The 113,068-nt window shown below is 35.2% G+C and overlaps 7 protein-coding genes, 1 long non-coding RNA gene and 4 pseudogenes across 15 annotated transcripts; 5 read left to right on the top strand and 7 right to left on the bottom strand.

Annotated features, from left to right (window-relative positions):
• Positions 1-10,828: 10,828 nt before the first annotated feature.
• On the bottom strand, positions 10,829-26,135 carry LOC145574411 (cysteine synthase 1-like). Of its 3 annotated transcripts, none has more exons than XM_081632192.1 (11): positions 25,885-26,135; positions 18,193-18,248; positions 17,935-18,044; positions 17,797-17,854; positions 17,339-17,602; positions 16,858-16,995; positions 16,503-16,554; positions 15,309-15,388; positions 11,977-12,036; positions 11,793-11,873; positions 10,829-11,122 (listed from the first exon to the last, which is right to left on the bottom strand). In XM_081632192.1, the coding sequence occupies exons 2-11, from the start codon at positions 18,229-18,231 to the stop codon at positions 11,033-11,035; spliced, it is 972 nt and encodes a 323-aa protein (XP_081488318.1). In that variant the 5' UTR covers positions 18,232-18,248; positions 25,885-26,135; the 3' UTR covers positions 10,829-11,032. The 3 variants fall into 3 exon arrangements, 2 of the variants coding, with proteins under 2 accessions (XP_081488318.1, XP_081488319.1); XR_014098072.1 differs by having other exon boundaries at positions 11,064-11,122; positions 11,977-12,029; XM_081632193.1 differs by lacking the exon at positions 15,309-15,388 and having other exon boundaries at positions 11,977-12,029.
• Positions 20,735-25,141, top strand: LOC145575103 (uncharacterized). Its single transcript, XM_081633021.1, has 3 exons — positions 20,735-20,956; positions 21,182-24,293; positions 24,516-25,141. Exons 1-3 carry the CDS (start codon positions 20,735-20,737, stop codon positions 25,139-25,141), a joined length of 3,960 nt encoding a protein of 1,319 aa, XP_081489147.1.
• A 15,344-nt stretch (positions 26,136-41,479) lies between the features above and the next one.
• On the bottom strand, positions 41,480-45,519 carry LOC145574413 (extradiol ring-cleavage dioxygenase-like). The gene is made up of 3 exons (XM_081632194.1): positions 45,181-45,519; positions 42,537-42,913; positions 41,480-41,860 (listed from the first exon to the last, which is right to left on the bottom strand). The coding sequence occupies exons 1-3, from the start codon at positions 45,496-45,498 to the stop codon at positions 41,668-41,670; spliced, it is 888 nt and encodes a 295-aa protein (XP_081488320.1). The 5' UTR covers positions 45,499-45,519; the 3' UTR covers positions 41,480-41,667.
• A 437-nt stretch (positions 45,520-45,956) lies between these two features.
• LOC145574410 (4,5-DOPA dioxygenase extradiol-like) lies at positions 45,957-48,704 on the bottom strand. Its single transcript, XM_081632191.1, has 3 exons — positions 48,205-48,704; positions 46,793-47,163; positions 45,957-46,303 (listed from the first exon to the last, which is right to left on the bottom strand). The coding sequence occupies exons 1-3, from the start codon at positions 48,577-48,579 to the stop codon at positions 46,114-46,116; spliced, it is 936 nt and encodes a 311-aa protein (XP_081488317.1). The 5' UTR covers positions 48,580-48,704; the 3' UTR covers positions 45,957-46,113.
• A 126-nt stretch (positions 48,705-48,830) lies between these two features.
• On the bottom strand, positions 48,831-52,383 carry LOC145574408 (ribosomal lysine N-methyltransferase 3-like). 2 transcript variants are annotated; one of them, XM_081632189.1, is made up of 5 exons: positions 52,249-52,383; positions 51,792-52,164; positions 50,913-51,109; positions 50,368-50,644; positions 48,831-50,235 (listed from the first exon to the last, which is right to left on the bottom strand). In XM_081632189.1, the coding sequence occupies exons 1-5, from the start codon at positions 52,257-52,259 to the stop codon at positions 49,564-49,566; spliced, it is 1,530 nt and encodes a 509-aa protein (XP_081488315.1). In that variant the 5' UTR covers positions 52,260-52,383; the 3' UTR covers positions 48,831-49,563. The 2 variants fall into 2 exon arrangements, with proteins under 2 accessions (XP_081488315.1, XP_081488316.1); XM_081632190.1 differs by lacking the exon at positions 52,249-52,383 and having other exon boundaries at positions 50,913-51,113; positions 51,792-52,039.
• Positions 52,384-56,621: 4,238 nt separating this feature from the next.
• On the bottom strand, positions 56,622-58,303 carry LOC145576127 (4,5-DOPA dioxygenase extradiol-like). Its single transcript, XM_081633916.1, has 3 exons — positions 58,048-58,303; positions 57,115-57,485; positions 56,622-56,849 (listed from the first exon to the last, which is right to left on the bottom strand). The coding sequence occupies exons 1-3, from the start codon at positions 58,297-58,299 to the stop codon at positions 56,630-56,632; spliced, it is 843 nt and encodes a 280-aa protein (XP_081490042.1). The 5' UTR covers positions 58,300-58,303; the 3' UTR covers positions 56,622-56,629.
• Positions 58,304-59,149: 846 nt separating this feature from the next.
• LOC145576126 (4,5-DOPA dioxygenase extradiol 1-like) lies at positions 59,150-60,402 on the bottom strand. The gene is made up of 2 exons (XM_081633915.1): positions 60,136-60,402; positions 59,150-59,710 (listed from the first exon to the last, which is right to left on the bottom strand). Exons 1-2 carry the CDS (start codon positions 60,385-60,387, stop codon positions 59,150-59,152), a joined length of 813 nt encoding a protein of 270 aa, XP_081490041.1. The 5' UTR covers positions 60,388-60,402.
• A 1,132-nt stretch (positions 60,403-61,534) lies between these two features.
• Positions 61,535-65,195, bottom strand: LOC145576125 (uncharacterized). 2 transcript variants are annotated; one of them, XR_014098325.1, is made up of 3 exons: positions 65,038-65,195; positions 63,368-63,546; positions 61,535-61,834 (listed from the first exon to the last, which is right to left on the bottom strand). It is a non-coding gene; the product is annotated as an uncharacterized LOC145576125 (long non-coding RNA). The 2 variants fall into 2 exon arrangements; XR_014098324.1 differs by lacking the exon at positions 65,038-65,195 and having other exon boundaries at positions 63,368-65,020.
• A 7,719-nt stretch (positions 65,196-72,914) lies between these two features.
• LOC145575102 (LEAF RUST 10 DISEASE-RESISTANCE LOCUS RECEPTOR-LIKE PROTEIN KINASE-like 2.3) lies at positions 72,915-90,884 on the top strand (annotated as a pseudogene).
• Positions 90,885-93,854: 2,970 nt separating this feature from the next.
• LOC145575101 (LEAF RUST 10 DISEASE-RESISTANCE LOCUS RECEPTOR-LIKE PROTEIN KINASE-like 2.1 pseudogene) lies at positions 93,855-97,403 on the top strand (annotated as a pseudogene). Its single transcript, XR_014098255.1, has 3 exons — positions 93,855-94,686; positions 95,159-95,191; positions 95,433-97,403. The product of XR_014098255.1 is annotated as an LEAF RUST 10 DISEASE-RESISTANCE LOCUS RECEPTOR-LIKE PROTEIN KINASE-like 2.1 pseudogene (transcript).
• A 1,289-nt stretch (positions 97,404-98,692) lies between these two features.
• LOC145575100 (LEAF RUST 10 DISEASE-RESISTANCE LOCUS RECEPTOR-LIKE PROTEIN KINASE-like 2.1 pseudogene) lies at positions 98,693-101,721 on the top strand (annotated as a pseudogene). Its single transcript, XR_014098254.1, has 3 exons — positions 98,693-99,527; positions 100,156-100,185; positions 100,336-101,721. The product of XR_014098254.1 is annotated as an LEAF RUST 10 DISEASE-RESISTANCE LOCUS RECEPTOR-LIKE PROTEIN KINASE-like 2.1 pseudogene (transcript).
• Positions 101,722-101,889: 168 nt separating this feature from the next.
• LOC145575099 (LEAF RUST 10 DISEASE-RESISTANCE LOCUS RECEPTOR-LIKE PROTEIN KINASE-like 2.4) lies at positions 101,890-108,136 on the top strand (annotated as a pseudogene). The gene is made up of 6 exons (XR_014098253.1): positions 101,890-101,975; positions 102,436-102,556; positions 102,770-102,823; positions 105,133-105,862; positions 106,633-106,659; positions 106,760-108,136. The product of XR_014098253.1 is annotated as an LEAF RUST 10 DISEASE-RESISTANCE LOCUS RECEPTOR-LIKE PROTEIN KINASE-like 2.4 (transcript).
• The last annotated feature ends 4,932 nt before the right edge of the window (positions 108,137-113,068 follow it).

The raw sequence follows: 113,068 nt of genomic DNA, 5'->3' as shown, positions 1-113,068 counted from the left end.
TTATTATTATTATTATTATTATTATTATTATTATTATTATATCTCAAAAATAGACAAATTAAAGTCTTACAACCTACAAAAAAAATTAGTGGGAAGCCGAGATACAATCTAAGCCTCCACTTCTCTAGGTATAGCAAATTCTATCCTATTGAAGATATGAGTTGCAGCACGTACCCCAATATCCTCAGTCTTTGATATTATTATTATCATCATCTCATAATTATTCTAGTTCCCTTTTACTTGGAATATTTTAATGATTTAAATTACTCAATGTGTAATTTTGAAAACATTTAGTCATATGAACTTTGGTTGAATTAGCTTCAATTTAAACTCTCATAATATCATACTATTATAATATTTATGATTAAAGATATCAATTTTTTAAAAATAATTTATTGGCAATCATATGAAAAGAAGTGTTGCCAATAAAAATAAATGGGACAATATTACTATTCAAAGAAAAAAATGAGATAATATTATTTTACTAATTTTATGGGCTTCAATGTGTTTCGTGTGATATGGAGTTATGGACATTGCCAAATTAATTCATTACGAGTATACAACTTAACTACTCCTCCAATCAAAAACAATTAAATTAAATAAATAAAATTATAATTTATAATATATTTTATAAAGGATAATTGAAGTTTCTAACCTGCTTCCACTGCTAACAAAGATTTTGCCTCCATCCACCGATTACACTTTGAAACAATAAAAATACATTTTTTTTTTCTGAAAGATAATAAACTTGTTCAAATATAAATTCAAAAATACAAACTAAAATAAAATTTAGGATTTTAGGAAGTGCCTAATAAAGGAATTTAATCCGTGATCATTGCCTTCCATATCACTGTGTATATATACAAACTATAAGGCTTCACATAAGCCATAAATTAAGGCTATAAAATAGGCTAAGAGAATATCCTAGGCACTAATCTAGGATAACAGAATATTTACATTTGACTAATATAATTATTTACATAATTATCTTAACACACCCCCTTAGTCAAAGCGGGAGGAGGACGGACGCTTAGACTATCTCTGAAATCTTCAAAAAGTACACGTGGTAGTCCTTTCGTGAATATGTCCGCAATTTGGTGCCTTGTAGGAACATGTAGAACCCGAACTTCACCCCTAGCCACCTTTTCACGAACAAATAAGATGTCCATCTCAATGTGCTTGGTACGTTGATGATGTACCGGATTACCCGAAAGGTAAATAGCGCTCACATTGTCACAATAAACCAATGTAGCCTTTTTAATCGGACAAAGTAACTCTAGCAATAAATTTCGTAGCCAACAAGACTTCGAAACAACATTTGCAACACCCCTGTACTCTGCCTCTGCACTAGACTTAGAAAGAGTAGGTTGGCGTTTTGATGACCAAGAAATCAAATTATCACCCAAATATACACAATATCCAGAAGTAGATCGTCTCGTATCGGGACATCCACCCCAATCAGCATCTGTATAGGATATGAGTGTAGAAATAGAAGAAGGATAAAGGTGCAAACCATGGTCAAGAGTACCTTGTATGTACCGAATTATGCGCTTCAGAGCAGACATGTGAATATCCTTCGGATCATGCATGTGTAAGCATACCTGTTGGACCGCATATGAGATATCCGGCCTCGTAAAAGTGAGGTACTGTAGAGCCCCAGCAAGGCTACGGTACAATGTGGGGTCGGAAAAGGGAGAGCCGGAAGAACTATCCTTCGGCTTCACCTCAACAGGTGTAGCCGAGGGCTTACATGAAGACATACCTGCTCTCTCAATAATCTCCTCCGCATACTTGCGTTGTGACAAAAATAATCCACCCTTATGTCTTGTCACTGCTATGCCAAGAAAATAATTAAGTTGACCCAAATCCTTCATAGCAAATTCCGAGCTAAGAAGGGACATAATTGAACGCCGCAGAGTATCAGAAGAAGCAGTAAGGATAATGTCATCAACATATAAAAGCAAATAAGCCACATTTTTCCCCTGACGATAAATAAATAGAGAATTGTCACTCTTACTGTTGGTGAAACCAATAGAAGTAACAAAATCAGCAAACCTCTTATACCACGCCCGGGGTGCCTGCTTAAGACCATATAAAGATCCCCGCAATAAACACACATAATCAGGGTGAGTTTTATCACGGTACCCAAGGGGTTGATGCATATAGACCGTCTCCTGAAGCTCACCATGTAGAAAAGCATTCTTAACATCAAGTTGATGTATCGACCAAGCTTTAGACAAAGCAAGGCTAAGAATAGTACGGATAGTAGCCGGCTTCACAACCGGACTAAAAGTCTCCCCACAATCAATGCCAACCTGTTGTGTTTTGCCATCACCTACAAGACGGGCTTTATGCCTCTCAAAAGAACCGTCAGATTTCACCTTATGAGTAAAAATCCACATAGAACGAATAACATTAACATCAGGTGGACGGGGCACCAACTCCCACGTCTTATTTTTAATAAGAGCATTAAATTCATCATCCATGGCCATTTTCCAATTCGGGTCACGAAGAGCAGAAATGGGGTTACGAGGTAAAGGAGATTTCGTAACCGTAGTCACCGTTGCACTGAAATTTTTATATTTCGGATTAGGCTTTACTATACCATTTCTACTTCGTGTCATGATAGGAGAAGAGAGGGGAAATGGGTGTTGAATTTGCGGTGGTGGGTGAGTTGGAGCCGTGGGCTGTGAGTGAGTAGAAGGGGCACTTGGGCCAGCTGTATGGGTAGGACCCTGCTGGGCCGTGGCTGATTGAACAGGCCCACGGTCCAATGGAGTCCTATTTTGCCCAACAGTGGCTTGCACGCATGGAGAAGAGGTGGGAGTGGAAGAGTGAGTTGGGCTGCCTTGTGAAGGAGAATTCGGTGGCCCAGTTGAAGGAGAAGAATAAATGGGCTGATTTGGTTGGTTTTCCAAATTGGGCGGCCTAGAGGAGTAGATATGTTGAATAACATAAGGACTAAGTCCATCATCCAAGAAGTCATATGCATAAGAAGGGGGGGTATACAACTTAGCAAAAGGAAACACATTTTCATCAAAAATAACATGCCGACTAATTACAATTTTATTAGAAGACAAGTCATAACATTTGTAACCCCTATGATTCGGTGGATACCCCAAAAATACACAAGGTGTAGAATGGGGTTGAAGCTTGTTAATGGTAGTAGAGGGAATCAAGGGGTAACACAAACATCCGAAAACACGCAAATGAGAGTAAGATGGTTCCTTTTGGTAAAGAACTTGGAGAGGGGACTTATATTCTAGCAATTTACTTGGTAGAATGTTATGAAGATATGTCGCCATTTGTAAGGCATGGTGCCAAAATGACGGAGGTAAAGAAGCATGAGCTAGAAGGGTTCGAATAATATTATTCAAGGATCTTATTTTTCTCTCGGCCTTTCCATTTTTTGAAGACGTATGAGGACATGAAAGACGGAAAGACATGCCATTAGACTCACACAATGCCCAAAAAGGTCCGTTATCATATTCCCTCCCATTATCACATTGAAAATTTTTAATGGGCCGTTCAAATTGGGTACGTATTAATGCTTAAAAATTTAAAATATTACGAAATACATCCGATTTTTTTCCTAAAGGGAAAGTCCATAAAAACTTAGAAAAATCATCCAAAACAAGCATATAATAACGATGACCCGATGAACTTAAAATAGGAGAAGTCCAAAGATCACTATGAACAATATCAAAAGGCATAGAAGTAGTAGATTGAGAAGACATAAAAGGCAATTTGATATGTTTTCCAAGTACACAAGAATGACAAACACTAGAACTCGGAGTTTGATTACATTCAATGCTTTTATTACTACAAAGAGCCTTAAAAATAGAAGAACCCGGATGCCCCAAACGATCATGCCATAAGGTTGATGCTAAAAAGGTCGAAGGAGAAGAATGTGAGACGGTGGTAGTGAGTGGGTAAAGATCTCCTTGGCTATCACATCTCATTATTGGCATCCCCGTCCGATAATCCTTCATAGAAAAACCATGAGGGTCAAACTCAACAGACACACAGTTATCAGTAGTAAACTTTCTAACAGAGATTAGATTCTTAATGAGTTTTGGGGCATGAAGGACATTAGAGAGAGACAAAGGTGGGTTAGGGGATGGCAAAGTAGTATGACCACGACCATGAATTGGAATTGTATGACCATTACCAACAATAATACTATTATGATGATTGCTCAAATTAAAATAAGACGAGAGATTACCATTTGAGGATGTCATGTGAGAAGTGGCACCGGTGTCCATGTACCACGAGGGATCGGGTTGTTGTAAGGTCATAGTGTGCATCGCCGATTCAATGTCCGTTGGTGCATAAGAAGTTGCATAAGCTTGTTGAGGCCTTGGTCCAAGAATACCAGATTGTTGTCTCGGTGGGCCTTGTGGACGAGCCCGACCTTGAGTTGGGTATGGGCAAGGGGGAGTAGCCCACTGAGGCACCCAACCCCAAGGAGGAATCGGCCACTGTTGCTGCTGTCCCCAAGGAGATGCCGACCACTGAGGTTGCTGCTGACCGCCACCGCGACCTGCACCACCGGCGTTCTGCCCACTGCCGGCGCCAGAACCACCACGGCTGCCACCGCCAGAACCACTATGTTGCTTTTTGCCACCATTTTTCTTGGAATTTTTATTTTTCCCACGAGCTGTACCCGAGCCTTCCTGCCCTATTTCAACGTCACGCGATGAACCAGCCACCATAGCAGATGCCGAGTTTGTTGCTGCTCATTTCGCCAAGCCTGCTTCTTCCAAGGTAAGCATTGATCGGGCTTGGTAAAATTGAGGAAAAGGGTTGCTTTGCCTAATCAAGGTAGCAACACCGTTGTATGGTTCCGTTAAACCGGAGACCAATTGAAGGACTAGGCGGTTATTATCCACCGGGGCCCCTACATTCTTCAGCTGGTCGGAGAGGGTTTTAAGCCGTTGACAATAAGCCGAAGCATTAGGGAAGTCCTCCATCTGTGTGTTGGAAAATTCATGCTCAAGGGTAACTGCACGAGAGTTTTGGTTATCTTGGAATATATCTTTCAACCTATTCCAAGCCTCCATTGCCGTAGAGTCGGGTTCCATAATAGTTTGCAACAAGTCATGAGAAATGGTGGAATAAATCCATCCAAGGACAGCCGCATCTAAGACCGACCATAGTTCTTTCTCCTCGGGAGTAGAAGGTGGGGAAACCTTCTCCTTTGGGGGAATGATATGGTGGAGAACCTTGTGGGAACGAGCATGAATTTTAAAGAGCTCCGCCCATGTGGAGTATATAGCATCCTCCATTGTAAGGGTAAGAGGAATGCTAGTTTTGATGTTGTTAACAGTCATAGCGGGATGGAAGGAATTTTTGGAGTCTCCCATGGCTGCTGTTCACGGAGAGAAGAAAGAAGAGGAAGAGGATAGTAGAAGAAGAAGAACAGAGAGGGGCGGAACAACTAGGGTGCTCAGCGGAAAAACGCCCTAGTCTCGTGATACCATAAAGGAATTTAATCCGTGATCATTGCCTTCCATATCACTGTGTATATATACAAACTATAAGGCTTCACATAAGCCATAAATTAAGGCTATAAAATAGGCTAAGAGAATATCCTAGGCACTAATCTAGTATAACAGAATATTTACATTTGACTAATATAATTATTTACATACTCTAATAATTAAGATTTTATGATGTACTTCTTTCAATAAAGTAAAAATAAAATGTACTACGTACGCTATTCCCAACAACTTACTATATATGTCCCTAAATGGTAAGAATATGCCATATCTATCAAACTATGTGGTAAATGATATACTAGAGTACTTTATTTTTTACATCGAAGGAAATATTATGAAAAACAATTGCAAAATACCCTAATTAATCTGGTTCAAATTAAGATCAAAGCAAACAATTACATAATTTTTAATCAAGATTTAATTCATTCTTTACCATAGATCTAGTTTAGTTAGCTTATTCCACATACTATCTAGTCGACCTAATCCAAGGTGGTGGTATATATGTATTGGGTTAGATAGATTTTATGAGATAGTATGTTTTATTGGTAAATTAAAGTCTTGCGAAAGATAGAAGGATGCGAAAAGTTTAGTTAGAACATTATTTTTTTTGGTGTTCCATCCGATTCACCCTTAGGGTTAATCCGGATTCGGGGATCAGTTCTGCGTGATTAGGTTCTAGTCCCCTTCCAATTAATGTTGTAGAGGATCGAATACGGGTCCTTCCTACCAATCAAGTGCAGTCCCCTTTCAATGTTTTAAGTGTTTTTTTTCCCACTATCCTATAAACTGAAATTCAGGAGCTAAAAGCATCAACAATGACTAGCTACATGTGCATGTTGCTAAGGGTTGCCACATCATTATTTCTCAAGCTACATAATTTAAGCTACAAGCCTACAACCTCTACATTATTTCCCCTTTCGATGTTGCTAGTCTGAAAAATTCACCAAACTTAGCTAGTCTCAAGGATTAATGAAAATAGAACTTGTTAGAAAATTTTATGGGTTTCAATGCGTTTTCATGTGGAAATGTGGAATGTGTTAATGAAATACTAGAATTTATTTTCCTACGGAATGGACATTGCCAAATTGCTAACAATAATTAAGTAGACAATTTATAACTACTCCCCCAATCAAAAAGATATTATATATAAAAAGATACACATTGATTGTTAACTGCTTCAATTTCATTATTGCTAACAATAATTTTGCAACCATGAATCCTAAGACGTTGAAACAAATTGATTCGATATCTTCGTTCATAAAATTATTTAATTCAAAAAACACGAACAAAAAAAAAAAAAAAAAAAAAAAAAAAAAAAAAAAAAGCAGGGAACATTGTACTCTATCTCACATAGTGGCAACTGGCAAGGTGCCAAGGTGGGATTGCAGGGGTAATATGAATATACTTCCTCCGTTTTTATTTAGTTGCAATAAACTCTTTCGGCACGTATTTTAAGAAAGATATTAGATTAGGTAAACGGATAAATTAATTACAAAATTTTACCAACTATAAGAAAAAAGGGATAAGTTGCTACGGTTTAAATTTCATAGCTTAATTCATTTGTTTACTTAGTTTAATCACCTCCTCGAAAAGCGTGATAAAAGATATATTGCAAGTATTAAAAAAAAAAAACAGAGGAACTATATGTTTGTTTAGATAAGTTTCCCCACTTTGCCTGATCTAAATTGATTGAATCTAAATATCTGATAATATAACCTGCTTTGGTCTCCCAAAAAGGGGGGGGGGGGGGGAGGAACAATTTTTTTTTTTTGGTGCTCCACCTGATTCACCCTTTGGGCTAATCTGGATTTGGGGATCAGTTCTAGGTGGTTAAGTTCCAATCCCCTCCCAATTGTTGTTGCAGGGGATCGAATACGTGTTCTCCCTACCAAGTATAATCCCAATCACCACTACACCAACAATCAATTGGTACTAGTACCTAAATTGTAGAAATAAGTCAAATCTGGCTTAGTGGCTTATGTATGGTCAATTATATTAACGTTTATGAAAATTTGTTTGAAAGGTTTTTTTAAGTGGTCGATTTTGAGAGAAAGATCTTTACATAAAAAAAAAGTGGCAAAAAAAGTCTTTATACCCCACTTAGGTTGTAAGGAGGGACCTTGACCGATTTCTAGCGATTGACTGCATTTTTCGACCATTAACCATCACGTGACTTAAAAAAAAACCCCCTTTTTTTTTTGTTTTGTCGCGTTTCCTTCCAATTTCAACTTACCCCGACCCCTAATTCTTTCCCCCTTATTTCTCCTTTAACTCTCTAATTTGTTGATGTGAACAAGCTACGTACTTAGTGAAAACTAGGGGTTGCAAATTAGCGAGAGGAAGAAGAAATAAAGGGGAAGAATTAGGGTCCGTTGGAATTGGAGGGAAAAGGGAGAAAAGGACAAAAAGAAGGCTGAAAAATAAAAGTTAATCGCTGAAATCCTGTCAAAAGTCCCTCTTAATTAACCATCTAAATGAGATATAAGTGTTGGATTAAAGAGAGTAAAAACCAAGTTTTTTGGAGGTTGATTAGTTTCCTCCACAAGGAGGTTGTGACCTATAATGGTTGAGTAATTAGGTTTTAATGATTATAAACTAATGATGATTATCTATCTAATATGTTTGTTTAGTTGTGCATAGAAAGAACAAGTTATGCTTGGAACAGGGTACAAGGAACCTGGGTAATGACAGGTATATATGTAAGGAACTTGAGTAATATATGATAAGCAATATAAGGAACAAGCACAATAATGAGAGATGGTTGATGAGCATGATGATGGCGAAGGATTCATGAAGGTAACTATGTAAATCGATGTTTACATATGTTAGCTTCACGAGGTAAGTATCCTATGCATATATAGGTCATGTATGTGTAGGAGTCTTTTAATTTAGTTTAGTTTTCTTTATTGTTTTTATAAATGAAAAAACTAACCTTCTGTTTTACTTTGTTATCCTCAGAAGTTTGCTCAGTTTGTCATCATCAAAAAAGGGCAACTTGTTGACCCTTATGAGGTTTTGATGATGATAGTTATGATTGAGCAAACTTCCATTTAATAAGGATTTTCTAGTGTTATGATGTTTGCAAGTTTAGTAAACTCTAGGAGTTGAAGAAGGAAATGAAACAGAGGAACTTTAGAAGATCCATGAGGATACAAGTAAAGTTAGAAGAAGAGTTCCAAAAATGGAACTTCAAGGTGTTCCCTGACAGGATCATATCAAGGGTTGTAATGACCTGTATCCGGTGTAATGCTGGGGCAATGGTGTGTCCTGACAGGAACATATCAACGGGTTGTAATGACCTGGTTCCGGTGTAATGCTGGGGCAAAACCTGAGATCCAGAATACATCAAGACTACAGAATTCCAGAACAAGAATCTCAGAGAAGCAACATAAAGACGGAGAAATAGAAGTATATTGCTCTATGATTCATGTAAGTATGTTGGACATAAAAGTCGGTCTGGAACAAGTTTATATAGAGCCAAGGTGAACTCCAGACAGGCAATGAAATTAGAGTTACTGACTTGTCAGGAACTCAAAGACTGTCAGAAGTTCCGAACCTAATAGGAACTTAAGTATGCACGTCTTTAAAAGTCGGTTTTAATGATAGATATTTATCTAATACGTGCATATCTTTTAGGGATTTAATTTTACTGAATAAAGATATTTATTTTCTAATAAATCCCTTTTGCAAAAAGATAAGTTTGTTTAAAAAGTATTTTTAAACAAAAAGATAAGTTTTGAATAAAATCTGATTTTATATTAATTATATCTTTTTATTATTGACAGATTTTATTCTTAACAAAAAGATATATTTTCGGAAGACTTGTTTTAGAAAATATCTTTTAAACTTATCTTTTCATAAAACCTATCTTTTTCAAGGTGAAATGAATAATTTGAGTGTACTATAAATATGCTCATATGTATTCATTCAAAGTTGAGGCTGATGAAGTGGAGTGGTCGTGCTTAATGGTTTTATCCTTTACCACGAAGCTAAGTCAGTCCTCTTGGTCAAAGTTCCTATCAGGTTTAATTTTGGTTACAGTTCGTCCAGTGAGTTCCAGACAGATCTCGAGTGTCCAACATATTAGTTTTATATATCTCTTTATTCATATATATGTATTTAGAGTTATTCAATAAGATCTTGTAATGGGAAAAAGGGTTTGAGTATTTTGGGTTTTGGGGTGAGATTGTGAATTCTCTTAAATTCACGTTTGAGTGTAAGAGTTTGAATTCTCTAAAATTCGAGTGGTAGTGAGTCACTTCGAGTGTGTCTTGGGGTGCACAATGGGAAAAAGGAACCTGAGTGTATCTTGGGTCGAGAAAGGAACCAGAGTGTGTATTGGGTCGAAAAAGGTGCCTGAGTGTGTCTTAGGTCTGATAGGATAGGTTCTTATCAATTAGCAAGTGTCCATGGAGGAACTTGCGAAGCAAAGGTCTGTGTAATAGGTTGTACTAGGAGAGTTGCCTATTATAGTGGAATTTGTTTATAAGTCCCAATAGGGCCGAGGTTTTACTTCCAGCTAGGCACTGGATGGTTTCCTCGTAAAATTGCTGTGTGCTTTAAGTTCCTTTTGCGTTTTGTTTCCGCGTGAGTTCCGCGATTGGAACCTACTACTATTCACCCCCCCTCGTAATAGTTCATCTAAACTAACAATATGTTTGTCCACAAGTGGGTTGTGGAGTAGACTTTTTAGGTCTACTTTATCTCTTTCTCTCTCCCACTCTCTCAGTCTACCATGCATGGAAGCGACTTCTAGCATTTCTATTCTACATTGTAGCATTTTTGAGGTAATTTGTTGTTTCTCTTTGTGATCATTGAATATCAATTTCACAATCTTGGATTTATCATTGATATAATTCCATTATAGTAGGGTTTTTCTATAGTCGATTATTAAACTATTGGTTTTAATTACTAAGGTTATGAAAGATAGTTTGATTTGTTGTTGGAGAAGAATATAATTTGATTTTTTGAGTTTAATTTGATAATTGAATTAAATTTGCATTTAATGTTAGGTTGGAACTATAAAATTGGAGCATTTTCCCCCTGAAACTATGTGATTTTTCGAGGCAAATTTGATAATTGAATCAAATTTGGTTGATAATGTGTTGCAAAACCTTTTTAATGTTAGGATGGAATTATAAAATTAGACCTTTTATCCCTTGGCTCAAGGTCGGGCCTGACCGAAGCCATTCAAGGAGTTTCAATGAGTTCATCTGCAATAACAACAAACAAACAAAAAAAAAACACTCATCCACCTAATCAACATCAAGCACATATTCGACAATGTAAAAATGCAATAATAATAATGCATTATATTGAAGGAATCATTCAACAACAAAAAGAGAATTTCTTTTATTTTTGTGGTTCATATTCAAAATTCAAAACTCACAAAAGTTGTCAAAAATGGGATCATCCGATCATGCCAACGTTATCACCTTTAGAAGAGTCATTTAACAAGAAGATTTATTGTCAAGATCAATGTCATCATAGAATAATAGGTTAGTTCATTAAATAATTTCAACATCTGCTGGTTATTCATAAGTCAAAGCCTCCATTTCACGTCTTTCCTTATCAAATAATTCAGTAGATAAATAACGTTCACCGAAGCTAGGGAGAAGTACCTGCAAAATAAACACTTCGTATATAAATTAAGTTGCTTGATAGGTTGATATATAATATTGTTGAGCCTAAGAACAATACACATGTGAATGTAAGTGTTATCACGCATTAAAGGAATACTGTATGTAATTAAGAGGGAGTATTATAGTGTGAATCCCACATTAAGTGAATCTTTTCGGTCTTTAAGATAAATAATTTTTGTTCATCAACATGTATTAAATCCTTTTCTCCACTAAACATGCACATTTAATTTTAGATTTATCCATTTTTCTTATTATTTTTACAATAAAATTTGAATAGAGATAGTAACTTTTTCTTTTCATTTGTTTCTATCTATATAAGTTGTTACTTCCTTTACAATCTTTATTTTGTTTAAGCCTCTATACAATAAAGATTGTAAAGGAACTTTAGAGAGGGTTTATTCGATGTCTAGTTAACAGACATATAATAAAATTTAATTGGAATTATATATAAGAGTGTTCTGATTTACTGAACTAAACTGAAATTAAGCTGAAGAAAACAAGCCCTAAGTCAATATAATAATCGTTTTTCTTGCAAAATTGATGAATTAAATAATATAGCCTCAATCACTGAGCTCCATTAGAATAAACCATGGGTTATAACTGTTAATTTCATGATGATATAACTGAGCTAAAAGACTTTGTCACTTACAACAATTAATTTTCCAGCATATTCTAGCCTTTTTGCTATTTTAATAGCCGCGGCAACAGCAGCTCCCGAAGATATGCCAACCTATCACATATATTATGACACATCAAAGAGCATACATACACCCATCAGTAAGATGGCAAAGGAATATCAAAAAAAGTGGCAAGTGGAAATAACTTAACCTTACCAGCAAACCTTCTTTCAATGCAAGAAGCTTTGAGGTTTCAATGGCTTCATCACCTGTTATCTAGAACATGAAATGTAAAGTGTTAGGACATGTTCTCTTCAAATTATTTTCAGTTCAATTCATTATGTTCTATTGAGATAGGAACATATCTAGTGATATGATATTATGAGAATAATATCATATGAGATATTATTGTGAAAAGATATACGTGAGCTGCAACAAATAATGTAACTTTGCTCTTTCGAGAGTGATAAACGGGTCTGGGCCACACCCACCACGAGTGTCCACTTTATACGACCAAGGAGCTTCCACATCAAAAGTATATGACAATAAAGGGAATAGCCCCTTAGCGTTATAAAGTGGACACAACTTTCTCCTTTATTCAATGTGGGATACACATTCCAATATTACTTTGTGACTCTTTCAATGTGGGACAATACTTTCACTCACATGTGGATTTTCTCGTGGGTTTAACAGAAAGGTTATTATATACACCCCGCATAAGTATTTGTTCTCATTTTGATGATTGTTTTTCATTTTATCATTAAATAAAGAACAAAAATTAACCTATGGTTAGTTGGGTTTATATATGGTACACACGGGTGTATATAACAAATTCTATACTCTTCTACATCACTTTTAGAAAAAGGTAACTCTTTCGCTTTTTAAAAAACTTTAAAATAATATTTTCTTCTTTTCTTTCCTGGTCATGCTTAGAATCTTTATTTTGAAGCCAAAGAAATTTTAAATACGAAAAATATTTATTTTAAATAAGAAAAAACATATCTATATGAGATTTTGTTAAAATTTCTTCAATGTGTAGTTTTTAAAAATCAATTTTTAATAATACGTAATTGAAAATATTAATGCTTAGATAGGTGCAATATGAACTATATAAAAATAAAAAAAAAATAAAAAAAAATGTAACCAACAAAAAGAGATGCACTATTTGGAAGATATTTCTGTGATTTGGGTTTTGGATGAAATTCGGCACATTATGTCTTTGTTCTGAGTTAAGCAAATAATTAGGGACTAAAATTTTTTACTTTTCACCTTTTGGGACCTCAACTTTTTTCTTTCACCATTTGGAACCTATGATTAATTCTCAAACAATTTAACCCATCTTACTAACCAACCTAAGCATTAATTGGAGTAAAAAAAAAAAAAAAAAAAAAATTCCAAAACAAATTAGATCATTGATATCAACTTTAAAACTCTTTTTTTAAAAAAAATAGCAAACAACAATACAGAAATCCAAAACAAACACAACAGCAATCATCATCCAAAAGCAACAATATCCAACATCCAAAAATTGAAGCAAGCCTTCTTCGACCATATTATCTCCATCCAATAGTCCAATTTACTTTAAGTTTTTTTTTCTTGCTCTCCAACAATAAAGTTTTTCAGCCTACAATCATGAGTATGAATTGGTGAAGTCGTAGATGTAGTTAAAAATTTTCAAATTATTTTTTTTTTCAAATATTTATTCTTAAGGCATTAATTTGATGTTGATAATTGAATTAAAAAGATGGTTTTCTTACCTTGCATTTTAAGATATTAGAACAATGTTGTTGGTCCACTATACAATCGCATAAACACAATAATTCTGAATTAACCCCAAATTGAAGTTCAAAATTCTAAAACACAAGAACAAACAAATAAATTCAACACTATAACTACACGAAGCAGTAGTTTCAGCATCATAATTCATGAATACCCATAAAATTTTACTACGTATTAAAAATAAGCCCTTTACCTAGCAATAAATTATGAGAAAAAAATAAAAATTGAAGTAAACTAGTTGTACAAGATTCATAGAGAACTTGGTTTCGAAAAAAAAAAAAAAAAAAACTTACTTGTGCTAAGATGCTTGAAAAACCGCTAATAATCTACACCAAAATCGCCTTCAAAGCTTCAATTTTTTTTTGAAGGGGAGAACAAACAAGGAAGTCGAGGTTGATGATGATGAGTGGAGTCGAAAAGACACCTTATTTTTTTGGGATAAAATACTAAAAACACCTAACACAATTTTTTAAAAAAATAAATTCGCTTTTGTAAATAATTAAAGGGTAATGCTATATGTAGCCTTAAGGGCTATATATAAGCATTAAATATACTCTTGGAAATTGTATAAAGTTAGGAATTTATGATAAAAACACGCGTAAATAAGTGTAATTAGTGTTTATACTTTTATGATTTCTTAACTTTTTACGATTTTTATGTGTAAAGTTAATGCTTATAGGTAGCCCTAAGGGCTATGTATAGCATTTTTCATAATTAAATTAGAACCTAAAATAATTAATGGGCCCCACCACTTAACCATAGTTAATTTTTTCAACTAAAATTCTTTCTTAAGTCTCAAAGGATAAAAGAAAAAAGTTTAGATCCCAAAAGGTGAAAAGTAAAAAACTTTAGTCCCTAAATATTATCTTAACTCTCTTTGTTCTCTACTTGCACTATTTGGAAGGTCTCCAGAGCAACAGTGGATTATGCCCATTGCTTAGCAAGCTTAGCTCGTAGATGTTGTTTTCTTTATTTACGTTTTTAGTTTGTTGAATATTTGTTAGTTCTCTTTGTCCAAAAAAAAAAAAAAAAAAAAAAGGAGAGAGAGATGCACGTAGGAAGTATTGCGGAGAAAATATTAATTCTTTGTGAGTTTGTGCTCAAAGATAGGGAGAGGGATTTTTCCCTTGGAAAATTAGGGAGGGGAGATAATTTTTTGCCACAACTTAATTTGGCCTGGTCTAAGGAATATTCAATAAGAATTAGCTTTAATGAATAAAAATCAGTAAACCATGCAAAGAATAAAAATTAGTTTTAATCAGTAAAAATAATTTCAATTCAATAGAATTAAGTTGAAAAGAAATAAGGTCTTCTAAGGCCGTGTTTTCTTCGCCTTTATAAAAAAAAATAACATTTTTTGTAAAATCAACATTAATAAATTTCAATAAGTGAAATCAAGTTTATTAGGTAAAAATAAATTCTATTCAACAAAATACATTTTTAATTAGTAAACCCAAAGAATAAATACAATAAAGAATAATTAAAATCAGTTTTAATTGCTTCAAAAAAAAAAAAAAACAGTTTTAATTGGTAGAAATATGTTTCAATTTCATTCAACTCAAAATAATTTTAGGTCAGTAAAATTAAATTAAAGGAAACAGGACCTAACACTTATTCTTATTTCCATCCATAAAATTAAGTTACACTTTATAATTAAGTTTCTTAAAAATCTTTAGAGATCATCAAATGTTTGACAGGAGTTTGCCAAAGCAAAATGTTTCAAGAAATCCATCCTCAAAGAAGAGAAAGTGCAGGATTTTAAACCTTACCTTAACAACTTCCTCGAGTATGTCAAAGTTCAATAATGGAGGGATGATACCTGGACCAATTCCTTGGATTTTGTGCATACCTATGGCAAGTAACGCGTCAATCATACTTAGCTAGAAAAGTAGCAAATTGCATAAGTTGATTCAGTGGTCCTTCCAAAATTATTTATTACTTCCTCTATTTTTTTAGGCACATCACTTTTCTTTAACTATTGTTTTTCTTTTAGGGAAACTGTTTCGTGTACCTCTAAGGTTTCGAAAATTATACTATGTACTCCTAAAAACTTTTGAATTCACAATGTACCCCTGTGGTTTGTAAAATAAGACACCAAACACCCCTAAAATTGTAACAAATGTTAATGTTGCTAACTTTAGACCCCCTAAGCATTAAATTCTATTAAATTATTATAATGCAGTGCTAATGTGATTCTAAAACACTAATTATCATGTAAATTTAATTAGTAAATCAAAATGCCAACACTAAAAAAGTTTTGGATTTAAAATGATCAACGGAGTTTAAATTTTGATGTAATTAATGCTTATAGGATTTTTAATGCTTAAACATATAAAGTGGTAAAAGGGGGCTAATGTGTTGGCATAATTTAGTTTGATAAGTTAATGAAATGCGCATTTGTTGGTTGGAAAAAGGTATTTGGTGCATTTCTTTACAAATTTCAGGGGTATAGTTCGAATTCAATAGTTTTTAGGGGTATACAATGCATTTTTGTAAACTTCAATAAGGATACACGGAATAATTTTCCTTTTTTTTCAATTGCATCATTTCTTGTTTTGGAAACTTTTCACCTTTCTCTCTTTACATGTTTCATTGTTATCCACTATCAATTACTTTAATTTTTCTTTTTCCTTCATGATCCTACTCGCATCATATTTTCTTATTACTACTTCCGTTACATATTATTTGCAACAATTAGACATTTTTCTTCTCTACTTTATGTCAAATCGTTGCAAATAATGTGCAACGGAGATAATATTTCTCTCTTTCTACGACCCCACTTATATACAATTATAACCAATTCAACTTGAAACTCCTAAAACTTTGTGCTGATTAAACCGATACACTTAAAAAAAATGAAGGGAATAGCGTTACTAATAGACTAAACAATATCCAACAATAATAATTAATAAATCCAACAATATCCCCGAATCCCAATATTAAATTAAAGGGTACAATCTCACCAGGCTTTTCTCCATTTAAGACTGCACTTTCAGCTGGCTCCACACCATAGACCTGACAGTAAAACAAATTAGATACTTGTTGAGTTTTTTAGATGGTGCACTTTTTTTTTTTTTTTTTTTTTTCAGTTTCTTATGCAATTTTACATTAATAATTTACGGACTCTAGGTCTCTAGGCAAATGTTGTGAGGGAAGAAATGTAAGTGTAGCATCTAATTTGGAATTGTCAAAATAGAAAAGTGTAACATCTAAAAAAATGAAGTTAATTCTATTAAAGCTCTAAAATAATACTCACAAAAAAGATAGATAAAACCGGTAGCTAATTGAATTAACATCAGAATGCATATATGAGCGAACCTTAATGGCAGAATTTTTCATCTTGAGGAATCTCCCCACCCCAGTAATGGTACCACCGGTCCCGACCGCAGAGACGAAGGCATCCACTTGCCCTTCTGTTGCTGTCCATATTTCTGGCCCCGTTGTTTCAAAATGTATCTGCAAGCATAATTGGATGTATGAGATGTCACATGTGTTAGAGAATATATGAATATTGTCCGTATATATTCTGTATAGATATACTTTTGTATAATTTAGTAAATATTGTATTCTCTCCGATTAGGTTTTGTTTGTACACACACCTAAATTACACCAGAGTATATCTATACAGAACATATACGGAGAATACAATAGGTGTGTGTAAAACCTAATCGATGAGAATACAATAATTACTAAATAAAACTAGAGTATATCTATACATATTCTCTAACAACATGGTACATAACCATATCAACTATAAGCTAGCTAGGCTGATGCAAGAACAGGGATTCCCGATCCGTACCCTTGGGTTTGCAGGATTTGCTGTTTGATTAACCATGAATCCGCCTGGTGTTCTTTCCAGAATCTCTATGCATTTCTTCTCCCAATCATGCCAACTCTTATTCGGACCCATGAGGTGCAACTCCGCCCCCATAGCTCGAAGAACTATTCGTCTCTCTAGACTCGCATATGAAGGCATAACAATGATTAGTTTATAGCCCTTTGCAGCAGCAACAAACGCCAATCCAATCCCAGTATTTCCACTCGTCATTTCTATGAGTACAGTCTTTAAACTTAAATTAATTAGCAACAATAAAAAAAAATATTCTACCTCAGTTAAATGTTACGTGCAACTTTGGATTATTTTATATCTCATAAATAATACCCCAAAGTTGCACATAACATTTAACGGAGTTAATATAAATATGAACAAATAAGTAAATAAAAGAGAACAAAATAGCCAAGTAACAACGTACATACTTTATCAGGTGAAATCAAGCCTCTTTTTTCAGCATCGTTGATCATACTAACTGCAATCCTGTATTTGATTGAATTTTGGTTGGAAGATAACAGATGAAATCGCAGTTTCATTTTGTATGAATTACTAGTACGACATACCTGTCTTTAACACTGGCAAATGGTTCCATCATTTCGAGCTTGGCCGCAATGCGCGCTACACAACCCTCTGTAACGCGATTAAGATAAACCATAGGCGTATTGCCCACCACCTACAAGTAGAAATTAAAAAACACTTGCATCATTGTATCATATACACATATATATTATATATAGCTTCCTGTTATTGTACATAATTAAGCCACAATGACCTACTAAATAATACAGTATAATACTTCAATTCTAATCGAGTTAACTTACTTCAGTGATGTTTTTGGCAATGTTGCACTCTCCTTCCATATCTCGAGCACCAAAAACTGCCAAAATTTGTAATTATTAACAAACTTTGCGTCATACATCTAACAGAAGATTTATAGTGCAGCTTTGTGCATCATACAATGATACAAGAATTTATTTAGTATGAGAGAATAAATTTCAGTTCTATACTCATTAATAAGAGTGGTACGTAAGATATAATGTATTTTGTCTTATTAAAAGGAGTGCCAAAATCAGTTTCCTCAAACATTGATCATAGTTACTCCATTCAATTTGCATCTAGCCTTATACAATTTCATAAATGTTTGGACTTCTTGGCTTCCTTTTGTCCTCCCCATTAATTATAATAATTAGATGGAAGCCCGTGTATGCACGATTTTTATACATGAAACTCACAAAAAAATATATTTTTCTTATTTAGATTATATAATATTATTACTAATTTGCTATCGCTTATTAGAGGTGCTTTTTCTGTTTGGTCGGCCACACTATGTAGCCGGGGTTATCTATATAATCAGGGTTGCTTGTTTAAGGCCGAGGGTTACTCAGTCGGTCAAAGATTATTTATTTTGATTTTACTTAGTCGGTAAAAATAAGTAACTCTAGCCATACGGTGTGGCCGGCCATATATATATATATATATATATATATATATATATATATATATATATATATATATATATATATATATATATATATATATATATATAATTCTAAATATAAATATCATTTGTCAGATATTAGAATAAAATATTTAATTTTACAAGATAATTATTTAATTTTTAAAAATAATATAAATCCTAAATCATTATGTTTTTATACCAGTATAATACTTGAAATTGTACAATTATATCTCATTCGTTAATATTGCTTTTGTGGCAATTGATTTTTTGAATTCTAAAATAAAATGTAATTTTTTTTTGTTGGTCAAATAGAAAATTTAAAACCCCAATCACTATTCAAAGTTATTTTACCAATGCACATGAAATTCTCTCAAAAATCATTTGTAATTTTTCTTATTTGGAGATTGATTTTTTTTTAATTCCAAAATAAAATTTGAATCTCTTTTTTCATTGGTTGATATGATGTCTTTGTTTATGTGCCCATGTACTTTTATTTTTATTTTGATATATTAATTTCTCTAATTTCTTTTTTTTTTTTACAAAAATGGAGGAAATAATTTTATTTTAATTTATTTTAAAATAAGTTTTAAAATGATTAAACTAATAGTTTCTACATTATATTTATCAGATATCTGAATAAAGTCTCTAATATAGATTGGCTATTTTTCGTCTTTTATTTATTTTTAACTTAGACTTATTTCTGTTAGTAGATTCAATAAAACTATACGAAGTATATTTTTTGAAAAACAATAAAACTATATTTTTATGTGGTTTCGTAAAAAAAATAAATAAATAAAAAATTAAAAAAAACCTATATTTTTATGTGTGGTAGGTTTTCCTATGTTGAGAGTTTTTTTAAGGAAATTTGTTAGAAAAAACCTTTAAAAGCAACATTTTGTGAAAATTAAAAAAACCTTTTAAAAGTTTTTTGGTAAAAAAAAACCACCACGTTCAATTTTTTTTGCCGAAGGAAATCTATTTCCTTATTAATTACCTTCTAATTAACTTAATTATACTCTAATTACCTCTCGTTTCTTCTAATTAAACTCTAACCCATCAAATTACTAAATAATTAGATTTAATTCATATATTAAAAAATCCACCACCCCTTCGCCTTCCACCCTTTCCCACTCCCCTTCCTCCTCCCTTTAATTTTACCCTTCCCCGGTAGAAACCCCTTCCCCCACCGGACCCGTTGCCTAGATCCCCCTACCTCCGGCGACCTACCTCCACTGCCGGCCGACCCTCCCGTTCCCCCTTATCACCGCCGGTGACAATCACCTCCTTGATTTTGAAAAACCCTAGAAAATCGATTTGAGGGTTTTAAATTTTGAGCATCTTGCTTGCAATTGATGCTTGTATAAACCTAATGACCTCATGAAATGCTTTAAAAAACCCGAGGTTTTGACAACTTTTCTTTACAATCTTTTTGGTGATTGAGTTTTCATCGAGTATAACTTCTCTATGGGCAAACAACTTGCTCGGACTTTACGGCTCTCGGGTTCGCGTGTTCATCCATGGCAAAAATCTTCTCAACTGCCGTTTCTACCTTATTCACCTTCATCTTTTGGGGGAGGGTTGCCGAACTTACCTCTGACCGAGCTCGATCCCCCAAACTCTCCGGCTTCTCCGGTGGCTCCTATTAATGTTGATGATTTATTCAACACCCCAAGCCATTCCATCCATGTTATTAGCTCTGATTCGGAGAAAATAATCGAAACTCTCCGGCAAACCCAATCTGACGGTGGCTATAATATCAGGGGCAGCTTTTCTGACCTGAGGTGGGGTGAGAAAAATCGCCTCAAAACTCTCAATAGGTGGTCGGATAAGGGCGCTTTTGCTCTGTGGAAAAAGGACGCGGCTAGGCGTCGGTTTTTAGCTCTAAAGCTATTTCAGATGAAGATATGGCTCGACAATGGGGATTGCAGGTGGATGTGGATATTCTGAATCGGGAAACCAAACGCAAATCATCATCTCCCTCTTCCTCTTTGGATTCAACGGGTTCAAGCTCCTTGAAAAAACTAAGACTTGGCCCCTTTGTTGCTAATCGAATTAATGCTGATGTTGGCATGGATTGGGAAGCTTCCCATCAATTAGTTTGCCCTGATTTAATCCTTCATGATGAGGTCGCTGCATCGTTTCAGCACCCGATTGATAAATGAAGTGCATCTCTTGGAATTGTAGGGGTTTAAATGACCCACACGCCCCTACACGTCCTTATCTTGTGTGGCTTGTTTCGTCTAAAAAACCAATGTTTTTATTTTTATCGGAAACTAAAGTAGATGTTGAAGTGGCTAGGCCTTTTCTAGATATGTTTACCCCTATTACCTCTTTTGGAGTTGATGCTATAGGTACTGGGGGGTCTTATGGTTTTTGCTTGGACTAGTTCTTTGGTGACTTGTATTTTCTCCTCTACAAATGTCATCCTATGTAAGATTGTTGATCCTAATGACGATATAAAGTATGTAGCTTTTGTTTACGGTGCCCCGTGTCTTGATGATAGAAATTTGGTTTGGCATGAACTTTCTTACATTGTTCAAAATTACCCAAAATGTCTCTTACTTGGTGATTTTAACCAATTAGAATTTTTAGAGGATAAACTTGGAGGGAATTCCTTTATAAGGGGAGTAGATGATTTCATCGATTGGCGATTATATAATGAAGTCATTGATGTTCCTTTTCCGGGTCCAAGATTTACTTGGACAAACAAAAGACTTGGTTCAAATTTGATCCTAGAAAGGTTGGATAGAGGCTATGTCACACCGGATTGGTTTGATGAGTTTCCTAATGGTCGTATCATTCACGAGCCAATTTTAGTCTCTGACCATGCGGCCATCCTCTATGATTCGGATCCCTCCATTGTCCGATCATCTCGGCCGTACCAACTTGAACTTTGGTGTTTGGGTTTTCCCGAGGTAAAGTCTATCATTAATAAGGAATGGCAAATTTCTAATGTTCATGGTTCTTTTCCTTTTTGTTTAGTAAGGAAGCTGCGGAATGTTCGGACCATGCTTCAAAAATGGTGTCTTGACCATAAGAAATTATGGGGTATAAACTGGAGGAAAATTACGAAGGAGTTAGACATACTTGGGAATAATATTTCTTCTCTCAATGAAGCACACAACTACCTTGACCATATCAACTCCGTCATTCCAAGTTGCAAGTTAGAATTTCAATATTGGAGGCAACGAGTGAAATGTGAGTGGATTAAAGATGGGGACGCACCTTCGAAACGCCTTTTTAATAAGGTGAAACTCCGGAAAGCAAGGAATGAAATTTTTACCCTCCGATCAGAGGATAATTCCTGGGTGGAAGGACATTCCCAAGTTTCTAATCTTATTGTTAACTCTCTTAAAGCTGTCTTCGAACCTTCTCTTGACGATGATCACTCGGAACAGATTGATTTGTTGCTTAGGCAAATCCATTTTCCTTCCCTCTCAAACTCTCAAAGTGAAGCTTTATGTCAACCTTTCGAATTTGACGAAATAAAAGCAGCCATTTTTTACTTAAAAGGGTCTAAATCACCAGGGCCCGATGGGTGTATTGCGAAATTCTTCCATTCAAATTGGGATACAGTTGGTTATACAGTTTTGAAAAGTGTTCAACACTTTTTCAATACGGGGTTTCTCCTCCAAGAACTAAACTCGACTCTGTTGGTTATGATTCCGAAGACTGATACCCCGGAATTAGCCTCTCAGTTCAGGCCAATTAGCCTTTGCAATACAATCTATAAGTGTATTGCTAAATGCCTTGTCTCACGATTGAAAGTGATTCTCCCACTCTTGATCTCGGATTTCCAGCATGCTTTTATTCTGGGTAGACACATGGAGGATAATACGTTTATGTCTCAAGAGTTAATGCATTTCATAAACTCCAAAGCTCGATCTTCTCATTTTGCGGCCCTGAAGGTTGATATGTCGAAAGCCTATGACAGAGTGGATTGGTTGTTCCTACTCAAGGTTCTTGGAGTTTATGGTTTTCCGCCAATTTGGATCCAATGGATCTCTCAATGTATTTCTACGGTCTCCTTCAAGGCTCTTATTAACGAGCAAACGTCGGATTCTTTCACCCCGACTTGTGGTCTAAGACAAGGTGATCCTCTCTCCCCCTATCTATTTTTATTTTGCATGGATGTTCTTTCTCGTATGCTTCTTCTTTCTGAGGATATTCATTGCCTTAAAGGGATTAAAATCTCAAGAAGAGCCCCCTCTATTTCCCATCTTTTTTTTGCGGATGATGCTATGTTCTTTTTTAAATGCTCGGAGGAGTCGTGTGGTACTATAGCAGATATTCTTGCTAGATTCGGAAAGGTCTCTGGTCAACAGATTAATTTTGCAAAATCATTCGTCAAGTTTAGCCCATCTGTTTCTCTGGAGTTAGCTCACTCCTATAAATCTATTCTTCGAGTTCCTATTATAGATAACATGGGGAAACACTTGGGAGTTCCTATTGACCTGTCTGGGAGGAAAGCTACCCATTTTGTGGATCTAATTGAGAATACTAAGAAGAAAATTGTGTCCTGGGCGCATTGTAAACTTTTAGATAGTGCTAAGCTCATTCTCATAAACTCTGTTCTTCTGGGAATGGTTTCTCATGTTATGAAGAGTTGCAAAATTCCGATGTCTATCTCTAATAAGCTAGATTCCCTTGTCACTAGATTTTTGTGGGCCAAAAGTGGGGACAAAGGTATCCACTGGATCAATAGGCAACGAGTTCAGCTCCCTAAAAGCATGGGGGGTTTAGGGATTCGATCTGCTAGTAGTTATAATGAAGCTTTACTCTTCAAAAATATCCATCGCATGCACACCAACCCCCAACTTCTTGCTGCTAAGATTTTTAATGCAAAATCGGATTGTATCTTTTGTCCTCATTCTGATTTGTGCAAACCCCCTCCGGCTTCTTTCTCATGGGTTAGACACACTATGCACTCTACGGCTATTAAAATGAGGAATGGTTTTGCCTGGAAAATTGGATCAGGTCATAATGTGTTGGCTTCTAGTTCTAAATGGGTTAACAACAAAATTCCAGTTGTTAACTCGAATCAGAATCTTAGACAGAGTGCGTTATGGAAGGTTAGTGATCTTATAACTCCTTCCCGCTCTTGGAACGTTGGAATTATTCGGGATCGTTTTGAGTGGGATAGCGCACAAGAAATTTTTTCTATGGCCCTTCCAACCGAGGAAGAGGAGGACTTCTTATACTGGCCCTGGCACAGTTCAGGGATCTATAAGGTTAAATCAGGGTACGCCTACTTAACAAATCCAGAAGGTATGCGAGAATCTCCTCATAGGAAAGAATCTTATGATTTTTTCAAAATTTTATGGCGTCTCGATATTCCCCCTAAATGGCGAATTTTCATGTGGAAACTTGCTGTTAATGGATTCCCTTTCAAGGCTAATCTTCGATCAAGAGGAATTATCCCTGACGCCATATGTGACTACTGTGATCTAAAGGAGGAGGATGGTTTTCATCTCTTTCTTGAATTTTCCATAGCTCGATATGCTTGGGACTACTGCCAGATATCGAACTGCAAAAAATGAACGGACGCCACTTCGCTAGAGGATTGGATTCGAAGCCATATTCTGCTTTTTTATAGTCAGGATGGAATCCATAGTAATCGAATTCAGGCATTTGTAGCCACTTTGTGGGCTATATGGATTACTCGGAATAAGTGTGTCTTTCAAGGTGACAATGGGTATTTGGGTTGTTACTTTGGTAATCTGAAGGAGGCCTTCCTCCTTTTGAATGATTACAAAAAGGCGACAACTAGTTTAGAGGAAGTTGCTCAGTTACCAGATTCCTCTTATCAGGCCTCGCCGGGGTTTCAACAGGTCTCGATAGGACAAGTGAATCATATCCTCCGTTTCAATGACTCATTAGCCCCTAGTACAATTCGAATTGATGGCTCGTGGCAGAAGTCTAGCAAACGATACGAGGTAGGATGGACAATAGAGAGGTATAACACAGGTGAATTGGAAGCTGGAGGAAACTCTGGAGTTGCGGCATCAGCCCTACAATCAGAGCTCTTGGCTTGTTCACATGCTTTGCGCTGGGCCAAAGATAATGGCTACCGATCTATCAAGGTTTTAACTGATTGTGCCTCTCTTGTTACGACGCTTAAAAGCAAACGACCCTTGGACATTCACATTTACTGGACTTGGAAGGATATTATTACGATCGGAAGCACCTTCCAGCATTGCATCATCCTCAAAGTTGATAGAGCACATGTCAATCTCTCCCATCGTATCGCTAATCAGTGTCGAACTACTTTAAATTGCTTTTCTAATACTGTAGGTTTTGATTTTTTTTAGTCTAGCCTTTTTCTTTACGTCCGTTCTTTCTGTTGTTGTCAAAAAAAAAAATTACCTCTCATTTCTTCTAATTAAACTCTAACCCATCAAATTACTAAATAATTAGATTTAATTCATATATTAAAAAATCCACTACCCCCTCGCCTTCCACCCTTTCCCACTCCCCTTCCTCCTCCCTTTAATTTTACCCTTCCCCGGTAGCAACCCCTTCCCCCATCGGACCCGTTGCCTAGATCCCCCTACCTCCGGCGACCTACCTCCACTGCCGGCCGACCCTCCCGTTCCCCCTTATCACCGTCGGTGACAATCACCTCCTTGATTTTGAAAAACCCTAGAAAATCAATTTGAGGGTTTTAAATTTTGAGCATCTTGCTTGCAATTGATGCTTGTATTAACCTAATGACCTCATGAAATGCTTTAAAAAAACCGAGGTTTTCACAACTTCTCTTTACAGTCTTTTTGGTGATTGAGTTTTCATCGAGTATAACTCATTAAAAACAAAATAAGTTTACGAATAATATAAAAGTCAAAGGGTTACTCCGTACCAATAAAAAAATGAATGAAATATACAGTATGAAAAAGTTAGTCAATCACTACAGCAACCACATATTAGAAAACATAAACTCAGTTCATTCGAAGTAGTTTATAAATGTAGCATACATACACAGATTGACAGAATCCAATAAAAAGATAATAATATACAAAGTATCACTTAAAATGAAGGATGGATGACAGAAAAATACCCAGTTACAAGGTGCAAATTTCTGACTGTTTAAAGTTGATCGGTGGACAATCAAACAGACGATCTTGTTATGTAGAAGTACTGACTGTTGAGTGATTGACAAATCAAATTTATGGTGCACAAACTCTTTACACGGACACTAGCAAATTCCTAAAATATTGTTTGGTAAAATTGAAAATGTGCCTCATTAGCTTTATACTACCCCTGTGACCCTGTCCATCATAAGGTTTTTTTTTTTTTTTTTTTTTTTTTTTTTTTTTTTTTTTTTTTGGGAGGGGGTGGGGGGGGGGTGGTTTTGAGAATTTTACAAAAAGAATTGTTTTCATATTCTTAGAATTTAATTCAAACTCATGTGATCTTGACCTTTATTGATTCTTATATTATCTCCACATGCGTATGAAATAGGCCATCCACCTACAATGCTCTTTATATCTCCACTATCTCATCCTATCTTCCTAAATCTACCTTTTTTTTTTTTTGGCAAGATACTAGAAACTTGTTCTTGTTATAATTAAACTTAGAAATTTATTAATTATTCTTGTTATAATTAGATAGTTCTGAGCAAAAAAATTCAGATCAAACCACATTAAAATCTTAAATTTTTGTTTAGTTAATATTAAAGAAAATAGAAAAATTACATATTTAAAAGATACACATTGACACGAATCTAATGAGACCAATTTTGATAATGCTATTTCTTTATAAGTTAGTATTAAAATATGGTCAAATTTTAGTCAAACCTGCACGTTAAAGTAGATCAAAAAGGACGAGAAAGAATCAATTCAAATCAGACCAGAATTTAATAAAAACAGACCAAAATAATGAGATTCAGGTAAAGATAATGAACTATGTGCTCAAGTATTAATCATTTTCTGTGAAAGAATGAAGTATTGTACTTATGCTGGGTATATAATATAATTTATTATATTATCGTGATCAATGACCTTGATATGTATATACTTAATGTATTTTAGACAAATAATGACAATAACAAAGTAAATAGAAAAAATTGCCTAAAAAAAAAGTAAATAGAAAAAAATGATAAAAATAAGTCAATTTTTTACCTATTCTTTTAGAAATAAGAATTAATTTCAAAATAAGTACTCCGTAATATTTAAATAAGTCATAACCGTTTAGAGTTCTTATTAACCCTTTTGACAAGTCATAGTGACATGTATCACTATCCTATTGGTTAATTTTCAATTTTTATTTATTTTATACTTCCTCCATTTCATAATGTTAGTCCCATATGGAATCAATCACATAAAATAAGAAAACAAATATATTTGGAATCTAACATTAAAGTATAACATAATTCATAATTAGTTTACCTTATTTAACTTTTTTGATTTTTTATTAGGAAAGCACAAGTCATAATTGCATAATTTAAGGTAAAAATTTCCTTACTTAGAGTCATGTCATCAAACCACAATCAATTAATTTCAAAAAAAAATCAAGTTATAAGTGAAATATATTCAATATGGGTAGATCTTTTTGAAACACGCAAAATAGTATATGGGACTAACATTATGAAACGGAGGGAGTAAGAAAAACTTTTTTTTTTCTCTTCCTTCCCCTTTCCCTCAACTCCACCGTATCAATGCTTGGTTTCTGTAGGTGGATGCACGATCCGCATGGTGCATCACTTCCAAAAAAAAAAGCGAAAAGAACATTGTATAGAAATTTAAAAAACATTTAGTTAAAATGAAAAAAACATGTTATAAAATTGTAAAGAACATTGTGTAGAAATGTAAAGAACATTATGTTAAAGTGAAAAGAACATGTTATAGAATGTTAAATAATGTTCTTTATCTTCATATTCTTTGATTATAGTATAATGTACTTTTATTTATGATATAATGTTAATTGTTTATTTTTAAATGTTCTTTGAATTTTGTCTTTAGATTATGGTGGTTGAATAAAAATAATGTTCATTACATTAAATTATCATTATAGGTGATCAAAAATTCGGGTTGGGCTGGGCCTTAACATAATATCTCATGCCCAAACCTGGAAAATATAGCGGGCTTTTCGGGCTTTTTTCGGGTCGGGTTTGGATTTTTAACTAAAAATGCATTTTTAGACTTGTTCAAACCCGTCTTATTTTCAGGCCGGATTGGGCCGGGCTAAAGTTGACCACCTCTAATTATCATGTTCTTTATTAATATTACGGATGTTCTTTAGACATATATAAAGAACATAAAGTAGTTTGATGTTTTTTTTCTTTACAAAACAACTATATGTTCATTATATTACAACTATATGTAATGTTCTTTATAAAATAGCTAGATGTTCTTTATAAAATAACTGTATGTTCTTTACTGAACAACTAAATGTTCATTCCGCTTTTTTAAAAAGAAAACGGATACACGGAGCATTGTGTATTCGCCTCCATGGAAAAAATTTCACCACCGTATGTAGCCTCCTCCCTCTCTCCCTACACCACCTCTCTCCTTCGACCTTCTCTCATCTCCATTAGTTAATTTTAATTGATTTGCCAGTTCAAAGTACTAAGTATGTTTTTTGAGTTTGCTGATTTTATAGGAACAAAAATGATTTTACTTGAATTGATTAATTTTACTTGAATTAATTAAAACTATTTTTTATTGATTGAAACGCAAATTTACTGCTTGAAACTAAGTTTTACTTACTAATCTTTTTGCAAAGGGAAGAGAACGTCCACTTACGGTCTAAGGGCCTGTTCACTTCAGCTTAATTTCAGTTCAATTCAACTCCAATTAGTTCAGTTCAATTCAGCTCTTAATTTTATTTTCTCATAAAATATTCATTGCAACTCTATTCAATTCAGTTCAATAAATGTGAACAGACCCTAAGTAAGATTAGAATTGAAAGTAATGATGGTGCACTACTTTAGGGTAAGAATTGACTCAATTGAGCAGCAAATTGGCTTGCTATTCCCTTTAAAACTTACGTAGTACTAGAAGTGTCGAGGAATACATTATTTAGTTTATACGAGGTATTTCTTTTTTAAGATCTTTGTCGTTCATCTGCAATAACAACAAAAAAAATGCACTCATCCACCTAATCAACATCAAGCACATATTCGACAATGTAAAAATGCAATAATGCATTATATTGAAGAATCATTTAACAAAAAAAAAAAAGGGAATTACTTTATTTTTGTGGTACACATTCAAAATTCAAAACTCACAAAAGTTGTCAAAAATGGGATCATGCCAACGTAAGAAAATATGGGGGCGCTGCATAACTAACATAAGCAAAGATGTTTAAGAAAAAGACAAATTTATAAAAGATACTGTAGCAGAGCATATGAACGAACAAAAAAAATACTAATTGTGTATTAATCCCTTCGTTTATATACTTGCTCCACTTTCCTTTTTCAATCGTTTTTAAATATTTGCTCAATTTCCTTATTTGGAAAGCATTTACAATATTAATTCATTTATCTCACTTAGTGGACTCAACATAAATCATACTCGTATTTTATTAATTTCATATTCTCCCTCCTTCAATTTTCTCCACTACTTTTGCTTTTTACAATTTTTTATTCTTCCACCTGTCTCACTACCTTCATAATTTATTACTTTATCCAACTTCTCCTAAAACTCCGCACATGGAGAAATGGAGCAAGTATTTAAAAACAGAGGGAGTAATAAGTGTTACACTTATTAAATACAATTGTATTTTAATACTCCATCCGTTTTTAAATACTTGTTCCACTTTTCTTTTCCGGCCGTTTTTAAATATTTGCTCCATTTCCTTATTTGGAAATCTTTTGCAATATTTAATTAATTTCTCTCACCTAATGGACCCAACATAAATCATATTTTATTAATTTCATTCTCTCTCCTCCAATTCTCTATACAACTTTTACTTTATACAATTTTTTATTCTTTCACGCATGACGCACCTACCCCACTACCTCCAAATTTTATTACTTTCTCCAATTTCTCCTAAAACTCCGCGCATGGAGAAATGGAGCAAGTATTTAAAAACGAATGGAGTAATTGTTACATTTCCTTTTTGACAAAAAATTACATTTTAAAATTATATTTGTGTCCTCTCATGGTCTCTTCCCAAAGACACAACTATTTTTTTCATTATTTATTTCCTCTCACATTCATTATTTTCAATGAAATATTAACCTCACTATCTTTCTTTTATAATTTTTTGATACTCCAACTACCCCACTTACCATTTATTTTATTTTAGTTAATTAAATTGCCTAAAATTATGTGCCGATCAAAGTGTAACACTTATTAAGGGCCTGTTCACATTTACTTAATTTCAGTTTAGTTTAGTTCATTTCAGTTTAGTTAAGTTCATTTCAATTCAGTTCAGCTCCAATCAGTTCAGTTCGGTTCAGTTCAGTTCCAATCAGTTCAATTGAGTTCAACTCCTAATTTCCTTCTCTCATAAAATATTCATTTCAGCTCAGTTCAGTTCAGCTCCAATCAGTTTAGTTCAGTTAAGTTCAGCTCAATTCAACTCCAATCAGTTCAGTTTAGTTCAGTTCAGTTCAGTTCAGATCAGTTCAGTTCAATAAATGTGAACAGGCCCTAAAACACAGAGAGAGTAACAAAGTTTCGACTTAATTAATATTTTAATTATATAATACTCTCTCTGTCTCCAAATGTTTGTCACTTTTGATAAAAATTCACGGGAATTAAGGTGAAGAATGTGGAGTAATGTAAATATATGCAAAAGTGAAATTCCCAACCAATAAAGTAATAAAAGTGCATGGGAAAGAGAAATTCTCAATTAAAAAAGTAATTAAAGTATATGAGAAAGAGAAATTGAAAGATTCAAGAGTGTAAAAAATTAAATTAGTAAAAAATTGACATAATTTATATGGCAAATATTAGGGTAAAATAGGAAGCTAAGAATACTTAGGGCCTGTTCTGATTTACTGAAAACAAAAATTGAGTTGATTGGAGCTGAACTGAACTGAGATGAACTAAGCTGAACTGTGACAGGCTAAAGTCGTATCACCTAATCAAAAGTAATTACCTAAGTCCTCTAACTAAAGTAGATAGGGAAGTAGGGTCGAATCCACAGGGAAACTGGTCTTTCTATTCCTAATTAATTATTATAATCCAAATTATTAAAGTAACCAATATTTGTTGTGATTATAAACTATACTACGAAGATTATGAGTAAAGAGAATAATTAAGGAAGAAATCAATAATAATAAAGCCTAGGGCATAGGTTCACTAATAAACAATATTCCAGGGTAAAACACAATAATCAATCATCAATGCATTAATTAATCAGATCATAAAGGGCTTTCGCTACGTATTACAATCACAGAATTAATTTACCGGTATTAAATCTCATCTCTCGAATCTCGACCTAACCATTTATAAATTAATCTGCCTATTGAAACTAAGCCTAAACATCAATTCTCATCTCTCGAATCTCGAATCAATATTGCTAAACTCATACAATTAAACCTGGCCAAATCTAATTGCATAGCATTAAAACAATCAATAGGAAATCAATTAAGCATTAATAATCAACAATCATAAAATTACCCTTTCATATTATTTATCAGATCCCCAAAAACCCTAGAAGGAAAACTACTCAGACATAATTAAAACTAAGCAAAACATAATATTTAAACAAGACATGAAAGAAAAATAGAATGAATAAAATACTGAGATTAATTAAGAGAGAAATCGTACCAAGACGGCGGAATTACAATAGAGTTGAGGAACAAGAAAGAAAATAAAAGTCTAGAGAGAGAAAATTGAGTAGAGAGAAGGAAGAGAATAAAAACTAGAGTAATAATAATGAAGAAGAAGTCCTAATCTTGCCTAATAATAACACATTAATACTAAGCAAGACAATCTCCGCTAAACAAAACAAATCGGAAATCAAAACTCCCTAATTCTACACGCGCCCGGTCGGGCAAGGGGCCGCCCGACCGGGCCCGCCTTTTTTTCTCTTCAAATGCTTTCTCGCGCCCGGCCGGGCAGTGGCTCGCCCGACCGGGCCCGCCTCCTTCCCTCAGATGTCTTCTCGCGCCCGGTCGGGCGCGTGCTCCGGGCGCGGGACCCTTCAAGGTGTTGCTCCGCCCCGCCCGGCCGGGCGCGCCTTCGAGCGGTGCTTTGGTGGTCCGGGCGAGGCTTCTTGGGCCTCGAGGCTCTTCCTTGGGCTCTCCAACTTGGCCCAAACGCCTCATATCTCCAAAACTGAGCCCTTAGTCACCGATTTGCTACCTCCAATCGGTCTTGGGCTATCGAACGTGGTCGCGGTCTTTCAATACTTGTAGATGCTCCTCGAAAAACCCGGGAAAATGCTCCAAGTACGCAAATTCCTGCAAAACTCAAGCAAAACTACCAAAGCACTGGAAAACACAAATTAGTAATAAAAGTGGCTCGTAGGAGCCAAAAACACTACTAATTACGACCAAGGGACGGGGATAAATATATATATAAAATGAACACATCAAACTGTTTATGAGAGAAAGAAATTAGGAACTGAAATGAACTGAACTGAAATTAAGCTAAAGAGAACAGGCCCTTAATAAAGCCCAAAAAAAAAGAATAATAGTCTTTCTTATGTATCTTAATAATTATGAAAATATGAAATGTGACAAACATTTAGGGGCATCCATTTTAATAATTTTTATGAGTTGTTGTTCGTAGTACAATAATTGAGCAAATTAAAGCAATTCAAGAGTACGTATTGTTGTGATGTTTGTGCTAGACCCGGGCGGGTCATTAGCTACCTAGGTGGGGAGGTTTTTCTTCATAATACAACTCAAAGCAAGGAGTATAAGGAGTCTTCAATCGATACCGGGCGGGCCATGGTGCCCTCGGGCGGATGTGAGAGTTTTCCTTTAAGTTTTCATGTTGCTTTGAAGTTGAGTAGCTATGGACCCATAGGCCTCGCGGGCAGGTCAGCTACAAAACCTTGCTATTTTGTTTTGTCCGACCCCGGGTGGGTTTTGAGTGCCCCGAGGGGCACGGCCTTACAAATTTACTTTAGTACATATGCATTAACACAAGTTAAAATTGATAGGAGAATAACAAAAAAAATTATGCTACAAAATAAACCTTACTAAATAGATTAACGAACATGCTTGAAGATACAAGTACGACAATTCAAATATCGTTTTAGTGCACGCAAATAACTACTTCGGGCCTATTCTCATCAGATTAATTTCAGTTCAGTTCAGCTCAGCTCTAATAAGTTCAGTTCAGTTCAGTTTCTGTCTAATGATATTGCTGATGATATAAAGCCAAATTTCATACTTTTAAGCTTATATTACTGAAGGAATTATGTCTTCGATAAGTGCAATTACTAGATATATCAAGGTTCACTATTATGAAGATAATTAGTTAATTCTATAGGGTCGTCATTGTTTGGTGCTAGATATGGATAATGATCTTTGGGCTAGTTAAATAGTTCAAAACCCAATAGAATGGATCCTATAAGGTCACACAACAAAGGTATTGGGTCAAACAAGTAAGAGGCCCATTAATGGGCCTTATGAGATCATGACATACCATATGAAGTGTTGGGCTAGACTAGTTTGATTAGGACAAGGAGTTTAGGCTTGACATGGACTCTTGTTTAGAGATATGATCTATAAATAAGATCCATGACTTAGATTGACAGTAGAATTCACAAGTCACTTAATTCTAATTCAAGCAACCAAGTCCGAAACCCTAATCCCCCTCTCTCTTTCTCTCACTCATGGCCCTCCCCTCTCTCTCCCTATCCGTACGGCCGACCAACCCCTTGGTGTTCGTGGTGGTGGATTGTGGTTAGTTCGTGTCTCTCTTCCACTACTAGAAAATCGTCCATTTCCGACGGAAAAAAATATGTCGGAAACACCCTTAATTCCGTCGGAAAACTCGTTTCCGATGGAATTCCGTCAGAAGTCGTCGTCGGAAAAGTGTTTGTAGGAAAAACGACCTTTTTCCGACGAAAATTCCGTCGGAAACACTTTTTCGACAGAATTTCCGACGGAATTTTCCGTCGTTAGAGGTTTTCCGGCACCAGCATAACCCGTCGGAAATTTCCGACGGAATTTACAATTCATCGGAAATTAATTTCAGGAAATTAAAAAAAAATACGTCGTGCCACCACCGGCACGGCGTATCACCACCTCCAACCACCCAAAACGCCCCTCTCAACCACACCATACACTACCCACCTAAACCGAAACACCACACCAAAACCCTACACCAAAACCCAGCCACCCCTGACCGAGTATACTAACCAAAGCCACACCACCCACCCCTAACCGAGCCCCACCAAAAGCCACACCACCCACCCCTAACCGAGCCCCACCAAAAGCCACACCACCCACCCCTAACCGAACCCCACCAAAACCCACACCACCCACCCCTAACCGAATACACTAACCAAACCCACACCACCCACCCCTAACAGAACTAACCCCATCAAAACCCACACCACCCACCCCTGACCGAATACACTAACCAAACCCACACCACCTACCCCTAACCAAAACCCAACAAAACCCACACCACCCACCCCTAACCGAACCCTAACCACACCACCCACCTTAGCCGTGGCGACACCCAAGACCACCGCCACTAACAAACATTAAAAAAAAAAAAAGACCACCGCCACGACCCACCCAAATACGACCCAGACCACCACCACCACCGAAAATCACCCAAACTTAGATCCACCACCACCGAAAATCACCCAAAAATTAAATAAAAAAATCAAAAATAAAAATTAAAACGTACGTTAAGATAAAAAAAACTTCGAAATTCACCTCGAACTTGGTTTAACAAGGCCAAATTCGACCACGAAAACCCTAGATCTAGGATTTTCATGGTCGAATTTGACCTTAAAAACCATTAATTTGACCTTAAAGCATCACCATAAACGACATAAACAAGTAGAAAAGGAGAGTAGGAGAGGAGAGCTTGCGAGAGGAGAGAGAAAGAGTGAGAAGAGAAGGAGGAGGAGGAGAGGAGAGAGAAAGTGTGAGAAGAGAAGGAGGAGGAGGAGAGAGAAAGAGAGGAGAAGATCAGAAGAGGAAGAGAAGAGAGGAGAGAGGCGGAATGTGAATGAAATGGGAGGGGTAGGGGGCGCCGTTTTATTAGGGTTTTGGGTTTTTGTTTTGTTTTTTTTTTAATTAAATTCCGTCGGAACGGGTTAAAATTCGTCGCAAACCTCCGACGGAATTAAAATCTGTCGTAAATTCACGAAGGATTTTTAATCCATCGGAAATTTCGTACTTTCTGACGGATTTTCGTGTCCGTCGGAACGGTTCCGTCGGAAATGACCTGTTTTCTTGTAGTGTTCTCCGTTGAAGGTTGATTAAAGGGTTTAATCACAAGTAAGTAGTATTAGTGGAGGTTTGATCTGGGCCTATGGACTAAGTAAAGGAATCACACTTGGGGTTCTATATCTCCTGTTGTTCTTGCTCGATTGCACGAGGATTCACACTTCAAAGGTATTATTATTTGTTATTTATGTGTTATGCAATGATATTGGTTATTAGATGCTTATGAATAATGATGACAATTGTTGTTGCTGAAGCGAGTTCAGAGGTTCTCGATGACGCAAGACATTGGAGCTCGTGCGGCTGCTCATATCTTCACTAGGGTAGGCTTTGCTATTGCTAGCGGAGTAGGAGCCCAGATTGTATCTCAGTTTCCCACTAATTTATTGTAGGTTGTATGACTTTTGTTTTTGAGATATAATAATAATAATAATAATAATAATAATAATAATAATAATAATAATAATGACTATTATACGGTTATACCATATTTCACTTAATGACTATTATACCATATTTTATTATTTGACGAGCAAGGAGTAAAAATAGGATCAAGTTAATTATTAAATAAGACCTGCCCAACTCTTTGTTTTTTTTATTATTTTATTTTTTTCATTTTGAGAATTTTTATGTGTTTAAAATGTTTTGGGGTTCCATGTTTTTAATATATTTTTCATAAAAATTTTAATTATATAGTATATTTTTCTTAAATATTTTAATATGTATATTTGTATATGCACACATATATAATAATAAATAATCAAAGATCATTAATCCGTAGTTAATAATCACTAATTAATAAGTTCAGTTCAGTTTAGTTCAGCTCTAATAAGTTAAGTTAAGTTAAGTTCAGTTCAACTCATTTCAGTTAATGAGAGCAGGCCCTTCCTCCGTTCTTTATTACTTGTCCTGTATTCCTTAGGAAGTTTCTTTTTACTTGACATGTTTCTTTTTTTTTGGCAAATTTAGTACTGCTCCTTTACTTACTTACCCTCACATTTTCAACATACTACCTTTGTTACCTTACCCCCTTTCTCAATCACCTCAATCATACCCCTTAATTTTGCATAATTCCACCACCTTATCCTCCTTCCATCCTCCAAGTAACCATGACAGCCACCCATGTCCACCATCCTAACAATATTTTTGAAACACCACCATTCTCCGTTCATCATCATTGTTATCTCCCTGTTCACCGTCGATGGTCTCCAATCTCCTCCCCTTTCACCCTCTCTCATTGCCTCCATGGCTCTATCGTATGCCATCACCTCCTTAATTTGTAAAAGCGCTTAAAGTTCACCAAAATCGAGGCCATGATGGTCGAATTTGGCTAGAAATTCTAGATCTTAAACCACCATAGCCAAATTCGACCACCAAGCTCTCAATTTCTGAAAAAATTGAAACAAGGACGGTGGTTGATGGAGTGTGGGTATTTTCTGTTTCCTCTTATTTATTTAATTTTGGCAGTGGTATATTCTCTTTCCTCTCATTTACTTAATTTGAAGCAAGAACAGTACGTTGGTCTCGTCGCCGTTAATTGTTGTTGACGACATGAATTTGTGGTGGTCAAATGTGGTGATGAAAGATGGTTTGAGGGGAGTGGACACTGTAGAGGAGAGATAAGGGGTAGCTGGTGTTGTTGCGGTAGTGAAGGGGTTGCATTTGTGGTGGAGGTTGTAGAGTTGTAGTGGGTGACAAGGGAGGGTTTGGTCAGGGGAGGGTTTGGTCAGTGACTCAGTGAACAGGGATAGTGGGTAAGGGTAATATTGTCTTTTAGCTTTCTTTCTTACTTTTCCTTGATATTTATTGTGCCTAAAAGAAGTAGGTCATGTAATAAAAAACACGGAGGAAGTATATAGGTTATTTCTTCATCCCATTGAATTTGAATAATGCTTTTGTGTATAGGGCAAAGTGAATACTCCCATAATAAAAAATTAAGAGTTGAGAACTAATAAAATTTGAATTCAGAAGACCCTAAAATTATTATAGGATATAAAAAGAGAATTATTTTCAAATATTAATTCATAGTGGAAACTTATGACATTGATTATTGGAAACTAAATACTGCCCCGTTAATTATAAGGTGCAACAAAGGGGTATTATTTGTGAGATATAAAATATTCTATTGTTGCACGTAATAATTAATGGAGGTAGTAAATTGATTTGAAGCATGAAGGGTAGTATTAATTATGGCAATTATGTTCCTTCAAGTATCACTGGGGATTGGGGAGATATAGAAGATGTGTATAGAGCTTTCTTTTGGGAGCAAAAGCATGAGGAACGTGAGATCTCATGGGTTGCTTGGAAGGATATGTGTATGTCAAAGAAAGTTGGAAGGATGGATTTTCGGAATTTGAAATGTTTTAACCTGGCTCTTCTTGCTAAGCAGCGTTGACGAATTCTCATGAATGGGTCTTTCCTCATGTCAAGAGTCCTTTAGTAGGGCAAATATTTTTCGATTTCTTCTTAAATTGGAAACTGATCAAGTGAAGGAAAATGCGAGCTATACTTGGAGATCAATCCTAGCAACAAAAGAGGTTTTATGAAAAGGGCCTGGAGATTGGTTGAAAACAGTGATCAAATTCTATATGACTGTATTATATATACCTAAGTTCTAACATATGAAGTATAAATTAACAAAGCTGATATAACGGGAGAACATCATTATTTTAGTTTCCTTTTACTTGCAATAATTTGACTTATGTACTTTTTACATCCTCTGTATTAAATACCTTTGATGATTTAAACAACTCAATATGTAATGTTGAAAACATTTAGTCATATGCAATTAGCAATCTTGCTAGATTTGCCTCCATTTAAACTTTCATAATTTCAATTTAGTGAAATATTGATGATTAAATATATCAATATTTGAAATAATGCATTGGTAAATTATATGAAAAAGAAGTGTTGCTAGTAAAAAGAAATAAAGATTATATTATTTTACTAATTTTATGGGCTTCAATGGATATGGACATTACCAAATTAATTGATTACGAGTATACAACTTAACTACTCCCCCAATCAAAACTAGAAAAATAAAATTATAATATACTTTATAAAGGATGATTAAAGTTGCTAACCTGCTTTCATTGCTAACAAAGATTTTGCCTCATTCACCGATTACACTTTATAACGAATTTAATACAACTATTGGTTTATATACTCGTAGTGTGTTTTTTTTTTTTTTTTTTTTGGTAGATATATAAACTTGTTCAAATTTAAATAAATTCAAAAATACAAAATAAAATTAAAGTTACTCGTAGGATTTAAGGAAGTGCCTAATAATTAAAATAATACGTAGTATGATGTATTATGTATGCTATAACCTACTTACTATTTATATATGTCCCTAAATGGCAAGAATATGCTATATCTATCAATCCATGTGGTAAATTATATGCTAAACTTTATTTTTTACATAGGAAATATTGTGAAAAACAATTGCAAAAATTCCTAATCTGGTTCAAATTAAGATCAAAGAATACTATTATATAATGATTTCATCAAGATTTAATTCATTGTTTACCATAGATCTAGTCTAGTTAGCTTACTCCAAATATCTATGTAGTCGATCGAATCCAAGGTGGTGGTATGTATACGATTAGATAGATTTTATGTGGAAGTTATTGGTAAAGTCTTGTTAAAGAAAGGATGCGAAAAGCTTATTAGTTAGAACATTATTTTTCAACGTTTTAAGTTTTTTTTTCCCACTATCCTGTAAATTGAAATAAGGGGATAATAATCATGAGCTAAGCCCTAAACTCTAGCCTTCGATGTTGCTAGTCCCAAAAATTCACGAGCCTTAGCTAGTTTCAAGGATAAATGAAAAATAGTTTGTTAGAAAATTTTATGATTTTCAAGTGTTTTCATTTGGAATGTGTTAGAAAATAAAAATAGAATTTATTTTCCAACAGAATGGACGACATTGCCAAATTGCTAACAATAATTAAGTAGACAATTTAACTACTCCCCTAATCAATAAGATATTATGTTTAAAAAGATACACATAATTGCTAACTAGTGCTGTCAAATTTCAAACCGAAACCGTTTAACTGCCCGAACCGACCGACCCAAATGAGAACCGAACCGACTAAAAACCGATTTTTTTGAAACCGGAAACCGACCCGAACCGTATTTTAGTAAACCCGAAATCGAATCGACCCGAATAATGTTAAACCGTATAAGAACCGAACCCGTTAACAAACCGAACCAAATATAAACCGAACTGAAAGAAAACCGAACCGAAAAAGAACCGAACCGTATCTAACCCGAAACCGGTTCCAACCCGAAACCGTTTAAACTGGAAAAAAAACCGCTTACACCGAACTGTTAGCAAATTGCTACCCGTTTGCACCGAACCATTTAAAAACTGAACTGATTGTAAACCGAACTGGTTATAAACCGAACCATTTATGAACCAAACCACTTCTAAATCGAACCGTTTACAAACTTTTTTATATAATTAAATGGATTTTTTTTTTGACGGGAATATAATTAAATCGAACCGTTTACAAACTTTTTTTTTTGACGGGAATATAACTAGTAAGATCAGTATGACTAAACTTGAAACTGAACATAATATGTATTTATAAAATCAATGAGAATTTGTTTATAATATGATGCCTAAATATGAAATGATTCGCGACTTTATATAAAACTTGTGAACGCAAAAGGTTAGCAAGTACTATCAAATTTCAAACCAAAACCATTTAACTGCCCGAATCCAAACAACTCGATAAACAATTTATTTTTTGAAACCGAAAACCGACCCGAACCGTAATTTAGTAAACTTGAAACGGAACCGATATGAATGACGTTAAAGTGGTTAAACCATCGAAGAACCGAACCAGTTATAAACTGAACCGAAAAATAACTGAGCCAGTTAAAAACTGAACCGAAAAAGAACCGAACCAGTTATAAACTGAACCAAAAAAGAACCGAACTGTTTCTAACCCGAAACTGTTTGAACCGGGATAAAAATCGTTTACACCGCACCGTTAACAAACCGCAACCCGTCTGCACCGAACCGTTTACTACCCGGACTGTTTACAACCCGAACCAGATTAAAACCGCTTAAGAATAAACCGAAACCGAATCGAACCGATAACTATTTAAACCGAACCAAAACCGACCCGTGAGACAATTAAACCGATTCCAAACCAACCCGATTAAATACCGAACCGATTTCAAACCGAACCAAAACCGAACTGTCAAACCGTTTTGACAGTGCTAACTGCTTCAATTCCATTATTGCTAACAATAATTTTGCAACCATGAATCCTAAAACGTGCGTTGAAACAAATTAATTCGATATCTTCGTTCATAAAATTATTTAATTCAAAAAACACGAACATAAAAAAGCATGGAACACTGTACTAGTGTACTCTATCTCACATAGTGGCAACTGGTAGAAATATGTCAAATCTGGCTTTAGTGCGTGGCTTATGCGTGGTCAATTATATTAAACATTATCAATTTTTTTTTTTTTATCAAATAATGTGATAAACAAGGGTTTGAATCCTCTATCCCAGTATTATGTCCCATTTTACGTATCATTCAATATTATTGGTCTACATTATTTTAGTTACTATTTATTTTCTTGATTTAACTTTTACAAATTGAATTACTAGAATTTACATAATTTATATTTAACTACTAATCTTTCTTTCTTTTCTATACAATAAAGTTTAATTCAACCCCATTTAAAAAAAAAAAAAAAAAAACAATTGTTTCTCAAAAATTTAACATAATTTTTCTACCTATAATTCTAATAGCGGCTTCTTATAAGCCATTCTCTCATTATAAACCACCTTAAAAGAGGATAGTGAATATTAGGCCATTCTAATGGCCTAATATAATTTTTTTACCTATAATTTAACATTATTTATCTAAACCAGGTACAGGACCCACATTTAACTATACTTGGGTTTAAGCTGGTTAATTTTGATAGGAAAAGTGATTTGAGGTCCTTAAAGGTGGAAAAAAAAAGTGAAAGGTCCTTAAAGGTGAAAAAATAGAAAAGTGAGATCTTTGTATTATACTTAACTCGGTAATAGTGAACTTGTAGAAGCCACATTATCATCCATATGGTATACGGATATGGTACCATGGTCTCAACTGTTATGAATGAGCCATTTCCTTTTTTTTAGAAAAGGCGGTTAGCCTTAATGGTTTTTAATTTAACCATATAGGCAATAAATAGATCAGTTAGAACCGTAGAATGGTAGACATCTATGTGTTCGGTCTCAAAGTTTTACCCTATTTGAAATGTATTTAAATTATAATGACTCTGCACTAAAGTCAAGCAAGTTCAACTTTTTAAAACAGAGAGACAAATACAGTAATTAATTTTATAATACGTAGCATTTAGCTCACATAAGTGTTACTTACAAATTATTGTACAACTGTACTGGTCATTGGAAGAAATACAACAATGGACACGTAAATTAAATTAAAATACATGAAGCAAGGAGCAAACTAATAGTACATGTCAAAATAAAATGTGACAGTTGAGGATTAGACTTAGTTTGGGGTGGTAAACTTATAGGAGGCGTAAGATAAGGTGCCGAGGCTCCAACTGCGGTGTATGAGCTCCGCCTTGGTAGTTTCCCCGGCAGCACCCAAGGCTACATGCAATGGGTAGAAATGATCAGGTGATGGGTGTGCCTTTCTTGCATGAGGCGCTTTTTGTATAAAGTTATTCACATCTTCATGCCTACAAAAGTTTTTTGAAGGAGAGAAAATCATCACATCAAACTAGTGTTAGAGACTTAGAGTGGACTAGTAACACTTCCAAGTTAATAACACCACCAACGTTTGAAAAACAAAACCATAAATTCAATGTACAAAACATTTACCAAATATGATATTAATTGTCACATTATCCCAATAACCCGTAAGCTAAAAGCTACGGAGTATAATTCAAGTTTACTAGTGTGTCCTTTCAAACTCTAGCCTAACATTATTTATTCCTAAATTTAGGGTATGTTCACTTCAGCTTAATTTCATTCAGTTCAGTTCAGCTCCGATCAGTTCTATTCAGTTCAGTTCCGATCAGTTCAATTCAGTTCAGCTCCGATCAGTTCAATTCAGTTTAGTTAGTTCAGCTCCTAATTTTCCTCTCTCATAAAATATTCATTTCCACTCAATTCAGTTCAGCTCCAATCAGTTCAGTTCAGTTTAGCTCCAATCAATTCAGTTCAGTTCAGTTCAACTCCTAATTTTCCTCTCTCATAAAATATTCATTTCGGTTCGGTTCGGTTCAATTCAGTTCAGCTCCAATCAGTTCAGCTCAGTTTAGTAAATGTGAACGGACCCTTACTCAATCAATCAACATGAATTATTAATTCGAGATGAAAAAAAGCAGATAAGAAACCTAGAACAATACATACCTTCCATTGATCAAAGCTTCTTCAAGCCATTTATCAAACTCGCCGGCCCATGGAACAACTTCTTGATCTTTAGCACCCACTCTGAGGTCCCTCAGGTTATGTGTGGCGCTTCCAGAACCAATGATGAGAACACCTTCCTCCTTAAGCGGAGCCAATGCTCGGCCCATGTTATAGTGGTACGCAGCATCCTTGTTCATTTGGATAGAGAGCTGACAAACAGGGATATTAGCCTCAGGGTACATGAGCATCAAAGGCACCCATGCACCATGATCAAGCCCTCGTTTCTTGTCTATGTGCACGCGCTTGATTCCCGAGGTTGTCAAAAGCTCTTGCACTCGCTTTGCTAAATCTGGAGCCCCAGGAGCAGGATACTTTAGCTGTGAACACGAAAGGATATTGATGTTATTAACATTAGCATAACATAATTATAAGGAAAATTTGTTCAAAAGGACCACGCACTGAAGTGGCCTCTTTTGTTCAAAATGACCTATTAAAGAAAAAGTTGTTTAAAAGGACCACAAAAGACGGTTTGGTTGTTGAGGAGGACCAAACCCGATTTTCAGGCAAGTCAACGCCGGAATCACGTGCCAAGCACGTGACTCGTTAATTTCACCAAAATTTAATTTTTTTTCCTTTTTCCATAATTTTCCTCTAATTTTCCAATTAACCCCAATTTAACCCTTTTCAATTTCATTCTCTCTCCTCCTTTCTTTCTCTATACTCATCTTGTTTGCCATTGTTAGTGAGGTCAAAGTATCAAGTTAAATGGTTAATGAAATTAACTTCACCACAAGCAACAAATAAGCACAACATCAACTCCCAACAGGCTACCCCTCCTCCCACTTCACCACCGGCAACAACCAGGCCACCACTCCAACACACCTCCGCACCTCCACCAAACAGCCCAAATAAATACCTAACGAACCCACAACCACCTAAACCCACAATGCTTACCTTGTGCGAATTATCCTCAATTGTAGTGTGGATGAATTCGTTTGAAAATAAATGCGAATTACGGGTTGAATATAATCAAAGGTTACAGAAATGAGGAGAGAGAATGAAGGGAAAAAGGGATAATTGGGGTAAAGGGAAAAATGGGGGGAAATTGTGGAAAAAGGAAAAATCAAATTTGGTTCATGGTTTAGATTCATGGTTTATGCTTTGAGGAGTGAGAAAGAAGAAGAAAGGGAAAAATTGGGGGTAAAGGGGAAATTTGGGAGGAATTGGTGGAAAGCGGGAAAAAAAAGGGAAAATAAAAATTTGGCCTCAAAATAATGAAGCACGTGCTTGGCACGTGATGGTCAACGCCGGATTCCGGCGTTGACTTGCCTGAAAATCGAATTTGGTCCTCCTCAACAACTCAAACTGTCTTTTGTGGTCCTTTTAAACAATTTTTTCCTTAATAGGTCCTTTTGAACAAAAGAGGCCACTTCAGTGATCCTTTTGAACAAATTTTCCTAATTATAAAGCGCTTTTCTTTATTTGCATCATGACAAAATCATCACACGTCATAAGGCACTGTAAAATGCTTAATATAAAATCGAATACTGACAATTAATGTTGGTACTATTTTAGAATCCAATTGTTTATAATTACGGAGTAGTAATTCATTAGTTGAATGTGACACTTTACACGAATAATACCTTAAGAGTCATGACTCACAAGTCTAAAATCTCACCAAATTCTTGTAGGAGTGCACTCTAAACAAAGCTACCACATTCCCACCAATTTTCCGGCAAATTATTTTACTCTAAAATAACCATATTATTAAGGTCGTACGTAAGAAGATTAAAAAGAAAAATTAAGAATTATGACGCATTAATAATGTAGATCGATACTTGGTTTTTGTTATAAATCCTAAAAATCATATTGTGCAACATATCATTTTAGATAATATATACTTCTTATAATCAAAGTAGCAATAATTAAGGTCAACTATAGAAGAATGAATTGAAGTTCAAGTTGATGAACAAAAGATCTTATCCTCATCATCGAGGATTTCGACCCAACAAAATTTTTATTCCAAAGTTTGTATCTTTAATTTGGACTTTATTTTATTGGCGAACAAATTTGAACTTCCTATGAGTTAGATTTTCCCCAAAAAATTGAGAATTTTACTAGTGAAAATTAAGAAAGTTGATCAACCAAACTAAATTAGACTATAAACAATGCTAGAAGTTAAACAATGCTAGCTGTTACATCTAAAAATACCAACTTAGAATGTACGAGTTCAATAAATTAGTACTTGTATATTCAATAACTTCGTACTTGTATATTCAATAAATTAGTACGAATTCTCTAATACATTATTATTTTAAAATAAAATAATATCACGTCTTATTCCATACTAACGTTCTACCAACTAATAAGAACTATATACTTCGTACTCCATATAATCAAGAAATTAGTACAAGTTATCTAATACGAGTACATTATAATTTTAGTATAAAATATAATATCACGTCTTATTCTATACTACTATTGGTCCAATACTTAAATTCTATAATACGGAGTAAGCATGTTCAAAATTCCAAAAGGGTTGCGTTTAACATATTCCTTTCAACAAAGACGGCAATTCCACAAATATTCACATAAAAGATATTCCAAATTTATAAACAAAAGACAAAAAAAGAAATTAAATTACCTTATACATAGGAGCAGGAAATCCATAAAAATCATAGATTGTATCACAAACATCAACAGAATTAACAGTAGGTTCATTTGTTTCCCAGTGACCCGAAATAATAAGAATAGATTTGGGTTTTTGATCAAAGATTTTTTCTTTCCAACTCTGTAAAAAGCATCGAGCAGGTAACGAATCGTCGATAGAAAGCGTCGGTGAACCATGCGATAAATAAAACGTCTGGTTTATTTTATCGGCGCTCATTTTCGTCGTTGTTTTAATAAAGAACGTGATGAAATTTGGGTTTGAGTTTGGTTGAAAATAATGAGAAATAAACATATGAATACGAAGAAGAGTAATTTGGGTTGCGAAACGCGTTGTGGATAGTTTTATAGCTAAAGGAGATGATGACATATAAGCTGACCTTTTCGATATTGCTTTCATTTTCACACTTCATTCATTTGAACGTTGATTTTCCCTTATTTTTATTTCTTTTGAAAAAAAAAAAAAATACATTTTTTATAATCTTAGGTATGCGTTTTCATGTGGAATAATTTTATAATGACTAGACAATCAATTATTCTCCCAAACTAAATATAAATTGCGATATTTTAAACTTTATTTTTATGGTCAAAGGAAAATATATATATATATATATATATATATATATATATATATATATATATATATATATATATATATATAATATCCTCATTTTGCTTAACATATAAATCATATTACGTGGTCAAACAAGAGTGATGAATAGTGCAAAAGTCCAGTTGTTGTAATAATTTTGGAATGGAGGAAGTACTGTAGTCCCCATATTATTAAGTATATAATCCCATAATCTGCAGAATTTTACACTCAGTTTAACCGTTGTTACAGATTTATACATTGATGGTACAGAGTATCAATGGGCTAAAAAAACACAACAGTAGTGTAACAAGGTAAATATCAGCTGGATGTAAACATGTAGGAGCCATATGACATGGTGCCATGATCCCAGCTTTTATGAATGAGCTCTGCCTTCCAGTTTTCACCGGCGGCTCCCATGGCTACATGTAATGGATAGAAGTGCTCTGGCCATGGATGCGCCAATTTCCAGTTAGGTGCTTTGGTTTCACATTTATTCACTTCTTCATACCTGAAAAACAGAGCGAATTATATACTCTTAGCAAAGACCAATGTTTCGATAGTAAGGTTTTTCATCGAATCTCTGTCTAAGGGAAAGGAGTATTATGCAGTCCAAGAGAAACATATCCTCGGAGCCCTTATCACTATGCTCACCAAAATGCTTCTTGTTGAGTTACTAAATTTGCACTCATGAAAGAACAATGACATTTTAGTTTACAGTCAAGACAAGAACAATAAAGATTGACCCAGACAGAATACAGGTCAAACAGAATTCCTGAGAGGTTTCCACTTCCTACCTCATAAAGCATCATGGGGAAAAAAAAAAGGCACAATTCAAGCACAGAACAGGTGCAGATGATGTGCTAAACTGCAAGCACAATAGCATTTCACAGTCGCATACATTATTGAATACACCGTGCATACAATTGTGCCATATCATGCACAACATTATGTACATGTAGAATTTCAATTAAAAAAGACTGAAAACTAGTGAGGTTACCTTCCATTTGTTAGAGCTGTTTCAAGCCAGCAATCAAAATCTGTAGCCCATGGAGCAACTCCATCATAAAAATGAGGGGTACTGTTCGAAGGGTGTGTTGCACTTCCAGAACCAATGATTAGTACACCTTCGTCCTTCAGAGGAGCCAATGCTCGTCCCAATTCATAGTGGTATGCACCATCCAAATGCGATTGAACAGAGAGCTGACAAACAGGGATGTCAACCTCGGGATACATGAACATCAGAGGCACCCATGCACCATGATCCAGCCCACGTTTCTTGTCAATGTGCACAGTTTTGAACCCTGATGTAGTAAGAAGTTCTTGTACCCTCTTTGCCAAATCTGGAGACCCTGGAGCTGGATACTTGAACTGTTAACCAAATGAAGGTATGTTATACGAAGTATATCATTCTAATTCCTCACTCTGTATTTTACTAAATGCTCAGTAAAATATTGCTAAAATAAAACTTTTCACCTTAATAACTGCATTTGTAAGTATGCAGTACACGGACATTTGAGTGCATACTAAGTTACTAACACGCGAAATTTGACAAATGTAACACCCCATTTCAGAATGATATGTAAGATTTCATGCTCATAACTCTTAAGCCTCATTGCAGTACACAGACAACACAGTATTGAACATTACATAATTTTCATTCCCATTTGAGGTCCAATTGTTGACCATACATTGAATTTACCTTACATAGTTACATGAAACTACTAAGTACGACAAAAATTAGCTAGGGGCAATCTTTTACAATATTCCTAACGAATTTATAGGACTTTTTTGGATTTTCTTGACTAGTTGGGGACATTTGAATAGAAACAAGTGATAAACGCTAACTACTAACTAGCATAAAATTAAATGATCATATAAAATCGTAAATGCTAACGGGACGGAGGGAGTATTGTACAACCGGTTGATAAATCGTAAATGCTAATAGCCTGCATTAGATGGTCAATAAAGTCAGATATTACAATTATTTCCACAGCCCCGGAAAGAGATTTGATTCTCAGTAGTTTCTTACCATACACACAATAATAACCTTTGGTTGATCTTTCATCCATTCAGAAATGAATTTTTCTGTCAAATATCCTACTAAAACAGTTGAATGATACCCTTGTAGAAGTTACTACAAACAGATAAAACTCTAATTTGAGGTCCCCCATCTTTCACAAATTCCATTTATAACTACCCTGATAATTGCATTCTCCAATCTGTTTCCCAAAAATTAAGAAGTCACATTTCAATAACCCAGACAACATTCATTGTAAAATGAAATTATTTCCTTTTATAGAAATAAATAAATAATATCCCAACTGCAAACATAATAATAACCCAGATATTAAAACCCCAAAAAAAGGAAAAAAAATCTAACTATAAAAAAAAGGGAGGAGAGAGAAAGACCTGATACATGCGAGCAGGGAAGCCATAGAAATCGTAGATGGTATCATTGATATCCACAGAATTAACAGCAGGTTCATCAGTTTCCCAGTGAGCTGAAATTACCAGAATAGCCTTTGGTTTCTTGGAATACACTTTCTCTCTCCAACTTACTAAGAATTTTCTTGAAGGTTTTGACTCTTCAATGGTCATCATTGGAGTTCCATGAGATATAAAAAACGTTTCTTTGATGTTTTCTTCTCCACCCATTTCTTTCAATTTGGAATTAATCAAGAATTCTAGTGAAGTTTTTCTTTTGATTTGTGGAACTATTGAAAATGAAGGAATTTTAAGAAGGGTTGGTGGTTGTTGATATTTATGGCATAAGAGGAGGAACATGTTAGAAGATCATCATTTATTTTATAAAATCCTGTTGAAAATGATCTTACACTATTATTATAAGTGACAAAGTATTTGCCAACAAAGCATTCAAAAGTCAACCAATAATCCAATTTGTATGGGTTATGGACTTATGGGTCTTATGATATAGGCAAGATAACAAGCATTATTATTTTAGAAACTTACAACAAAATTACTCATCAATCGATACATATTGATCATGTTCGTGTCAAATATGAAAATATTTATTGTTTCTTTTCTTACATATTGTGTATTATTTACTACCTCCGTTTTTTTAATTGACACCTTTCTATTATCACACTTGCCAACGTATGTTTTTAACGCTTAATATATATCATTATCAACATTGTAAAATTATAAAAAGTAGATATTAATAAGATATATATCGGGAAGATTTAAACAAGATCAGTGATTAAAAAATAATTGGAGAGAGATTAGAAAAGGATGGTGACAGGAAATCAAAACTATTATTTCTGAATTAAAATAATCAATCAACCATATTCAACATGATACAGTTTCTTTCTAACAGGAAGACAAAAATTTAAACTAGCAAATATAGTCTGAACAAATAAGTAATACACAAAGCATGGAGTGAAAAATAGAGAACATACAAAATTAACCGGGCTGCTGATAAATCGAGCAAAATGAAATATCTGAAATCAATACACATCAGGATCACCGGATTAGCTCAAAACCTTCAAAGGTAGGAGTCACATAAGGCTCAAAATTTCACCATTGGTGTGTCCACAAAATTTGCCAGGCAATTACTTGGCTTTGCATCATGCTTCCTCTAAGTTTGGATGACCGTACACCATCATTATCAAACCCTTGCACAAAAAGAATGCTTACCAAGCTGATATCAGAATCAATCAAACAATGAATTCAGAAAAACCTTTTCTCCAATTTACGCAACGCGATATGACCACAAAAACACCATTCTTCACCCAAGATTAGTGAACCATATCATGATTTCAATTTCTTCCGCAAATGCGGCCTTGGGGCCTTGCTAAGCAACTTAGCACCTGCTTCAGCATAATTCCTAAGCTTTTGTATGATCCTTCTTTCACTAACACGAAGGACCAATGAATGGTACAACTTCCTATCTGTACTACAGTCACATTTACTTAAACTCTCCATATCATGTTCCAGTGAGCTGGTACCATACAAGCCCTCTCTTATATCAGCAAGGGACATTAGAGCCTTACGGACACTCTTTGTCAATAACATATCAGTATTCATTTCAGATATTTTCCCCTGCAGAATTTTTCCTGACTTGGATGTATTTGAATGATTAGACTCGCTGGGATTTCCTTTAGAGGCTAAGGTGAGATCCAACCTAGTATATGTTTCTTCAGGCAATAAGACTATATAAAGCAAAATTAATAGCTCGAGTTGGGGTTCCCCTTCATATGAAATCTCAAAGTATTCCGAGTTCTGGCTTTCACAACCAGAGTACCCCAGCTTTCTCCATAAAGACAGTCTTGCTCTGCTGTGACGACCAGAAAAGAGAGATGAACTCCATTGAAGCACAAGTTCTAAGTCAATATTGATGATGTCAAAAGGATTATCTAGTTCTGTAAATCCATATCTATGCAGCAATGCTGCATTGCCAACATACCCATACGTGTTAAAGACCTGAAAAATTAAGAGAAGTCAGAGAAGAAACCCATATTTGCATCCATAAATCTATAATGTATATTAAAACTTCTCCCCTTCATAACAAGGCATAATGAAATTGTTCACCTGATAACTATACAGGATACTAACCTCTGAACCAGCTTTGACATCTTTCACAAGAATCATTTCTAATACCAAGGGATTGTCTGGTGTCTCTTCAGAATCTAATTTAGGACCATCTGAAGAACTCTGAACCACTGAAGCACCTGACAAGCCATTCTCTTTAAACGAAGATAGCCCAGTTGAGATTTCATCACTGCTATTAATCTCATCATCATTAGTAACACTCACAACACTGTCATCAGATTCATCAGGTGACAATGCAGTGGTGAAGTGCACATCCTCAGCTCCAGTCTTGTGATTAAAACTATTTATCAGGAGAGAATTTTGCATTCTTAATCATTAAAAGTTACAAACATCTGAATTTCTTGTATATATGTCAACTTGTCAAGTGATTGCGATAGAAAATGAGAGAAGGTGGATGAATGAGTGAATTTGACTAGCAAGCAAGTGAAGCAAAATGTAATCATGGATTTCGCAATAATTTAAACAACTCTCCATTGTCACTCAATTTAGATAACTGCAATGTGTCAGAACCAATCATTCATTGGGGGAGGAGGAAGTGCATAACTTACAGGTCTGCTAAAGGAACCATACCAGCACCATGGTAATCATCTATTTGAAAGGATCGAGATGCAACAAGACTTTTTGCAGCAAAGTAATCTTCAACACCAAAAAATCTTGAATCAATAACAAATTTTTCAGAGTGAATCAGAGGCAGAATGCATTCTTTCCAGTCCTCATAGACAAGAGCCTTGTCTTCTTTCATTGTCTGCCTACATGTGACAAAAATCATCACAAACGGAAAATACACCATCTTCAAGCAATAATAGACAGATTTAAAACGAAAAACCAAGAGCTTCAACTAGATTGTATTAAGCAGAAATAATCTATCTGAAGCAAAGTTTCACATAAGTGGAGAATACAGTTGAACTTATCACTCAAAACTGAATGATTAAACTTTTATTATTAGGACAATGAGCTTTCCCAGAGAATCTCTAAAAGAAGCTGAATTTGAGTAATAAGCACTCTATATTAAACAATTCCATTTTCTTATTTCCTTGTTTTCCCCATTCCAACATCAAAATTTACATACTCGAACACAAAACCATCACAAGTTCTTAAAAACTACCTATTTCATACAGTAACACAATTATGAAAACCAAAGTCAGCTCAAGAAAAGTCCTAAACACATTAAACATTAAAGACATGAGTTCAACACAATTTGATAATGTAACTCAATTACCTAAACAAAAACCAACTTAAAATCGATATCTGCTCAATTTTGACAAACCCTTAAACAAAGCAAACACAGCTGATTAAAATACAACATTAAAAAGTGAAACATACAACATTTCTGAAAAACAAATTAAAAAGTGAAACATACATTATAACCATTGTAATAATAAATTGACAAATGAAACAATGAAGAATAGAGGAGAGAGAAAGAGGACCTTATGAAGCTCAGTACCAGAAAGAAGACGATCAATATCATCCAAACTCCAAACCAAAGGCAACGGTTCAAACTTAGGCAACAATTGAAGGTAACCATCCCAATTAGAGTTGGAACCCAAGCTTCTCTCATACATAACCGCAACACAAAGCCCTAAACACCCATCAAAATCAGCATCTTCAATAATCGGCGAAGCGGAGGAAGTTCGAATCGTTAAGCAAGCATTTTTAGGTATTGTAGCAATGAGGTCTCCTTCTTTGAGTTCGGATTTCGATTTGACGCAGATTCCGGTGGTTTCTGTGTCGAGAAATTCAAGGGCGTCGCTGAATTGAATGCCGTTTGAGGTCATCCAGCGCTTGAATGCTCGAAGACGCCTGTTGAGAGGAGAGAGAAAGTGTTATAGAGGAGTGTGAGAAGGGGAGTGGTAATGGAGAAGGAGAAGGAGAGAGAAAGTGTACCTGGACGCCATTGTTGCAGAGGATGGAGGTGGTCTTTGTCGTCGGCGGGAGTTTTGAGAGCGCCGTTAAACGGGATTGCATGGGTTTGAACTTTAGAATTAGGTCTTTTTCAAGCCCAATTCTATTGAATTTTTTTTAATAATTTCTTTATCATGGCAAATACATGTTGAAATGCTAGATTAACAAAAATCGTTAATCTGATGGCACTTTTCGTAAATATGTTCAAATATAGTGGTCATTAGTTCACTGATTTTGGACAGATGTCCATCCATTCATGCAATTATTACTTTACAGTAGTTAGTTGACCATCCAACGCAAATGACGCATGTACCCTTACAATGCCACTTGAAAAGACTATTATACCCCCAGATAAACAAAACAAATTTTTGTTTATATGGGGAATGAACTGGGCAGTGCTCATTGGTTGAATGACTAGTTGTAGTATTGACAAGGTGCGTTAAATGTTTAGCGCCTCTTTATCTAATTTCTAGTTTCTAGCTTAATTTATTTCAGCTCTACTTAGTCTAATTCAGTTCAATTCAATTCAATTGTTTTCAGTAGATCGGTACAAGCCCTTAAAGTTTCTAAACTTGTAAACTGCACTAAAAAATGGTTAAGGACTCAAGGTATAAGATGGTAACATGTAAATAAACAAAGGATGTACTCCCTCCGTCCCATAATACAGTTCCTGTTTTCCTATTTTGGAGATTCAAATATTGTTCCTGTTTCTATTTTTGAATAGTATGTAAAAGATCATTATACCCTTACTTTTTTACTTTATTCATTGTACTTCCTAATTTACCCTTAAATTTTGCATGTCTTGTACTTTTTTCCACTTTCTCTCTCTCACTTTTGTCTATAATTGTACTTTTCACTTTTTTTTTTTTGTTCCACCCGGTTCACCCTTTGGGCTAATCCAGATTCGGAGATCAGATTTGAATGGTTAGGTTTCAGCCCGCTCCCAATTGTTGTTACGGAGGATCAAACACGGATCCTCCCTACCAAATGTAATCCCAATCATCACTACACCAACAGTCAATTGGTTACTTTTCACTTTTATTAATGTATTTCATCCACTCTCTCCTCCTATTTCTTAAATACCGTGAAAAAACAAAAACATGAATTATATTACGGGACGAAGAGAGTATATAAATTTTTTTAATATCACTATAAAAAAAATAAAAAATTGAAAGGTTTAAAATACCTAAGCATAATTTACACCGATATACATGCATTTTGTCATAACTTTTCAAACTTGTAATATTTTAGGTAATGAGCTTATGATCGAGAACAAACTCTCCATGTGGTTTACACGACTCTAAGCTTTGTCAAACAATGCAGCGGACATGGGTACTAATTAGACGCTATTCAATCTTACCTAAACTCTGCAACTCCATATATCTTCAAATTGATCGAGCTTAAGCACAAATCCAAATGTGCAAGCTTTAAGTTGATCTTGAACAAAAGAAGCTTGAACCGTGTATACAAAATATTAGATTAGTCCAAATATGGTTTACTCCGAACGTATGGCCAATTAGTATATTGGCTGCATTCTACTTTGATAAAAAATACCATTACCAAAAATATAAATTTAAAAATATCTCTTGATTTAATTAAAATCCATTATCATGAGATCAATTTGGTGGTCATTACTCCGTAGTATGACTAAGATGATTTTCTTAAAATTAGCATGAATAAGAAAGTATATTGCAATTAGGCGAGAAAATTTTCACTGTGAGAGTGATATGTGTAATTTTAGCACTTAGATGCTTGTCATAGTAGTAATTTTAGTATTTATCAGCAGAAATTCATCAACCCCTCAACATCTGAAACCTGCCAATCTGCCATACTATTGTGATATGCATAAATGCATAATACCTACGAGTAACTTGCTATACCTCTTTACAAACCATGTGAACAAAAAATTCAGTTACAGTTTCTTTATACAAGCCATGATAACCCAAAAACAAGAAGATGATATAAGAATGTTAAAACTAACCCTAGGGAAAACCACCAAAAACATCACTCGCCTTGCTTCACCGGGAGTGTGCTCTCTCCTTCCAACAGCTCGATCACAGTTTCTTTTGCCAGAAGCGCCACACCTCCGAGGAACATCACCACGCTTCCAACAACACCGACCCAAACAAAAACGACAGGACCCTGCATACAGTTTAGACAGACTTTATTATTTACAAACATTGTTGTATCTTGTTTCTTACATATTGTAAACCAGCAACTAAGCAATCGAATGACACAATTCGAAAAACCCGAAAACAAAATTACTCCGCAGTATATATATACCTTGGTGATGTTGATTGAGAAGTCACCCAGAAAGGCAAGAATTGTGCCAAAAAGCCGAGCCACATTAACAGCCACGTCGAAAACATGCAATTCCTTGTAAAACGGAGCTTTGACAGTGAGCATATACACATACCAAAAATTCACCACCGTCATCAGGGCAAAACCAAACTTAATCCAAACCATCCCATCTTCCGAGTACGACGTAAATTGAGCAAGAAACCCCACAATATCAAAACAGAACTCCACATATAAGCAAATGCAGCAATATTCTGACTTAACATCCTGCTCAAACAGTGGGATCAATGTCAATTACAGCAACTTCGTCTATGAATTTCTAATTAAAACCACTATCTAAACAAACAATCGAGTTAAACAAACAGTGGAATCACATTGTTTGTATGAGTTGCAGCAACCAAGAATCATCAAAAACCCTAAAGATTAAAGTTGAATTGTAAACAAAAACAAGCATCGTCAAAATTTCCGATCAAACTTGAAAAACTAGGGTTTAACAACAACATTGTTCATGAATTAAATGGGCGTAATTCAACATTGTTGAAACAATTGAACGTAAAATAAACAGTATATCAGTAATTTCTGATTAAAGCATAATATAAAAAGACCCTAGAAATTACAGAGAGAGAAAATGTACCTCAAGTTGATGGCCGTCGTTGGTCGAGCGAGTGATATGAGCTCTGCTCTGCTTTGTATTTTTCTTTTAAGTACAATATTGCTTTTGATGCTTTTGTTATTAACATCTAAAAAAAATTCGGTTTGTTCACCATATATATATCCCCTGAGTTTTTTTTTTTTTTTTTTTTTTTTTTTTTTTTTTTTTTTTTTTTGAATTTTAATTTTAATTTTATTTTATTCAACAAAAATTTCAAAATCATTATATATCCCCTGAGTTATTACAAAAATTTATCATATACCACTAATGACAACAAGATGAGTGAAATTTGATTCATTATTCATCGAAACCACATCCCTCCCCCATCATCGAAACCACTCCTCTCTGTTTTCCAACCCCCGAAACCACTCCTATTCTCCATAATCATATCTATATGATTGATTTTAAGGATGAAAATAGGAAATTTGGGTGGTTTTGGAGTGGGAAAAAAGAATGTGAGTGGTTTTGAAGTAGGGAAATGTATTTAAGGTTGTTTCGGGTCATTATTAACCCTTATGACTAACGAAGTTAACAATCATTAGTCATCAAGGGTGTATGGTGTATTTTATTGAAAACTCGGAGGTATATGATGAATTTAAAAAAATTTATGGGTATATGGTGAATAAACAAAAAAACTCAAGGGTTTATGGTGAAAAAACCGAAAAAAAAAATTATATAAATGCAAAATAACTCAATTAAAAAAAATACTCATAAAATAACTCAATTTTGGTTTGACAATGACAATTTCGGTTTTAAAAAGTCTTTTAAGAAAATTTATTGATTGCACGTCTACAACATTATCAACCCGGGACAACGTCCGCACTATTCACTAGTTTTTACCTCAAATCACAGAGTTGAGATCATTCAAAACGTTCGATAATATGGAGTAACACTTCTCATATAACTCACGATCTATTGTTATATTTCGAACAAAGGTGGTTCTGAGCATGTATATGGTGGTTGATTGCACATGACCCATAAAGAGGCCCCAAATTTGATATTTACTAGTACGAATTAAAGAGAAAACTTGTTAATTAATCATCTATCTTCAAATTTATTAGGGCCTAATTTTACAAAGTTGCGCCGGGTCAATATCATTGTTAGTGTAGCCCCATCTCTCCTTTCGAAATGTACGTTACGGTTGAAATTTGATTTTAAAAAAGGTGTTTTCCATCAAAACTAATGGATACTTAATGATTGATTATCAAAGACCTTAAACCCGAGTACCTAACAATTAAGATATCAAAGTTCAATTTTGTCTCGAACAAGTGAGATGTTTTAAATAGTTCAATATCTTGTATATCCAGCATATGCAATGACAAGCAATCTATATATTTCAATGCTTTTGTGATTGAACATTCATTACATATATTGAAGAAAACAACAGCAAATTTAGAACTACATGTCATACATTTAGCTGGAAGTGAACTTGTAGGAGCCATGTTTCAAGGTACCACTAGACAAAATACCATTAGTCAAGACACCAGAGTACCAACTGCTATGTACAAGCTCTGCCTTACAATCTTCTCCAGCAGCACCAATCGCGACGTGCAATGGATAAAAGTGATCCGGCATTGGATGTGCTAGTTTCCAATTTGGTGCTTTTGTCTCACATTTATTCACTTCTTCATACCTTAAAATCATAGTTGTCCAAACCATAGCTAAAAAATATTAGAAGACTAATTATTTAGCATAATCAGAAACCTAAATCTGTTCCATAACATGCATGGTATGTATTATTTCTAATAAATAACTACGAGTTTGTTATCAAATATGTAATTGTATAAGCTTATTAAGCAACATACATAACATCATAATTAGTACACTAGGTAAGCTAAAAGTACTTAATTTTGTACATGTTGATATTAAACTTATGACTGAAGTATTTATTAAGTTACCTTCCATCAGTTAGAGCAGAATCAAGCCAAGAATCAAACTCTGCAGCCCAAGGAGCAACTCCATCACCATCATGAGTGGTATCCCATGAAGGATGTGTTGCACTACCGGAACCAATGATGAGTACACCGTCGTCTTTGAGAGGAGCTAATGCTCGTCCTAAGTTGTAGTGGTGCATTCCATCTAAGTGTGGTTGAATTGAGAGCTCACATACAGGGATGTCAGCCTCAGGATACATCAGCATGAGAGGTACCCATGTTGCATGACTAAGACCGTGTTTTTTGTCAATGTGCACGGATTTGAGCCCGGATTCATTGAGAAGTTTCTCTACCTTTTTAGCCAATTTTGGTGCTCCTGGTGCAGGGTATTTTACCTAGTAATAATAATCAAATTAGCAACAAAACTATGTTATGCTTCCTATATTTTTCATTTTTCATCATTAATCTTTCAATTTAGTTTAATAATGAACATTAATTCACAGTATAAAACAATATAGAATATTTGTATACTATCACACTAATCATTGTTGTTCATAACAGAAACAGGACTCAAAGGAGGCTAGAACAACATTTGGTCAGTTCTCGGACTTTCACGAATCTCAAAAAATGCACTTATTATAAAGGTTGACTTGACTTTGGTATGAAATAAAATGAATCCTCTAAATCAAGAAGGATCAAGGCTAAGCCTATACAAAATCATGTTCGTATGAAGTCAAAGTACATTACAACTTGGTTTATAAAAAGGCTACATAAGTAGTGATATAGGATTATACATAGACATGGTCACGTGGTCTACTTTCAAGAGACTACCTTATGGTTATCCAAATAAAATTTTACCAATTAAGTAGGGTGACATCCACGTAACAATAAATTGAAAACTTATACAGTATATACACTCTACAGATATATATTGAGAAGAGAAGTGAGAAAAAAGACCTGATACAAGGAAGCAGGGTAAGTAACACCTTCATAATCATAGATAGTATCATTGAGATGAACAGCATTAACAGCAGGTAGATCAGTAATCCAGTGAGATGAAATGACCAAAATAGCCTTAGGCTTCTTAGAATAGACATTTTCTTTCCAACCTTTAAAGAATGAATGTAGTGGATGTGCCTCTTCTATTGTCAACTTTGGGCAACCATGTGTTATGAAGAACGTTTCTTTCATCTTTTCTTCTTCACCCATCTTTGCAGTTGACATTAATTGAATTCAGTAAAAGTATTTCAACCATGTGTTTATGTGCATTAGTTCAATTAAATTTTTCAAGTTTTTTTTTTTTTTTTTTTATTTATTTTTTATTATTATTATTTGGTTTAAGCTGTAATTGTTGGAATGTTAACATCGCTTCTACAGTTCTATAATATTATTACATGGAGTCAGTACATATTCTAGATAATGAGCTGTAGAATAATGGGGTGTGATTATGACAAATAAACAATAATATTGTCACACTTTCCTACTTAAAGTTTGTTGACCAAATAATTGTTGGTTTTGTAATCATCAGATTAATTAAAAAAAAAAAGTGTAAATCAACAATGGATGCATTATACATTTATACTCCGTAGGAGATATGAGGCTAGAGCAATTAGCTAGCTCTTTAAGTACCTTGTTCAATCACATATTTAAGTTATACTAAATACATCCACCATGAAACAAGAGTGTAGTTTTAATTTGTTAATCTTGAGGTAAACTATGTCGTGTAATGTGAGATTTTGTGATGGGTTACTCGAATCAACAAATTGATACCAATCCGAGTTACTCATTATTGAAATAGATTACTCAAGATTGGGATTTTATTACTCTTAAAATACTAATGGAGATATGGGTATGGATCCAATCTATAGACTTTGTATTGAAAGGAATCACTATCTTCATGCACCAAAAAAAAAAGTACACATAAATTTCTTGCATGTCCAACAATAATGTGCACAAATTTACTTTGGAGCAAAGTCATGCACTCATTATTTTTCAACAATGAAGGAAACAGCCAAAAAAAAAAAAAATATTACAATTACTACACATTGTTACATGGAAGTTAGATGGAAGTGAACTTGTAGGAGCCATGTTTCAAGGAATTATCAGAAAACCAACTGCTATGAATAAGCTCTGCCTTACAATCTTCACCAGCAGCTCCAATTGCAACATGTAATGGATAAAAATGCTCCGGCATTGGATGTGCTAATTTCCAATTTGGCGCTTTAGTTTCATATTCATTCACTTCATCATACTTTCCGTTTATTAGAGTTGTTTCAAGCCATGAGTTAAACTCTGCAGCCCAAGGAGCAACTTCATCATAATGAGGTGTATCATATGCAGGATGTGTCGCGCTCCCAGAACCAATGATGAGTACACCAGCATCCTTGAGAGGAGCCAGTGCGCGTCCTAAGTTGAAGTGATGTGTTGCATTTAAGTGTGGTTGTACTGAGAGCTCACATACAGGGATGTCAGCCTCAGGGTACATCAGCATGAGAGGTGCCCATGTTGCATGATCGAGTCCACGTTGTTTGTCAATATGCACAGATTTGAAACCTGATTTAGTTAGAAGTTCCTGCACCGTTGCTGCCAGTTTTGGAGCTCCAGGAGCTGGGTACTTCAACTGGTAAATGAATGAAGAATTGTGTTATTTTCCTTACAATATAACTTGGGTTATATAGAACAATGAAGAGCATTGTTATGTCGTTACAAATATTTTAAAGTTGCCTATATAAGCTTATAACATGACAAGTTTTTTTCATGTTAGATTCACATAATGTTCAAAAATTTTACCTTTGAGATGAATTTAGTCCATCATTAGCTAAAAGAGAGATGAATTTCCTTAGTTGTATGGCCCCTATAGGAAGAGCAAAGTAGTAACATAGACTAGGTTTGATCATGTCTTATATTCATAACGACTTTACCAGTTTTATTAGCTAGTTCGGCATCAAGTCAACTAGTAGTCAATAGTTTCACTCTATTATCCAAAATAGAGAAAAATAAAACACAAAAATGAAAATTAAGGAAAAATAGAGAATTGAGAAAGACCTGGTATAAGGGAGCAGGGTAAGTAATGCCTCCATAATCATAGATAGTACCATTGAGAATTACAGAATTAACAACAGGATGATCAGTTAACCAGTGAGCTGAAATGACAAGAATAGCCTTGGGTTTTTTAGAATACACTTTCTCTTTCCAATTTTTGAAAAATGGATGTAATGGGTGTAGTTTATCTGTTATTAACAATGGGTTTCCATGGGTTATGAAGAAGGTTTCTTTCATCTTTACTTCTTCACCCATTTTTCCAGATGAAATTATAAGATTGATTTTCAGTTTAGTTATGATTTACATACAATATCAAGTTTTTGATGCCTTCCAAATTATAAGATACAAATTAGCAGGTGGATTAAATGGAATCAGTCTTTAATTTATTTTTGTTTGTTAATTTTCTTATTTTAATATGAAATTAAATGTTATTTTTCGCATTCATTCCTAATTAAATCATACTTCGTATGAAACTTGAATAATACTTTTTCCTAAAAAATAAAATAAATTTTTTTTTTTAAAAAAAAAAAAAAAAAAACCTTGAATAACACTTCATTTGTCTTTGTTAAGCATAGGTTTAAATATTTTTGGGGCATAGTGTTAAACTATTGGAATGTTAACATCAATTCCGTGGCAGCATATCATGTCAAGCTAGTTGTATAATTCAACTTGATCATTTTTAGTAAAGACCGGGCAATTTAATATTGGAGTATGATTTGGACAAGTAATCATCTAGGTTTTGAACAATTATTTCATTGTTTAAAAAGGTATCAAATTGGTTAATAAACAAATTCAACGACCAAAGTTTTATAAATACAAAGAAAAAGACTTGTTATGAACAACTAACATTTTTATATCCTTTGTAAAAAATAAAAAAAAAAAATAAAAAAAAAATAAAAAAAACATTTTTATATCCTCTTAATTCAACATTTATTTTCCATTTTTGTAAACAAGGATTCAGTGGTTTCAGTCTACTGTATTAGCAGTCATATCTAAACGGCAGAATTTCACTTCAAGGAAAACCCTTCAGATAATCAGATCTATTTACAGCAAACACAGATTGATGGCTCATGGATGAAGAAAACGATATACTTGATACAGGATAATAACAGTTCAAGCTTAAAGAAAGCTATTGTGTACCTAAAATTTTATAATCAATGAAGAATATAGTGTATAAAAATTGCGGAGCAGCACACCACATAGCTCAATCAACATTATTACCAGCCGAGGTATTGGCATTGGTGTCTCCGAGGCATACAACGGACCTTTTCTCAATTCACGGTCACTCTTGTAATGGTTATTGATATGTGGACTGTGGTTGATGTGGACTGTGAAGGGTATTAATACTACTGCTAAGCAACTTAATGTGAAATGAAGACAAGTCATTCATACAAGAACTAACTGGGAAGAATACAGCTTAAATACCTATAAATGAAAATCATACAGCATGTACCAGAGCACTATTATATCATGATTCATGAATTTTTATTCGGAGTAAAATGCCAAACTATAATTTGCTGTGTATAATCCATTCTTTCTCTATTATATTTTGTTGTGTTAGTAAGTAGTAGAGTTTCTACTTTCCTATATTATAATGAAGCATCTGTATGGGTTTTCGATAATTACGTATGTACTTTCATCCTTCGCATCAAATATCTCTCTCAATCATCTCGCCTTATTTCTGAACCTTCAAATGTAATAGCTGCAAAACAAATATGAAAACCCAACCTTAATGACAACATATAAATGCAATAATCAGATGCATTGCCATGATAACTTTTATAGTTAACTATGCAACTTCCACTAAAAATTTATGCAAAAGTGAAACTAGGGGCAAAGAGGAACCAGGAGATAGGTTTTAAATTTCCTATACTCCAACAGTCCAACAGCTCCAAATGCATAATTAACAGATAATATGAACTTGTATTATAATCATCTCTTATATATATACACACTTTAACTTTCCATTTCCTAATTCAACACATCAACTACTTCAGTAGAACTGAAGACAATATGAAAGTGGTGCCATTATTGACACCTTACTTTCCAAGGCATACATACAGGCATACAGCAACCAAGACCGGCAGAAATGTATCTGATTGTTTTTTTAAGTATTGGCAATCCTTTTAGCTAGAGATTACAGTAACTTATCAAAAATCTAAATCACAAGTATTCCTGCATGCACCGAAAGCATTACAGATCTGTAAGATAAGATGTGTGTGACAAATCTTTTCATATTTCATGTTCCATATACTTTAATAGAACATACTGATAAAAGAGAAGGCACATTTTAATGGAATAATCATGAACATGATGATCTCGCATTTTTTACATAGAGAAGTCATCACTTGAGTGAAATTATGTTAGGGAAAAAAGGTGAGATGAACTGAGGAATTGTCCCCTCAATTATCTGCTTTTGAGATGAAGATGAGATGAGAACATATGTTAACACCCTAGGTTAAGGACTAATGGATGACCATAGACCATCATACTTTTGGCTTTGATAGCCACAAGAGAGATAAATAATCATTTGAAATTTTGAATCCTAGATGTATAGATTTTGGCCAGAGCCCCTGCTTGTAAGAGGAGCAGTCGTTCACATTCCTTAGAACTAATGAGGGCTGTGAGTTATCCTAGCTTAGGTGCCTCAGGGAGTAAAGGTTATGTGTCTTAAGCGTGCCATTCTAATTCAGCTATTTAAGTCGGACTACGAAATGACTTGAGAGTTGGGTCTTCAACACATGACTACAGAGTTCAGAACTAAAAAATGTGGCATCTAGGCTTTGAAGCCATGCACTGCATACGCTACCACTACATTACTACATGAAGCATAAGGCATAAGCTTTGGCTCAACCAATTAACCCTAGAAGTTAGCAGAGCCTCTAAAGAAACAACATAAGCTTAGCTCTATGCGAACCCTTTCAGCAATAATGCAGAATTTGAGGGTGGTGGTGGCAGCATTTTAGGATTTCATCCAAGGTAAGCACACGCGTTTATAATTCTATGCTAGTTAATTTGACAGTACATTCAAATTTCAAATTCCGAAGCAGCACAACTGTATAAGTTTCCCTCAGCAGTGTACATGAGTAAATTTTGTTCTTTAGATATGGTTTAAGATGTATGTCTGAAGTATAAATTATGAGCAGTGCTGTCCATTTATCAAATGAAAAATCAAACCTTATGTACTATTATGGAGAGTACAATTATGGATCAAGCATTGGACGTGCTCACTAACCAGTTAACTCCAGGCAAAAAGCAAATCTGAATTGTGTCAAAACTTCTTCACCAACTTGAAATGCAGAAGCAGACTAAACTAATTGAACGCAAAGAGCTGATAATTGCAACAAGAACATAAGCCATGCACCATATGACAGCTGACAAGATTCTCGAAACATCTGAATGGGCCATGCAAATCTGACATGTAAACAGCATATAAAGTGGTCAAGTAAAGCAAATGAGTAAACAAACATGGACTCCTATCCATCACCCCCCTACCAAAGAGAGATAAAGAATGACAACTTGATTCTATGAAATCCATATAGCCCCTAATTCAATTATGTTAGGAAAATCAATATTCATGAACTGCAATTCTTTCATGTTACGCAAAACCAATTTCATGAATTGCAATTCTTTCATTTGGATTTAATCAGACCAAGTAAATCGAAGAGGGAGTAGAAACATCAGCACATCACAATTTCAGAAGTATGTGATGTTGAAATGAGAAAACAAGATCTCCTTTGAGATGAAGAGTACACTCTCTCCAATTTTTCTTCACACATTACATTACCATACTTCCATAGATAGGCCCAATCATCCTCACGACCCCACTCCATAATTTCTCCGTGAAATAAATATTCTAACATTACCATCAGCTCATCCATTCCCAGTATAACCAATTCTTCATTCCCTCTACAATACATGTAACCTTGAATTGTGTCTTGAACTCTTAAAGATCAAATAGTAGAATGTTCATAAATCAAGGGAATGGTAATGTGCTAATCAGCTAGAGTACCCAACGCAATTCATCCTCACTACCAAATTCAAGGCTACATTCACTATATAACTAATTCCGCTCAACTCATAGAATATTCAGAACTCAAGGGAATGGTAATATGCTCATTAGCTAGAGTACCCAACAGGCAAACACAATGTATCCACACTACCTGAAAGCTCTTTCCTACATAACTTTCGTCAACACTAACAGCCACACCACATAGTAGAACCATAGCCACCCAGTACTCGAAATCCATTTGCAGTGGCAAACATAACATATTCTACACACTATACTCACATACAAACTCATTATCATTCCCGTAGTTTCGACCACACAATACTATTCTAACTCTACAAAGAAGGCAATTATACTGGGTCAAAAAAACTAAGAACAATTCCAACTTCCTGCATAAACTTTACAACGGTCTAAAAACACACATTTCCCAAACAAATAAAATGTGCAATTACTGATCTGCAACTCTTTCCAGGATATCTTATTGTCACCCTACATCAATTGAACAACAACCAATCAACTCCCAAGCTTTTCAACACTTCAAAATAATGCTAAGCATCCTAAATTTCCAGTAACAGACTTAAATTCAATTCAATTAATGTCATTTCATCACAATAATCAATCAAAAAACTAAACCCCAGATGAAAATACCAAAATCTAATTCATAATTGTTTTTCTTCAAAATTAAAAAAATCGCAAATTTTTTCCCTTGTTCTTCTTTTGACTATAGTCAAATGCCAATTTCAGGCCTCCATTGTTGAATTAAACAACAAAAAAATAAAAACCCAATAAAATATGAGTGAGTTGATAATTATACATCCTCCATTTAATTTTAAAAAACTACCCAAAATTAAAAATATGAAAATGAAAGAGCAGAAAAAAGAGGAGAGAGAAAGTACCAAGGGTTTAAGAAATAGACTGAAATCTGAAAGAAATCAGAGGCAGCAAACAAAGCTTGAAAATCGGCATTCACACATCCTTTACTACGCGATCGCTTCTTTTGGTAAGGTAGCCCAATGCCCATACAAACAAAATTAAAATAATAATAATAGGAGAGAGAAACTAAAGGAAATTTCGGCGATGAAGTAGACTTTATTATTCTATCATAAAATAATTGGAAATTAAACACGATGTTTTTTTTGTAAATCTTCAACCAACACTAATCAAAACAAAATCCTCTACAAAACAAAGGAAATTTTATGCAGTTACATTGTTTTTTTTCCCTTCTATTTTTAAATTCATACATAAATTCTTGATTAAGACGGACTTTCGTTAATAATACTAAAACAAATAAAGTATAAGTTATAATTAAACGGGTTGAACTTACCTGAAAAATATTTAAAGTTACCCTTATATACTAAAGTTACCATTTTTATAACAAAAATTTCACCCTTAAAAAATATTTATAATGTATTAGATTAATTATACTCCGTATAAGTTTTCAAAGCATGTATTTATTAGAAATCTATTAACTATTACTAAAACAAATGTTGCTGACATCACCAATGCCCACGTGTCGCTTTCTCAATAAAAAATTTCCCGCCTAAATGCAATGATGATGTCATCTTTTTTTTTTTTTTTTTTTTTTTTTTTTTTTTGGAAAGCTATCATATTTAACATTTTTGAAATTTAAATATTAGAAGTTTCTACATTACAACTAAAATCTATCAATTTATCGTAGAAAATTGAAACAATTTTAAGTAACACACTAATAAATGACCTCCTATATTGAACTATGAATTATACAACGTTCAACAGATACTATATCATAATTTTGATTAAAATAAAAAAATTTAAAATTACAAAATATACGTAATTCTTATTTATATTCATTTATAATAGCGATTTATTTTTAAAATGTACAAATTAAAAATAGGCTTTATATAACCGTGCATCGCACGGGTTCCAACCTAGTTACACATTAAAATACAATCAAACTTATACAAATTTAAAGTTACCCTTAACGGGATTAAAGTTAACATAAAAAATTCAAAGTTATCCTTAAACCGTATTACAATAAATTAATGTAAGCCCGTCTTACACAAGACTTATTACTTGACAAATTATTATGTCTATACGAGTTAAAATTTAATTTAAGTATTTTTTGGATCTGTTTTTTTATTCAGGTTAGATCGAGTGAGGTTTTGACACTACTCTTGTGGGTATACACGTGATTGGCATTATGGGCTTTTGCTTCTACTATGTGGTGCAACCTACTTGGCCCATCTATATCATACAGCCCTTATTTGTAGTGTTTAAAGTACTACAAAAATCCTACAAAAATACAGTATCTAAGTCTGTAAAATGTGTCTTATATACACATTCTCCGTTCTTCTTCATTTAATCTGGTTTGACTTTAATACTTCCTCCGTTTTTTTATTATTACACCATAGGATTGGGTACAAATATTTTGGTAATGAAAAACAGTAAGAGAGAGAGATGTAAAAATACAAAATTGCCCATGTGACATATTGATAAACTAAAAAGTAAGTGTGAAAAAGTAAGGGTATATTGGGTATTTGTGGTATGAATACAAATAATTTTTTTCCTAAAGAGGAAATGGTGCAATATTTGTGAAACTTTCTAAAAAGACAAGTAGTGCAATAATAAAAGAACGGAGAAAGTATTATTATATATTTATGTTTGACTGTCTGATGTGATTTACTTGTTTGGTTAACTTGAGAGTTATATTTGTAGGATAATTTGTATTTCATGAAAAATTATACTATGTAGTTCTTTAGTTGTCATAAAAAAAACTTATTCATGAAAATTTTGAGTGACCAAGAGAAAAATAGGTAATTTCTCATATTTTCTGAAATGTTCTAATTTTCATGAATTTTCAATTCCTCTACTATTTTTTGCTAACCAAAAAACTGCCACATTTGCAAATTTCCATTTTACCTCCCATATTTTTAAAGGTTAACCAAATGAGCATTTATACACTTTATAGAGATAATTATGTGTGATCACTGTCTCAAAAAAGCTATATCAAATTTTTATTATTTATTTATTTTGATAATAATCTATTTTTATAATTTTTATTCATTAAAAATTAAAGATAGGACGGTTAAATTTTATGCATTGACGACAAGCGTAATAAATTAAATAAATCATGTATTCGTAAAAAAGAACCAATGAAGTAATGTATATTACTCCGTAATTTATAAATTTGTATGTTTCTTAAACATACCATATTCTACTTATTAAAATTTTCCATTTGCAACACTATAGGCATGTTCACATTTACTGAACTGATTGGAGTGGAGCTGAACTGAACTGAGCTGAAATGAATATTTTATGAGAGCGGGAAATTAGGAGCTGAACTGAACTGAACTGAACTGATTGGAGCTGAACTGAACTGAACTAATTGGAGCTGAACTGAACTGAATTGAACTGAAATTAAGTAATGTGAACAGGCCCTACGTGTAATTTCTGTCTCTATCTTTGTCAATATATGTGTAAATTGATGTGCACAACTCTGACTTAATTGGTGTCTTAATAAAAGTAACTTGAAGAATTTGGGACAATTATTAGACACGAATACCGAATGTGCTTCTTTCTCCTTGTGTTCTTGAGGAGTTTCTCAATAAGTAGCTTCATATTTACTAATTCTTCCTCGATGGTGTTTGCTTTAGTCTTCATACCATTTACAACGACGACAGTGTCTACTGCTTCATTCGTTTGCTCTTGAGAGAAATCTTGGAATGTGTTAAACCTACAACAAGCTAGCTCAAAGTATAAATAAAGAGTTTTTTTTAGTATTAAAGGTTAAACACTTAAACTATGGGCAAGTTATTTTTATTTGATTATATACTAGTTTTTAAGAAATAATTGTCAAAAATAACATCATCTTTCATCGGTCTTTTAAAAATAAAACAACTTTTTAATTACTCAAAAATAAAACGATACATAGTATTAGAAATGCATCTGCTCAATAAAAAAATCTGTAACAATAATATATAGGAAAAATTGTCAAAAATAATACAAATTTTGAGCGGCCTGCTAAAAATAAGTCAATTTTTTTTAATTATTTCTGAATAATACAAACTTTGAGAGATATCCGCTTTAAATAAGTTATTTTACGTACAACTTAATTATTTGGCTGGTTAATTTTTTTATTTATCTTATAAAGTTGTTTAATAGTTTTAAAAAATTATACAATGTTACGCGTTTCATATAACATTTCATGAGGTAACTAGTCGGTTTTAACTTGTTCAAAGCGGATACCCCTCAAAGTTTGTATTATTAAAAAATAATTAAAAAATTGACTTGTTTTAGACGGACTGCTCAAAGTTTGTATTATTTTTTACAATTTTTTCTAATATATATGCAATAAAATGATTAAAACATGGTATAAGTATATAACTAGAGCAGTCCATGATATCCATCCATTACGTTTTGTCTTATTAGCTAGATTTACAGTAAGCATCACTCTTGCATCATGCATGATCTTATCATTAGCATGTTGCCTTAAATAAATTCAATTGAATTCTTTCTTTTGTTGCTCAGTTAATATAGGTCTTCGTATAGTCAACTTAAGCAACAACTTCTTGAGTCCTTTTCGGCCTGGTTTAATTTGCTAAAGACTTAGAGGAAAACACTTCGATTTTTCCTTCGTCTTTTCATCAATAATTTGGTTTCAACTTATAAAGCAAATAAATAAGAGTACAGCTTTGCAGTGTCAGATCAAAAGTCCAATCACACTCGATCGCTTTGATGACCATGACCGTGACCATTACCATTTTCTTAAAAAAATTGTGATAAAAAAGTGATAGAGAAAATATACTCCGTATTAGTTACAAAGGAAAGTGATGCAAATACAATGACTTAAAGTTGTCAATAACCATCGGTAATTTATTTTTAAAAATAAAAAAATATTAGAAAAAACTATAGGAAGATTACCGACGACTTCAAGACATCGGTAAAAAATTACATTGAGTCATTGTGGTCGTCACCTCTAATCTCATTTGCCTTTCCTAATGTCTTTAAAACGACAGCTTGATAAAGCCATCTAAAAATACTAATGATCAACCAAAACCGTTGGTAAATCCTCTACCAATGGCTTAATTCATCAGTAATTCCACACTTTCTAATGACTTTTGATACAATGGTCAATTACCCATGGTCCAATAATCGGTAATGGTGTTACCGACTATTTTAATCACATTTAATGGTTTGCTCATGGGCTCAACACTCCCCTTTATATGTGAGTTGTCCTTAAATTTTAGCGGTGTTGGGGCGATTCAGGGTTGGGGGAAAGGGAGGGGAAGGTTCCGGTGTGGCAGATTTAGGCTAGGGGAGGGGGTGTGCCGGCGGGGGGCGGTGGTTGCGCTGGATGGGGGCGGAGAAGGAGGGTGGCGGTGGTGGGGCTAGGTAGTTTTAGGATTTTTTTTCATTTTTCTTTTTGTTTAAACCAATAACATGGCGACACGTGTCATTATGGACCCGACTTAACGAATTTTTGGACGAAAACTGATAAGTGGTGGTAAAATCCAATTTCCTAAGTTTTTTGTGGTGTTAAACTAAATTTTGTTTTTTCCGTAGTATTAAAAACCAATTTCATGTTATTTTGTGGTGTTAAAAATAAAAAAATCTTAAATATATTTGCACTAACTATACTTTATATTACAAAAGTCACCTTTTGGTCTCCACTCTCAAATTAAATTTTCCTACAACTTTATGCAACACCTATTTGCAATTATTATGAAATGAAGAGAGTATTAGTTAAAAAGAAAAGTGATGCAAATAATTCGAAACTTCCACTTTAGAACAGTCACGCAACTAAAAAAAATAAATGAAGTGTTACAGCAACCACAATGGTTAGCTTTGGCTTGGGTTGCTACATGCCTACATCATCATTTTCAAACTATATATGTATACCAATTTAAACTACAACCTTCACACTAGCTAGTTACTACCTCTTATAATTTTAACAGGTCCCATGTGTTATTTAACTTTCCTATACTAGGTAAGTTAGAGCAACTCCAATGGTTGTAGCTAGGGACTTGCTTGCAATTTTATTGATTTCCTAGCTACTAGCTTGACCATTGGAGCTAGAAAACTCAATTAGCTTGGCTAAGCAAATCAGCTTTGCCAAGCTAGTTTGCTTGAGGATTAAACTTGTCAAAATAAAATGCTCATTGCACCAATTAAGCCCTTTCCATGTATTTTCTATCCAACAATTACAATTAAGCTAATAGCTAGCCATTGGAGCAAAAAGAGCTAAAATGATAATTAACTTAAAAGCTTATGTGGCATGACAAGCTAATTGTCCCATTGGAGTTGCTCTTATTTTATACAAGTAACACTTTTACAAATTAAAAAGTTGCATTGTATGATGAAATAGTTCCTCCGTTTTTTAAGTTGCATCACTTTAATTTTCTACAACGAAAGTTTCAAATTAGTTGCATTATTTTGCTTTTAAACTAATAAATTCTCTATATCTCTCTTCTATTATACTACATGGGTCTTATTACTTATTTTTTTCTCTCTATCTCTCTCAGCTCTAAAAATTGCCTAGAAGTCTGTGAAAACTTAAGTGATGCAACTGAAAAAACGAAAGAAATATATGTACTAGTATTTGATTTGATGTATTTTGTAATTATTTATAATTACAATTTATTGTTTAAAAAAAAATTATTAACAATATTTTATCAGCACAATTCTTTATTGTTAACCACATTTTTTTTTTCATAATTAGATATATCATACATGTGTGAGAAAAAAGAATAGTTGTTGACAAAGTAGATGTTGCAAACAGTAGCTCAACGCTTTTGCATGACACAAAAAAAAAAAAATTCAAATTAAATAAATAAAAAAAAATGTATAAGAACAAATCACAAATAATTTAATCATACATCCAAAATGAACAACACATGCATTTTTATTTTTTTTTTTTTTTTGTGAAGAAGAACAATAGATATTTTGTAGAGCTACGTAAGGCTTGTTCACTTCAGCTTAATTTCAATTCACTTCAAATCAGTTTCTAATTTCCATCTCTCATAAAATATTTAGTTTAGTTCAGTTCAGCTCCAATCAGTTCAGCTCATTTCAATAAATGTGAACAGGCCCATAGTTTCACCAAAGTTACAACCCTTGTAGCTCTACAATGGTGACTGGTGAGCTACTAGCTCCAACTATATTAACATTGCAAATTTGCAAGCAAGGATTTCCTCACAGCCATTGTGGTATTATTGAATTAATTTTACTTTGCAAGTAGATATCGTGTGACATTTTATTAATGAATTAATTTTACTTTTAAAAAAAAGTATGTAAAATGACTATGGCTCCGTTATCTTCACCTTAATTTTGCTAAGCTAAACTTATTTTTAGTGAACTGAAATTATTTTTGTTGAACTTTTTACAGATTTTTTTTTATTATTATATTTCTTCTTTAAAGTTATTGATTTTTTTTATTGAACTGAAATTAAATTGAATTGAAATCAATTTTGCTGAACATTAAGTCACGACATTCAGTTCATAAGGTAATCCAATACAACCAATTAGTCGAATCAATTAATATAATCGGCTTCTTGAAATTAACTAATACAAAAAGGTTCAACTTTCTATTTTAATTTCAACTATTTACCGAACACAAAAACTATTTCAAGCGAAGATAATAGGGAGCCTTATTATAGTTTGACTTGAGAGTTGACGCTACGGCTCATTACAATTGGGCAATTGGCTATGATAGTCGTCTAGGCTCTCCCAAAAAGGTTAGGAGTTTAATTTTTCATGTAGCTAAATCTAGGATAGGATACAAGCGTATAAAAGACTAGGAATGTTTGCTGTTCAATTTGGTCTGGTGGATTCCAATTGCGTGATTTGCTGCAATTTTGTCGAATCACATTAGAAAATAAGGTTGGTATGGTATGTTGCTGTTTACCACATTTTATATATTACGTCTGGTTTTTTTTAATTGTAACTTTGGAATATTTTATATTTCACAAATAATACCTTAAAGTTGCAGCTAAAAAAAAATCGAAGGTAGTATATATATATAAAATACGAGTAAATAAATAAAAAACTTTGTTTTGTGATTATAAATATAATTTAAATTTTAAAACTTTTAACCATACATTAACTAATAATCAAAGATTGCAACATAATTTTAAGATTTATATTTACAAAAAAAAAAAAAAAAAAAATATTTCATGAAAACGTTTTAAGAGTTTGTTGTTTGACGATTTACGATTAAAATGCGATATACCGTACATTGGTCTAAAAAGGTTGAAAATTGTATCCTATAGGTTTTTTTTTTTTTTTTTTTTTTTTTTTTTTTTTTTTTTTTGGGTAAGAAGAAGTGTCCTACCAGACCGGAAACTCTCACAGGCATAAACAAATACAGAGTACATTTCAGATTTTCAGTGGCAATTTTGTTAATAATAACAAATTGAAAGTACTACTGAGAGGTATAAAAGTACTATTAAATTTTTTAGTAGTACTTTACATGCTCCCAGTAGTAATGAACACATAATTGTTATGCATTATAATTTATAAGTTCCTCACTTAAGGAGTGAGAGGGAAGGAAAAGAAGTCCCCACCCCAAAGTGTCTCTAGTGGGGTTTGATCCCACAACCTCACAATTAGGAGATGCAAACTTACGGATATACCAAGGTTAGCTTGGTGAAACCTAAAGTGCAAATCGTGTTTTGGTCATATTTGGAACATTATTGTTTAGTTTGTGGTTTGGTGCGCTCCAGACAATACGCTGAACAATCCTATAAAAGACATATACTAGGTTGTTTTAACACACCAAAAAAAAAATAGAAAAAAAATGACTTCTACATTCTTTAGTAGCATCTATTCTCCTTTCATCATACCCTTCTTCATATTCTTAGGTGTTAGCTTGTCAAATGGTGAGGATTCAAACTATAAAGCATGCTCCGCTGAATTCTCTTGCGGCCAAATAAATGTAAGTTATCCGTTTTGGGGAGGGAATCGGCCTAAAATTTGTGGGATCTCTAACTTCCAGCTCAATTGTGGTAACGATGATAAAAATCACCCCACTACGACCTTTGCTAGTAACGGGCACGCTTTGTTGAGCGTGCACATCATCAATATGTCTTCACAAGTCATAGTAATTTCCCGAAAAAATTTGATAGATAAATGTCATTTATTGGAATTGATCAATATATCACCATTGCTTCCCAATTTAAAGCAACCCAAAAGCTACAAGAAAATTTACTTGTACTATGGTTGCTATAGTTGCGTCTCTCGATACCACCCTTATGGCCCTTTTAAATGCTCCAACGACGAACACGGTACCAGTACTAATGTTTATTACTTTGAAGGCCCATTAGTGCCTTCATGCCCATTAGTGCCTTCATTGTCATCAGACACGGGTAAGTCGTCGTCGTGGTGCTCGTGCAACAACAGCATTAATGTTCCGGTGTTGGAGGATAAATTAGACGAGCTTAGAAGCAGAAATGCCACCCTTCGGAGTATTATATCCGCGCCAATTATATTGGAATACATGGGCTTCACATCAGCTTGTTTTAAGTGCGCACAGTCCGGTGGTAGATGTGGCTCCAATCTTTCTTCAGATGAGTTTTTGTGTTACTGCCGAGATGGACCTCAGTCGTCAACATGTCCTCTATCAGGTACGTGCATTAATATAACCACCTAATATATAGAGGTGTCAATTCGCACTTAATACATACTCTGTACAATTTAAGAGTCGAGTCATGCTTTATTTGGGTTCATGCCATTTAGTACTTGATTCATGCTAAATTATGATGTCCACGATCAAATTTTAAATTTGATCACTTGTAATTAGGTCAATCGGATTGTTTTGGGTTAAGTTATTTTTTGATACTTCTACTTAAATTAATTGTCTAGGAAAATATGTCCTCGAAATTATTTTTACTGAACTAGTGAACTTAATTAAATTATTTTTACTGTTTCTCTGCGACTGTTACTCCCTTCGTGAATTATTATATGCAAGTTTAATTTGTGGTATTATTTGTGAAATATAAATAAATTCTAATAAACTTATTATGTGCAATAAGTTTGGAAACAAGGCTGTATTATGCTTTACGTACCTAATTGGGAGACTAATAAACAAGGTCTCTTCGATTCTTATTTATGCAGTTGGACGAAAAAAACTTCCAGCCCTTTTAACTGGTTAGTGCTCCTTCTACTCGTACTTAACATATTAACCTTTATATGATTTCTTCATGTAATTCTTCACTATTGCAAAACAATCATCATTCTGCCTTTGTTGAACGGGAAAAAAATGACATACGAGTGGTACATTAAACGTGCTCCACATTAGTATTTGTATTTCTGCGCTTTTTAGCTTTTACAAATTGCAAAAATGTTCAAAAAAAGCATATCTTGGGTTGAAGAGACTTTTAATACTCCTTACAAATATGTACAAAGTGATGCATTAATAAAGAATACAATCAAAATACTTAGAGTGTATTTAAAATGGTAAAATTGATATAAACCACCTTTTTTGAAAAAATCACTTTTTATTTTTTATTTATTTATTTTTAACTAAACCACCATTTAAGTACCTAAGTTTTTTATTACACCACCCTTATTTCAAATCTAATGGATTGCATCTCAACCATCCACTTCCAAATCATCAACCACAGCAAAACCTTCTCTTCCATCTCAACCATCCACTTCAATTACCTCAATTTAGGGTTTGAGAATGAACGAAGACTACAATTTAATTTTTGCAGCAAAATTAGGTTTGGTTTTTTAAAGCTTTACTCAATTTAGTTATGCATTTATATAGAGGGAAAGGTTAAATGTTTTTCGGAGTGAAAAAATAAATGATTCAGGAGGGAAAAACATAAGTTGTGGATCCCTTTGACGTCTCAATTAAATTTTTTCGTCAAAATTTGAAATAGGGGTGGTGCAATAAAAAAGTTAGGTACTTAAAAGGTGGTTTAGTAAAAAAAAAAACATAAAAGGTGATTTTTTCAAAAAAGTTGGTCAAAAAAGGTGGTTTATATCAATTTTGCTTTTTAAAATATAAAAAAAACAAAAGAAAAAAAAAAAAAAACGTTACAGGGCTAATTATGTATAATCAATTTGGTCTACTGCAAGGATGAGATCCCACAGCTAAGGGCAAGGATGAGATCAATCCCAAGATCATCTGGAATTGGCAGGAGAGTTCTAATCACTTTAGCTATTTCTCACTCTCATCCGATCTAATAATCCAATTTCCTTTCATCATAATCCTCCTCGTCATATTCTTATTTGTTGGCTTGTCAAATGGTGAAGATATAAACTATAAAACTTGCTCGGCTCCGTTCTCTTGCGGGCAAATTAAAAACGTCCCATACCCGTTTTGGGGAGGGAATCGGCCTCAAATTTGTGGTATCCCAAACTTCGGGCTCAATTGTGATAGCGGCGATAAAAAAAATTACCCTACTATGAATTTTGCTCATAATGGATACACTATGCAATAATATTGATACGTCTACACACACCATGTGTACGGGATAATACCGGTAGTACTACCTACTTAGCCGGTAATATGCAATAATAACACAGAAACAACTCATTAGTAAGAAAGCTCAAATGTCCATAACGGCCTTTCTAAACGGCCACGTGGAGAGCTGCTTCAGACCACGTAGGCACCTGCTGCCTATGGGGTCGGTTTGCCACCTATCGTTATAGGTGGCACCAGCTTGGTTATTTCTCTATATATACCCAAGCAAATGTTCGTCCAAAGGTACAATCTTTTCTCTCTCTCTCTACACATCAAAAACACTTTCTCTTTCCTCATTCTTTCTTCTTATCGGATTACTGACTTTAGCATCGGAGAGGTTATTCCCGGATAACCCCCGGGTTAGCTTATCTGTGTTGACTGTGCAGGTGCACAATTGGACGATAAACCTTTACCAACCCACGAAGATTATCTGTGCCGGAATTACCCGGAACAGTTGGCGCTAGAAGGAGGGGTAAGTAATAACTTCTATCGTCCAAATAACCTTCGCCAGTCATGGAAGAAAATCAGGAACGCATAACACCGACAGCAGAAACCGAAAACCGTCAGTATGATAGCGGCACTTTGAATGTCAATGCAAACAAGACCGTCAATGCAATACTCGAGATTGAAGTGGAGGATGAAACTCATCTTCTTCACAGGAATACTGTGAACACACCGGTAACACCAGAACGGAGCCCCGCACGAATGTTGGACCCCATGGAGGAATTTACCCCAGAGGAGTTAGAGGTAACGGCAAGGGTAATGAAGGCGATGTCCCGAAAAAGGAAGGAGGCTGAAGCTGCAGCCAACAGGGGGCGAAATAATACACCGGCCGTTCCTGTGATTGTGAATCTGGCAAGCCAGTTCAACCAGGCGGACGAGCAACCGCCGCCACAGCCCCAAAATCGAGGAATAATTATCCCCAGTGACCGCCAACCAACTCATGGGACGCCGATAGGAGATTCAGGGTCCCGACAGCAAGAGGTCAATAGCGGGCCGCTAAGGCGTGGAACCAGGACTATAGTCAGGCCGAGAATATCACCCTTCACCCAGGAGGTACTGGATCAACAAATGGAAAGGATAAAAATGCCGGCATGTACCTTTGATGGGAAAGGAGATCCCGGGCGATATGTAGCAGCGTTTGAAAGCCATATGTTACTTTATACCGACACCGATGCGGTGTGGTGCAAGGTGTTTCCGACAACGCTCACGGGCCCAGCCTCGGATTGGTTTTCCAATTTAGAGAATGAATCTATAGATTGCTTCGATACTTTGGTTGAATTGTTTACCGGTCAATACATTAGCAATAGCGCAAGGCAAAGAACTTCTGGAGAGCTTATGTCGGTCAGGCAAAGAAGGGACGAGTCCCTTAGGGATTTCATAAGGAGATTCAACAGTGAGGCTAATACGATACCGAAATTACAGCAAGAAATAGCTGTAATGGCCTTAATGAATGGTCTATGGGATAGTGATTTCAAAAAATATATGGCGAGAAAGTCGTTTCCAAATTTAGGCGTGGCCTTTGGCAAGGCCTATGAATACATAAAAAGCGAGGAGTTGTTGAAAACCAGTAGCCAAATAGCGGCATCAGAACCCTCTCGAAGGCAGAACGACGGCGTTGCGCCTCACGCTTACATTGGCGGAACGAACAGATTACAGCAGCAATCAGGCCCACCAAGGGCCGCCAGGCCACCCAGAGGTCTTGGCCGGTACAACAGTTACACGCAATTGAACACACCTAGGGCCGCGATATATTCGATAAATCAACACCGAGAAGAATGGACGCGACCGACACCAATGATAACCAAAGGTCGGGACACAAAAAAGTATTTCATGTTCCATAGAGATATCGGCCATTATACGGAGGAATGCACTCAGTTGAAGGAGAACATAGAAGACCTTATTCGAAAGGGCCACCTGTCTCAGTACCGGGCACAAGCAGGGTCAAGCCGGCAGCCAGCCCTGCAACCCAGACCAAATGAGTATCGAAGACAGGGTGACTCGTCCATGCAAGATGACACCTACCGGCGAAACCACAGCGGGGAATACCGTCAGGGGAATGGCGTGCCCAATCACAAAATCACCATAGAGGTTATTACCGGTGGTCCGGTGCATGGGGGATCGGTTAGCGGGGCGAAAAAGAGTTTGTCTGAGCACCGGCACACAGTAAATGCACTAGGTATAGACGAACGCCCAAGGCCCGCGTCCATGCCGTCAGTGTCCTTTTTAGAGGCAGACGCCAAGGGCTTGGTTTTTCCTCACGATGATCCGTTGGTTCTAATTCTGACGGTCAATGGAGCCAACATCAAACGCGTGCTGGTCGATGGAGGAAGCTCCGCTAACATCCTGTTCCCAGAAGCATTTGATGCAATGAGAATAGGCCGGAAGTACCTCACCCCGGTATCGTATCCGGTTATCGGTTTCAACGGTTCTACAGTTAGGCCGGAAGGAAGTATAGCATTGCAAGTTCGGATTGGCGAGGGCATGGCAGCCAGGGATGTTATGACGGAGTTTTTAGTAGTTGATGTGCCATCGGCATACAACACCATTGTCGGTAGACCCCTGATCCATGATGTACAAGGGGTCGTTTCGACATATCATTTGACAATGGTATACGTTTCAAATTTGGGGAAGACAGAGCGCGTTAGGGGAGGTCAGACAATGGCCAGAGAGTGCTATGTAACAGCTCTAAAGCAGCCCAACCGACAGACCCAGGTTAATCAGGAAACGCAGAAAAGGGGGCGAGCTATATCTACACACGACTTAGCAATGGAGAATTTCGATACACGCCCGGCAGCAGTTCCCCGCCCTTCGCCGGGAGGGGAGACGGTAGAAATTGAATTACAACCTGGGGTATCAGGAAGGACTGTGCGAGTAGGGTCGGACATGGATGTTGATACCCGTTGTCACCTGGTAGAGCTTTTACGGGAGAATGCCGACGTATTTGCTTTCTCGGCAGATGAAATGCCAGGGATTCACCCAGACGTTATAGTGCACAAGCTGAATGTGGATAGAAAGGCCAGACCGGTTAGGCAGAAAAAACGAAACTTCTCGACAGAAAAGATAGAAGCAATACAAGCAGAGGTAAACAAGTTGCTAGCGGCAGGGTTTATTGAGCCTTGTACATACCCCGAATGGCTAGCAAATGTCGTCATGGTAAGGAAGCCGTCAGGAAAATGGAGGATGTGCGTGGACTTTACTGACCTGAATAAAGCCTGCCCAAAGGATTGCTATCCACTGCCCCGAATAGATAGGCTCGTAGATTCCACTTCCGGCCATGCTCTGCTCAGTTTCATGGATGCTTTCTCGGGATACCATCAGGTCAGCCTGTATGCACCAGACAGAACGAAAGCGGTGTTTATCACTGATGCCGGAGTATTTTGTTACAAGGCAATGCCGTTTGGGTTACGAAACGCCGGGGCAACATATCAGAAATTGGTAGACAAAGTCTTCGCAAATCAGAAAGGGAGAAATGTGGAAGTATACGTTGATGACTCCATCGTAAAAAGCCGGTTGGCCATGGATCATGTTGGAGATTTAAGGGAAACATTTGAAACTTTGCGTCAATACCGAATGAAGCTCAATCCGGAAAAGTGCGTCTTTGGGGTTCGTTCGGGAAAGTTCTTGGGGTTTATGGTTAGTGAGAGGGGGATAGATGCAAATCCCGACAAAGTAGAAGCTATACTTAGCCTACCACAACCCAAATCGATAAAAGATATACAAAAGCTTACTGGCCGCGTGGCGGCGCTGACAAGGTTTATTAGCAAATCTGCTGATAAGGCCTTACCGTTCTTTGTAGTCCTCCGGCAAAACAAAACATTCATCTGGGGAGAGGAGCAAGCAAGGGCATTAGAGGTGGTCAAAAGCCATCTAAGGTCTCTCCCGACCATAGCACGGCCGGAACAGGGAGAGAGCCTGCAGTTGTACATCTCGACATCTCCGAAGACGGTTGCAGCGGTGCTGATAGTGGAGCGAAAGAGGGCTCAACTGCCGATTTATTTTGTGAGCCACGTTTTGAACGCGGCTGAGAGAAGGTACCCTCTGATAGAGAAGATTGCATATGCAGTGGTAACAGCAGCAAGAAAACTTAGGCCGTATTTTGATGCGCATACCATTGAAGTATTAACAAACCAGCCGTTAGAGAAGTCCCTACAGAAGATGGAGAGGTCAGGAAGGTTGCTCAAATGGGCGGTAGAGTTGTCGGAATATGCTATAATTTACAAGCCAAGAGTGTCGATAAAGGCTCAGGCTCTGTCTGACTTCATTGTGGAAGCGTCTTACACAGAAGAAGAAGAAATCAACGGATTGTGGAAAGTTTCCGTTGACGGCTCCTCGGCGTCAACGGGCTCCGGCGCCGGTATTGTCATGACATCACCGCAAGGTGACATATTTGAATACGCCATCAAATTCAAGTTTAAAGCCTCTAATAATGAAGCCGAATACGAGGCAGCACTTGCGGGGGTGCAATTATGTGTTGCGGCTGAGGCAAGGCGGATAGAGCTCACGACAGACTCACAGTTGGTGGCAAGTCAATTTGACGGCACTTATGAGGCCAAAGAACAAACAATGATGGCTTACTTGGCAAAGTTGAAAGCGATAACGGCTAACTTGGAATCATTCGAAATACAACTGGTGCCGAGAGCGCAAAATACACAGGCAGACGCCTTGGCAAAATTGGCAAGTTCAAGCTTCAATGATCTAGAACGTACTGTGATGGTGGAGCTTCTGGAAAATAAAAGCATTGACCCCGACAACACTCCAAAACAAGTGAATTGCGTGGTTAATGGCAAAGAATGGTATGATGGCGTACTGGCCTACAAGGTGCATAGTGTCCTACCGGCGAACAAATTAGAAGCCCAGAAGATAAGGAAGGACAGTGTCTGGTTTGTCATGTTCAAAGGAATGTTGTATAAAAGGGGGTTTTCGTTACCGTTGCGAAGATGTATATCGGCCTATGAGTCAGCTAGGCTGGTAGAAGAAATCCATGAAGGAGATTGCGGAAATCATGCTGGAGGCCGGTCAATGTCCTTGGAAGCAATGAAAAGAGGGTATTATTGGCCAACAATGAATGCCGATACCTTAGCATACGCGAAAAGATGCGACAAATGTCAAAAATTTGGGCCAGCAATAAATCAGCCGCCAAACGACCTGACACCAATTTTAAATCCAATACCGTTTGCACAATGGGGAATGGACATTATCGGACCTTTCACGTCGGCAACAGGGAGCAGAAAATTCCTAATAGTAGGGATTGACTACTTCACTAAGTGGATAGAAGCAGAACCGGTAGCAAAGATAACAGCTGGTGAAGTTAAGAAGTTCATATGGAAGGGTATATTCACCCGATTTGGTCTACCGGTCTCCATGGTATTTGATCACGGCTCCCAATTTGATTGCAGTCCGGTTAAGAACTTCCTTAGCATATACAAGGTGAAATTTGCATATGCGGCTGTCTGCCATCCTCAGTCAAATGGGCAAGCGGAAGCCGCAAACAAGCAAATATTAACGGCACTAAAAAAGAAAGTGGAAGATGCAAAGGGCTTGTGGGCCGATCTGATCCCGGAAATATTATGGGCGAATAGAACGACAACAAGGGAAACCACCGGAGAATCGCCATTCAACCTTGCTTTCGGTTCTGAAGCTGTCGTTCCGGCTGAAGTAGGACTCCCTACATTTCGTGTTCAGCATTTTTGTGAGGATCAAAACGACTTGCTTCTACGACAACAGTTAGACTTCTTACCTGAAACTCGGCTTACGGCGGCCATTAAGTCAGCGGCATATAAGAATCGTATGAGTCAAGCGTATAACAAGAGAGTTAATTATCGGCCTCTGGAAGATGGGGATTTGGTCCTTCGTCGAACGACAGCAACGGGTAGAGGGAATGCAGAAGGCAAACTCACAGCAAATTGGGAAGGCCCCTATCAGGTGTATGAAACGGTTCGGCAAGGATCATATCGGCTAATGACTCTAGAGGGAGTACCGTTAAAGAATGTTTGGAATACAAATGTCCTTAAGAAATATTACGTTTAGTTTGTGCATTTGCTTCTTATGTTAGGTACCGGCATGGCATGTAGTCATGATTTAATATTTTTGTAACCAACCTCCCGCTTGTAATTTGTTTTGATGATTTATGGCCACGGCCGTTAATTAATAAAAGAAAGTACTACAACATATAGAGCCATCCCCTACTTTCGATATGATCTGATAAACAGCCTAGCTAGCTGTCTCTTTCATTCAAGTAAGGAGGAAGGTTGGATAACTATTGCGCCTCAAGGCAAGTTGAAATTGATGGTCTGATCTACTGTCAAATACTTGGCCTGATAAAGGCTGCGGATACTGGAAAATACCGGCAATAACAGATGGATAAGGAATTCCGAAATCAATTTCTACGGAAATTAATTGCGGAATTCGGGGGCATATGCCTAAGCCTAAGAGTCGAAAAGACGGGAGGGCAAGTTATACAATTTTTTCGTACAAATAAAAGAACGAATATGCAATTATAATACAAGTTACAATCTACTTGTAAATAGCAGTTGTAGAAATCGCAGACAAGCATAGTGTTACTTACGACATTAGAATCAAGACAGTAAAGGAACGTGCACACAGTAAAATAAGATCAACGGTAAAATTATTCAGAAAGTAGGCTAAGTTCAAACATTACAGATACATGTTTTAACTCAAACAGGAAATAAAAATTGTTAGAACATACATATGAAATCGACAGCCATCACCCAAAAAAGAGACAAGGGTCATATCGGCCAAAATACAAGTTTTAAAAACATAAAAAATTATTGTTGTTTTCGAGCAAGAACAAACATAAGCTGCTCAACAGTGAGCCTTGGAAATTACAGATAAGGAGGACCCGCAAGATTCCGGTGATGACTGCCCGCCCCATTAATCTTTCTTTGGCCCAGGCTCCTTCTCGGGGGCAGGTTCAGAGGTGCCGACAGCAATGTCCTCTTTGACAGGACTAGCAATAAGAGCATCAGCAAACTCTTCTTCCGGCAAATCTCGCGGATCCAGGTTCTTCAGCACTTTGATTGGAGGGGGGTTGTCAAAATAATCCCCTTCGTAGCTGGTAGGAGAGAGATGCATGTCTTCACCATAAGCAGCCTCAGCTGCCTGCCATTTCTCCGCATCCCAGTTCTTGGCTTTGCAGACGCAACGGTGAGCAGCTACCCACCCACCAGTATACCGGTCCACCAGCAAGTTCCGATAGTGATCGGACTGTAGGAACCGGTTGACTGCTCGGCGCCTGATACCGGGCTTCTCCTCTTCAGCTCTTTTCAAGGATCCCTCCAACCTTGCCTTAGCCTCTTTTTCTGCTTTCAGCTCCTGCTCGAGGCTGGTAATCCTCCTCTGCATAGACTCCTGATTGGTCAGCTTTGTGTTTAGGGCAACCAGTTTGTTCTCCATAGTTTTGACGGTGCCTTTGAGTTTCTCCTTCTCGTTAACAGCAGCTTGTCGGGCGTCGTCGCACTTCTTGAATTTCGCTTCAGCTTGATCATGACAGCGCTGGTAATAACGGTACATATGTACCACCTCGACAGCCGAATTAACCGTCTAAAGCAAAAAAAAAAAAAAAAAAAAAAAAAAGAGAGAAGAAAAAACAACGTAAGTATATATATAGTAACATAAAAAATAATAATAATATGTAAATCAAAACATAAGTAGTAAAGGTAGCAAGGGTCATGACGGCAATTATGTCTTACCCGGAGCATATCATTCATCATCTGACCGCAAGGAGCTATCAGCTTGTCGACAGGCCTGTCCGCCGGTGTGGCCAAATCTTTCAGCATTCTCCACCCCATGCTGCCTCCGGTATTGGGATCGTCGCAGATAACAGACTATCCCCTATTCACGTTGATACGCGGAAGCCACGGTTCGCCAGCACTGCCGCTAGGAACCAAAAACTCCTCAGCCACCTCGGTAGGAAGCTTTACATGGGGGATCTCGATATAATCCCCTGTCAGCACAGGTATAAAGGCGTTCTTGCTGCTGGCGGACTTCCCCGACAACAGAGTTTGTCGGACCCTGAGAGAAGACTCTTCCGCCGCTACCGTCTTCTCAATTGTAACCACTTTCTCCGCTGCTACCACACTTGTCTCAGCAGGTCGGCGTAAAGTGATATTTAACTTCTTGACACCGGTAGGAGCGTCGTCCTCCAAATTCACAACGTTCAGATCCTTGAAGGCATCTGACGGCTTCTGCTGATCCTTAGCGGCCTCCTCCTGCTTTTGTCTTTTATTCTGATCACGGCCGGAGAGGTCGCTGGACCTTTTCTGAGCGTTTGCTCCACCTCGTCTGACCGGAAGAGCACGGGGAACTCTGGTCCTGCGTTGCTCGTTGGAAGTCATGTCTTGCCGTCTTCTCTTTTTCCCTTTATGAGCACGTGTGCAGTAAACAGGTAAGGTATCGTAACTGTGCTTTGGATTGGGAGGGCACTGATACTTCACCCTGCCGTCAGGATATAAGCCCAAGTTGGCGAAGTCTAACTTATCTATACCTGCACCACAGCAAGCACGCAAGAAATGAATACGAGTAACAGGATTGTGAAGCTTAAACACACTAAAAATCAAGATACCGACAGTGAAAAAATAGTAACGATGTACATAAAAAATAGTAAAAATAACGATGAAAACGAAAAAAAAAGCAAAGCTGTTAATATGAGAAGAGCCGTACCAAATGCGTCAGTCCAGCAGAGACCGACATGAGACAAAAGGGCGTTACCCAAGATATAATTACAATTGGGTAGCCACACCCCCGGTACAGCTTTATTCTTACTACCGGCCCTTACATATGTACAGTCAAAAAACTTACAAGCGTACTTCTCTATCTCACCTAATCTTCTATGCCAAATAGTATCAAACATGCTATGAGCAGGATAGAAACGCCTGCGAACTTTGTATTCTTCAGGAACACTTAGAAAATAGAAATTCTCCATCCAGCCTTTACAACTGGTCAGTTTCGGCCAAACCGTGCATTTACCCCGAGCCGTGAACAATGACCAAAACCCTGGTGACTGACTATCTCTCTTTAGCCAGTTAAGAGTGCGAAATAAGTTTAAGGTAAGAGGGAAGTCCATGAATATCATTACCCATACCAGTGAAATAAGATTACGAATAGCAATAGGCGTTAGCTGCGCCACGCACACATTCCAAGCCCTAAAAATTTTCTCGACAAAAGGATGTAGTGGGAACCGTAAGCCATACTCGAGATGTTTTGCATATACAACTATATGACCGTCAGGACAGTCAACAGCAGTTTGACCCTCTTCGGGTAATTTCAAATCGTAGCCGTCAGGGAGGTTGAAGAAATGAGCACCGATACGGCAATATTCTTTCTCGGCAGCCTTCGCAAGCCATTCTGGGTCAACTTTTGTTGACACAACCTTATACTCGGCCTTTAGCTCAAGGGGTTCTCGGTATTTTGGATCGTCGTTTTCAGAGTCATACCCCTCGTCCAAATTCTCTTCTTTTATGACGGCATCGCTTCTTTCAGCGGCCTCACCCTCCCTCACTCTCACCCTTTGCTCACTTACCTCGGTATCCTAGCTGCCATCCCCACTACCGGTCTCACCGGATCCCTCATCTCCACTCTCACCTACACCTTCATTTCCACTGTTGCCTACACTCTCCTCACCCATATCCTCCAGAGATCTCTCTACAGACTGTATGTGCTCCTCACCGATATCAGAATTTCCCTCAACCACAGGTTCTTTGCCTTCACGGTGTTCAGATTTTTCACATTCCTCAGGTTGATAACTAGTTCTTTTTGTTCTCGGCATTGCTGTTGTTTTACGACCTATCTTACCTAAGTTTGACCCGTATTGAATAATCTCGAAAGTAGAATGCAACTGAGGGCAAATGCTTATCGGGGAGATTGAGATGATCTCAACGTCTTCCAAAATATTAGACCAGGAAGGCTGACAAGAATATTCAACTTCGGTCACCGGAGCTGGGGACAAGGGTGTAAACGGGTCAGCCTCGCCGGCCTTACCCGAAGTCGATTTTTGAACAAATTTAGGCATAAACTTAACAAATACAACCACAGACACAACACTAAGGCGAAACAGGCAATTGACGCTCTAAATTACCAAAATAAGCAAAAGTTAGGGCTTTTTACCTCGTAGAATCAAATGAACTTCGTATGAGAGAACGGACAGAAACACTGAAGTGAGAAACTTGACAGACTTGGATCTTCAAGCAAGCAGTTGAAATCGTTCTCTTCTTGATAATGCAAATCGATTGACGAAACCCTAAGTGTGTTCGCAGAAAATGCGTCGGAGAAAATTTTTGAAACAAACAGCAAATGAGGAAAATTGCTGATTTTTGACGCTTAAATACCCCCTTGAACAGTGGCAGTTGAAGTGACAGTTTGTGCATGCAATCCAACGGCTGGGGAAAAACGCCTTTTCGCAACCTAAAACGTAGGATGAATGACACGTGCCCCACTCATTTTAAACTTTTCCCGCCCACGAAATTTTCCAGTTTTTAAATTTTTACATCAAAGTGACACAAAGTACTATCGGTATTTTTTGTAAATTCTCAATCAGTTTTTAAGTGACGAAAGTACTATCGGTACTTTCCTCACTAAAGGGGCAAATCAGAGATTTTTTGTAAAATCTCAATCAGTTTTTAAGTGACCAAAGTACTATCGGTACTTTGCTCACTAAAGGGGCAAATCAGAGATTTTTTGTAAAATCTCAATCAGTTTTTAAGTGACCAAAGTACTATCGGTACTTTCCTCACTAAGGGGCCAAATCAGAGATTTTTTGTAAAATCTGTTTTTAAGTGACCAAAGTACTATCGGTACTTTCCTCACTAAGGGGCCAAATCAGAGATTTTTTGTAAAATCTGTTTTTAAGTGACCAAAGTACTATCGGTACTTTGCTCACTAAAGGGGCAAATCAGAGATTTTTTGTAAAATCTCAACCAGTTTTTAAGTGACCAAAGTACTATCGGTACTTTCCTCACTAAAGGGGGCGAATCTTACATTTCTAATGTCAAAATACTATCGGTACCTCATTTTGTTCTGATTCTTCTTATAATTACAAGTGAGCACGCCGGTTTCACCGACGACCTCACTTGGGGGGCTAGTTGTACGGGATAATACTGGTAGTACTACCTACTTAGCCGGTAATATGCAATAATAACACAGAAACAACTCATTAGTAAGAAAGCTCAAATGTCCATAACGGCCTTTCTAAACGGCCACGTGGAGAGCTGCTTCAGACCACGTAGGCACCTGCTGCCTATGGGGTCGGTTTGCCACCTATCGTTATAGGTGGCACCAGCTTGGTTATTTCTCTATATATACCCAAGCAAATGTTCGTCCAAAGGTACAATCTTTTCTCTCTCTCTCTACACATCAAAAACACTTTCTCTTTCCTCATTCTTTCTTCTTATCGGATTACTGACTTTAGCATCGGAGAGGTTATTCCCGGATAACCCCCGGGTTAGCTTATCTGTGTTGATTGTGCAGGTGCACAATTGGACGATAAACCTTTACCAACCCACGGAGATTATCTGTGCCGGAATTACCCGGAACACCATGTTAGTTTCCCTAGATAATTTGATTCAAAAATGTCATTTGTTCAATACGAACAAGGTATCATTGCTTCCCAATTTAAAGCCAGCCAAAAATTACAAGATAATATACTTGTACTATGGTTGTGCTAGTCGTTGCGTCTCTAGGTACCATCCTTACTACTCTTTTAATTGTACCAACGATGAGGACGGTACCATTAGTAGTGTTTATTACTTTGGAGGGTTGTCAATGCCTTCTGTGCGGCCATTAGACACGGGTAAATCATTGTCGTCGTGATCGTGCAGTAACAAGATTTATGTTACGGTACACGAGAGAAGATTAGACGAGCTTAGAAGCGGAAATGCCTCACTTGTAAGTATTTTAACCACGCCAGTTGAGATGGAGTACATGGCCAACTTCACTGCTTGTTCTAAGTGCCAAGAGTCTGGTGGAAGATGTGGTTCATCGCCTTCTTTAGATGAGTTTCTGTGTTATTGCCCAGATGGACCTTGGTCGTTAGCATGTTCCGAATCAGGTACGTGCATATTTGCCTACTCTGAGTTAGTAACTTAGTATTATATACTCCCGGATCACGGTACTTCATAGCCAATATACTTGAGTTATTTTGCCTAATTCTTATGTTATTTTGCTTAAAATTTTGTGTTATTTTGCTAAAATAATATGTTATTCACTTATTTATTTCAACATCATGCATAATAAAAAAAAATGCATTTATCAAAATAAATAACATACATAGAAATTGAAATAATAAGAGGTTCACATCAAAATAACATGAATTTTATAAACTTGGAGTACAGCGAAAGGATCAATGTTACAAAAAAAAAAAATGCAAATATAAAATAATATATATTTATTTTAAAATAACATATATATAAATTGAAAAATAAGAAGTTCATATTAAAATAACATAAATTTTATAAACATGAAGTACCATGGACACGTACTCCACGAGTAGCATAGAATTTGCGGCCTAGTCCTTCTATTTCAAAATAAATTCGATTATTAATTATAAAAACTAGATTCAAGTTATCGGGTGGTACTTTTCCTAAATTCTCATACAATTATAAGAGAGGCCACAATTATATATGGGAGACTAATTAGGTTGAACTAAAACATTTTTTTCTACGTATCAATTTAACCAAGTTCTCCTCTTAATTATGTGTATGTGCAGGTGGACGAAAAAAATCTACTGCCCTTAAATATGGTTAGTGCTCCTTCGTTCTTTGTACTTAACATCTCATGATGACCATCAACCTTTATGCAATGTCTTCAAGTAATTCTTCACCATCAAAACAATGCCAAAAGGAAATGTGACATACAATGATACAAATGGTACATAAAAATGTGGTGCGGAACTATGGATTGGGAGTATTTTATAATTCAGTGTTTTATGCCTTTTGGTCAATTGCAATTGTAATCCGTATAATATATGCTAAAGCCAAAAAAAAAGAGCCTAATTTGGACAAATGTAAGAAACCTAAGCAACTGCACATTTCAAGTTTGAGGTTGGGGGTTCAATTTCCATTAGAGGCACTCTGAATCTATGAGTAAAGGAATCCCTTACTCTTTTCCCTCACTTTTAAAGTGTTTGTCTCGCAAATATTAAACCAAAAAACTCTGGAGTGAAGGTCTGATCAGGGTCATTTTTCTTAACTTACAAAAAATAAAAAATAAAAAAAGGTAAGTGACCTTAATGTAGTCGTTGTGAGTACAAAGTACGAGCTTGTTATGATCAGTTGACTAGTGTAATTAGCTTGGATGACCAATTAGTGAGAAAAGCTGGTTCAGTAGCTAGGGTTTTTCTTCTTTGGAAAAATACATACTACCTTCGTTCTTGAAAGTTTTTACCATTACTATTTGCACACAAATTAATGTAATTGGTAAAAGTGTTGATGTGGTGGGTGAGTGAGTTAATGAAAAATGTGACTAAAGTCTTAGGAATGAACTACAATGGAAAGCATAAAGACGTATAGAAATAAAGGTAATGTGTATTCAGTATCCATAATGTTTTTACGGTCGTTTGAAAAATGACGATCATATTAATATAATGATATACAATATGATCAGTTCATTTTTTCACGTTATAAAATGACCACAATTAGTTTTCTAACAACTCCATACAATGTAAATATAATTTTTAAAAGTTTTAACCCAACATAAAATAAATATTTTTCAAGAAACTATAACATAAGAATCAAAATTACATACCAGTAATTGAAACTAAAAATTTGATAAATAAATTTTTTTTTGATAATACTATTTTATACTATAAATAAAGTAATATAATTAATTACTTGGAAAAAAAATGCCAATTATAAACTATATAATCATTAAAATACTGTAGTAGTCACATTTTAAACCATTATTGTAAAATTTTCACAGTATCTGCATGCATTTGTTATGAGCTGCCTGTAACGATAACTCATATTTTCTTTCAAATTAATTATGTTTACTTGCAACTTAACCCTTTGACAATTGACACACAGTTTATTCTTCAAAAAATTAAAAAAATTGACACACAGTTTTAACAAATATGGAGTAGATATTCAAAATCAAATTTAATTGACTGTGAAGTGTGAATATTCTCTAATCTTCTGCTCTATATTTATGTCATGGTGCAGGGGCTGGTGTAGCTGCTTTATTACTAGGAATAGTAATGCTGGTAATTTTTCTGGTCATTTGGGAAAGCAAAAAACGAAAAACTAATAAAATTTCATTCCTATGGAATAGAAAAGCAATTGGGGATCATAATATAGCAACTTTTTTGGAAAGCTATGGATCCTTATCCCCAACAAGGTACACGTACGCTAATATAAGAAAAATGACCAACTCATTCAAAGATAAACTCGGTGAAGGAGGTTATGGAAGTGTTTACAAAGGCAAATTACACGATGGCCGCGTCGTGGCTGTGAAGAAATTAAAGTTTTCGAAGGGTGATGGAAAAGATCAATGAGGCATTAAGCATTAGCAGGACTAATCATGTCAATGTCGTCACTCTTCTAGGTTTTTGTTTTGAAGGAAACAATAGAGCTCTTGTATTTGAGTTCTTGCCCAATGGATCTCTCGAAAAGTTTATGCATGGTAGAGAGATTGGCGAACCATTACAATGGAAAACCATGTTTGACATAGCAATTGGAATCGCCAAGGGACTAGATTACCTACATAGAGGTTGCAATACGCGAATATTACACTTTGACATTAAGCCTCATAATATTCTTCTTGATGAAGAATTCCGCCCAAAGATTTCAGACTTTGGGCTAGCCCGATTGTGTCCACAGAAGAATAGCATAATATCAATGTCAGAAGCAAGAGGGACCATTGGATACATTGCTCCTGAAATTTTAAGTAAATATTATGGCAATGTTTCCCATAAATCAGATGTTTATAGTTATGGGATGATGTTATTAGATCTAGTATGTGGTAGACAAATTGACAACAATGAAAATCTAAGACAACAGTGAAATGTACTTTCCTGAATGAATATATAATCGAATTGAGCGCGTGGAAGATGTTCCAATTCAAGGGATTATAAATGACAATAAAGAGGTAGAGAGAAAGATGATTATAGTGAGCTTATGGTGCATACAATCATATCCCGCAAATCGACCATCTATGAATCGAGTTGTAGAAATGTTAGAAGGGTCGTTGGAGTCATTACAAATGCCTCCTAAGCCAAATCATTCTTCCCCAACAACATTTGTGTTTGGTTCTTCGCCTATGATAACCACTCCAGACAATTTTTGTTAACCATACATGTAAATTGATGCTAATCAATTATATTATGGTTAATGAACTAAACCTTTTATGTTATATTTCATGTGGTCAAAATTTTATTAAAAAAACCACTTTAAATCAGGGCTTATATTTTCTAAGGTACCCAATTTTTCGCTTTTTTTTTTTTTTCAAAATATTGGTTTTCACTTTAAACAAGACAAAGCACTCATATAAATTTGACTGTTTGTACAACTATTATAAGTATTACTCCCTCTTTTTTTTTTTAAATGCATTAGTTGAGTTTTCACACTTGTTGAGACATAACTTTGACCATTAATATCTTTAATTAGATATTAGTAAAAAATATAACAAAATTATATTATGATAGTAGACATTGTAACAAATCCAATAATATATTACATGACCATGTTTATAAATTATATAATAGTGAAAAAATTAAGTCAAATGTAACATATAAATAGTGCAAATTCTCAAGTGATGCATTTAAAAAAAAAACAGAGAGTATTATTATTATTATTATACTCTGTAATAAAGTGAAAGTGAAGTAGTATTTCAAGTAAAGGTGTCAAAATTACATCCAACCCGATCTGAAACTAACCCAAAAAAATATCCAGTATTTATTTCAACTCGCAAAGACATAATATATTATCATGACTCAAGTTCAAATAGACCAACGTCCCAACCTAATCCAACTTTACCGAACCCAACCCAAATACCCGAATTAACACCTCTAAATTTTGAAGTACAATTTTGTAGAAGCTAGATAACCCTAACAAAACAGAGTAATTTTACTAGGGATTCTCTCTACAGTGTCCAATTTGGAATTTGGAACAAACTTTTACTCCGCTAAACTTCAGCTTCATTCTATCTGTAGATTCCCTAAATTAATCGAAAATGAACCCTTTTTTAAACCGCCATTTTTATCTTCAATCTTCAATGAGTTGCTCAATTTACATTCCGCTAGTTCATCAATTTCGCGGCATTCACGGTAATAATTTGTCATATACATCAATTTTTATTTATTTTTGATAATTTCTTTGTGCTGCTATTTGATTTGATTTAATGGTAATTTTTGAAGAGGAAAGTGCAGCAAATTTGAAGCGTCGGTTGTGTTTTCGGCATTTTAATTATCAACTGATTTTGGAGGTAATTTCTCTCACATTTTATTGAATTGGGATTATCGCCACTTGATCAAGTTCTGTGCTTCTTTCGGTCTTTTATATTTTGTTGGACATTTTTAGTTTCAATTATTGTCATTATCATAATTTATAAAGTTTGTTGAAATTATTTGTCTGATTGACCGTACATCATCGGTTTTATTTGGAGAGAGAAATCTTGACTACTTGTATCAGTATTGTCAATGCATATATGAAAAAAAAAAAAACTTCAAACAATGATTCAAATGATTAAACAAATTTAATATTATTTGAAGATATTAATCATTGTTTTATTTGAATTTATTAGCCTTTATAATTCCTCCGGTTGACGCGTTTCTTTGATCACATTTTCTTATGCATAGATTCAACTTTAAATTAATAAGAAAAAATTATATTTTTTTTTAAACTTTGAAAGGAATAACGAAATCATACATAGTCTTATCTAAATATGTAATCACAAAAGTTTGTAAAGGGTGTCAATTGTTAAAACGTGCTATATACGTAATCACAAAAGTTTGTAAAGGGTGTCAATTGTTAAAGCGTCTCAACTAATTTGGAACAAAGGGAGTATTATCTTCTTTTTACCTCTTATATTATTTGAACTTATTAGACTTTAAACAAGTGAAATAAAGGTGAGGAGAACAATGCTTAAATCAATGGAGGCATGTTTTAGGCGAGAAAGGATGTAAGCTTGATGGATTCCTGTGTATCATTTGGTTTCTGATTTTTTTTCTATACTGACAAAATAGTATGTAAACACCATTTTATGCAATTTGAGTGTGTAACTTTTGTAGATCACTTGCTTTGGCTAATAAGTGTAAGTTAAATATATTTAAAGAAAAATAGAGTGTCGGAGAGAGTGTGAGGGTCAATGGTCAAGAAAAGAATAAAGGAATGTTATTAAACAGTTAATGTCCATAAAACGACTTTAAATCGAAAATATGTAGAACTTTATGGAGCAGAGGTAGTACTCATAGTAGTATGTGTTTATTTATATGTTGCATAGTTCATTTTCTAGGAAATGATGTGTTCAAGTCATAAAAATTCTTTTACTATAATAATGTGATGATCAGACCAAGTAGTATGTGTTTCTTTTATGTATTTTGCTTATTTTATTTGTCATTAAACTAGTCAGACGGCTCATATGATTCTTGCTGAGCTAATAATCTAGTTGCAATCATACAAGTCACAAATAGTATGTACTCAATAGAGTCCGTACTATATAAGTTCCCTGTAGTCCTGTTTCGCAACTGGTTCCATATAATATCAGACCCGGCCTTGCCTAAACAGGAGTAGAATAAATTATTGATTAAAAATTGTTCAATAAATCCAGGCATCATCTACTACACTTTTTTGCAACTCTAACGTTGGAATCATGGCAGCTGGCATTCTAATCATAAACAATACAAAGTAATAGATAATGTAATATATGCTCTAGAAGTTCCATGTGGGATTCCATCTTAGTATATTTAAATTTATGTACTCAATTCTTTAATATTATAGAACTATCATATGAATGAGAGACAAAAAATAACATATCATCAAAAAAAGGGAAACTACTCCCACTAAAAAGCCAAGAAGGGTCCTTATTGGCAACTTTGAATCTAGAGGATTTTTAAGAATTAGGGAATATTTTTCATTTTATGCCTGGACTCCTGTTCATTCATGTTACCAAAGTCTTTTAGTCAAATCAAGTCAAATATCTTTGCTAATAAAGACGTTTACCTGCTTAATTTGTTTGGAACTTTCTTACATCCTTTAATCCTTATGCCATCATGGCCTTTATTTTATGTTAATATTCACGCTGACATTCATAAAGAGATATATGAAGCACAAAAGCGTTTTGAACACCATCAGAATGATGATCTCAAGTTTCTTTGTTAGCACCCATCTTCCTTACATAACCTTCATTATTTTCCTAGCTTTCTCCTTGGCAAATGGTGAGGATGCAAAGTATGCAGCTTGCTCTAATCTATACTCGTGCGGACAGATCCAAAACATTGGGTATCCGTTTTGGGGAGGGGATAGCAGGCCTGGATTCTGTGGCATCCCAGACTTTAAGCTTAATTGTCTTGCTGGGACAGAGTTCCCTACTATGAATATATATAATAATGGATACCTGGGATTAAATGTGCTTGGCATCAATACATCTTTGCATACCATGTCTATTTCCCGACTTAAGCTGTTGGAAACCTGTTATTTGCAAGATACAAGTAAAATAACCATGATTTCCACATTGAAGCCAGACAGCAATTATAGCTACATAAGCTTATTTTACGGTTGCTCTGATTGTGTCTCTGGATTTCACTCAAAATCTTTTACCTGCTCCAACTCTAATAATCATACTAATGATTTGGCTTATTACTTTGAAGACCCATCAGAGATCAGCAGAATAGGAAAGTTGTGCTCGTGCAAGAACAATGTTACTGTTCCGGTGGACAAGAGTCGGTTAGATGAACTTAGAAGCGCAAACGCCTCACTTTGGAGAATCCTAACAGAGTGGCCAATTGAGATGGAGTACATGGTGAACTTCACAGCCTGTTCCAAGTGTGAGGAGTCTGGCGGAAGATGTGGATCATCAGTTGATGTCCCATCTTTGGATCAGTTTGTGTGTTATTGTCAGGATGGACCTCATCGATTTGTGTGCTCTCAATCAGGTACATTTCTTTTTTTTTTTTTAATTAAATCAGAAAATTATGAACGTCTCATGTTTGCTCTATCTACTGGGAAAAACGAAGAAAATCATGCGAATTGTGCACAACTTTGTTTCCTTCTTTCCTTACATAAATCCACCGGAAACTACAAGATCAAACCAAAATAGCACAGGAAAAGACCCTCCCCTTCACTTATATACCTAATCAAGCATTTGACTCGTGTGATAGGAGTACACAATTTTTTATTTTATTTTAAATGTAGCGTTTTGGGACTTAAGCTTTGTTGTTGTTGCGTTTTGTACTCTGTATTTGTCAGTACATTTACAATCCATGGGTTTATGAATGTTAAGGGGTGTTAAGGTAATGCCTTTTCTAATTTCTGTTATCTGCAATAAGTCATGGGAGACTAAGTTTGGGACGAAAATGTTTGTATTTGATATGCACATACAAACTAATATTTATACCCCTTGTGCAGGTGAACAAAGAAAATTAACAATCCTTGGATCAGGTATTATTATTGTCATGCTGCAGTATATTTGATTTGTATATAACAGTGAAGAGATTTTATGCCCCATACATGCAAAAAATAAATTTTACACGCACTCGATTTCTAATGTTTTTCCTTCTGAAATGGAGTACATATAGGAGAGGAATCATTTGAAATTCTTTATTCTATGTGAAATTTTCTTTATTGGAAATTCAACTGCATCTACAATTGTGGAATTTTCTCTCTAATTTCCTCTCTACAGGTGTGGCTGCTGTAGTATTAGGGACAGTGATGCTGAGTGCTCTGTTCATTTGTGCATATAAAAGACGAGGAACCAATAAATTTCCATTTCAATGGAGTAGAATGACAGGGGATCAAAATGTGGCAGCCTTTCTGAAAAGTTATGGATCCCTTGCCCCAAAAAGATACACTTTTTCTGAAATAAAGAAAATGACTAACTCCTTCAAAGATACACTTGGTGAAGGAGGATATGGTATTGTTTACAAAGGCAGGCTACATGATGGTCGTTTTGTGGCAGTGAAGAAGTTGAAGATTTTAGAGGGTGATGGGAAAGAGTTCATCACTGAGGTATTAAGCATCAGCAGAACTAACCACGTCAACATCGTCACTCTTTTAGGCTTTTGTATTGAAAGATACAAACGAGCTCTTGTATTTGAGTTCTTGCCTAATGGATCTCTTGACAAGTTTATATATGGTAAAGAGATTGGGAAATCATTGGAGCTGGAAACTATGTTCAACATTGCGGTTGGAATTGCTAGGGGCCTTGATTATCTACATAGAGGCTGTAATACACAGATATTGCACTTTGACATTAAGCCCCATAATATTCTTCTTGATGAAGAATTTTGCCCGAAGATTTCTGACTTTGGCCTTGCTAGATTGTGTCCACCAATGAATAGTATGATAACAATGTCGGAAGCAAGAGGGACAATTGGGTACATTGCTCCAGAAGTTTTTTGTAGATATTACGGCAGCATTTCCCATAAATCAGATGTTTATAGCTATGGGATGATGCTCTTAGACCTAGTTTGCGGTAGAAATACCAAAGCACATGACACTAGTGAAATGTGTTTTCCTGAATGGATATACAATCGACTTGAGTCCATGGAGGAAGTTGCAGTTAATCAGATGTTGAATGACAATAAAAAGGAGATAGAGAAAAAGATGATTTTAGTGAGCTTGTGGTGCATACAGACATATCCGGCAAACCGACCTCCTATGAACAGAGTTGTAGAAATGTTAGAAGGGTCATCAGAGTTGTTACAATTGCCTCCCAAACCAAATCTGTCTTCTCCTACAGGATCCATGATGGATTCCTTGTCTATAACCACCACGTGAGGTCAGGTATGTCCATGCTTTAATACCATGAGAGATATGTCAAGTGTATTTATATGGCAATGGGACGTGATTTTTGAACATTCAGTTATTGAAGTTATTGTTGTAGGAGATATCAAAATGATATATGTTATCATGTGGCTTTAAATATCAATAATAATGATTTCCATTTTCATTAGTGTCCATTTTGTTGTCAGTTCTTCATATATATATATATATTTATTTATTATTATTATTTTTTTAATAATCTTGTTAGCTGCTGTCCGCTTATCAAATAATGAAATTGCATATTGTAAAGCATTCCTTTTTGTTTACTGTTGCGGGTATATCCAATGTTATGGGGAGCTAATAGGTTTGTATTGTGGTATTTCAGACTTTTAAGCTCACTTGTCATTATGATCAGAATCACCCTTTTATGAACATATTTCATAATGGATTTGTTGGATCAAGCTTTTGTGGCATGAATCTAACTTCCCACACCATGGTTATTTCTCAAGATTGTTTGACAAAAAATTAAGCTCTTTATAGTTAGTCTTGAGACTAGCAAGTTAAGTCCAGACAGACAACTCTATTTCCTTTCCTCCTCTCCCAATTATTGTAGGAGCCCCTTCTGAAGCCTCCGATGCTGCGTCCTCACTATGTGTCAACCCCGTCTGAAATCATCCACCCCCCCCCCCCCCCCCTCCTCATTTCCCTCTTAGTTTTCTCTTTAAATGACTTCCTGCTTTCAGGCAACACCCTGCCCAAGTCACTAGATTGATCAGCCATCTCCATCCCCACTGATGCACCTAAAGTCCTTTGGATAAAAGGTACTATTTTTGGCACTCCCTTTGTCCCCAAATAAATGTCTCTTTTGCTTTCTATATGTTTAGAAATATAAATAAAAAGGGAAGATAATGAAATTAAAGTAAAGGTGAATAGTACAATTAAAAAATAGTGGGGTTTAGTTGATTAGAAATGAATATAATAAAACCAGATAATAGGATTTGGTTGATTAAAAGGTGAAAATTTAAATCAGGATAGTAGTGTTTAGTTAATAAAAATTAAGACCTATTTAAATACAATTATTATTTTTTGATTAAGTGAGATTTTTATGGGAGTTGCTTAATTAAGTCTTTTTTTTTTTTTTTTTTTTTTTTTTTTTTTTTTTTTTTGTGTTTGTTTATGAATATGTTTGATTACTTTGTGTTTTAAAAGTTAAAATTGCAGGAATGGGTTATTAAATACAATACTTGATTTATATCATTGCAAAGATATACCCCACACACACACATACAAGACTTGATTTACATCATTGCAAAGATGATTTATATCATTGCGCACAGACACACACACATGATTTATATCATTGCACACACACACACACGCACACGCACACATACACACACAAGACTTGATTTACATCATTGCAAAGATGACTTGATTTACATCATTGCGCACAGACACACACACATAATTAAATGCTATTGCAAAAATATACTTCACAAAAGGAAGAGAAAGAGAGATTTGTAATGCAAGAAGATGATACAGTGAAACTAAAACTCAATTTTTGTCATAAATTCTCATTCATTCACAACTTCAGGCTACCCATATATGTAATCCAAGTCAACTTTGATCAACTCAAGTCTTGATGATAAATTGTACCCTACACGGTTGGAAGATTCTTATGTGAACTTGAGTCTTATTGCTTTTTATGTCTTCAATTCGCTTCATGCATGCCCTGAATTTTCACATAGAGCTAGGTGTAATAGCTAATAATGTGAATATAGAGTATATGATAACCTGTTTTAATTTAATTTTCACATCAATCATTGATTCATTGCATAGAGTTTTGTATGACAAAATAGTTGTTGATTACTTCATATTTTAAGTTAAAAAGTGTAGTAGTTAAGAAATGTTTGTGAATAGCGTAAACGTTTTAAATGATGCAACTTAAACAGAAAAAGGGAAGTGTGCTGCCTGCATTTCACATTTTCACACACATGACTATAATTGTCTTCACCAATATCCACTTGAACCACCTTAAATGAGGCCAAAACGGCAAACCTTCAGTCAGTATGTATAAGTGCTTGTTGAAAGTTAAATTTGACCACTCATACATTGTCCTCTCTAAATATTTTTTTTTACAAGAAAAAAAAAAAAAAATTACTTGTATATTTTTTAACAATGATCTCTGGTTTCTTTGGCATCAGCTTTCTTCCCATAACCTGCATCATCTTGTTTTTAGCTGTTGTTCCCTTGTCAAATGCTGAGGATGCACGATATACATCATGCTCTATTCCGTACTCGTGTGGTCATCTCCAAAATGTTGGTTATCCATTTTGGGGAAGTAATCGGCCCAAATACTGTGGGATCACAGACTTCTTGCTCGACTGTAAACATTCTAGTTTAAATAACCCTGGTATGATCGTATATCAAAATGCACAAGCCACCTTAAGTTTAAGAGTGCTTGGCATCAATACATCTTCGCATACCATGGCTTTTTTCATAAATCTTCAGTTCAATAGGTGTTATTTGACTATGCCAAATTTAAACAATATAACCTATCTTCCCGTATTGAAGCCAGAGGTTGGTTATAGATTTATAAGCTTATTCTATGGTTGCGGTAATAACTGTTATTCCAAATACTACTCAAGGACTTTTTCTTGTTCTCACGATGATGGGACTAATGGTACTGCCTATTACTTTGGTAATACATCAGACATCACTTACATCAGCAGGATAGGCAACTCATCATGCTCGTGCAAGTTCAATTTTACTTTTCTGGTAGATAAGAGAGCGGTAGATGAGCTCAGTCGTAGCCCAGATGCCTCATTTCTTAGTGTCTTAAACAAGTGGAGAACTGTTAGGATGGAGTACATAGTGAACTTCACTATCTGTTCTAAGTGTCAGAAATCTGGCGGCAGTTGCGGGTCAGATCTATCTTCAGATCGGTTTGTTTGTTATTGCCGAGATGGACCTCAGCCATTAAAGTGTATTAAACCAAGTACATCTAAATCAGGTGCATAATTCATTACTTGGCTCTTTGTTTTTAGAAATGCTAACCAGCTTTATTACTAATTTACAATAGATTACAGTGAAATATTTAATACGAAGTATTTGCTTTAGGGTCAACTCGATCCAGTTGATACTTAAAATAGATTATAAAGTGATTATCAAGTCTTCAAAGCAATTACTAACTACTTTTGATTGTTTTAACATATGGATTTTTCAATATTATCATGTTTGGTTATTGGGAGATAACACATCAGAAAAAAAAAAAAAAAAAAAAAAATGGAAATCTTATACTTGGGTCACTTGGTTTTGTATATTTTTCTTTTAAAATTAACTTTTATAAAAAGTGAATCTACAAATCTACAGTACTCTCAAAATAAAATTTGTACTCCTAATTAAATCTTAAAAAAAAAAAATCTAATAATGGGAAACTAAGAGAATCTTTACACTCCTAATAATGATCCAAAGTCCAATAAGAAAACCAAGTCTGTCTCAGTTAGGGTTTAAGGAAGAAATGAATTTATAAAAATGAAGGATCTCAAAAAGTGTTTGATATTGCAAATTATTAGCATCAAAGGTTTGATGCATAAGCACAAAGCAGCAAATTAATGTCTACAAGTCATTCCTTTGTGCAGGTTTACGACGAAAATTACTATTTGGATCAGGTATTATACTTATTATGTGTACTGCATACATTATCACTTTGACATGTACTTGTTAGTTATTACAAATATTAGTTCCAGTGGAGAGGATTTATCAGAGAGGGAGATGAATTCGAAAATTGAGGAAACTTCTCTATGATTGTTACTCTACAGGTGCAGCTGCTTCACTCCTAGGGACAATGATGTTGGTTGCTTTGGTCACCCGTGCAAACAAAAGACGGGAAACCAGTAAAATTTCATTTCTATTGAGTCGACGAGCAATAGAGGATCAAAATATAGCAGCCTTTTTAAAAAGTTATGGATCTCTTGCACCAAAAAGATACACATATGCAGACATAAGGAAAATAACCAATTTCTTCAAAGATAAACTTGGTGAAGGAGGTTATGGAAGTGTTTACAAAGGAAGACTACACAATGGTCGTTTCGTGGCAGTGAAGAAATTGAAAGTTTTAAAGGATGATGGGAAAGATTTCATCAATGAGGTATTAAGCATTAGCAGGACAAATCATGTCAATGTTGTTACTCTTTTAGGATTTTGTTTTGAAGGGAACAAAAGAGCTCTTGTCTTTGAGTTCTTGACCAATGGATCTCTTGAAAAGTTTATTTATGGTAAAGAGATTAGACAGTCATTGCAATGGGAAACTATGTTCAACATTGCAATTGGAATTGCACGGGGACTAGACTACCTGCATAGAGGTTGCAATATGCGAATATTGCACTTTGACATTAAGCCTCATAATATTCTTCTTGATGAAGAATATTGCCCAAAGATTTCTGACTTTGGTGTTGCTAGATTGTGTCCACTAAAGAGCAGTTTGATTTCAATGTCAGAAGCAAGGGGGACAATTGGGTACATTGCTCCAGAAGTTGTTTGTAGAAATTTCGGTGGCATTTCCCATAAATCAGATGTTTATAGCTATGGGATGATGCTCATTGACCTAGTTTGTGGTAGGAATAATCCGACTAATGAAGTTCAGGACAGCAGTGAACTATACTTTCCCGAATGGATTTACAATCGACTTGAGTCTATGGAGAAAGCTGCAGTTGATGAGGTTATGGGCGTTGGCAAAAAAGAGTTGGAGAGGAAAATGATTTTGGTGAGCTTATGGTGCATACAGCCATATCCCTCGAACAGGCCGCCTATGAAAAGAGTTGTAGAAATGTTGGAAGGGCCATTTGAGTCCCTACAAATGCCACCTAAACCACATTCACCTCCGCCTTCTGGATTTGTGTTTGATTCCTCACTTATGAGCACAGCATAATGTTCAATTCGTCATATTAAGGCTGTCTATCAGATGAGAAGTGTCAGATGCATGTTGATGATGTTGTGTTTAGGTGCATGAATCTGTTATAAACTTTTATTGTACTTCTATGATGCTGAAAGTATAATATTTATCAGAAGCAGAACAATGAATCATTTGGCTGTGTGATTTGATTTTGTAACATGCATTAACAATCAGTACTGATGCAGTTATCTGTTATCTCAAAGATGATGGATATTGCCATCTGTTCAAAAGGAAAAAAGATAAAGATGATATATGATTGTGGGTTTTTTTTTCCCTTCTATCCTGCTGTCTTTTCTTTGTTGTTGTTTCTTAGTTTTTTTTGCTGCTGCTATACTTTTCAAGTCCATTTCAATTTCCAATCACTTCGTGATAGTCCTGATAGATCTATTCAAGGTGAAGGCAGGGGAGAGTACACAAGGGAATGACAGTTATCAAGATTGACTACTCGCACCGAATGGCTAGAAGTGTTGTTGCTCTGCCAGCCTCATCAGTTGGACTTCTTCTGCAGTAAGCCAACACGCTGTCTAGTACCACCACTCGATCAAACAACTAGGATAGAGGAATGGAAATTTGGGAGAGATGGATAAAGTACAGTGGGACTGGAATTCATTCATTGCTATATACTTTTCATTCATGTTATCTGATGCTAAGTCTTGAAATCAAGTCAACTGAATGTCTTTTTGCTAGCCAAGCTACAGGTTCCTTTTTTGGGTGTTTTTATTAGTTTTCTTTCTGACTTTCATGAAGAGTGCCTCAGCGACCTCAGGTATCAATAAAAATGATCTCCAGTTTCATTAGTGTCCGCTTTTTCTTCATCTATAACCTTATCTGCTGTTCACTTACTAAAATAATGAGAATGCAAATTATACAGGTTGCCTTATTCTTTACTCATTCGGGCATAGCCTAAATCTTGGGTACCAGTTTAGGGGATGTAATAGGCATATGCCAGTATTTTGTGGGGTTTCAGACTTCATGTTATTGTGTCTCCAGATATCACTTCAAGTCTGTTAGGTGCTCCAACTATGATGTGTACCAATGGTTCTGCTCTTTTTACTTTGCAACTCATTGAACATCAGCAGGATAGTCAAGTTCTGCTCCTGCAAGATCATTGTCACATACTTCATATGTAGTGGATGAGAGTGGGGTGAGCGAGGTTGAAGCACAAAAGCCTCGCTTATGAGTGTCCAAGGTCTCCAACAGATAGGATATATAGCGAACTTCACAGCAGAGCCTGTTCCAACTTCCAAGTGTGAGGAGTCTGAGGCAGCTGGGAATCATTAGGGGATCTATAATTCGTACAGTTTGTTATTGCCAAGGTGGAGGCATGGAGCAACCTTAAGTGTGTTCTCAATCAGGTGCATACTTTATCACCCAGTTCTTTAGGGTTGCTACGTAAAATGTACTACTTAGTACAATGTTACCTGTAAAGAATGATGATTGATAGTATTTGGATCCATTTTCCAAAAGCTGACTGCAAATTGAAATCCAAACGATTGCTCGCCTGCAAACTAACAAGGTGAGCTAAATCAAGTGTGTTCCTAACAAACCCCCGCTCAGGCTATAATATCAGGTCGAAAATTAGGAGAGATAGCCTAAGTTATTAGAATAAAATACCTGAACATAATGCATCAATGTGACCATTTGGTATTTATAGGTCAATCGTATTAGTAATAAGTTTGAAGTCAGAGGTCGATTTAAGGGCAATTTCGTAACTTCCATTTTAGGGATACTTTAGTAAATACCTTAGTGGGTTCTTAATTTTAAGTGGTAGTGTCGTAGGGACCCAAATACTTTTTGTCCAAGTAAATCCAAGTCTTCTTGGTGATATAAAGACAAAAAAAAAAAAAAAAAAAAAAAAAAAAAGAGACAATAGTCATATAATCCTAGCCTACAAGCCAGGTTGGAATTTTCTTATGTGAAGTTAAAGAACTTTTGTTTTATCTCTTTAATTGTCCCACTTTTCTTTTTTAATACGTCCTGATTAACTGTTATGGAGTACAATCTTCTAATAATTTATTGCATCACTTTTACCAAAAGTTAAGGTTTTATATTCCCTCACTTAAGTATCACTTATTCTCTGTATTCTAATCTTATTACAAGAAAAGCTTGGTTGTTTTTATCAAAAATGATCTCTAATAGTTTTATAAGCATCCTATTTCCTTTCATAACCTGTATTTTCTTGTTGTTAGCTGTTGTTCCCTTGTCAAATTCTGTGAATGTAAGATATACAGCATGCTCTATTCCATATTCATGTAGGCGTTTCCATAATCTTTTGGTAGTAATTTTTTTTTAGGTTAGCATAATAGCATGTTTAGTTATCGGAGATAACTCAATAGAAAAGTAAAATTGTTGATTATTTGGTATATATATGTATGGTTCATTTACATTTCAATAGTTTTCCTTATAAATTCATCTGATAAAAGAAGTGAAAATCTAAAATAAACTTTTAAATTACAGTAGTATTCCTCGACAATGTAATACACCATCAAGTTGTATTAGACTGTAAATCTGGTTTGTGTATTCTAATGAATTAGTGGAAAATTTAAGATGAAAGGTTAGAAATTTAATTTGATTGATAATGGCAAAAGAGCTTACCATGATAGGTTGTTGAACCTATGGACAAACCCACGTGTGAGTGAAAGTGTTGTCTCACATTAAAAGAGTGTAAAAGTGAAAAGGATTATTGGGATGTGTATCCCATGTCGAAGAAAAAAAAAGGTTTTGACCACTTCATAAGGCTAAGGGGTTACTCTCTTTATTGCCATATGGTTTTGAGGCGAAATGAGTGGAACCTTCTTGGACTTGTTAAGTGCACGAGAATTTGTATTTACATTTCTCTTTGTACCAATATGAATTCTGACCAAATAACCCGACCCGAAGCTACTGAAAGAAACCCGAATAGTCGAATTTGACCCGATTTGACCTAAATTTCATATTTCATAATAATATTAAGTTTTCCACCATTTTTGATAGTTCTAAGTATAACTCGAAATCTGATCCAAACCCGACCCGTTGACCCGAATTGCCAGTCTTTTAGAATTTTGTTTCGAAGGAAAAATAGTGATACATGTGATGAACAGAGGGATAGAGAGAAATGATGTCAAAAAAAAAAAAAAAATATTTGTTGCACAAAATATGTAACAAATATTTTAAGTAAATGTTGCACATAATATAAAATGGAGGCAGTACTTGAAAATAATGCATCAATGTGACCATTTAGTATTTGTAGAGAATCCGTAGTAATAAGTTAATAACTTTGAAGTAAGAGGTTGATTTGATTTAAGGGCAATTTAGTAACTTCCATTTTAGTAAATACCTTAGTGGGCTCTTAAGACTTAAGGGGTAGCCGGGACCCAAACACTATTCATTTACGACTTTAACATGTAACGGGGTACTTCCTAGTTACTGCTGGCTGTAGTCTTTTTTTTTTTTCCGGCAACTACTGTAGTACCAAAGTCTTTAGTCCAAGTAAACCCAAGTCTTCTTGATGATTTAAAGTCATATAATCATAGCCTTACCTTCGCTAAAAGTATTCACATTTATTTTTCTTCTCTGTATTCTAATTTTATTACAAGAAAAGCTTGGTTGTTTTTATAAAAAATGATCTCTAATGGTTTTATAAGCATCCAGTTTCCTTTCATAACCTGTATTTTCTTGTTGTTAGCTGTTGTTCCCCTGTCAAACTCTTGAGTATGAGCAGTATACAGCATGCTCTATCACGAACTACTCGTGCGGACAAATCCAAAATGTCGGGTATCCATTTTGGGGAGGTAATTTTCCCAAGTTCTGTGGAGTATCAGACTTCAAGCTCCAATGTTATGGTGATTATAATGATTCTCAAACTTATTACATACAACACTTTCAAGTGCTTAGCATTGACACATATCACCATACCATTAATTTTTCCCTAAGTAAGCTGTTCAGTAGGTGTAATTTGCTCGATACAAGCTATGTAGCCAATTTTCCCTCAATGAAACCACCCCAAGACTCAGATTACAGAGAAATAAGTTTATTCTATGGTTGCAATAGTAGTTGTGACTCCAGAAATGACTCCAAGACTTTTTCTTGCGTCCACACTAATGGTTCCAATGGTACTGCTTATTATTTTGACAACGCATCAGACATCAGCAGGTTTAGTAACTCGTCATGCTCGTGCAAGAACAATGTAACTTTTCTTGTGGATAAGGGAGTGGTAGATGAGCTCAGTCGTAGCACGGATGCCTCGCTTCTTAGTGTCTTAAACAAGTGGTCGACCATTAAGATGGAGTACATGGCTAACTTCACTGCCTGTTCCAAGTGTGAGGAGTCTGGTGGCAGATGTGGATCATCATATTCAGATCAGTTCGTTTGTTATTGCCGAGATGAGCCTCATCCATTAACATGTTCTGAATCAGGTGCTAATTCATTACTTTGCTTCTTAATTTTGGAATAGCTAACCAGCCTTATCTTCATTACAATAGATCACATTGACAAATAATTTTCAAAAGCCTTTGAGGTCAACTTGTTCAGTTGCTTTTTATGATGAAGTTATTAGAGTATTGATTGTAACGTGATTATCATGACTGCAAGCAATTACTAACTGCTTTTGGTGGTCTTATTTTTAAGATTAGCATAATAGCATGTTTAGTTATTGGAGATAACTCAATAGAAAGGTAAAATTGTTGACGTATTTGGTAAAAATCTATATTTGGTTCATTTACATGTCAATAGTTTTCCTTTTAAAATCAACTGATAGAAGAAGTGAAAGTCTAAAATAAGCTTTTAAATTACAATAGTATTCCTCGAGAATGTAATAGACCACCAAGTTGTATTAGACTGTAAATCTGGTTTGTATATTCTAATGAATAAGTGGAAAATTTTAGATGAAAGGTTAGAAATTTAATTTGATTGATAATGGCAAAAGAGGTTACAAATAATAAGTTCACATGTGAGTGAAAGTGTTGTCCCATATTAAAAGAGTGTAAAATTGGAAAGGATTATTGGGATGTGTATGTGTATCTCACATTGAAGAAAAAAGATAGTTTTGACTACTTCATAAGTCTAAGGGTTACTCCTCTCATTATCATATAGTTTTGAGGTGAAACAACTAGAACCTTCTTGATCTTGTAAATTGCACAAGAATTTGTATTTATATTACTAATGTCGACAAGTTTTGTTTGTGCAGGTGGACAAAATTTAATCATTGGAATAGGTATTGTACATACAATTCTCTTTGTACCAATATAAATTCTGTAGAAAGTGTTTGAGAGAGGGATTCAAGACTTGAAGAAACCTCTATTATTGCTGTACAGGTGTAGCTGGTTCAGTCCTAGTAGTGATGATGTTGCTTGCTGTGGCCATCTTTGTAAAGAAAAGGCGGAAAACCAGTAAATTTTCATTTCTATGGAGTAGACGAACAATAGGGAATCAAAATGTAGCGGCCTTTTTACAAAGTTATGGATCTCTTGCGCCAAAAAGATACACATATGCAGACTTAAAGAAAATAACCAATTCCTTCAAAGATAAACTTGATGAAGGAGGTTATGGAAGTGTTTACAAGGGAAGACTACACAATGGTCGTTTCGTGGCAGTGAAGAAATTGAAGGTTTTAAAGGGTGATGGGAAAGATTTCATTAATGAGGTATTAAGCATCAGCAGGACTAATCATGTCAATGTCGTGACTCTTTTAGGATTTTGTTTCGAAGGAAACAGAAGAGCTCTTGTCTTTGAGTTCTTGTCTAATGGATCTCTTGAAAAGTTTATACATGGTAATGAGATTAGACAGTCATTGCAATGGGAAACTATGTTGAACATTGCGATTGGAATTGCTCGGGGACTAGACTACCTACATAGAGGTTGTAATACCCAAATATTACACTGACATTAAGCCTCATAATATTCTACTTGACGAAGAATTTCACCCAAAGATTTCTGACTTTGGCCTTGCTCGATTGTGTCCACCAAAGAAAAGTATGATATCAATGTCGGAAGCAAGAGGGACAATTGGGTACATTGCTCCAGAAGTTTTTTGTAGAAATTTTGGTAGCATTTCCCATAAATCAGATGTATATAGCTACGGGATGATGCTCATAGACCTAGTTTGTGGCAGGAAAGTTCTAACTAATGAAGTTCAGCATGACAATAGTGAACTGTACTTTCCTGAATGGATATACAATCGACTTGAGCCTGTGCAGGAAGCTGCAGTTGATGGGGTTGAGGACAATGACAAAAACGAGTTAGAGAGAAAAATGATTATGGTTAGCTTATGGTGCATACAGACATATCCCTCAAACAGACCGCCAATGAATAGAGTTGTAGAAATGTTGGAAGGGCCATTCAAGGTGCTACAAATGCCGCCCAAGCCACATTCATCTTCCCCTGCAAGATGTTTATTTGATGCCTCGCTTATGAGCACCACATAAGTTCTGTTTTTGCTTATGTTCCTTATGTCATATTAAGGCTGTCTATCTCCATCAGACCATCAGATGAGAAATGTCAGAAGCATGTTGATGATTTCTAGTTTGGGTGTACGAAGCTGTTATAAACTTTTATTGTAATTCTATGAATTCCGAAAGTATGACAAATGAGAAACAGAACATTGAATCATTTCTGTGGGATTTGATTTTGTAGCAGCATTAACAACTAATCAATACTGTGTTAATTTACTGATGCAGTCATATCAAAGATAATGGCTATTGCCGTCTGTTTTAAAGGAAAAAAAAAAAAAAAAAAAGATAAAGATTTTGTTATCATGCTTCCTTTTTTTTTGGGTCAGTCTTACTGTCTTATTTTGTGCTTCTCTTTATGTTGCTGATTCTCAGCTTTTCGCTGCTGTCCATTTCAATCTCCAATAACTTCATGATAGATCCGTGGTAGGTGAAGGTAGAGGAGGAAATAACAGTCAAGAATTCAAGATTGACTACTCGTACCAAATGGCTAGAACTGCTGTTGCTCTGCCAGCCCCATCAGTTGAACTTCTGCAGTAAGCGCATAATGCTGTCTAGTACCACCATTTGGTCAAACAACTAGGATGGAGAAGCAGGATTTTGGGAGCCATTGATAAAGTACAGTGGGGCTGGAATTCATTCATGTTGTTTGATTCTAAGTACACTTTTCATTCATGTTGTTTGATTCTAAGTCTTGAATCCAATTCAACTGAATGTGATTTCGCTAACCAAGCTACAAATTCCTTTTTGAGTGCTTACTTTTCCTGCTGACTTTCATGTAGAGTTCCTCGTGACCTGAGGTACATACATGAAACACAATAGTGCTTCAAAGTTCAAACACCAGTAAAAAATGATCTCCATTTTCATTAGTGGTGTTGTCTTTTTCTTCAATTATTATTCATAACCTTCACCATCTTGCTAGCTGCTGTTTACTTACTACAATAATAAGTATGCAAATTGTACAGGATGCCATTTTGTTTACTAGTGTGAGCACATCCAAAATCTTGGTTACGGATTTTGGGATGTAATAGGCATATGCTAGTACTCTGTGGGATTTCAGACTTCAAGTTATTGTGTCTCCAGATATCATTTTAAATCTGTTAGTTGCTCCTACTATAATGGCACTGTACCTGTGGTTCTGCTATTTACTTTGCAACTCATCTGACATCGGCAGGAGAGGCAAGTTCTGCTTCTGCAAGATCAATGTCACATCTGCGGTGGATGAGAGTGTGGTAAGTGAGCTTAAAGCACAAATGCCTCACTTTGAGCATCCAACTTTCCCAACAGAGAATATAGCGAACTTCACAGCATGTTTCAAGTGTGAAGAGTCTGAGGCAGATGGGATCAGTTCGTTTGTTACTGCCAGGATGGAGCAACCATAACCATGTTCTCAATCAGGTGCGTACTTAATTACCCAGCTCTTTTGGATAGCTATGTAAAAAGGTAATACTTTGTACATCATGTTAATAGGCACAGAATCTGTTTTTTATGAAAACATAATTACCTGTAAAGAATGATGATTGATCAGGTCCTGGATCCGTGTTCATATAGTTTCCTGCGAATAGAACTACAAACCTTTAGGTCGAGCCTCTGATGCCCAAGTAAGTGCCCAAATTTGGGGTATATTATTTGAGGGCAGAACATAGAGCCATAGAGGGGAGAGCTAATTGGGGTATTACAGTCGGCCTTCATAAAGTTCCCACCCTCACCTTAGAGGAGCATGTATTGGAGGTCTACCTCGGACCTTGGAACTACAAACCTTGGAAGAAGGTCCATCCCTTGGAAATCTATGATCCTCAACTATTACTACTTGAGTCATTTGACTAAATATCTTTGAAAGTCCATTATATTGCTATTTGTTAACTTTAAATAGTTAAAATTTCTAATATAATTGCATGAAGATGATATTTTGGGACTAAAAACTCAAGCATTTCTCTATGTTTCTGCAAAGAAAAATTCAGGTGTAGTGGTAGGTGCCTAGGTGGAGCAACTGATGCCAATATTCTGCTATGCTCGCCTGCAAACTAACAAGGTGAGCTAGATCAAGGGTGTTCCTGAGAAACCCTTTCGAACGTTCGAATTATGATATCAGGTCCCTAAGTAAGAGAGAGAGCTTAAGTAGCTAAGTGATTAGAATAAATTACCTGAAAATAATGCATTAATGTGACCGTTTGGTATTTATTGGGATCCATAGTAACTAGTAAGCCCTGGGCTCTGTTAACTTTGAAGTCAGAGTGCTATAGACTAAGAAATCTGAATATGAACTTGCAATTATAACAACAGAAATATAGAGGAAAGCTTGAAGGATTTTTGATTAATACGAAGATAACTGCTACAATGAAAGATGGCTAAAGCTACTTCCTTGAGGACTACTTCACTACACTACTACTACACTACTTACTACTTTCTCCAATAACAACCTCCTTTCTCCTTTCCCCCTCTTTCTCTATTGGGTATCATAAAAACTAAGGACTTAATTTTAGAATACCCAAAGTGCCCCTCCTTAAATCAGTTTATTAAACAGAGATTGGTTTAAGGGGAAATTTAGTAACTTTCTTTAATTTATAAGGATGTATTAGTAAATACCTTAGTGACTTTTATTCTTCGTAAGGGGTAGGGGCTTAAACACTACAAAGTATATACACTCCCTATTCATTCACAACTTACATGTTACATATATCCTCCATTTCTCTTTAATTGATACGTTTTGAGTTTACTAGTCGTTGGCCCGCGCGCTACGCGCGCGGTCCCCCAACGTTATTTTGTTTCCGTGATTAGTGTGTGATTAGGCGTAGTTTATGTGTTAATGTAGGTTCATTTGGCTAATGATTAGCTTAGTTGTAGGAAAATTTTAAAAAGGTTTCTGTACAATATCAATTTATTCATTATTTTTTTTTTTTTGCATTTTATTTAAATTCTATAATAATGTCTATAATATTTTTGCTGCTTAATACAAAAATATTAGGCCCAAAATATTAGGCCCAAAGGCAACTAATAATCCTACAACATGCAAATTTTTGAAATCATGTTACTTTGTAGTATGATACTCCTTATTGATTAAGATGATTTGTGGTTATCTTAATATTAGCTTAGGTGTGAGTAAACTTAAAATATGAATGAATGAAAAGAAACTTAAATTGTAGGCAAATTGTAAAGTAATTCAATAATAACAAAGCACTATCAAATATTTTTGACATGGATAATAATTGCAATAAAGTTTTTTTTTTCTTTCTTAAAAATGCACTAATTATCGAATACAAATTTATATTGATCGTAAATTGCAAATTCTTCATATTACATACAAAATCTCTTTCATTTTCTCCAAACATGCAAATTCCTCAAAATTAAAGGTGTTTACATGTTGGCGCAATTCTCCCAAGTTTTTTGGTAGGAGTCGGGTGTATTTGATGAAAGTTAATTCCATTTGTTTCATGTAAACACCGACTCCATTTGCTTTAACGCTCAACTTGGGCGTTATTAATAAACGCTAATACAAATATATTGTTGACGAAGTCAATTTAACCGGTTGCAACATAATTGTACTAAAGAATATTTTTAGGAAATACGTTACCACGAACTTTGGTGCTAACTCCCTATTCTACCACTAACTTTGTCGCTGACCGTTTATCCAATGATTTTATGTAATGGTATTTTGAGGTAAGCTGAAATTGATCTTTGATTGATGAGAGGAAGGTGAGAGTTATTATTTTGTTTGGCTATTTTTTGAGTCTTTTAAAACTTAGGTAATGTGAAGGATATGTGTATGATTTAATTTTGGCTTGAGGCTTTTCTTGTGACTTTCTACTTTGTTATTGCATTGTTGTGAATAAGAAAAGCAAGTGTTGTATTTATAGTAAGAATATAGTCTTTTCTTTTCTCCCCCCCCCCCCCCCCTCCTCCCTTACATATATTACATTGGCATTATTTGATGGTTAGTTTTTTTTTTTGTTTTTCAAAGTTCTTGATTTATTTGTTTTTTGTGTATAGCTTTGTCGGCCAAAGTTTTAATGAGTAAACGTGCTTATCTGCATGAAGTGTACCATTGTGGAGTCAATCATTTATTGGTTTTTCCTATCAAAGCACTATTTTTTGGTGTGGGTTTTTTTGCTTTTGCAGTAGCTTTAATAGCTTTTTCATTGTATGAGTTATGCTTGTATAGATTTTAAGCATGTTTGTTTTATTTTTTCTTTGAAATAAAAATGGTTTGTTCTTTCCTAAAGTTGCGTTAGAGATTAAAATAAAAAAATAAATAAAAAAAAAGCAAATTAAGGTTTAAATTAATGAAGAAAGAAAATCAATTAATTTAGTGTTTATATTTTAATTAGTAGTAGTGTAATAGACTAATTGGACCCAATTAAGCTAAGTCTTACTTAATTTTTATTTCGAATATACGTTAAACTTGAACGTAACAATATAATGAGATTAGTAACAAAAAAATTTGTCTATGTACACAATTGTAAATATTACATTCTTTTGCTAAAGTGTTTATACATAATATTGATAGAATAGGCAAGTAGGGTATTTTATATAGTTGTTTAGTATGAATTATTGAATAATTCAAATAAAACATATCTTATATTTTGATTAGGAGATTTATATGTACATGATTTTTCGACATTGCCTCCACCGTAGCTTATAAGTCTCTTTTACAATTAAACACTAAGAATGGTCTCTTGAACTACTTCTCACCTTTTCCTTTTTCCATTGTCCTATAGCATCTCTCTCTCTCCTCTTCCTTTTTCCATTGTCCTATAGCATCTATCTCTCTCTCTCTCTCTCTCTCTCTCTCTCTCTAGTCTTGTCCTCCTGCTCCCTTTTGTGTTTTTAATGGATTTGACAATTATAGGTAATACTTGCTCCCCCCTTACTTAATCCTTCCTTTAATGGCTCATATTCTTTCTCTCACTTTTTTTTATTCCTTCTGATCCTTATTACATCCTGTAAAAAGCAATTAAAATTATAGGTTGCACTTGCTCCTTATCCCTTTTTTGTCCCGCGATCCCTCTTATTTTTCTCTCTCATATTATCTCTATCTCTAATTTTCTTCCAACGTCCCTCTCTTGCTTTTGTTCTCTCGTGGTCCTTCTCTCTACCCATCTCCCTCTTTATCACTCAATCTCTTTATTGGCTACTTTCTTTTTTTATCGCCCTATTTCTTTCTCTTTCAACCCTTTC

The sequence above is a fragment of the Chenopodium album genome, chromosome 13 (assembly GCF_948465745.1).
Source record: "Chenopodium album chromosome 13, dcCheAlbu1.1, whole genome shotgun sequence".
Lineage (NCBI taxonomy): Eukaryota > Viridiplantae > Streptophyta > Magnoliopsida > Caryophyllales > Amaranthaceae > Chenopodium > Chenopodium album.
Note: the sequence above shows the minus strand (reverse complement) of the source record. Positions and strands in the feature narration are given on the sequence as shown.

Excerpts from the sequence above, each read along its gene's own strand:
- LOC145576127 (XM_081633916.1), bottom strand. The coding sequence starts at position 58,299 with ATGGGTGAAGAAGAAAAGATGAAAGAAACGTTCTTCATAACACATGGT. Across the intron at positions 57,486-58,047 it reads ACCCTGCTTCCTTGTATCAG|GTAAAATACCCTGCACCAGG; the intron begins GTCTTTTTTCTC and ends TATTATTACTAG. Across the intron at positions 56,850-57,114 it reads TCTGCTCTAACTGATGGAAG|GTATGAAGAAGTGAATAAAT; the intron begins GTAACTTAATAA and ends TATGATTTTAAG.
- LOC145576126 (XM_081633915.1), bottom strand. The coding sequence starts at position 60,387 with ATGGGTGAAGAAGTAAAGATGAAAGAAACCTTCTTCATAACCCATGGA. Across the intron at positions 59,711-60,135 it reads ACCCTGCTCCCTTATACCAG|TTGAAGTACCCAGCTCCTGG; the intron begins GTCTTTCTCAAT and ends TTCATTTACCAG.
- LOC145574410 (XM_081632191.1), bottom strand. The coding sequence starts at position 48,579 with ATGTTCCTCCTCTTATGCCATAAATATCAACAACCACCAACCCTTCTT. Across the intron at positions 47,164-48,204 it reads TCCCTGCTCGCATGTATCAG|TTCAAGTATCCAGCTCCAGG; the intron begins GTCTTTCTCTCT and ends TTTGGTTAACAG. Across the intron at positions 46,304-46,792 it reads ACAGCTCTAACAAATGGAAG|GTATGAAGAAGTGAATAAAT; the intron begins GTAACCTCACTA and ends TCTGTTTTTCAG.
- LOC145575103 (XM_081633021.1), top strand. The coding sequence starts at position 20,735 with ATGGCTCGACAATGGGGATTGCAGGTGGATGTGGATATTCTGAATCGG. Across the intron at positions 20,957-21,181 it reads ATTTAATCCTTCATGATGAG|GTACTGGGGGGTCTTATGGT; the intron begins GTCGCTGCATCG and ends TTGATGCTATAG. Across the intron at positions 24,294-24,515 it reads TGATCTAAAGGAGGAGGATG|GTGACAATGGGTATTTGGGT; the intron begins GTTTTCATCTCT and ends GTGTCTTTCAAG.
- LOC145574413 (XM_081632194.1), bottom strand. The coding sequence starts at position 45,498 with ATGTTTATTTCTCATTATTTTCAACCAAACTCAAACCCAAATTTCATC. Across the intron at positions 42,914-45,180 it reads TTCCTGCTCCTATGTATAAG|CTAAAGTATCCTGCTCCTGG; the intron begins GTAATTTAATTT and ends TCGTGTTCACAG. Across the intron at positions 41,861-42,536 it reads GAAGCTTTGATCAATGGAAG|GCATGAAGATGTGAATAACT; the intron begins GTATGTATTGTT and ends AAACTTTTGTAG.
- LOC145574408 (XM_081632189.1), bottom strand. Across the intron at positions 50,645-50,912 it reads ATGGTTCCTTTAGCAGACCT|TTTTAATCACAAGACTGGAG; the intron begins GTAAGTTATGCA and ends CCTGATAAATAG. Across the intron at positions 50,236-50,367 it reads ATGTCAAAGCTGGTTCAGAG|GTCTTTAACACGTATGGGTA; the intron begins GTTAGTATCCTG and ends TTAATTTTTCAG.
- LOC145574411 (XM_081632192.1), bottom strand. The coding sequence starts at position 18,231 with ATGGAAGGAGAGTGCAACATTGCCAAAAACATCACTGAA. Across the intron at positions 17,603-17,796 it reads GCTTGATTTCACCTGATAAA|ACTGTACTCATAGAAATGAC; the intron begins GTATGTACGTTG and ends TTAAGTTTAAAG. Across the intron at positions 16,996-17,338 it reads CAAATCCTGCAAACCCAAGG|ATACATTTTGAAACAACGGG; the intron begins GTACGGATCGGG and ends TTATGCTTGCAG.